Source organism: Macaca nemestrina, chromosome 15 (assembly GCF_043159975.1).
Source record: "Macaca nemestrina isolate mMacNem1 chromosome 15, mMacNem.hap1, whole genome shotgun sequence".
Taxonomy (NCBI): Eukaryota; Metazoa; Chordata; class Mammalia; order Primates; family Cercopithecidae; genus Macaca; species Macaca nemestrina.
Window position 1 is genome coordinate 19428649 of NC_092139.1, and position 116719 is coordinate 19545367.

At 47.5% G+C, this 116719-nt stretch overlaps 5 protein-coding genes and 1 long non-coding RNA gene across 15 annotated transcripts; 4 read left to right on the forward strand and 2 right to left on the reverse strand.

The window, feature by feature from the left end:
* The first annotated feature begins 14494 nt into the window (after positions 1-14494).
* LOC105496438 (TP53 target 5) lies at positions 14495-19058 on the forward strand. 3 transcript variants are annotated; one of them, XM_071079219.1, is made up of 5 exons: positions 14495-14605; positions 15282-15356; positions 15553-15683; positions 17384-17897; positions 18927-19058. In XM_071079219.1, the coding sequence occupies exons 2-5, from the start codon at positions 15282-15284 to the stop codon at positions 19029-19031; spliced, it is 825 nt and encodes a 274-aa protein (XP_070935320.1). In that variant the 5' UTR covers positions 14495-14605; the 3' UTR covers positions 19032-19058. The 3 variants fall into 3 exon arrangements, with proteins under 3 accessions (XP_070935320.1, XP_011765154.1, XP_070935321.1); XM_011766852.3 differs by having other exon boundaries at positions 14573-14709; XM_071079220.1 differs by lacking the exon at positions 14495-14605 and adding an exon at positions 14621-14735.
* LOC105496437 (SYS1 golgi trafficking protein) lies at positions 17383-29431 on the reverse strand. 2 transcript variants are annotated; one of them, XM_071079226.1, is made up of 4 exons: positions 29272-29431; positions 28894-29058; positions 27227-27294; positions 17383-18640 (listed from the first exon to the last, which is right to left on the reverse strand). In XM_071079226.1, coding segments are annotated over exons 2-4 (231 nt in total). In that variant the 5' UTR covers positions 29056-29058; positions 29272-29431; the 3' UTR covers positions 17383-18639. The 2 variants fall into 2 exon arrangements, with proteins under 2 accessions (XP_070935327.1, XP_011765153.1); XM_011766851.3 differs by lacking the exon at positions 17383-18640 and adding an exon at positions 24825-26036 and having other exon boundaries at positions 29272-29421.
* A 27-nt stretch (positions 29432-29458) lies between these two features.
* LOC139358447 (uncharacterized) lies at positions 29459-34266 on the forward strand. Its single transcript, XR_011613308.1, has 2 exons — positions 29459-29581; positions 32726-34266. It is a non-coding gene; the product is annotated as an uncharacterized lncRNA (long non-coding RNA).
* A 9841-nt stretch (positions 34267-44107) lies between these two features.
* Positions 44108-66977, forward strand: LOC105496534 (syndecan 4). 2 transcript variants are annotated; one of them, XM_071079227.1, is made up of 5 exons: positions 44108-44215; positions 56549-56696; positions 59146-59192; positions 61636-61834; positions 64796-66977. In XM_071079227.1, the coding sequence occupies exons 1-5, from the start codon at positions 44156-44158 to the stop codon at positions 64945-64947; spliced, it is 606 nt and encodes a 201-aa protein (XP_070935328.1). In that variant the 5' UTR covers positions 44108-44155; the 3' UTR covers positions 64948-66977. The 2 variants fall into 2 exon arrangements, with proteins under 2 accessions (XP_070935328.1, XP_070935329.1); XM_071079228.1 differs by having other exon boundaries at positions 56549-56687.
* Positions 66978-74465: 7488 nt separating this feature from the next.
* On the reverse strand, positions 74466-84699 carry LOC105496434 (recombination signal binding protein for immunoglobulin kappa J region like). The gene is made up of 13 exons (XM_071078902.1): positions 84601-84699; positions 84166-84391; positions 83374-83482; positions 81961-82086; positions 79969-80039; positions 79685-79800; positions 79241-79415; positions 78049-78186; positions 77505-77614; positions 77084-77236; positions 75083-75238; positions 74830-74948; positions 74466-74736 (listed from the first exon to the last, which is right to left on the reverse strand). The coding sequence occupies exons 1-13, from the start codon at positions 84697-84699 to the stop codon at positions 74466-74468; spliced, it is 1869 nt and encodes a 622-aa protein (XP_070935003.1).
* Positions 82956-98142, forward strand: LOC105496435 (matrilin 4). 6 transcript variants are annotated; one of them, XM_071079234.1, is made up of 11 exons: positions 82958-83450; positions 86037-86143; positions 86855-87424; positions 88140-88262; positions 90187-90309; positions 90406-90528; positions 90621-90743; positions 93013-93426; positions 93526-93678; positions 97513-97620; positions 97703-98142. In XM_071079234.1, exons 2-11 carry the CDS (start codon positions 86071-86073, stop codon positions 97759-97761), a joined length of 1869 nt encoding a protein of 622 aa, XP_070935335.1. In that variant the 5' UTR covers positions 82958-83450; positions 86037-86070; the 3' UTR covers positions 97762-98142. The 6 variants fall into 6 exon arrangements, with proteins under 6 accessions (XP_070935333.1, XP_070935334.1, XP_070935335.1 ...); XM_071079232.1 differs by lacking the exons at positions 97513-97620; positions 97703-98142 and adding an exon at positions 93815-94642 and having other exon boundaries at positions 82956-83450; XM_071079229.1 differs by having other exon boundaries at positions 97513-98142.
* Positions 98143-116719: the final 18577 nt, after the last annotated feature.

The window sequence follows — 116719 nt, forward strand, 5'->3', positions numbered from 1 at the left end:
GAAGGAAGGAAGCGAGGGAGGGAGAGAGGAAGGGAGAGAAGAAAGAGAGAGAGAGAGAACAAAGCTTCAGGAACCTGGAAGATTATAACAAAAGATTTAACATTTGTGTCATGGGAGTCCTAGGTGAAGAGAAAAAAAGAAGGTGGAGTTAAAAAAGTGTTCAAAGAAATAAGGATGAAAATTTCCCAAATTTGATGAAAGACATACACACACAGATTCAGGAAACTGACTAAACCCTAAGCATGATAAATCAAAAATATCCATGACAAGACACACCATAAACAAATTTCTGAAAACTAAAGTCTTGAAAGCAGTTGCAGAGAAATAAATCTTACCAATAAAAGAGCAGCAATTTAAACTGCAGCAGATTTCTCATCAGAAACCATGAAAGCCAGAAAGAAGTGGCACAACATGTTTAAATACTAAAAGAAAAAACTATCAACCCAGAATGCTAAGCCAAGTGAAAAAATCCTTCAGGTATAAAAATCAAGACATTCTCAAGTGAAGGAAAAACTAACATAACTTGTTAACTGAAGAACTATAGTAAGTCCTTAATATCGTCAGTAGTTTATTGGAAACTGCAACTTTAAGCAAAATGATGTATAATGAAATCAAGTTTATCATACACTAATTTATATTAACAAGGTAAGTCCATACAGTATATTTCTGGTCACAAAAACAACACCGTGCTTCTAAATAAATGCCCAGACACATCTAGTATTAAATGTTAAAATAAATGTGAGCTATACATACACTTAAGAAAGAATAAAATAAGAAAGGTAATTATTTACTCACCTGTTGGTGATGTAATTAAAGTGAGGTCATGCTGGATTAGTATAATCAGTGAGTGACAGCAGTCATCGTGGTGGGTTTAACCAAGGAATAAATCTTTGCAGAGCAAAAATTGTAATGAGTATCTTCTACCACCATGCAGTTCAAAAACAATAATAAATGTGGCAGGCTGGCTAAGTGATCTTATACCAAATTATTTACTGTTATGCATTTGTATGATTATTATATACTTCACAAATTTTTATTTTACAATAATTCGTATTCACTTATTCTTCATTTCCAACCTGCTTATTCCATTTCAGGGTCCTGGGTGGCTGAAGCTTATTCTGGCAGCTCAGGGTGCAAGGCACCCCGGACAGGATGCCATTCCATCACAGGGCGCATGCGCGCGCATGCACACACACACACACACACACACACACACACACACCCCTCACTCATACTTGGATAATTTAGATATACCAATTAACCTAATGTGCACATCTCTGGGATGTGGGAGGAAATTGGAGTACCCAGAGAAAACCCACACAGACATGGGGAGAATGTACAAACTCTACACAGACAGTGGCCATGGCTGGGAATCAGTTGGTGGTTGTTTTTTTTTTTTTTTTTTTTCTTGTCAACATTATAAAGAAATGACATTAAACAAAATAACATTATTTGAGGACCTGCTGTACCGTAAAAGAATGGATAAAGGAAGTTCTCCAAACATAAAGGAAATGATGAAGGCAGAAAACCTGAAATTTCAGGAGTGAAGAAAGAACAATGGAAATAATAAAAATATGGATAAATATGATGGGCTATCCTTCTTCACTTGCATTTTCTAAATTATGTTTGAGGGCTAAAACAGAAATTACAACATTGTCTGATGAGGATTCAATTTATGTAATGAAGAGATTTAAGACAATTACATTATGAAAGGAGAAGGGTAAAGGGAACTAAATAGAGGTCAGGCTTCTATCCCTCACTCAAAGTGGCTATCCCTCACTCAAAGTGGCAAAAGTGTCGATACCAGTAGATGGTCATAGATTATGTTATGTATGACGTAATATGGAAGGCAGCCACTAAAACCTACACAAAGAAATACACTTAAAAAAAAAAAAACCTCACCATAGATAAATAAAAATGAAATTCTAAAAACTGTTTAACCCATAGGAAGAGTAGAGAAATAGAAGAATGAAAAGCAGAGGGAACAAAAAGAAAACAATCAAATGGCAGGCTTAAATCCTAACAAATAATTACATTAACTGCAAATGGTCTATAAATATAATTTATAACTCTGAGACTGGCAAAATGGAGTGAAAAAAAGGACCCAAAGTAAGCTCTCTATAAGAAACTCACTTCAAATATGACATAGGTAGATTGAACATAAAAGGATGAAAAAAGACACACCATAGAAAGATTAATTAAAAGAAAGCAGAGTTGGCAATTTCAATATCAGATAAAATAGACTGTAGGGCCAAAAAAAGACATTGTATAATAATAACAGGGCCAAATCACAAAGAAGACGTAGCAATCATACATGTGTATGTACCAAGCAACAGATCTTCAAAATCTATGAAACAAAAATTGATAGAACTGAAAAAAAAAAAAATAGACATCCACTATTAAAGTTGGAGACTTCAACACATCTCTCTCAACACTTGATAGAAATACTAGACAGGAGACTGGGCGTGGTGGCTCACGCCTGTAATCCCAACATTTCGGGAGGCCAAGGCGGGTGGATCACCTGAGGTCAGGAGTTCAAGACCAGCCTGGCCAATATGGTGAAATCCCATTTCTACTAAATATAAAAATTAGCCGGGTGCGGTGGTGGGTGCCTGTAATTCCAGCTACTCAGGAGGCTGAGGCAGAAGAATTGCTTGAACCCAGGAGGGGGAGGCTGCAGTGAGCCGAGATTGTGCCACTGCACTCCAGCCTGGGCAACAGAGCAAGACTGTCAAAAAAAGAAAACAAACACCAGACAGGAAAGCAACAAGGATGTATAAGAACTTTTAAAAAACCATCAACTAAAAGAATCTAATTAACATTTAGAGAATACTTCACACAACAATAACAAGATCCACATTCTTTTGAAATGCCTATGGAACATTCACCAAGACTGTATCTTAAGTCACAAAATAAAAGTCAACTAAAAAAATTTTTTTAAAGAGACAGGGTCTTGCTCTGTTGCCCAGGCTGGAGTACAGTGGTGCTGATCATGGCTCACTGCAGCCTTCAACTCCTATCCTCAAGCGATCCTCCTGCCATGGCATCCAAGAGACATGGGATTACAGGCATGAACCCCTGTAGCCGGCCTCAAGGAATTTTAAAAAATCAAAATCGCACAGCTTATGTTCTCAGATCACAATGAAATTAAACTAGAAATTAATAATAAAAAGATAATAGGTAAGTCTCCAAACATATGGAAATTAAACACTGCATTTCTGAATAATACGTGAGTCAAAAGGTGCAGTTGTGCACTGGGTCACCAAGATGACTCCCCCAAAGTATACTCCATCACACCTGGCCCCTCTGCCCACGACCCTCAATCCAGCTGAATATGACATATCTCCACAAACTGCAACCTGAGCAGTTGGCCATAAATCTGGGTTTAAACAGGGGTACTTATTCAGCACAATGACCCTAACCAATGATGATTCATCAAGGGCTCATCAAAGATCTTGGCTTAATTTGTTGGACTTGTGTAAGATCAGCAAATGTCTATCCCAATTTCAGACCCATTATCAAATACTCGTCCAATAGCTCTATGTGGAATCGGATCCGTCTTTTTCTGGTGGTGTTTTCAAAACTGGTAGGGATAAGAAAGAAAAGCTTATCTAGGAAGAAAAAATGGGTCAAACATTTAACATCTCATATTAAGTCTAGTAATGATGACTATATGTATTCCTGCTTAAATACACTTCTATTAATCCAAAAATCCCACCACATTTCTAAATAATACATGTGGGCTGGACTCAGTGGCTCATACCTGTAATCTCACTTTAGGAGGCCAAGGCCAGTAGATCACCTGAGGTCAGGTGTTTGAGACCAGCATGGCCAAAATGGTGAAACCCTGTCTCTACTAAAAGTACAAAATTACCCAGGTGTGGTAGCATGCGCCTGTAATCCTAGCTACTCTGGAGGCTAAGGCAGGAGAATCACTTGAACCCAGAAGGCGGAGGTTGCAGTGATCCAAGATCACGCCACTGCACTCCGGCCTGGGCGACAGAGTGAGACTCCATCTCAAAAACAAACAAACAAACAAACAAATTTCTAATACTGGTAATTTGTATCTTCTTTATTTTTTTTTAAATGGTTAACCTGGCTACAGATCTGTTAATTTTATTCATAATTCAAAGAGCCAGCTTTTGGTTTCACTGATTTTCTCTATCATCTTTCGGTTTTCAATTTCATTGATTTCTGCTTTGATTTTTATTCTTTCCTTCTACTTACTTTAAGTTTAAATTGCTCTTTCTCTAGTTTCTTCTTTCTGAAGCTTAGATTGATTTTAGATCTTTCTTCTTTAATATACGCATTTAATGCTATAAATTTTCCTCTAAGCATGGCTTTTGCTGCATCCCACAAATTTGGTAAACTATATTTTTCATTTTAATTTAGTTAAAAATATTTTAAAGTTTCTCTTGAGACTTTTCTTTGATCCATGTGTTACCTACTAGTGTGTTGTTTATTCTATAAATCCCTTGGGGATTTTCCAGCTCTCTGTTATTGGTTTCTAGTTTAATTCCACTGTGTTTTGAGAACATATTTTGTATGATTCTATTATTTTACATTTGTTCAAGTGTGTTTTGTGGCCCAGAATGTACTATCTCTTGAATGTTTCATGTGAGCTAGATATGAATGTGTATTCTATTATTGTTGGACGGAGTGCTCTATAAATGCCAGTAGATCAAGTTGATTGATGGTGGTATTCAGATCAAATATATACTTACTGATTTTTCTGCCTACTTGATTTATCAATTATTGAAAGAGGGTTGTTGAAGTCTTCAACTATAATGGGATTTGTCTATTTCTCCTTGGAGTTCCACCAGTTTTTGCATCATATATTTTGGTACTTCATTGTTAGTGACATACACATTATAGGTTGTATGTCTCCTTGGAGAATGGACCCTTTATTATTATTTAATGCCTCTCTTTATCCCTGATAATGTACCTTGTTCTGAAGTCTGCTTTGCCTGAAATTAACACAGCTACTCCAGCTTTCTTATGATTAGTGTTAGCATGATATACTGTTCTCCATCCTTTTATTTCTAGATTATCTGTCTCTGTATATTTAAAGTGTGGTTTTTTTAAAGGCAACATATATTTGGGTCTTGTATTTTTTACACATTTTGACAAGCTCTTTTAATTGGTATATGTAGACCATTCACATTTAAAGTGATTATTGATACAATTGGTTTTATATTTATCATGTTTATCATTTTTTAAAAATTTGTTGTGCTTGTTCTTTGTCTCTTTTTCTTTCTTCACTTTTTTTCCCACCTTTCTGGTTTCAATTGAGCTTTTTATATGACTCCATTTTCTCTTCTCTCTTAGCCTATAAGTATACTTTTAAAAACTTTTTAAGTGGTTCCCCTAAAGTCTGTAATACACATTTATAACTAAATTAAGTCCACTTTCAAATAACACTATACCACTTCAAAGGCAGTGCAGATACCATAAAACATTGACCCATATTCAATTGAATCCACTGATCTATAAAACAAATTATACACCAAAATGAAGTGGGGTTATTCAGGGGTGCTAGTCTGGTCCAATATTCAAATTAAATTAACATAATCTACCACACTAATGAACCAAGGGGACAAAAACCACATGATCATATCAATTGATAAAGAAAAATCATTAAAGAAAATTCAATATCCATTCAGGATAAAACCTCTCAACAAACTAGGAATGGAAGATAACTTTAAACTTGATAAAGGCACCTACAAAAAAGTATGTCTAACATCATACTTTATGGGGAAAGATTGGATGCTTTCCCCTCAAGATCAAAAATAAGGCAAGAATGTCTGCTCCCACCACTTTTATTCAATGTAGTGCTGGAAGTCTTAGTACAATAAGAGAAGAAAAGGAAACAAAAGACATACACATTTAGAAAGAAAATATTTGCAAATCACAAATCTTACACAGGACTCGTATCTAGAATATATAAAGAACTTTCAAAACTCAAAAGTAAAAATACAAACAGGCTGGGCACAGTGGCTCACACCTGTAATTTCAGTGCTTTGGAGGCTGAGGTGGGAAGATGGCTTGAGGCCAAGAGAATTCAAAATCAGTCTGGGCAACACAGCAAGATCCTGTCTCAAAAGAAAAAAAATTAGCTGGGCATGGTGGCGAGCCCTGGTAGTCCTAGCTACTTGGTAGGCTCACTTCGGTCCAGGATTTCAAGGCTTCAGTGAGCTATGATCATGCCACTGCACTCTAACCTGGGCAACAGAGCAAGACTCTTTTTCCAGAACAAACATCCAAACAGTCTAATTAGAAAATGGGCAAAGGAGGTGAACAGATATTTCACCAAAGAGGATATAGAGATGGCAGATTGGCACATTAAAATTGTTTGGTTTTGTTTGTTTTTTTGTTTTGAGTCTTGCTCTGTCGCCCAGGCTGGAGTGCAGTGGCGTGATCTTGGCTCCCTGCAACCTCCACCTCTTGGGTTCAAGCGATTCTCCTCCCTCAGCTTCTCAAGTAGCTGGGATTACAGGCACCTGCCACACATCCAGCTAATTTTTGTATTTTTAGTAGAGACAGGGTTTCACCATGTTGACCAGGCTGGTCTCGAACTCCTGACCTCAAGTGATCCACCCGCCTCAGTCTCCCAAAGTGCTGGGATTATAGGCATGAACCACCGCGCCCAGCCTAAAATGTATTAAACATCAATAGCCATCAGGGAAATGCAAATTAAAACTATAGTAAGATATCATTACACACCTATTAAAACAGCTAAAATAAAATAGTGACCATTCTAAAAGTAAGTCAAAATGCAGAGAAGCTGTATCAATGTATGAACATTGCTGATGTTCTGGAAAATTGTTTGGCAGCAGTCATATGCCTTGAAGTTTATTCCAGAGAAATGAAAATTATGTGTGGAGACAAAAACCTGCATAATAGCCCTAAATTGGAAACAAACATTCTTCAATGGGTGAATGGCCAAACTGTGTTATATGTAATTGCACTCAGCAAAAAAGGGACAAACTACTGATACAACCTGAGTGGATATAAAGGGCATTATATGGAAAAGCCAGTACAAAAGCCAATCTTGAAAGGTTACATACTATAATTCCATGTATATAACATTTTCAAAATGACAACATTATAGCAATGAGGTGGGGTTTTTAGTGATTGGGGTGAGAGGAAGGAGGGGTGACTGTGTCTATGAATAGCATGAGGAAGCCTTGGGATAACAGAACAGTTCTATACTTGATTGTGATGGTGGCTACATGAATTTATACATGGTTCTGATATTATACCAAAGGTATGTAAGATTTTCTCACCCATTGGAGGAAAATGATCGAAGGGTACACAAAACCTCTACGTATATTTTTTAAAACTTTCTGTGATTTTTAAAGTACTATTGATACATGCGATAACTTGGATCTCAAGAGCATTACGCTGAGTGAAAAAAGCCAACTTCAAAAGGTCACATACTGTATGATTCCACTCATATAACATTTTTAATACCTTCACTTGCTTTTATTCATATACTATTATTGAAATGACAACAATTATAGAGTGGATAACAAATTAGTGGTTTCAGCCTGGGTGCGGTGGCTCACACCTGTAGTGGATTACCTGAGGTTGGGAGATCGAGACCATCCTGGCTAACATGGTGAAACCCTGTCTCTACTATAAATACAAGAGATTAGCCAGGCATGGTGGCACATGCCTGTGCTCTCCGCTATTCGGGGGGCTGAGGCAGGAGAATCACTTGAACCCGGGAGGTGGAGGTTGCAGTGAGCCGAGATCATGCCACTGCACTCCAGCCTGGGCAACAGAGGGAGACTCCGTCTCAAAAAACAAACAAACAAACAAAATCCAAAAAACAAATTAGTGGTTTCCAGGGATTATGTACTGGATGGAGGAGAGAGGTACAGATGGCACAAGAGAGATCTTTTTGGTGATGAAACACACAAATGAGTGCATGTAAAACTGGTTCAATCTCAATGTGGTTTGTATATTGTACTACTGCCTATTTTCTGCTTTTGATATTGTACTAGTTTTGTCTGGTGTTACCTCTGGAGGAAACTGGGTGAAAGGTACACAGGACCTTTCTATTTTTGCAACATCTTTGAATCGATAATCATTTCAAATTTTTTAAAAATCTTAAAAAGTGAAAAGAGGCCTTTGCATCCCAAAATTCTACTGGGAGGAAGCAAATTGAGAAAACAACTCAATGGCAAATGCACAGGAAAAGGAAGGAATGACTCAGAACGATGAATCCAAAGGGGAATCAAAATCCTAGGAGGATTTTATGTAGAAATCAGTACGTTGATTTTAAAATTCAAAGGAGAGAGGTAGTCTTTTCAAAAAATCATGTTGGGGCTGGGCATGGTGGCTCACACCATGGGAGACTGAGGCAGGTGGATCACTGGAGGTCAGGAGTTCGAGACCAGCTTGGTAACATGGTGAAACTCTGTCTCTACTAAAAATATAAAAAATAGCCAGCTGTGTTGGCACGTATCTGTAATACCAGCTGCTTGGGAGGCCGAGGCAGGAGAATCACTTGAACCCGGGAGGCAGAGGTTGCGGTGAGCTAAGAGTGCAACACTGCACTCTAGCCTGGGCAACAGAGAGAGACTGTCTCAGAACAAAACAAAACAAAATCCTGTTGAAATAATTGGATATCTATAAGCAAAAGAAGAACCTTAATCCATACCTTAGACTATACGCAAAAGTTAAACAAAAAATAGGTCAAATATCTAAATTTTAAAAACTAAAACTATAAAATGTATAGAAGAAAATATAGGCGTAAGCCTCTGTGACTTCAGGTTAGGCAAATATTTCTTAGATATGACACCAAAAGCACAGCCCATTTAAAAAAGTGATAGACTGGACTTCATCAAAATTAAGAATCTGTTCTTAAATAGATAGTTAAGAAAATGAAGAGATAAACCACAGGCTAGTGGAAAATACTGGCAAGTCATATATCTGATAAAGAGATCCAGAATTAGTGAAGAACTCTCAACACAATTATATTTAAAAGAAGTAACTTAAAAATGGGCAAAAGACTTGAACAAAAACTTCATCAAAAAAGACAGATGGCAGATAAATACATGAAAATATGTTCAACATTATTAGTCATTGGGGAAATGCAAACTAACACTACTATAAGATATGATGACATACCTACTAGACTGGCTAAAAACAAAACAAACAAATAAAAATCTAACAGTACCAAATACTGCCAAGAATGTGAGTCAACTAGATCTCGAATATATTGCTGGTGGAAATATAAAATGGTAAAGTCACTTTGGAAAATTCTGGCAGTATCTTCTAAAGTTAAACATATAATTACCATATGATCGAGTAATCGCACTCCTAAGTATGTATCCAAGTGAAATAAAAACTTGTATACCCACAAAAACCTGTACACAAATGTATTTAGTAACTTTATTCATAATCACTGAAAACCAGTAACTAGCCCAGATGTCCTTTAATGATTACATATACAAACTGTAGCATATTTATAGAATGAAATACTACTTAACAATGAAAAAAACCCCAAATTATTGACACACCCAACATGTGCAAATCTTAAGTGAAAGAAATCCAGATTCAAAGGGCTGCATACCATATGATTCCACCTATATGGTGTTTTGGAAAAGGCAAAGCTATGGAGACTGAAAACACACATCAGTTTGTTGCCAAAGCTGGGAGTGGGAAGAGGAGTTAACTACAAAGAGGTGGCTTGAGGGAACTTAGGGGGGTTATGAAGCCATTCCATATATTGACTGTGGTATTCTATACTAGAATGCATTTATCGAAACTTAAAGAACTGTATACTAAAAAAGGCATATTTTACTGTATATAAAATATACCCCAGTAAACCTAACTAAAGAAATTAAAGAACGAAGTATGAGAGGAAACAAAAGAGTGGAACCTCCCCCTCCCACCCATTAAGATGGCTACTATCAAAGAAACAGAAAATACCAAGTGTTGGCAAGGATATAGAGAAACTGGAATCCTTGTACATGGTTGGTGGGGATGTAAAATGGTATAGCCACTGCAAACACCAATATGGTGGTTCCTCAAAACATTAAAAAGAGAATTACCGTATGATTCAGCACTTCCACAGTTCCACTTCTAGGTATTACACAAAAGCTGAAAGCAAGGCCTTGAAGAGATGTTTGTATATCCTTGTTCACAGTAGCATTATTCACAATAGCTAACAGGCAGAAGAAACTCAAATGTCCACCAATGAATGAACAGAGAAAGAAAATGTGGCCTATACTTACAATGGAATATTATTCAGCCTTAAAAAGAGAAGGAATTGGCCGGGCACAGTGGCTCATGTCTGTAATCCCAGTACTTTAGGAGGCTGAGACGGGCAGATCACAAGGTAAGGAGATCGAGACCATACTGGCTAACACGGTGAAACCCCATCTCTACCAAAAATACAAAAAAGTAGCCAGGTGTGGTGGCGGGTGCCTGTAGTCCCAGGTACTCAGGAGGCTGAGGCAGGAGAATGGCATGAACCCGGGAGGCAGAGGTTGCAGTGAGCCGAGATCATACCACTGCACTCCAGCCTGGGAGACAGAGCGAGACTCCATTTCAAAAAAAAAAAAAAAAAGAAAAAAAGAAAGAAAAGAAAGAAAGAAAGAAAGAAAGAAAGAAAGAAAGAAAGAAAGAAAGAGAAAGAAAGAAAGAAAGAAAAAGAAAGAAGAGAAGGAATTTTTTTGTTTTTGTTTTTTTTGAGATGGAGTTTCGTTTTTTGCCCAGGCTGGAGTGGCGTTACGCAATCTCGGCTCACTGCAACCTCCACCTGCCAAGTTCAAGTGATTCTCCTGCCTCAGCCTCCCAAGTAGCTGGGATTATAGGTGCCCACCACTACACCTAGCTATTTTTGGTACTTTTAGTAGAGACAGGGCTTCACCATGTTGGCCAGGCTGGTCTCGAACTCCTGACCTCAGGTGATCCACCTTTCTTGGCCTCCCCAAAGTGCTAGGATTACAGGCGTGAGCCACCGTGCCTGGCCAAGAGAAGGAAATTCTGACACATGCTACAACATGGAAGACATGTTAAGTGAAATAAGGCAGTCACAAAAAAAGACAAATATTGTATTATTCTACTTATATGAGGTTCCTAGAGTAGTCAAATTTATAGGGACAGGAAGTAGAACGGTGGTTGCCATGGGCTGGGGGAGGTAAAATGGGCAGTTATTATTTAATGGATACAGAGATCCAATTTCATAGGATAAAAAAGTTTACAGATGGATATCCATGATGGTTGTACAAAGAGAAGGTACTTAATGTCACTTAACTACTTTTTTAAATGGTTAGGGCTGAGTGCGATGGCTCATGCCTGTAATCCCAGCACTTTGGGAGGCCAAGGTAGGTAGATCACTTGAGGTCAGGAGTTCGAAACCAGCCTGGCCAACATGGTGAAACCCCGTCTCTACTAATAATACAAAAATTAGCTGGGCATGGTGATGTGGGCCTGTAGTCCCAGCTACTGGGGAGGCTGAGGCACGAGAATCACTTGAACTCAGGAGGTGAAGGTTGTGGTGAGCCAAGATTGCACCACTGCACTCCAGCCTGGGCGACAGAGTGAAACTATGTCTCAAAAACAAAAACAAAAATGGTTAGAAGGTAAATTTCATGTTATCCATATCTTATTATACCATATTTTTTTTAAAAAAGAGTGGAGGTTTTCACTCAACAGCCTTGGATTTAGTCCCCAAGGCTTACCAGCTGTGTGTCATTGGGTAGGTCTCTTTACCCACTTCTCCAGTTTTCGCCCCCGCCACTCTTGGCCCCTACTTTCTATTCCAGCAACATCCAACATATGACATAATTCCATTCCACACTCACATTCTTTAAATTCCCTCTTTTGAGAATGCTCTGCCCACCTCCCCCAACTGGCCCCATACCCCTATGCTTGGCCAACATCTACTCATCCTTCATTCCTCCTCACCTTCTCTAGGAAGAGTCCCTGATGTCCTCAGGCTGGGTTGGGAGGCTCCACCTCTGTGCTCCCACAACCCTCAGTATTAGCCATATCATAGACAATGCTATTTATTTCATTTTTCAAAAAATACTTTTTGGGCACCCACTGTCCACCAGGTACTGTTCTAGGATCTGGTGGCTAATCAATGAATAAAACAGACACAAATACCTGCCCTTGAGGAGTCTACATTCTAGGAGTACCTATCCCCTTGGTCTGTGAACTCAGAGGCATGCTCTGCCTATAATGTTGCTGTCCCTCAGTGCCTCGCACACAGTGATTCCCCAGCCCTCGAAGCTCAGGAGATAAGTATCGAGTATAGGTGATTCTGATACAGCCCGCCAGGCACCAGGGCCTCAGAGCAGCATTGTTCAGTGAAGTCCAGTTGATCAGAGCTGAAATTGTGTGCAAGGAAGGGAATGTCTGAGCAGGCAGAGCAGCCAAGGAGTATGGGGGTAGACAGGAGAGAGAGAGGGTGTACCCTCTGTGTCTTCCTTGCCAAATCATCACATTGCTTTCTTCTCTAGGCCACAGCAGCAGTTTAACCCACTACCTAACCTTCACTCTAATAAGAAAGGATATTTATATGTGAGAAGCTGTCCCACAGCCTAGGGTTGGCCCCTCACCCCTCCATTCAGAGCTAAGCACCCCCTGTGCATGTACATCTCTCCCCACTAGAAGTGGAAGGGTGTGGAGTGGGTCCCACATTTGATTGGTTATCTGATTGGCCTACTGAATGGGGTGGTGCCCACAAAAATGTTTTTCACAAGCTCTTCATACTATTCTGATGCAGCCAGCTGGGCACCAGGGATTCAGGGCAGCCAGCGCCCTTTAAAGCCTGTTGTGATCTGCCTAACCCACCACAACTCCCTCTCTGCCTCATCTTCTCCCTCTCAGGTGTTTGTTCTAATCTCATCCTGTTGATGAATCTTTCCTAGACCACCTTTTTAATAAACCAAACCCTCCACCTCTGCCCTCCCTATTCCCCTTACCCTGTTTGCTGTTCTCCAGGCACTTATTTCCATCTGACGTAGCATTGGCGTGCTGAAGCTGACTCATAAGGGCTCACAGAAGTCTACTGTTACATTTCTAGGAATTCTGCAGGCTGGTTGTTAGGCATGGCCATCATTAAAATGTAATTTATAGCAACTTCCAATTAAATATGTGACATTAAAAACAAAGGTGAAACATGCTTAAACTTGTCACTCTATTTTTTACCACCTTTTACTATTACCTATGTTCTTAGAATTCTTTATATCTGTATATCTGTATAGTAGAAATATATCATATATAAATCATATATAGATCTGTAAAAAGACCCCCCAAAAACAACAAAAAAGAGAAAACGTAAGCAAGTGTCCTGTCCATAGCTGTTCAATTGTAAATAACAAAAAGAATCTGAAAAATATACTTCCAGTATTCAAAAATTACGGTCCAATTCAGCAAATAGGTCAATGAAGTCATTGATAAATGAGTTAAATTTCAATATCTCTGTTGTTTCACTTTTTCACCTTCTTCTTACTATTTAGTGTAAATGAAAATGCCAACATTAATTTTGGTATTATACTTGTTTATCCACTACAACCATAGGTTGGCTACAAATAGAAGGGTTAGGCAAAATCCAAGAAAAGCATACTGTAAGAAGCAACTCACTAATAGAAGTTACAATAAAGAGTATTATAGGACTTTATTATTTGTTGGTTTTTATCAGTAAAATTTATAATACAAACACATATACATTTTGCTTCAGAGAGCCAATTATTAAACATTTACAAGCACACACACAGTTTCCCCTCCACTAGAGAATGTAAGCTTGAGGGCAAGAATTTTTCTGTTATTCTAGCACTTAGAAAAAAGCACCTGGCAAGGCCAGGCGTGGTGGCTCACGCCTGTAATCCCAGCATTGTGGGAGGCGGAGGTGGGCGGATCACGAGGTCAAGAGATCCAAACCATCCTGGCTAACATGGTGAAACCCCATCTCTACTAAAAATACAAAAATTAGCTGGGCTTGGTGGCGGGTGCCTGTAGTCCCAGCTACTCAGGAGGCTGAGGCAGGAGAATCACTTGAAGCCAGAAGGCGGAGGTTGCAGTGAGCAGAGATCTCACCACTGCACTCCAGCCTGGCGACAGAGCAAGACACTGTCTCAAAAAAAAAAAAAAAAAAAAAAAAAAAAAAAAAAAAGAAAAAAAGAAAAAAGAAAAAGAAAAAAGAAAAAGCACCTAGCATGTAGCAGGCGCCCAGTCAAAACAGGCGACATGACTGAATGGATGAGCATGGTTTGGGAATCCCTGGTTTCACGCGTTGACTATCAGACTTTGTTAGGTTTCCAGCCCACTATAATCTAGCTGGGTTAGATCTAGTGTGGCCTTGAGTACATTATTCAACCTCTTTGAACCTTGGCTTCCTCATTTAAAAAGAGGGGATAATCCTCTTACCTCACAGGGAGGTAGTGACAATGTACACAGCTGTCTGTCACCTATTGTCTGTATTTCTTTCTCACCCTCTACCCCTCACCTCTGCCACATACACACCTTGGAGACCCAGCCCTGCTACTGTCACATTTCAGTGATGTCACAGCTGCAGGTGGTACAGAGCCAGCACCACCATCTGATGCCCAGCCTGAGTGCTGGCTGAACTGAGAGGAGCAGGGTGGGTGCCTGGCACTGGTGTTGCTCCATTCGTCTCTGAGGTCTCACAGCCCCAGCATGAGTCCATCAGCAAAGAAGAGGCCCAAGAATAGCAGGGTTTCCAAGGTCAGACTTGGGACTAGACCCTGGGGGTGAGTCCCTAGAGGGGACCTTAACAAAGAATCACCATGACAAGGACAGGACTTTCCAGCAGGGGAGAAAAGGCAAAGGTGAAGGGTGAAGGGAGGTCAGGAAAGTTAAAATGGTCTCCCAGTTCTGTCCCCAGACCAAGATGACAAAACTCCCAGCCTAGGATTGGTCAAACCATGCTCGGCCAAATGGAGAGGCACATGGAGGAGTACAGGAGGATTTCTCCAGTGTCTCACTCTGTCGCCCAGGCTGGAGTGCAGTGGCGAGATCTCAGCTGGCTGCAGCCTTCACCTGCTGGGTTCAAGTGATTCTCCTGTCTCACCCTCTTGAGTAGCTGGGACTACAGGCACATGCTACCACACCTAGCTAATTTTTGTATTTTTTTCAGTAAAGTCAGGGTTTCACTATGTTGGCCAGGCATCTCAAACTCCTGACCTCAAATGAGCCACCCACCTCGGCCTCCCAAAGTACTGGGATTACAGACATGAGGCACCACGCCTGGCTGATTCCTCTGGATTTATGTCTCTCTCTTATCCTCTGTCCCTCAGATGCAAGATGAGAAACCACAGGACAAGACAGAGCAGCCTCTGAGCAAAGTAATTGAGCGGAACCGTCTGAGAACGGTGAGATGCCCTGTTTTGGTCCCAGCTTGGGGAAGCTCGTATACTTATGCAGTGCTGCCCCTGGTTGCCAGGCTGAGTGGCCCAGGGGAGCCAGCAGGCCGGCCCTTGGCTGAGCGGAGCTAGAGGCAGGCAGGGGAGAGGGAGGCTGTCCAGGAAAGCTGAAGCTTCTATTCATCTGGTTTCTCGACCCCGGCAGGTGTTAAAAAACTTGTCGCTCTTGAAGCTACTCAAGAGCTCGAACCGCCGGATCCAAGAACTGCATAAGCTGGCCAAAAGGTGTTGGCATTCACTGCTCAGTGTTCCAAAGATTCTCCGAATCTCCTCTGGGTAAGCTGGGGCCTGGCCCCCATAATGGACCCAAATGCCGTCTTACTGGGAACAGGCATTGTGCTAAGGAATTTAGAGAACAAGTCTAATTTTCACAAAGCCTCTGTGAGAGAGGTATTTATTAACTCTGTTTTACTCTTGGAGAGCTGAGGCTCAAGAGGTGAAGTGACTTGTCTCACTCAGTTAACTCAGCTGATAAGTGGCAGAGTTAGGATTTGAAGCCATTCCTGTCTGATATCAGAGCTGTGGCCATAACAATGGTTGTAGTCATCCGATTGTGGTGCTCACTCCACCGTGGGGCACTGAGACAGGTCACTCCTCCTCCTCCTCCCCTTGCAAGTCAATATAACCCAGACAGTCACCTGCAGACTGACCCCTCAAATCTGAGGATTAACCTTGCTGAGGCTCAGTTTCTTTATATATATATATATATATATATATATTTTTTTTTTTTTTTTTTTTTAACCATGTCTCCGAGACAAGTTCAAACCGTTTGCTCGTAAGTCACATGAGAGTACTAAGAAAGCAAACATTGGTTGGTGCCTGCTAAGTGCCATCTACTATGCTAAGCACTTAAGAATTTTCCCAGGTAGTTTATTCGTCACAACAATCCTGTTAGGTAGACAGAATTATCCAAGTTTTACAGATAAGGAAGCTAAGGCTCTGAGAGATTAAATATCTTGCCCAAATCACACAGGTGGTAAGAGGCAGAAGCAGAATCTGAGCCCGTTTGTCTGAACCTAACAACATCTGTGCTCTGTAAGCCACTCTGCTTCACTGCCTTCTACTTTACAGAAGTAGTAAGGATCCCAAGTTGTAAGGATCCCAAGTCTGGCATAGAGTGGGGACTCAATCAGCGGGAGCCATTATTATCATCACAGTATTGCCATTATCTGCAGCCCAAGGCCTCATCTCTCTCCACACCCTTGGCTAGGATGGTGTTGCCACTGGGGGGTTTGCAGGGGGCCCAGTCTGTTACAGACACCCTTTGGGAAAGTCTCAGCATTTAATATTTCTGTCAAGGCCATCTTTCTGGGCTCCTCTTTCTCATTTGGCCTCTAGTTGCAGGCAGTCAGGAGACACAGAGCTAGAAGGATCAGGATCATCTAGCCCCATCATTTTCCAACTTAATTTTTTTTTTTTTTTTTTTTTTGGTATGGAGACAGAGTCTCACCATGTTGCCCACGCTGGTCTTGAACAGTTTCTCAACTTTATTAAAGCAGTGAAACCTCTGTTCAAATATCTATTCCCAAGCCCCAGTTGTGTTGTTATGGGCTGGGGGGAGGTATCCTGCCCCCATTCGGTGAGGGGAAGTGACATTGAGACACCTCCTCAGAACCCTAAGGTTTCTTGGAGCACAATTTAGAAAAACTACTAGACTGTTCACTCTCCCACCTGAAGTCCAGAGAGACAGAATTCTAATCTAGTGGCAGATGATGTAGACAATATCCATTCCTAGGGGCCTTAACTACTAGTCATGGCTCTCACCTTCCCAATCTCTCACATCCCTTCTGCCAGTGCTCATCACACCCCCTCATACCAGCACAAGGCCTCTGGGCAACAGAGAAGTTTCTTTGCATGCCCCTCTAGCTTTATTAACAGGCTCCCCTGAGCTGACTACATATCAACTGTCTCGGGGCAAGGCTAGGCAACCAGGGCCTTGGTCCTGCTCTGCTGACTGCCTTTCCTCTCCCTGCCAGGGAAAACAGTGCCTGCAATAAAGCGAAACAAAATAATGAAGAGTTCCAGGAGATCGGGTGCTCCAAGAAGGAACTCAAGTCCAAGAAATTAGAGTCCACAGGGGACCCTAAGAAAAAAGAGTACAAGGAGTGGAAGCCCCAGGTGCAGTCAAGGATGAGTAACAAGGCAAAAACGTCATCGGCGGCAATGCCATGGAAAGAAAAGCATGTAGAGCCTGAGGTTCCAAGGACATCGAGGGATCATGGCTTGAACCTTGGAGCCCAGGGGAGGCAACTACTCACTGAGGGCCCCCGAGTCATCTTCATTAAGCCCTACCACAATAGAACTCCCATGGGGCACATGAAGCAGCTGAATGTAGCTGACCAGTGGATCTGGTTTGAGGGGCTGCCCACACGAATCCACCTCCCAGCACCCCGGGTGATGTGCAGATCCTCCACCCTGCGTTGGGTCAAGCGCCGCTGCACCCGCTTCTGCTCCGCATCACTTGAAATGCCTATGTGGCATCCATACAAGGTGGGTGTGATAACAACACTGCCAGGCTAGGTGAGATGCAAGCCCCAAGCCAGGCCCAGATCTGGGGCCCAGAGTCAGGGCTCAGGATCTGGAGTCTTGAGTGGTGTGTGGATGACAGTGCTGGGAGGCTCCGCCTTCATGTCCAGAGATGGGGAAGCCTTAGACCAACGTCATACAGCAGGGTAGTGACTAGGTTGAGGCCTCTCAGGATACAGCTAGGAGACCTGGGGAAGGAGGCGCACTGAAGTGAGCCTTCATTGCCTGAAGGCCTTAGCAGAGGTGGAAACTGCTGTGGCTCTGAATCTCACAGTCAGAGGCCTACATAAGTGGGTTTAAGGATTTCCAAATGTGGGAGGGGGAGATGGTCAAGTAGGGCTTTGCTGCATCCCATTCCCTCTTAGATCAATTCAACTCTCCATTCATGTTTGATTTATTCATGCCTCAAATAAGATTTACTCTGAACAGACTAGGCATGGTGGCTCACGCCTGTAATCCCAGCACCTTGGGAGGTCAGGGCAGGAAGACTGCTTGAGGCCAGGAGTTCAAGACCAGCCTGGGCAAGATAATGAGACACTGTCTCTACAAAAAATTTAAAAATTAGACAGATGTGGTGGCTTGCGCTTGTAGTGTCAGCTACTCAGGAGGCTGAGGTTGGAGGATTGCTTGAGCCCAGGAGGTCGAGGCTGCAGTGAGCTGTGACTTCGCCACTGCACTCCAGTCTGGGCAAGACAGCAAGACCCTGTCTTAAAAAAAAAGAAAGGAAAAAAAGAGATTTACTCTGAACAGAAAGTTTCTTAGCAAAAAAAGAAGAAAATACTCCAGCCCTTTCGTGGGAGGATTAAAGTCCCATGAAAGGAAGGGGGTGAGTGCCCACCGGGTCTAGCTTAAAGGGAGGCTTTTCCTTTTTAGCAAAGCCATTTCCAACCTACCACAGACACCACAGCACCCTTGTCCCTGCGCCCGCTCCCCAAACGACCAGTGCCCCCTGGGGACAGTCTTAGCATCTAACACCGAGGTTTCTGCTGGCAGGTTGATGTGACCTGGACGGGAGCCAGAGGTGCGAGCAGAGGGTGGAGATCGCGCAGTCAGCTTAAGGGGAGGGATGGGTGGCGAAATTCACGAGTCTACAAATAAAATCTTCCATATGGCACCTAAGATGAATACTGCTTACTCTGCCTGTTTGTCTGGGGCTGGGAAGGATGAAGGAAAGAGGCCTTCGGTAGAGGGAGCCTGTGTCGCGACTTCAGGCTTCCCCCACCTCCACCCCCTGGCCCCGAAGGTCAGTCTAGAACCAAATAAGCCAGCGAGCTGCACCCCTCCCCCACCTCCACGAGCTGGTCTCCTGAGTGGTGCGCTCTATGAAGTCAGGGCGCTCGTGTGCTTCCTGGATGCAAGGTGCCTCACAATCGCCCCGTGAGCCCACAAGAGGAAACCGCGGCACGGAGGCAGAAAGTAACTTGTCCAGGCTCACTCAGCTAGAAAGTGGCAGGAGCAAGGGCTCCTGGTTGCTCCCCATTCCATTTTCCCAAGAAAGGGAAAAGGTGAAATGAGAGCCTGCTCAGAAGTCACGAGGCAGGAGGAATAGCCCCAGCACCCTGTGGGTCATGCGCGTGCATTGCGACCTGATTGTCAAAAACTGATTGTCAAAAACTGATTGCATTGCGGCTGGTGTCAAAAAGTGGATGTCAGCTGGGCCTCCAAATGTGTCGTGCCTTCGTCACAGATCATAGAAGGCACCGGATCAGGCGGAGGAGCTGGTACTGCATCTCTACTGCTCCAGCATGACATGGCAGGTCCACCCTCAATCCAAAGACCTCAACCCCAAGCCCTGGTCGACCCCATCTGGCCGGGGTCACCCTCTGTCGGTAGGAGTCACAGGACCCTAACTTAGACGTTGCGGAGAGGAAAGCCAAGGGAGCCCGAGTTTTCTCCCGACAAAGGCCTCCATATTCCCCAGAGGCAGGCTGCGTGAAGTGGGCGCCCTCGGGAGAGCAGTGGAGCCATTGAGGGGCACACAGCTCTCTGGGGGTGAGGGTCAGGGCAGCGATGAAGATAGATCTCCAGTTTGGGAGAGAGGGAGAACGATTGGATGGACTTCGCCCCCCGCCCCGCCCACTCACACACTCCTCCCCACTATTACTGGGCATCAGCAGCCGCGCGGACCAGCCTGGGCAGAGCCACGGTGCGGGGACTGCTTAGCACACATAGTGGCTGCTGCGCGCTCCCCAGCTCCACCTCCCAGCGCAATCTTCCTGGAGCTCCCCTACGGTGCCTACCTCCGCTCCCACCACCCCGCCACTTCCCGCGCCACCTCCACCCCAGTACCCTCCACTTCCACGGGTCTTCCCACCCAGCTTGCACTCCAGCCCATTTCCTGAACAGTCTCCATTGCGGTTCCCTTGCTGGGTATTTTCAATTCCATCAACTTTCGAAAATAATCTCTACTCACTCTTTCATTCCATCAACCTTTGCGTGAACTTCTGTCCTGAGCGCGCTGTCAGCGACAGTCAAGACAGCGCCCTCCCAGCTAAAAAAACCCGACCCTTTCTGGGGAGCCCCCTTGCACTAGCCTTCATGGGGGCCTGCCCAGGGAGCCCCAAGTGGAGGCTGGATTGGGGTGGGCCTGAGTGAGACTGGCAACTTCACTTTGCTCCAGAGAGCTGGAGTTGGGCCCCAGTTGCCCACTGGGAATGCCACCGAGTATAGGGGAGGGCTGTGTGTGAAGGCGGGGACCCAGCATGGCCAGGGCAGCAAGGGGCAGGCCTGGGAGTGAAGGAATCCCAGCAGTAGGCTCCTTCCACCTCATCCCACCTGCCCAGGCACTTAGGCCTCTGGCCACCTGCCTCCCACAATTCCACAACCGGGGTCTCCCCACTACCAACCTCCCTTTGTTTAACCATTTCAACCTAAAGCTCCTCCTCTGGGCCCAGTAACACTGATTTGGAGAGGAAGCCACCCCAGAAATGGCTGCTTAACAGTTAACTGGGAAAAAATTGAAGTGTGTGAATCTGATTTTATATTGAGTGACTTTTTAGAAGTCACCTGACCTCTCTGAGCCTATTTCATGTTTATAAAATAGTGATACTAATGTCTGTTTCAGGGGGTTTTAAGCAAATCAAGCTTGATGTAGGAGAAGCCAGTTTGTGGGGCACTGAACAAATGTTTGGCCTTTTCTCACGCCACACCAGGGTCATCATCATAAAGCCCTGTGGCCAGTCAGTCCTGGCTCCATTTCTCATCAGCAGCTACCTAACTACCCACCTTTAGGGAGCTATCTACTTGTTAACAAGCCAAATGTATGTTTACATTCACAACCTTTTGCTAATACGGCATATGGCATCTAGATCCCTAAGTCTGTCTATCTCACAATTGTCTGGATCACACATAAACGTAACTGGAATGTGAAAAGAGGATAAGGCAGACAGGCCTAGTTTCCTACCAACTTTGTAACGGGGAAAAAGTTGTTTACTCCCGATCCTCAGTTTGTCTGCAAAATGGGGGAAATAGTGGTGCTTACCTTATTGGACTGAGTAAGAATACACATAAATCACTTTGCAGTACATGCCAGATAGGAGCTCCATACTTGGTAGTGGTACCTAGAGGACTGGCAAGCCTATCCCCCAACATTTGAAAACACAGGCTCAGAAGAAAAATGTCTCCTCTTCTGTAAAATGGATAGGGGGGCGGTAGCCTAATAATTGCCTAGAATTATGGATCACTTCCTACATGTCAGGTGCTGGGCTAAGCGCTTTACACATGACATCTCATTGCATCTTCACGGTAAAACCAGGGAGGGAACACTTTTTCCATTTTATAGAATTAAGTGTTGACTTACCAGAAAAGAAGGCAAAACAAAACTCAGGGAAATAAGTACCATTATTACGCTCATTTTACATATAAGGAACTCTAGGTAAGGGAGATAACATAGCTTACCCAAGATCTCACAGGTAGTAATGGGACTCCAGGACTTTGTACTCCACTGCAGCTCTCTAAAGCCTTTCAGCATTGGACCCCTATGACTGTGACTTGCCCAGGTAGTGGCAGGGCAGGGACTAAAACCCTCAGCTCCCTCTACTCCCTCCTGCCTCAATGCTATTTCTACCACCCTTTACTACTTTCCAACAGAAAACCTTAAGACGGTGGTTTTTAATCTCTCCACAGAAGAGTTCTCTTGTACGCTGATTCTATCCCTATTCCTCCTGCCCTAGGTCCCCAGGGCCCTGCTTCTGAGATTCCGTGGTCCCCGGGCTGCCAGCACAAGGTGTTCCACACCTGTGCACTGACTGCCCTCTGGGCCTGGCAGAAGGAAGCTACTGACCTGGGAGTCACTGAGGAAGGAGTCCAAGGGGATTCCTGTCCAGGGGAGCCTGTTTGAGCTGTGTACCCTCCAGGATGTTGGGAGTCCCGGAGCTTCAGATTGTACCCCCTGATGTCTGCTGGCTGCCATCCTGGCTCTCATTTGGCACTGATATGGACAGGGCTGCCTAGAGCGAGGGGTTAGAAGTACCCTCTGAGCCAGACATCCCTTTTTCCTTTCCTGTTCTCCTTTAAGGGTAATAAACTATTCTGAGCATCAGCTATGTAGGAGTCTCCAGTTTTCTTTCTGAATGGCCCGAGTTCACGTGGTGGGTGGGAAAAAGGGAGGTCAACTTCAGACACCTGGAGAGTTAAGAGATATGCCAACTCAGTAGTGGGCTAGTACTCTCTTATCTAGGTACCACCCTTTATCCTTTGGAAATAGATTTCCCACATTCCTAAGATCACTTGAAAATCTCTGGCCAATGCTGGGCACAGTGGCTCAGGCAGGCCTGTAATCCCAGCACTTTGGGAGGCTGAGGTGGGTGATCACTTGAGAGGCCAAGAGTTCGAGACCAGCCTGGCCAACACGATGAAACCCTGTCTCTACGAAAAATAAAAAAATTAGCCAAGCACGGTGGTGCACACCTGTAATTCCAGCTACTTGGGAGGCTGAAATACGAGAATCGCTTGAACCCGGGAGGCAGAGGTTGCAGTAAGCTGAGATCAGGCCACTGCACTCCAGCCTGGGTAATGAAGGTGGAGTGAAACTCTGCCTCAAAAAAAAAAAAAAAAACAAAAAACAAAAAACCAGCTGGGCTTGGAGGCTCACACCTGTAAAGTCCCAGCACTTTGGGAGGCCAAGGCAGGTGGATCTCTTGAGCCCAGGAGTTCGAGACCAGCCTGGACAAAGTGACAAAGCCCTGTCTCTTAAAAAATATAAATAAATAAATAAATAAATAAATAAATAAATAAATAAATACAAAAATTAGCCAGGCATGGTAGCATGTGCCTGTAGTCCCAGCTACTGGGGTGGGGGGCTGAGGCAGGAGGATCATTGAGCCTGGGAGGTTGAGGCTACAGTGAGCCAAGATCACACCACTGCACTCCAGCCTGGGTGACAGAGTGAGACCCTGCCTCAAAAAAAAAAAAAAAAAAAAAAGGAAATGTCTGGCTATATTTAATGTACTGCATATTAGCTTTTCTTAGAAAGCTAATACTGTTTATAAGGTACTATTCATCCTTGGTATTTAAAAAAAATATGACAGGATAACATGATATGATAAGGTGATAGACTATTTAACCAGACTGTTTAACCAGTCAGAACTTATACATCCCTAAAACTACTGACCTCTTCAAAATGAGCTTATTAATATCACTATCAAAGCCCAAATCCTGGCTCTGCCAGCTCCTAAAAAGTCACCTTGAGTAAGTTCCTTACAGTTCCCTCATCTGTAAGATACAGATGCGTTACTTCTTACTTCAGAGGGTTCTTGTGAAGATGTTGAAAAGAGACATAAAGCACTCACCCCATGCTGCTGGACACCTCTTAAGTACTCAATAGATGTTATTTATTATTAAAATGACAAACATGTCACTGCCATTGCCCTGCCCTCTCTGGAACTCAACTCTAAAAACTGCTTTTATTGTTACTTTAGAAATCACAAAAATCTCATTAAGGTCACATATTTTTGATCCCCAACTATCATGCAGCTCAGTCTCCATAGAACTGAAAAAAAGTTTGGATCACGTGACTTTTGGCCATTTCTAAAAATCAAATTAACACTCAGGGGACAGAGATTTGTCATCACAGAAGATATGCAGAAAAAGTGGCACAAGACCTTGAAGTGAATCCCAAAGAGGTGCTCCAACCACAGATGGAGTAACCACCACCACAGCTGGTCAAGGGTGACAGCAGCCACATGATGGGTGTTCTTTCAAAGTCAGTCACATGCCTGTACAGTTTGTGTTGTTTAGAGGGAAACTGATCAACCCAGGGAAGGTCATCCCAGCTGGTCTTACCTTCTAGACCCTACAGCCAGGATTACCGCGCCCCATTAACAAACTGCTTCCTTCCAACTTGGCCAAGGCACCATGAGTTACTGAGGTGCCTCACCCTAGAACCTTCCCAGTCTCTTCCCAGGCATATTTACTCCTAAACTTTCATCCTGTCAGTATCAACTCCCTACTCTGTAGGGCTGACAGCCAGGAGGTCGGATGGGCTTCTCAGGGAGATAGCAAAACTCATTTGTGTTACCATAACACTGACAGCTGAAAACTGACAGCTCTCTTGGGAAAGCTCCCAAGAAACCAAAGAGGAACAGTGAAGGTTTCAATGCAGAAGTGGGTCTAGACTGTGTGCCACTCCATTGAACATGTTCAGAAATCACTAGCAAGTAGGAAAGGAAACTCAAGAATCACGTGGTTCACCTGAGGCATAGCAGGGGACATTGCAAGTGAAGGAGACAGGATGTAAGAGTTCCCTGCACTGAGTATTTTAACCAAATGGAGGAATGACTCTGGGGTCCAGGAAAGGGAGAAGGTGGCCTAATAATTCTTTAAAGTTCCCTTGCCTGGCTGCGCTGATCTCTCTCAATCTCAACCATGGCATTACAAAGTAAGTACAGGCAGAACCGTGGAAAATACTGTATTTATATACACAGGAAGGACAGCTGCAAGCCCCTTACAGAGGAAACTCTACCCCAAAGAAAAATCTTAGCAGCAAATTCCTATCTCCCTCAGCACTATCAGCACAGCCCAGGCCAGAAGGTTGGGCTTCTTGTCTCTGGGAACCCATCATATCCTTCCCGCCACAGAATTCTAAATAAGGCAGGAAAAAGAACTGGAGTCCAGTGGGAGTTGGGTGCCTGGTCATTCCTAGAAGACAGGCAGTGTCTTTATGATGGTTAGACTTTGAGCAACGCTGGGATTCTTCTCTGGGTCCTATGGCCTGCTATGTTGAGAGCTGGCAGCAGGATGGGGACCTGGCAGAAGGAACTGGAATAAAGTCATAGGTTCTTGGGTGCACACGAACGTGCGTGTAACAGGGCACAGGTTGTGCATTTTCCTTGTGCTTGATGCATCCATCTGCCATCCTCTCCCTGACAGCAGCCTAATACTTGACACCTACATTTCTTTCTGTGGCTCTGGATCCGGAAACCAAGCGTTTCTCCAACATTACTGCTGTGATTTGGCAACAATGCAAAGGTAACAGCTGTCCCAGGGAGGTGAGATAGATGACTAAAGAAGTGGTTTGCTCCAATCAGATATCCTTGATATTTTTTCTCTCTTAAAACAACAAGCTGGTGACAGGTATTGTGGCTCAAAAGTGGCATGGTTCCAATTCTGTTATTATCCTCAAAGAGGTCCCCTTCCTGACCTCTCAGATACCAAGGCTTCAGCAGACAGAGGCCATTCTTGCACCTGTCATGCTGACTGCTACCTGCCTTCTTTGACAGGCCCTCACTATGTCTCCCACACCAACAGACACTTCACATTTCCAGGGTTCCTCTCAGATCTGGGCTGGACCTCATCTGTAGGGTCTGGGCAGCCCAAGGTGTTAAGGGGCCCAAGTGTCAGCAGGATGTCCAAAGGGCCCGATTCTAGACATTGGATTTAGGGGCTGAGTTGAGGGGTATCTCCTTGAGCTCCGTCCGCATGCACAGGTACTCCCCGATGACAGCCATGAGTGCAATGCACACGGCTTGGACCAGCCACCAGGTCAGCGCCGAGGGGAAACGGGAGCTGTAGAACCAGCAGCCCAGGAGGTGAAAGAAATGGACAGTGACAGTGAAATCCAGACACTGCTTTCCTCGCCGGATGAAGTACAGCAAGCCCAGGGCACTGTGGGGAGAGGACAGCAGTGAGTTGTCACTGGGTTGTCCTGGTCTTAGGTTATTTGGGAGGGTAGGGACAATTAGGATGGCAGCATAGTGGTCAGAAGTGACAAGGTAAGTGTGAAGCAAGGGTTATGATATTAGATGCCTGGAAGAACCTGGCGGGTAATGTCAAGAGTGAAGCTGACTGAGTATGAGCTTGATGATTGATGGCAATTGTCACTAGGGGATACTAGGAATTGGTGGGGATTATGACACCCTGAAGCACACATGTTCTAGCTAAAGTGGGGGCAGTAGTTACTTGCATCTAGGCAAATCTTATCATGCTAGAAGGTTGGCCTAGAATCAATCAGTCATTCCATTATTCAAGAGAAGCCAGAAATCTGGATTTTTATATAAAATAGCCTGATTTTCAACTAAGTGAAAAAAATGTTTTAAACACCATGTGTGGGCTGACATCTATGTAAGCCAAATAGAACCTATCTGGAAGACAAATTTAGGTCAAAGTCAGCCCACCAGTTTTCAATCTCCAGTGTAAGGACAAGAATAATAATAACGTGCAAGGCATTGTTCTAAGTCCTTCTTGTGAATTAACTTATTTAATCCTTACAACTATGAGGTAGGTAATATTATTAGCCCCATTTTACTGATGAGGCAACTGTGGTTGATTAACTTGTCCAAAGTCACTAGACTAGTGGTAAAGTTGAGGTTCAATGCCAAATAAGTCTGCCTCCAGAGCCTGAGACCTTGATCACTATGCTAAACTGCCTCTTAAGAGACAGGCAATGATTATGTGTGACCTTAGACGTCACCGAGTCCAACCCCTCATGGACAAAAGAGGAGCCTGAGGCCCATGGCAGGTAACTTGGCCAATGGCACACAAACCAAGAACAGAACTCAGCTCTCCTGCCTCTCGGTCGAATCCTTTCCTCAGCTCACTCCACATCAGGGAAGTTATCTGAGATGGAAGTTGTCTTGCAGGCAGCACAAACATAGTGACATAAGAGCTTTCCAGGTAAGTCAAAATAGCAATGGAAGGAAGCCCATGATACAGCCGGTCCCAGAACTGGCCTCTGTCACCCACCTTACTCCACCACTCCCCAGAAACAAGTGCCAACCTGTCTCATGCTCAAACTTAGGAAGTTAGTCCCAGCGCTAAAAGCCCAAAAGCTGGATAGCCAAACTGGTGATACTCACCAGGTGAGGGCGTTGAGGATGAAGGACATCATGGAGAGCCGGCCTGGAGGGGTGGAAAAGCCCAGGATCTGAGGGGGAATCACAAATGGAAATATGCTGGAGAAGTGACTTGGCAGAGCCCCAGGATCTCAGCAAGCCTCCTAAGGAACAAGCATTCTGCCCGGAGCACAGAAGATAATACCTCCCTTCATTTGTACGGCAGCCTATTTCCAACTAGGTGCTTTCATAGACATCCATTATGGGATTTCATTTGTTTCTCACAGCAGGTGGAAGGGGATTATTTTCATTTTACAAAGGAGGATGTAAAAGCTCAGACAAGTTAAGTTGCCCAAAGTAATAAACACCAAGAGTAAAGTCTAGAACAGCGTTCAGCTGACTATGGCTCCATAGGCCAGGCATCTACTCCCGTACATAAAGTTTTATTGAAACACAGCCATACCTATTCACTTATGTATTTGTCTATAGAAGCTTCTGTGCTACAATGGCAGAGCTGAGTAATTGTGACCTAAAATCCTTACTACTTCACCCTTAAAGGAAAGGTTTGCTGATCCCTAATCTAGAACCCAGGTGGTGTGCATCAGATGGCTCTTCAACAAAGCCCCGCATTCCCACAGCTCTTCCCAGGAGGATGGAGGCTCCTATGACACTACAACTAGGCACATGGTGGGTGTGCAACCTCCACTAGCTAACACAATACTATCAAATGCCAAACATCTGCACCACACTTTCAGCTGACAAAGAAAGGTCTTTGACATACACAATCTTGTATTATCCCTAAAAAAACCTCACAAAGCCATTCTTCTTTTGATTCTTATCACTTTTTGGACAATAACTTGCCCACAGGCTACACAGAGAACAAGCAGCAGGAGCAAGGACTCCACCCCAGGTCTCCTGGCTTTAAGAACTGTGCTCACCACCACACGCCACAGCTGCCTCTTAGCTGTAACAACTTACAGGCCTCCTTTACACTTTACGAAGTACTTTCTTATTCCTAAACCCCTCTGTGCCTTGTAACATTTTGTTGAGGGTGACATGACAGGCGTATTCTGCCCACTTTTCAGAAAAGGCTCAGAAGGGGAAGCAACTTGCCCAAGGTCCCACAGCTAATATTATATGGTTAGGCCTAGATTGAACACTTGCTTTTCTGAATCCAACGCACATGCTCTTTATATTGCATATTGCAGTCCACGACCTCGTTGCAACTAGTCTCATGGTTTTGAAGACAGGAAAACAAGTTCACAGAGGTGACACACAGCTAGTAAGTGGATCTTAAACGGAGGCCTGTCCTGACCCCAAAGTCCAGGCAGTTTCCACTGTACCCGCATGAATGCTCTTTTATCTACTCCTCTCTCCGGTGTGGCACCTGAGAACCTAGCTCAGAGAAGTTAAGTCACTTTCCTAGAGTATCAGAAAGGAAATGTATCACAGTTGCCTGGAACACAGACGTGTTTATTGTATTAACTTCCAGGCCCTTTGCTTTGTACTAATCAGCCTCTGCTGTCATTCCATTTTATGGATGAGGCAACTGAAGCTCAGAAAGGTGAAATCCCTTTCCCAGGGCTACAAAGCAAGAAGGTGACCCAGCCAGGTCTACAGCACAGTAGTGCTGGATCACAAAGCCTAGTCGGGAGGCCGAGACCCCACCCGCGCCAGCCCGGGGACCCTACCTCGGCGTCGAACATCTGGTCCAGCGAGGGGCTGCTTCGCACTAGTCCGTCCACCAGCGCCAGCCACAGGCCCAGCGAGCCATAATACACGGTCTGCATGAGGACGATCTGCGACAGGATCAGCAGCGGGTCCCACACGTAGCTGCGGAACTGACCCGCCATGCCCTGCAGGGACACCAGCCGGGCCTCAGCCAGCGGCCCGTCGCCGTGGCAACGCCGCCCCGCCCGGGAGGAGGGACTGGAACCAAGGGGTGAGCCCATTCCAAGAGTTAGGGGGAAGGCGGGGCGGACAGACCCATTCTCAGAGTGAGGGGAAATCCAGCCCATTCCGGCTGCGCGGCCCCCGCCCGTACACGAGCTCCTCTGGGGTCTACTCACCAGTGACAGACTCGACGATCGAAGTGTTCGAGCGTGGCCCGGCCTCACCCGCTGGCTCCCAAAACAGCGCTGACAGACATGACCATGGAGGAGAGGCGCTGCCGGCCTAGAGAGGCAAAGCTCCAGCGACCGCAGCGGCGGGAGCGACTCCGTAGGAAAGAAGCGTTTCCGGGGAAAGCTGCGGAGGGGCGGGGCTGAGATTGCGCAGGCGTAGTGGGTGCAACCTTTGCCTGAACCGCCTGAACAAGGTACTAGCAGCCGGATAGCGAACTGAGCACATGCGCAGAAGGAAGAGTGAAGGCAAACGGAAGTGAGGAACGAAGGCCGCAGAGCTTGCGCGCCCTCTAGGGGGAAATTTTTTTTAAAGGAAGGCGGCTGGGGAGAGGGAGGTGGGGTGGATTAGGACGCAGTAATGATGTTTGGGAATTAACGAGGTGATAAACTGTGTCGCTATTTTCAGCCTACATTCTCAGTGTTTTCTCCCAGTTAGAGTCTGATAGCTTGAAATGGACCTGCAAGCTCCTCCACTTAGGAGTTTGCCACTGTGCCCGCTATACGGATAGTTAAGCTAATGGCCAGAGAAGGAAAGCAACATACTGTTTCAACGACACAGTTAGTAGCAAAGTAAGGATTAAAATTCAAGTGTTGGCCGGGTGCGGTGGCTCATGCCTGTAATCCCAGCACTTTGGGAGGCTGAGGTGGGCGGATTACCTGAGATCGGGAGTTCGAAACCAGCCTGACCAACATGGAGAAACCCAGTCTCTACTAAAAATACAAAATTAGCCGGGCGTGGTGGCGCATGCCTGTAATCCTAGCTACTCGGGAGGCTGAGGCAGGAGAATTGCTTGAACCCGGGAGGCAGAGGTTGCGGTGAACCAAGATTGTGCCATTGCACTCCAGCCTGGGCAACAAGAGCAAAACTCCGTCTCTAAATAAATAAATTAAGTAAATTAAATTCAAGTGTTCCTCAACACTACAACATTGATTTCACACCCACTGGGTGGCAGGAAGGCTAGAACATGTACATGTAAGACAGTCCCTGCCCTGAGACACAGTTGAACTACATTAGAAGGCAGAGTAGTGGGTGTTTTAAAATGTGGGTGCCAAATGGGAAAAAGCACAGATTCTGAAGTTGCACCTAGGAGTAAATCCTGACCCTCTCTGCTGCCATGACTATTTTATCTATCTTCCAAATCCGAATGGTGGACAGTCAGTAAATATTTGCTGAATGAGTCAAGAACAGAGAAAGCAACAGCAAGTCGATGACTCACTTATTCCTACTCCAGCAGAAGAAAACTCATCAACTTCATTGATCCTAGGTTCCCCCTCCCTGGAGTGGAAAGAAGGGAAGTAACTGGTTCCAGGAAAAGAATTTGGGTTTTAGGGCCAGCTATGCCACCCAGTGTGACCAGGAAGCCACTTCCTTCTTTAAACCGCAGCTTCCCTGTTTATGAAATGAGGAGTTGGACATGATTAACGTTTTCCACCATTTAATCTACCTTCCAGTAATTATTTTCTTATTAAAAAAAAACTTAGGCCCGGCGTGGTGGCTCACGCCTGTAATCCCAGCATTTTGGGAGGCTGAGGTGGGCAGATCACGAGGTCAGGAGGTTGAGACCATCCTGGCTAACACGGTGAAACCCCGTCTTTATTAAAAATACAGAAAATTAGCCGGGCGTGGGGGTGGGTGCCTGTAGTCCCAGCTACTCAGGAGGCTGAGGCAGGAGAATGGCGTGAACCTGGGAGGCAGAGCTTGCAGTGAGCCAAGATCGGCCACTGCACTCCAGCCTGGGGGAAAGAGTGAGACTCCGTCTCAAAAAAAGAAAAAAAAAACTTATCAAAGAGCCATGTAACTGCCAATCAGAATTTCTGAACGGCTTGTGTTAGCCATGTTATCACCTTGAGCTGATACAATTCCAGACAAAAGTAAAGAAACCTGAGACTTTATTGAGAGTATGCGATTGTCCTTATCATTTGGAAATACCCTGAACAGTTGACTTGGACACCAGTTTGGGAGTTACTAAGGCCCAAAGATCTCTTAGGTGCTTTCCAGCTCAACCATTCTTTAAGGCACCTCAATTCAGTTCAACAAATATGTATTCAAATTCCTCTAGTTCACTGATGATGCACATGGATAGTGTTTCTGAGAAAACATCTGTTTCTTAAGTGTTTACATGATCTTGTTTAATCCTCACAATCAGAAAATACAGCTATTATCCCCTTTTTATAGGAGAGGAAACTAGGCTATGGGGGAGGTGGTGTGACTCTCTAGGTCAGAGAGCTCACGGGGAGCAGAGCTGAGATTCAAATTCAGGACAACTGACTCCAAACATCAAGATGCCTTTTAGTTTAGTTTTGGTTTGGTTTAGTTTGGTTCTTTGAAACAGGGTCTCACTGTGTCACCCATGCTGGTGTGCAGTGGTGCAGTCATGGCTCACTGCGCCCTCAAACTCCCAGGCCCAAGCCTCAGCCTTCCAAATAGCTGAGACCATAGGCATGTGCCACCACACCTGGCTTTTTTTGAAATGGACTCTTGCTCTGTCGCTCAGGCTGGGGTGCAGTGGCATGATCTTGGCTCACTGTAACCTCCGCCTCCCAGGTTCAAGCGATTCTCATGCCTCAGCCTCCTGAGTAGCTGGGATTACAGGCATGTGCCATCATGCCCAGCTAATTTTTGTATTTTTAGTAGAGACGGGATTTCACCATGTTGGCCAGGCTGGTCTGGACTCCTGACCTCAAGTGATTTGCCCCTCTCAGCCTCCCAAAGTGCTGGGATTATAGGCATGAATCACCACGCCTGGCCCACACTTGACTTTTTTAATTTTTCAGTTTATTTTATTTTATTTTTTTGTAGAGACAGGGTATCCCTATGTTGTCCAGGCTGGTCCTGAACCCTGGGCTCAAGCAATCCTCCCACCTTGGCCTCCCAAAGTGTTAGGATTACAAGCATAAGCCGCTGTGTCCAGCTGAGATGCCATTTTAGAATAAAAAAGAGGAAAGAAGGGAGGAAGGGAGGGAGGAAGAGGGAGATGAAGGAAGGGAGATAGTAAAATAGTCAGGTGGTGGAGTAGCAGGAAGTGGAAAAGGGGCAGTGAATCTCTCTGCTCAGTTAGCCCTGAGGTGAGGGATTAGGGAGAAATGGGAGGAAAGGCTTAGGAAAGGCTTAGGAAAAGGGTGACAATAGCCAGGGCCGATGTCTTCCTTGCAGGTGCTGGAATGCGTAGCTCTTCCTGGACTCTGCCCCCTTCACGTCACAGCTGGGCCCACTCCACCCCATCTCCTCCCAATAGGGAAGGCCCTCCCTACCCATTCTGCTGAACTAGAAAACACAGGTAGCTTTCGACATTAGGGCTGGTTGGAATGTCTGATGTCATCCCTGGAGTCCGGAGCTCACCTCTGGGCAAAACCCAATGGGCGTGCAAGCTAACCTCCCACCCTTTCCTTTTCCCTTCAGGAATTCAGTTCTTGGATTCCCGCCTTGCCAAGCTTCAGAAATGCATACCATCCTCTGTCTTAATTTGGATCCAAGAAGGAAACCAAGAGCTGGGGAAAATCATGGCAACCCCCTTGTTTAGCTTCAGTGGCCCATCTTGAAATTTGAACACAAGCAGTCTGCTTCAGGCCATAGAGTCTGAACTAGAGCCCCACTGGCTTGCTATGTTACCTTGGGCGAGTCCCCGGTGGGTCCCAGTATCCCAAACTATCAAATGAAAGAAGAGGGACTCCAACTTGCAGATGTTGTCGTGGAGCTGTGCCATCTGAATCACCTGAGGAACATATTGGATATTCAAATTTCCAGTCCTTGTTTGCAAACCTAAGTCCAAATCTCCCAAAGCAGAATTGTGGAGATCTGCATATTTAAAGAGCTCCCCAAGTGATCCAAAGGTGCACCCACATTTGGTAACTACAGCACAAGATGATCTGTAGTTGACCCTAAACCAGCTCCTTCGTCCAACAGAAGACTGCTCTGTGACCTTGGCGAGTCACATTCCGGCTTCAGGGTTTTTTTCCATCTGTAATATGAGGGGTTTGGATTTGAATAGCCGGTCTCCAAGGGTTCTTCCTACGCTGCCAAGTCTGTGGTTCCAAACTTATGAATGAAATGTTAAACTTTAGGTCAGAGGCAGAGTGACGAACAGCCACAAGCTGGGACAAACTGTCCTCTGGGTGGAGGGGAGGGGAGTGCCTCTGGTCACTTGGTCTCTTCCGTCACTCTCACACTGGGGCCCCACTGCGTGCATGTAAGGACAATCGCTAAGGTCACCTTCTGAATCCACCCCCATAAATCCCTTGGGAAATGTTCTCCCATAGGTCCATAGGCTTGAGAGCCCTGCTCAGATTCGAATCCTGGCTCTCCAGCTGTCTTGCTGTCCTGCTGGGTGACCTTGGGAAAGTTACTTCATGTCTCTGAGTCTCAGTTGGTTTCCTCTTCTATAAAGTGGAGTTCAGAATAGTACCCATGTTATGGGCTGTCCTGAGGGTCAAACGTGTGCCTAGTCCACCGCCTGATGTGTAGTTGGCGATATGTTAACATCAGCAATGATAATATGATTGTTATTATTTCTTCCTTTGGAATGTGGGAACGGAAATGCCTGATCTCAGATTTATGGCAAGGATCTAACAATGTATCAGACAAAACAAGCCCGGTGGCTGGCCCATAGTAGGATCACATTAAATGTGGTACCTTCTCTTCCTCCTGTCACCCCTACTCTCGTGTTCTCTAGATCCCTCCCTCTCTCCCTTCCTCCCTGGCTAGGCTGCCCTACTGCCCTGCTCCCATGTTTCCTTTCTGGGAATATTTGATGAAGACACTTCAGTAGAAACACGTGTCTCAGGGACAGGTTATGCAACTCTGTGCTCACAGTTTTTTGGAAATCCCACGTGGGAGGCTTGGAGTTGGCTGCCTGTCCTCTGCATCGGTGACCATCCTGGACTCTGGCCAGTGAGTTCCTCTCTTAGAAGGGAAACTGGAGAGAGAGCTCATTAGCTGCCTGTTTTCTCCTCAGACTGAAAACCCCTTTGTTACCCAGGTTGCTTTAAGTGCTGTTTGTGTCTGTGTTTGGGGAGGAACATTTGCTGAGCATCTACTGTACGACAGGCACTTATATAATTTAATCCTTATTTAATTTCTAAAACAAGCCTGTGAGTTGAGAACTATTAATAGCCCCACTGAACACATGCAGATTCTGAGGCTCAGAGAAGGGGCATTTACCCAAAGCCATGCTGCCAGTGAGTGGTAGAGCTGAACTCCAACCCAGGTCAGTTTGACTCCACACACTATTCCTTTTCAGTGTGTAACAAAAAGTGCACTGGAGGCTGGGCGAGGTGGTTCACCCCTGTTCAACACTTTGGGAGGCTGAGGTGGATGGATCTACCTGTAATCAGGAGTTCTCGGCCAGCCTGGCCAACGTGGAGAAACACTGTCTGTACTAAAAATACAAAAATGAGCCAGGAGTGGTGGTGCATGCTTGTAATCCCAGCTACTTGGGAGGCTGAGGCAGGAGAATGGCTTGAACCTGGGAGGCAGAGGTTGCAGTGAGCTGAGGTCGCACCACTGCACTCCAGCCTGGTTGACAGAGTGAGACTCTGTCTCAAAAAAAAAAGGGCACTGGACATTACAGTCACATACAGCTTACATCTACCTGACCTTATCTTATTGTCACAACAGCCCCAGGGATGTAGTTATAAACATTGTCCCCATGTTACAGATTAGGAAACTGAGGCTTGGAGAAGGAAGCGACTCACACTCAGTACACATTGAGGTGTGGCGTGTCTTGTCAGCTGGAATAATCAAAAGTTAAGAAATATCTGGAGTGTCTGTCTTTCCAATCTAACTTTCCATCCCAACCTCCCTGTTCTTTCCTTCACACCAGAAGGAGTCAGGAAACTGGTTTTCTGTATTCTGTGTCTAATGATCAGGGGTTTTCCGCAAACCTCTCTCTATGCAGGGTGGATGATGCCAGGCATGACAGTGGGTGGAAGGACCTCTGAGTACAGCCATCCTTCAGCATCCATGGGGGGTTGGTTCCAGGACTCCTGGCAGATATGAAAACCCAGAGAAGCTCAAATCCCTTATATAAAATGGTATAGTATTTGCATATAGTCTATGCAGTCCTCCCACATTCTTTAAGTCATCTCTAAACATCTAATACAATGTAAATAATTGTGATACTATATTTTAATTTTTATTTGTATTATTTGCATTGTTGTATTGTTGTTATTGTTATTGTTTTATTTTATTTTTAAGACGGAGTTTCACTCTTGTTGCTCAGTCTAGAGTGCAATGGCGTGATCTTGGCTCACTGCAACCTCTGCCTCCTGGATTCAAGCGATTCTCCTGCCTCAGCCTCCTGACTAGCTGGGATTTACAGACATGTGCCACCACACCCGACTAATTTTGTATTTTTAGTAGAGACAGGGGTTTCACCATGTTGGTTGGGCTGGTCTCAAACTCCTGACCTCAGGTGATCTGCCCACCTCAGCCTCCTAAAGTGTTGGAATTACAGGTGTAAGCCACTGTGCTGGCCTTTGTTGTTATTTTAGAGACAGGTCCTTACTCTGTCACCCAGGCTGGAGCGCACTGGCGTTATCATAGCTCACTGTAGCCTCGTACTCCTGGGTTGAAGCAATCCTCCCACCTCAACCTCCTGAGTAGCTGGGACTACAGGTGCACACCATCAGGCCTGGCTATTTTTATTTTATTTTATGTAGAGAAGGGGTCTCACTATGTTGCCCAGGCTGGTCTCAAACTTCTGGGCTCAAGTGATCCTCACACCGTGGCCTCCCAGAAGGCTGGGATTACAGGCATGAGACACTTTGTCCAGCCTCACACCTTCAAGTTTTCTTACCTTGATTCTTGACCCCATCATGTACTAAACTTTCTGTCCCTACCTAGAAATTATTCTTTATTCTGACCTTAAAGGACTCAGGGCTTTGTTTTAAGATGAAAAGTTGTTTTTTTCCACCTTCCTTTTTATCATCATTTATTCATTCAATCATCTACTTGATGAATATTCATTGAGCATTTATTATGTGCCAGAAACTGATCCAGGTGGTATGGATATAAAAATACAGTGAATAAAGAGAAAATTTTAATCTCGTAGAGGAGAGAGATGATAAACAAGTCAATCAACAATATAAAATCTAGCATCAAGGAATGTCAGTGTACTCAGAACACCAACAGTGCGGGATTCTGTTATAACATCAGAAAATGGATGAATACAATATTTATCTCTGCTCTATTTAGGACAGGACACTTGAGAATCAGGAACAGGAATCAGGGCTGTAAGCTCAGTGAGACAGCATAGTGACACAGACAGAATCAAAGAAACCTGCGTTTGAATCTTGTTTCAGTCAGCTTTTGCTGCATAACAAACACCCCACAAATCTCAGGGGCAACAGCAATGGATTTTTCAATCATAAGTTTGCAGGTGGGTTAGGGCAACTTTGTTACAGTTACAGTTTTGTTGTCATTTCTCCTTGCTCAGCCTGTTTTCTCATCTGTAAAACAGAGATAAAACTACTTACTTCACAGCATCCATGTGAAGATGATGCTCAACACTCCCTTCTGATTAAACATACCCTCTGCTCAGGGTACCTGAGAAGCTAAATGTTCACCCTGTAGGCCGAATAGTAATCCAAAAAGTGGTCTGGGCTGTAGATGCTCACTTAAGGAATAAGGAAGGCCATTGGCCAAGCCAATGAGTCCTGTGGTCCCCTCCCAAAATTTAGAATAGAAGAAAGAACCAGTAAGTCAGTAAAAGAGAGAGAAGCACACATCCAGGAAAAAGAAGAGACACTCTTAAAGAAAGACCAAGCAGGCTTAAAGAGCAGCCAGCCTGTGGCACCATCTCAGTCCTTGATATTTCCCTTTCAGTTTTAGCCTTTAGCCCTCCTGGCCCTCCTAATAACTCCTAAGCCTTTTCTTAAGGAGTCCTGAATGAGGCATGTTTCCTTGCAATTGCAAGAACTGTGCTAAGACCAAGAAGATGCATATAAGTTACCAGCCCACAGCTTGGCATATAGTAGATCCTCAGTCTACTGTATAGCTGGCAGCTATTGTCCACTAATCAGAGAGCTGCTTAAGAACACGGACAGATCTTGTTCACCAGGATTTATTGAAAAACTTCTCACACACAAGATATTCATCAGATGATTTTTGGATAAATGACCAAGTGAGTGAATTGCTACATCTGAGCCTCTAAGGGAAAATGTCCAAATGGCATTCTTCCAGTTATCCATGCGACAAGTATTCACTGAATGTAAACCTGTGCCAGACCTTGGACAAGGTGCAAGGGATGCATTTGTGAACACGACAATGTTCTTGCCCTCATGAAACTTACACCTAGCAGAGGAAACAGAAAATAAACAAGTAAAAGAATAAGTGCGTGATGGCAGGTAAGGGAAATGTGATGACAAAAAGCAAAACAAGTGGAAAGAGTAATTGGAGATGTTATTTTTAGAATTCTTCAAAATGCCTGTGGTGGATGCTGACTTACTGAGTGGGCCTCGGTTTGCCTATCTTACAATGCGGGTACTGTTGGACTGAATGATTTGAGAGGACCCTTCTGGGCCTAGTGTTCTCAATTTCTGTGGTTATGCAAGGCAGTGCCTGGACATTCCATAGCCCCTGGAAACTCCAGGCTGTCATTATCTGTAGCTGGAGAGAGATTTACATAAAGTGAGGAAGACCAGAAAGGGTTGGCACCGTTCCAGGAGAGAGCCCTACGGCCCAATCCCTTTTCTTTTCTGAAAACAGTAATGTGATTACCTGTTATTTACCATGTGTGAGGAGCTGCTGGGGAGGGGAATAAATCAAGACTCTTATGGGGAGGCCCCCTTGATTATAAAAATAGATAACACTTTGATGCTCCATATTATGCTAAGTACTGTAGTCTTAACATTCTTATGATGTTAAGAAGTATAATAACCCTAAAATTACATGGGGGGGACACATGAGAAAACTGAGGCACAGAAAGGAAAAGTGTCTTGCTCCATACCAGCCAGTCACGATTGCAATCTAGGTCTCTCTAACTTTGAAGACTCTGCTCTTAACCTAAAACTAACATGAGTGAGAAAGGGATGCCTGCCCAAAGAGTGGGACAGATAGAGTCCTAGAAACCTCAAGGCAGGAAGAAATGAGAACTAAAAGAAGAGGATGGAGGCTTCCAGGAGAAGGCAGCATTTAAGTTGTCTCTGGATGTACCAGGTGTGCACCTAGCCTTGGTTAACTGTGGGCTAGGAAGTCTGAGAAAAGGGGGAAGGACACCTTCACCTCTGTTATAGGCTGGGTCTCAGCTCATTTTGTAGCTCCATGGGAGGGGGGCTGCCTGCGGATGTCTTGGATCATTTCCTTTTGCTTGAAAGGAAGCTAGGGGGAGGATATAAAGTGTTTGACCAATGCCATCTCTCAGACTCACTCACTCTCAGGTTAGAATATACAGAAAGGGTGCTGAACCCAACATAGGTACCTGAGTATGTATTATGTGCTCACCACTTCACCTTACTCCATTCTCCTAATTAGTTCAAGAGGGAATTATCTCCATTTTAGGGAGGAGCAAAGGACTCACAAACTTTCCTCCAGTTGGCAAGTCCTGGAAACAGGATTTTAATGAAGAACTTCTGGCTCTAAACACTGTGGGTTTTGTTTGGTTGGTTGGGTTTTTGTACCTCAGCCCCATGCAGGAAATTGGGAACTCCTATTCAGTATTACAAACCTTTGACTACTGCATTTTGTGTTTTGGAGGCCAAAGAAGAACCCAATAAAACTTCTCAAAGAATCTCAGGTTTTGGACAAATTATTGTTAACTCTTTGGGGATCAGGATCACCCAAAAGGAGGATCCCCCAAACATACTCTTTTTGTGGATATAAAGAAAGAATCTGAAGTTTCTTGCCCCAAAATAATGTATGCAGAGACACATAACCTAGAGGAGTACTGACCATTCATGTGTCCTCTGCCCCCAGTCATGGAGCCCAGGTTAAAAACCCATACATCCACAGATAATTATATTCAAACATGTTGCATCCCTTTAGAGATTCTCAGAACTTGGGGAAGGAGAAATTATTAATTATATCCTTAATTCCAGGAGGTTAAGATAGTTTTATAGGAGAACTTCCATTAACTGTCTAAACAATCTGTTTTCAGTTTTATGTTTTTTGTGTTTTTTTTTGCTGGCGTACTTTCTAAATAATTATTTTAAGACTATGTACTCCTTGGCACAATTTTTAATTGATAGCTTAACATTTTTCATCAAAAGTTTACATAATTGCAAAGGTTGTAATTTCTGGCATATTGTAAATTTATATACTTAAAAGTAAAACAATTACATCACTCTTTTAAATGTATCCAGTTAAATTAAATGCCCTAGGAATTCGATACCCACAATCATCCATTTAAAAAATAGATGAACACGCTCTTTTCTAAGGATCAGACATTTTGTATCATTTCTTTTTCTATTTGAACTCAAATTTCTGCTCCATGGTCCACCACAAAATTTTATCATAATGTGTGTGTGTGTGTTTTTTTTTAATGCATCAGAGGCCTACTGATGACTCTTTTAGAAAGTCCTACAGCAATTTAAACAGCTTTATTAAGGTACAACTGGCATAAAATAAGCTATACATATTTAAAGTATACAATTTGATGTAAATATATGCTTGCTGTATTAGGCTGTTTGCGTTACTATAAATACATGAGACTGGGTAATTTATAAAGAAAAGAGGTTTAATTGGCTCACAGTTCTGCAGGCTATACAAGCATGGCTCCAGCATTTGCTTCCGGTGAGGGGCTCAGGAAACTTCCAATCATGGCGGAAGGTAAAAGGGGAGCAGGCATCTCACATGGCAACAGCAGGACCAAGAGACAGGGAAGGTGGAGGTCCCAGACTCTTAAACAACCAGATCGAGCATGCACTGAGAGTGAGAATTCATTTATCACCAAAGGGATAATGCTAAACTATTCATGAGGGATCTGCCCCAGGATCCAGTCACCTCCAGGCCACACCTGCAACAGTGGGAATCACATTTCAACATGGGATTTGGAGGGGACAAACATCCAAATCACATCACTCTCTAAACCGTCCTACAAACTTTGGTAAATAATTATTAAATAGAAAAAGTAAAATTGTTTAAGAAATACCTGTCTTAATTAGGTGGCTGGGGCAATTTTTCTCTCCAATTAGCTCACTAAAACCTCCATGAGGTTGTGTATAGTGGCTCATGCCTGTAATACCAGCACTTTGGAAGACCGAGGCATGCAGGTCACTTGAAGTCAGGAATTTGAGCCTGGCCAATGTGGCGAAACCCCATCTCTACTAAAAATGCTAAAATAAGCTGGGCGTGGTGATGTGCACCTGTAATTGCAGCTACTCAGGAGGTTGAGGCACAAGAATCACTTGAACTCGGGAGGCTGAGGTTACAGTGAGCAGAGATTGTGTCACTGCACTCCAGCCTGTGTGATGGAGTGAGACTGTCAAAAACAAACAAACAAACAGACAAATGCCTTAATGAACATTGCTAGAATGAAATTGGTTTTAGCAATAATTTTATTTCTATCTTTCATTTATTATAGCTGTCAAACCATGTTGTGCTAAAGCCATCTTGTAGTGGTTCCTGAAAGTCAATTTTTAGAAATTTTGTGCCTGGGTGCCATGGATCAGACCTATAATCCCAGCACTTTGGTAAGCTAAGTTGAGAGGATTGCTTTAGCCCAGGCATTCAAACCCAACCTGGATAACATAGTAAGATTCTGTCTCTACCAAAATAATAATAATAATAATAATAATAATAATAATAATAAGCTGTGGGTGGTGGCGTGTGTCTAGTCCCAACTACTCAGGAGGCTGAGGTGGGAGGATCTCTTGAGCCTGGGAGGTCGAAGCTGCAGTCAGCCATAATTTTGCCACTGCACTCCAGCCTGGGCTACAGAGAGAGACCCTGGTTTTTTTTTTTTTTTTTTTTTTTTTTTATGTCAGCCAGTTGTTAAATATAACTATTGCTAAAAATTAAATTATATGAACATACAATTATGTTAAAAACAAAGGAGGCTGGGTGCAGTTGCTCACACCTGTAATCCCAGCACTTTGGGAGGCCGAGGTGGGTGGATCACGAGATCAGGATATCGAGACCATCCTGGCCAACATGATGAAACCCTGTCTGTACTAAAAATACATAAATTAGCCGGGCATGGTGGTATGTGCCTGTAGTCCCAGCTACTCAGGAGGCTGAGGAGAATCGCTTGAACTTGGGAGGCAGAGGTTGCAGTGAGCCGAGATTGCGCCACTGCACTCCAGCCTGGGTGACAAAGTGAGACTACGTCTCAAAAAAACAAAAACAAAAACAAAACCATAAAGGAAATAAATACTCAAAACTCATCACTTACTAATTATCTCACTACACTTTACTGTTATCTATGCTTTTGAGATTATTTGCACCTATTGTATCTGTGTGGTAGAAATATATCTTCCCAGCTGCATGTTCAGTGACATCTCATTGGTAGCTTGAAACCAGCCATTGCTGGTGGTATTTACACTACAGAAATTGGCAAATTAGCGCTTGCTACTTCCCCTAGCCAATTGTCAAACATTTGCCAGCACACTGCTGGCTGTAAGTGCTGAGAAACTTTCTTCACTTATAAAAGTTAGTAGGAACAGAAGAACTCTTGTTACAACAATGTGACAATAGATAACTAAAATAACATAGTTATCTATTCTATATTTAATGATCTATCTACCGACAACTAGATTAGGCCACCCTGCAATTTTGTGGAAAGCAAAGACTGCAAACCATTTAACTTGCAAAAAGATTTCTTATTCTGGCATGAGATTTCTTCATTTTCTCAGTTTTGTTCCAAATCCTAGGGAAGCATGTTAAAAACCACTGAAAGTAATTGCTTACCTTTAAATCTGTGGAAACCCCATGGTCAGCATTTGAAGCTTGCTTTACTGCCAAGGTTCTCTGCCACAAGAGACTTTTATTCTTTGATAATCAAGGGGTGGAAAAAGGGAAGTCACTACAAATTCTCCACTCCACAAAGTGTATGAATTCATAATATGCCAACAGAGACCAAAATGCCCTACTTCTAAGGCTATGTTACACCCTTAGAAAGATTTATACGTAAGTCAGGGAGAAACAGGGTTAGGCTTCTTTTGTACTTTGATCATCATAGGATGCCCACCTTCACACCCTGCGATAATTCCAACAGTACCTGTGCTTGGGGCCCCAGATAATTTTACAGTCTCCATATAGCAACCCCCTCCACTTCTTGCCCCAACCTGCTCCCACCAATGCACTGTTAGGAGGATGACGGGTAAGGAGGACACACAATTTTCACTTATAAAAAGTGGAAGCTGACCTAAGGATGGAAATAAACTTGCAGACCATTTCTCAGAGAGATCAAACTTTTAAGAAAGTTCAAAATCTGGAAGATGAAGCCCTTAGAACAGAAATCAGCCACTCTGAGACCAGCGTCAGTGGTCACTAAGTGGTCTCAGAGTGGCTGAGGCCCACTGCCTATTTTTGTTCAGCCCACTGCTAAGAATGGTTTTTGCATTTTTATTTTTTATTTTTTTGAGATGGAGTCTTGCTCTGTTGCCCAGGCTGGAGTGGAGTGGGGAGACCTCAGCTCACTGCAACCTCTGCCCCTCGGGTTCAAACGATTCTCCTGCCTCAGCCTCCAGAGCAGCTGGGATTACAGGCACAGGTAACCATGCTTGGATAATTTTTGTATTTTGTAGAGATGGCGTTTCAGCATGTTGGCCAGGCTGGTCTCAAACTCCTGAGCTCAAGCGATCTGCCGCCTCGGCCTCCCAAAGTGCTGAGATTACAGGCATGACTCGCTACATCCGTCCTGCATTTTTATTTTAAAATGTTATTTATCTATTTATTTATTTATTTTTGAGACAGGGTCTCACTGTGCAGTGAGCAATCATGGCTCACTGCAGCTTTCATCTCCCTGGCTCAAGCAGTCCTCCCACCTCAGCCTCCAGAGTAGCTGGGGCCACAGGGGTGCACCACAATGCCTGGTTAATTTCTTTAAAAACTTTTTGTAGAGATGGGGTCTCATTATGTTGCCCAGGCTGGTCTCCAATTCCTGGGCTCAAGGGATCCTCCTATTCCTTGGCCTCCCAAAGTGCTGGGATTACAGGCCTGAGCGGTAGAGCCCAGCCGATTTTTGCATGTTTAAATGGTTGGGAAAAAGGTTAAAAGAATAATAGTATTTCGTGACACATGAAAATTATATGAAGTTCAAATGTCGGTGTCTATCAGTAATGTTTTACTAGGACCTAGCCGCCCTCATTCCTTTAGTATTTATGGCTGCTTTTGAGCTACGACGCTGGAGTTTGAATAGTTGCCACAGTGATCGTATGGCCCGCAAAACCTAAAATATTTAGCCCTTTACAGAATAGTTTGCTGTCCCCGGTCTTAACACTGTTCACATCCCATTTGGGAAGTTCTGTATCTTCAGAGGGGAGCACACCCTGTTTGAAGGCTGGTCTAAACTCGACACCCTAGGTAAGTCCTTCCCGTTCCTGGGCCTTAGTTTCCCCAACTGTAAAATGGGGTTAGACGCAGTGATCTCTGGGGACCTGCCTAGAAGTGGGTCAAATAAAGGAGGTTGTAGCTCCTGGAGGGTAGGACTAGGGGTTGACTAGGAGCCGGGGGGGCGGGGGGGGCGCTGGCAGGGTGGGTCCCTTGGGGTTTCCAACTCCGCGGGCGGGCGCAGTGCCCCACAGGCCTCGCTTCCACTGGGGAATTCCGGGCGGGGTGCAGGCGGCGGGGCGGGGGCGGGCCGGGGCGGGGCCGGTAGGCCGCCTATAAGATGGGTGGCGCGCCCGCCTGGGGCCACTTGCTGCAGCCTGCGCGCCCTCTCCAGTCCGCGGTGACATGGCCCCCGCCCGTCTGTTCGCGCTGCTGCTGCTCTTCGTAGGCGGAGTCGCCGAGTCGGTGGGTGCTTGGAGGTCCCCGAGGGGGCGGGGGGGCCTCAGGCCGGTGCCTCCTTTGTTCCTTGGAGCGTGGGATCGGGGAGCGGTACGCCACCCCCAACCGGACACCGGGGCCCGGGAAACTTTGTTGGAAACTTTGCTCCGGGGTCACGGGCCATCTCCGGGATGGCTTCACGCGCCGTGCGCCCCTCGCCTGTTGCTCTTCCCGCCTCCCCTGGTCCTGCGGGCTCGTTAGTGACTAAGCCGGTGTCAACTCTTCAACTCCCACACCCTCGTCCCTTCCCTGGTGACCGTGGGGCAGGCTTGGAGCGCTGAATCCCCTCCTCGCTTTCTAGGCGCCCAGAGCGGACAGCTTTAGGATCCGAGATGGCCTGGGTATCCGGGGGCTGCGTGTACTCGGAAGGGGGAGGGGTTTAGGGTTGTGCGAGGCCCTCTTTCACACACCAGCGAGAACTGAGCCCTGACCTCAGTTGTGGCCCCAGCTCTGTCATTGACTTGTGACTTAGGGCAAAGTCCTGCCCTTCTGAATCTCTTCCCAATACTGCACCACGGATCTGAGGGAATGGGGCAAGAGGGGACTGCTACTGCTTTAGGGTTTCTAGAAAGTTGGGGACTCTGCTCTTTTCAAGGACAGAGGAGAGGAATGGTTTAGACTCAACATTTAGCCAGGAGTTGAGCTTCTGCTTTCTGCAAGAAGTGTGTTCATTTTTTCTCAATTGCAGATAAGAAAATTGAAGCATCCACCTTGAGTGAGGTGAAGAGGGTTGGGGGAGAGAAGGCCTCGATCAGCCCAGAGAAACATTCTCACTGCCCACTGGTCTCTGTCATAACTGTCCCTGGGCCAGCAGAAGCTCTATCCATCCCCACAGCCAGCTGAGGAGGAGGGGGTCAATCTCATCTGGGAAACTGGGGGCATGGGAATTACTGGTGAAGGCAATCTGTCCCCCAGTGCCTGAGCTTTGTGCCCCTTTTGTGCCCTTTAGCTCCAGTTTTCAGAGAGAGTGAGTCCTTGCAGTTTAACCACTAATGTTAATTTCTTTGAAAGCCTTGGGGCTCCTATTCCTCTGAATTTACTTAGGGGAAGGTTGATTCTGCCTGCAGGCTCTTCTTGAGGAATGAATGAGACCCTAGGCAATACTTCAGCACAATTCCAGGCATGCCATGATGATTGCAAACATTTAGCACCTTTGTGGGGGGCCAGACATTGTTCTAATAACTTTCTAATGGGTATATCAAGGAGCTTAATTCCAACAACAATCCTACTGTGTATTGTTCTTAAACTGGTCCTGAGGCTAGAGAGGTTAAGTAACTTGCCCAGGGTCACACAGTTAATAAACAATAAACGGTGAGTCAGATTGAAATTTAGGCAGCCAGGCTTTCAAGTTTCTGCTTTAGCTTCTATGCTTTGTGCTACTCCAAGCGTCCCATACTTGGTAACTGAAGGTTGAGATTTTAGGCTGGAAGGCAAAGGAATTCTGAGGTGGGAAGGAAACAAGGCCAGTGAGGTGATGACTTAACCTAAACCAAGGGCTACCTTGCCTGAAAGGTTAGTGGCTGAGGACCCAAGCCTTCTGCCTCTGGCGCAGTGCTCTGCTCTGAACTAGGCCCTGAAGGATGTGTTGGGGTCAAGCAACTGGGGAAGCATCCGAAGGGATACCTCCTGGGCAGTACAGGGAAAAAGAGGAAAGGACCCAGGAGGTTGCTGAGGTCACCATGTGCCCAATCACATGCCAGTTTCCTCCCGGGGCTGTGAGTCTGCAGGTGCTTCGGGGTGCTGAGCAGACAGCTGTGTCCTGGGGACATTCTGAAGGATGTGGTTTGGGGGAAGGGGACTGTGTCAGTCCTGCCTGGGTGACCCATCAGCTGGAGGAGACATCAGCCCTGGGCAGCTGCTTCCTGAGAAAGGTATCAAGTCTCATCCTGACCTCAGCTCTCTCCTTCCTGGCTAATATCACAGACCTCCTGCCTGTAACTGGGGCACAGGGCTTCCCCTTTGGCCTATCCCCTCCCTCTTTTCTAGGTTGTGGTTGGAAAAATCAGACCTAGTCACAGTTGGCTTGGACTGAAGAGATGATCCAGCATGTCCTTTTCTTTTTGCAGGTAGAGAAAAGTGAGGAGGCCCAGGGAGAAGGACTTTGCTAATAGCAGCTAGGATTGATAGAGTACTTTTTGTATGACAGATCTGGTGCATTTTATCCTCACAAAAAAGACCTATCACATGGGGATTCTATTATGCCCACTTTCCAAATGTGACAGGTAAAATGGTACTACTTTGAGTTAGCAGAGAGCATCCAGGACCCCAGGATCTCTGACTAGTAGTCCTCCCATTGTGAGTGGTGTTCCCCCCACTGTTCCATCATTCCCCTTACCACCCCCATGTTTTGGAAGGGAACCCAGGCTCAGTACCCAGCTGTCCTCTCCTCTGTTTGGCTGGGCTTGCTATACTAAACCAGTTCTTCCTGTCCAGCTGGGAGCATTCCCTGATCTGCCTTCCTGCCACTCCCTCTCAGGCCAATTAAAGGCAGCCTTTTTTAGGGAGTCCCCTCCACCCAAAGGTGTTTCTACCCAGGGGCACAGCCTACTGACTTGGCCCCAGGCCCAGGCAGTTCTGGGGAAGTGTCCCCCACCTATCAAGTGTACTTGATAGTTTAAGGACATTTCTGGTCTTCTACAGCGTCCTCTTCTTGAGCGGGGGTGGGCCGGAAGCCGAGGGACTTCTAGGACCCTTGAGTGAACAGTGAGAGCTCTTGGGACTTCTCGAGCCCAGGGAGTTATCAAACACCCAGGAAAATATTTGGGCCATGATTTGGAGGGTTCCATGAGGTTGGGGGGAGGCTTCTTTCCCTTCTGGGCTGACATCCCCCATCATAAAATGAAAGATTTGAACAGGGTGGCCTCGAGTCCTTTCCATCTCTGAATTTGATTAATAACTTAAGTACCTACTATTCAAAAGAGGTCTCTCTCTTGAAGGAATTAAGAAGGAATGAACATACTCCACCAAATTCTGAATCCCCTCCCCCTCCACCCCCACACACCCAGGGCAGGAACTCTGCTCTATTTGTTTTTGTGAAATACCTGTCCCCTAGTTAGTACTCAGGAAATGCTTGTATGAATGAATAAATTCATGCATGTAACTTTATTCTAAATGGTTCATTAATGTTATTTATTTCTAGTAGGAATATCTCCCCGTACTGCAAGGTACTATTTTCTCTATTTTTACAGGAAATGGATGCTCAGAGGAATGCAGTGGCTTGCTAAGGTCAGAATCAGGTCCGACTGATAGGGCAAGGTGTCTGGTTTGAGTGTCCTCAGAATATTCCAGATGAGGAAATTTGCTGGGTTTGAAGGTAGATACCTTAGGTCCTACTTCTGCATTGCTGGGTGACCTTGAGCAAACATGCCCTATTTCTGGGTCTCAGTGCCCCCAACTCTAAAATAAGGAGGCTGGACCATTGCCTTCTAAGGTCCTTCCTGCCCGGAGAGCCCATTGATGAGGGGAGGGGCCCTTTCCTAGTCTCGTTGGTAAAGTCTAAACAAATCCCAGTCTCAGAAGAGAAGTGGGGGTGAGGGGACATTCGGCTCCTGCCATCCCCAGCTCCTAGAAACAGAGGGCTTTTCCAAGGACTTTGAGTGCTAAGCTTGCCTGAATGGGGAGCTGGGGAAGCCAGGCTGGGCTCCCAGCCCCAGCTCCCTGTTGGGAGAAGTTGGCTCCTAGCTGTCCTTCAACCTCCCGGACTGGACAGGCAGGTATGATTTCCAAATGATCGCTTAAAATTGGGGTAAGGGGCTGCACCGAGCGCTGTGAGTCACTGCATGCTAGCGTAGCCTGCCTGAGTCACCCATTTCCTTTCAAACTCTTGGCTAATAGGACAGCTCTGTGGTGGGGGTGTTGGAATGCGCTCAGAGTTTTACCTCGTCCTTTGGGAGTCATTGTTTCAGTGTCCAGGGCCTTGAGGGGACATACAGGAAATGTTTGTACTAGGGCCGGCACTTTCACGTGTGGGCTTTGACATTGTACATTGCCTGCGTGTGGACTTTGACATTGTACGTTGTGCAGCCAGTCCTCAAAATGGGGCTTTAGACCTCTGCAGAGCAGGTAGTACTGTTTTCCCCTTTAAGGCAAAACTGAGGCTGCAACTGGCCTGCATTTTTTCATCGAGCAAAAGCTGGTACCGTTCAGGTTTGGTTTGACCCCAGGATTTTCTGATATTTGTGATGACCCCTCTTTGCTTCCTGGGGCTGGCCAGAGGGCATTGAAACATTGGCTTGGTGTTAGGCAGACCTAACTCCAGACGTGCTAAGTCCACCTCTTACTAGTTACATGAACTCAGTCCTGCTACTCAACCTCTGAGCCCCAGCCTCCCAGTCTGTTAAGAAGATCATGATACCAGTGTGGCGAAGCTTAAAGGAGACGACAGGCCTGTAAATAAAGGCACCTAGTACCATGCCTGGTAGGGAGGAGGTGTTACTTAGTGACAGTTCCCTTCCTTGCCCAGGCCACCTTCATGCCAGGGGGTCCTATCTCCTCCTGGAAAGCTTTCTCCCATTCCCCTTATCCCCCTTATCTACCCCCACACTGGGAGGTGGGAAGGGAGAAGTCCAGGGTGGGGCTGTTGGAGTCCGAATCTCCTATTTGTTTATCTTAGAAGTGGGCTGTTTGCTAATTATTGAATGGGTTTATGTTTAAACAAGAACCAGTTCTGGGCAGCCCCACCTCTCCTGCTGGGATTTGCTGGAGCCTCGTGCTGAAGCCTGGAGGGAGAGGGGGCAGGGGGTTTGCCAAGGGTAACGGACCACTCTGGACACGGCCCAGGACTTGGGGTCACCCTCCTGTGCTGGAGGGGCAGAGTTTCTACTCTTAAGGAGGCTGAGTAATTGCAAATAGCACTTTGGGGGGTGAGGTGTTGGTGGACAGAAAAGGTACAGTGTTCTGAAAAGCCAGTTTCTCGTATATTTTCACTGCATGGTGCCCTAGGGAGGGAGGAGAGAGAACACGTATGTCAACAGTTGGGGTCTCATTTAACCTTAGAAGAACAAGCCTGACTTCTTGGGCTGGTTTGTCATTAACTCAGTGGTGACCTTTAGGCGCATTCTTGAACCTCACTGGGGCCTCTCTGGTCCTGTCTGCTGAAGGCTGGGTGACTGAAAAACGGTACAGAAAACTCCAGACCCTGTCCTAGCTCTGCTGCTCACCCAGGGACACACACAGTTAATACGTCACTTTGTTGATGTGAACCCCAGTGTCCTCTATAAAACACCTGTGGCACTCAAAGGTCATAATCGGTGTTTGGCAAACTTGTAAAGTTCTGGCTTTATTAGCACCTAGACAAGGGTTCTTAACCTGGCCAGAGTTTAGCTTTGGGGAGGTGGTGTCTGTGCATGTGTTGAAAATGTAAACTAAGAGTTACAGTTATTGAGGTTTAGACCTTTTTATCCTTTTCAGGGGGCTTCAGTACTCCCCAAAAGGTCACTCTGATCTCAGCAGTTCTTTCTGGCTTTGACCTTTCTACAGTCATCCTCCCTCCCTCCCCCACTTCCCAGCCTTGTTCATGCCTCCCGTTTCCCCCAACCCCGGCCATCAGCCCAGACCTTCCTATTCAGCGGCTCCCACCCCTTCAGGCTGCGTCTCACCCCTCCCCCGTCCTCCAGGCCAGGGAGCTCGGCTGCTCCAGTTTTCTCTGGCACAGTAGAAGAGGCTGCTGGTCAGGTGACACCTGGGGTAATGGAAAGGGGAGGCAGGGAGAGGCTGGTATGTGTGGAAACAGTGACTTGGTGAAGCCCAGCAGTCAGTGGCCGGCCTGCGGGAACTGGCGGTGTCACTCCAGCCTCTGGGCGTGGGGGCAGCTGTGGCACATGGCTGGCCCGGCTACCCAGAGTGGGGATACTCCTCGCCTTGGGGAAGCCCTGCCGGAGCCGTCTGTGGGACAGACTGACCTGGTCTGGAGGATGGCTTCTCTGCGGGGTGGTGAGGGAGGCTGGGAAGAGGCAGGAAGCCAGACCCAGGGCTGATCTAATCAACTGAGACAAGGCTGCAGCGTGGGTTCTCTGCTCTGAGAACACAGGAGGTTTGTTTACATCCCAAGAGCCTCCCTAGCCCTCGGATCCAGCAGGGATTTCGGATCTGCTGCCTAGATTACAAGCTCCAGCTTCAATGCACCTCTGTCTCCGAGGCCCTGAGGGAGCCAGCCCCCTCCTGGCTGTCTCCACCAGTAATCGGAGCAATGCCCAGCTTGGTTACCGGGCTGGGACAGAGGGAGGCTTGTCTCTTTGAGACCTTTTACAGATTGGGAAACTGAGGCTCAGAGAAGGGAATTGTCCACGATCATCCAGAGAGTTGATAACAAAGGTGCCGGATCAGCTCCTGGCAGGGAGACGTCCAGAGGCTCCTGAACCCTTCCCCCATTTCTAGCTGGTACCCTAGGATCCTGGAGTTCTTGCTATGGGAATGGACTGCCTTGGGGCTTGGTGAAAAGCTGGTTGCTGGCAGTGCCAGGCCTGGCGGTCTCCTGAGTGATTGTGTTCAGAGTAACCCGACCTTGAAGGCGACATTTGAACCCTCACTCCACCCCCACCCCAGACCTGGTTTAACCATTCAGGCAGGCACCAGAGCACCAGACCATGGATTGGTGTGTAGTTTCTTTTTACCTTCTAAATACTTTTTTTTTGTCCCTGGGGACCCAGGTCCCCAAGTAGAATTTCAGGTGTTTCTGATCACTGTCATTTGTACCTTCGGGGAAAATAAAAATGGTCTTTACCTCTATCTGCTTAGGACAGGTGGTCAAAGCTGTGTGACCTTGGGCAGGTCTCTGACTATCTGCATCTTTTTTTTCCCACAGTCTGAAGGGACCTGACTGGTTGTTGAAAAGTCTCTGGGCTCAGAAGCAAAATGATAACCCATTATAGGTTATATTCCTTTACAGTTTGCAAAGCACCATCTCCCTGTCCCCAGGCAAACTTCCTTCCAGCGATAGAACTGCCTCTGCAAGTTTTCCCAGGCCTCTGATCCTTTGAGCACTAATCCCACTGGCCAGGAGGAAGGCAGGTGGGGGTTAATCACAGCCACTATTCATTGATCACCTGCTGTGTACCAGGCCACGTGCTGGGTCCCTTGCACACACAAATGCATTCCACTTACTCCTCATCACCCTGCAAGGTGCTACCAGCCCTAGTCACAAAAGAAGAAACCAAGGATTTCAGAGATGAAATAAACTCCCAAGCTCATATAGTTAGGAAGTGGCAGAACTCACACTTGTGAATCTGCCTTGATGCACGACCACTCCGGGTGGTAGAGTCACAGTTGTGGGCCCCAGGTTTTAGCCATTCTGGGGAATGTCTGGCCCTTAAAGAAGTGGGTGGGGTGGGGAAGAACAGTTACTACTAGTGTACACTGCTGGGGGTCGCCTGCCAGAAATCATTCTGGTGGGTCCAGGTGTTGGAGCCCCAGGTACTTGCCATCCCCTCTCCCCACTAAATTTGGCTTACCCAATTATTACCCTTCTGGTCTTGCCTCCTGAAAGAAGGGTCAGGTGTGTCCCCAACCCTGCCTCCCCTGGGGAGGAGCCAGGTGCGGGGAGGCTCTCATTAGTTCACAGTTATCCAAGCCCAGACCCTGAACTCCTCCCTGGTGCCCCAGCCAAGTTTCTGTTCCTTTGTTTAAGCAATATCACTTTCATCTTTGTTTACTCCTGGGCAGGAGCAGGGGTGCCCTGGAGCCCTGGCCCAGGCAGTGTGTTGTGGACTGGCGGGTTAGGCTGGAGAGAAGTGAAGAGTGGGTGGCAGTGAGAAGTCTAGTTGTGGTTAGGATGTGGTCTTGAGAAAGATCTGGATTTGAATCCCAGCTCTATTGCTTTCTAGTTGCATGACATTGGATAAGTGACTCAGCTGAACCTTAGTTTTCCCGTCTGCAAAATGGGTAGAGCACCTTGCAAAGCTATTTTGCCAATTAAATGAACTCGTATAAATGAAGAACCCAACATGGTGCTTGGCATGTAGTGGATACTCCTTTTAGTCACTCATGCTTTTCCTGGAGTGACAGAAGCCATAGGATTTGGGGATAGGGTTGGGATAGGATCTTTTCGTAGCTTCATGCCTATAGCCAAAAGACTAGATGGGGAGTATAACTGTAATGACAGCTGCTGCCTGTGGATTTGCTGAGACGCTTAGGGGCAGCCAAGACCCTCGAAGGGGAGAGAAGGTAATTCCAATCTGGGAACCAGGAGACCTGGGTTCTAAGTCCATCTCTGCTGCCAGCTGCTTGGATGACCTTGGCAAAGTCCCTTGTCGTCTTGTCTGTTTGCTAGGTTATAAAATCAGATACCTTCTGTTGGCAGGTGTTAGTTTCTATAGAACAAAAGAGCACTTGCCCTCCCTTCTTTCTCCCCAACAGTCTGGGGAAGAATCTAGGATCTCTAAACCCCAGGCACTGATCCCATATCCCCACCAGCCACAGGGCCGGCAGGGTCTGTGGGACCCAGGCCCACTGCCCTATTTTTTATTTTTTGGAGACAGGGTCTTCCTCTGTCACCCAGGCTGGAGTGCAGTGGTGCAATCATAGCTCACTGCAGCCTTGACCTCCTGGTCTCAAGTGATCCTCCCACCTCAGCCTCCCGAGTAGCTGGGACCACAGGCATGCACAACCACATTTGGCTAATTTTTGTAGAGATGGGGTTTCACCATGTTGCCCAGGCTGATCTCAAACTCCTGGGCTCAAGTGATCCTCCCACCTTGGCCTCCCAAAATGTTGGGATTAAGCCACTGTGCCTAGCCACCACTGTCTTATTTAGTTGGTAATTTCTGTTGTGTGTTCATGAAAGGGACAAAGATACAAGGAGACTTGAGGGCCCAGAGGGTGCCTTTGCATGTACACACATGAACACACATGCCTGGGCAAAGGTGGGGTGAGCTGAGGAGAACAGACCACATTCTTAGCCAGGAGCAGGGCGGGGTCCATCTCTGGTCAGGGCTGGGTCTGGCTGCTGGGTGGCCTGGTTCTTCAAAGCCATCCCAGACTGAATGGGCTTTATCTGAAAAGAGGGCGGAGGAGAGGAGGGCCGCTGGTGACTTCCCAACCTTTACAGAAAAAAGAGCGATTGCCCACAATCCCACAGGGCTTGGTCCCGTCTTGCTGGCCTAGTCCTAAATGGCTCTTACCCACTTGGGAGTTTCCTTCCTTCTTGTCAGAGCTCATGGGTGGAGAAGGGACCAAAACAGGGCAGAGAGGGGACTTCCAGAGCTGAAGGAGAGATTTAATTCCCTCTGTCCTCCCATCACCACTGGGAGCTAAAAGAAGTTTCTTCCCAGCCCCTTGACTTGCTGTAGGAGGGAAATCCTGGGCTCATCTAAATGCAGCCTTTGAAGACTCCATCTTTCCAGAACTTTGGAATAGTATCGAATCCCGGCCATGCCACGGAGCCCCGGGGTGACTTTAGACTAGACTAGTTTCTTTTTTGAAAACTGAATATAAAAATGAAAGGTTAAGGATGAACAGGTGCCCACAAAGAAGGCTGAACTGGAAATAAATCTTGGTTTCAGCCTTGGTTTTGCTGCTGACTTGGCTGCAAGATCTTCACACCCCACTTTCGCTCATAGCCTTCATTTCTTTAATGTAAAACGGAGGTAATTCCTAACAGCCAATGGGCATGCTAATCCCATGGGTTGTTTTGAAATATCTCTTAGCACTTTCACATACTGAAGAGAGGCTGGATGCATAAACAACATTCCGTGGCTCCCAGGGGCAATGAGGAGTGGGAAAAGGTCTCTCAGCCTGAGACAAATCTCCTGATGGAACTACAGCCCCTATTGAGGACTTTCACCTGGTCAACAAGTGGCCAAAGTGTACCATTCTTTCTTTCTCCTGACTGGATTTGACCCTCCCCCACCCCACCGACTTAACAGGGCTCCCTTGGAGCCTGGGGCAGGCTGGTGGCCCCGTGTGCATATGTGTTCATGCATGTGTTTATGTGTTTGTGGTTAAAGATCCAGGTGAGTGATGCCTTGGTTCTGGTCCAGTGTGGCTACTTCCTGCTCGTGTGGCCTTGGACAAGTGACTTTACTTTTCTGAGCCCTTGTTTCCATCTCTGCAAAAAGGGACTATTCAAAGGACCTAGAGAGGCTGTGTGCTTGTTGAAGGCCTGTCACTTGGGTTCTTGGGGGATTTGCCGCAGGAGATGGAAGTAGGAGCCCAGGGACCCTGCCCTTAGGTATAGGCACTTGGGCAGCCACGGGGAGCCTTCCTCCTGCTCTGCCAAACCAAAGCCACAGGCACGGGCTATGTGCGGGGGCTTGAATTCCAGCACCAGCAGCCCAGCAGCTCCTGATTCCCGAGTCATGAAGTCATCTCTGACCAGGACTTAACCTCTCTGGCTTTCCACCCCCACGGGTGCCAAGCGTTCAGCAGAGATTCTCCCCACTCCCTGGGGAGAGAGTGATTCCTGGCCACTGCCTTTCTTGCAGCCTGACCCCGCTCCCTTCCGAGAATCCAGCATCCTCCCACTGTGGGGGTGGAAGAGGGGCATGAGGGTCAGGCTCCACCTGCCTCTCCCCGGAAGCCCAGGGGGAGAGTACAGGAGTGGCTCCGAGGCAGCTTTCCTGGGCCTCTCCTGCAATGACAGTAGCCTTATCTCAGGGACAGATGCTCCTTCTCACACCCCCTCCTTTGTCAATGACAGTCTCAGCTGAGTGAAGGACAGGCTGGGATGTCCGAAACAGAGACCTGACCTCTTTCTATCCTGAGTTATGTAGCGAACACTCTGTGTGACCTTGGGCAAGTCCTTGCCCTGTTCCAGGCTCAGATTCAAGTTGTGTGGAACAGGAGGACAGGAGCTCCTTGGGTCCTGGAATTCTGTGATTCTAAGCAGACTCCCAGCTCCCGCAGTTACAGGGTCTGGAGATGGCAATGTCTTGCAGCGGGAGGGGCATGGTGTATTGAACTTAATGAAAAACCCCAGCTCTCCTGGCAAATACTAGGCACTTTAATGTTTGAATTAATTAATAGAATAATGAACTTTGCTCAGAGCAGCTGTTCTCTGGGCAAACAGAAGCCTGAGCCCAGAAGCTGGAGGAAGGGTGATGGGCATCCAAATGCTTCCTGTGCTCTTGAGGGTGCTTTGTTCCCACTCCGTGGAGCTGCAGGATGGGAGCAGGGTACCTGATGTACTGTAGGGCTGCCCGGGACCTTTGACACTTTCCTTTGGCAAGCTGTTTGGTGGGAGCGGACCTGAGACTCTGTCATGATCAGCTGTGTCTCCATGGGGTAGTGGCTGAGTGACGTTTATGGGTACTGGAGTGGATGGTCTGTGAAGGTGAGGATTGTGCCTCTTGGTGTCTGCATGGTGCTGCCAGCAGAGCCGATCTGTGGGAGATGTTTGGAAGGCAAGACTGAATCCAGGAGTGCACTCCTGAGTCATCAGGTCTGGGCAGCGCCCTGACCTAAGGCTGTCTTAGGGTGTGCGTGAGACAGCCCTGTCTGTCCCGGCCCAGACTGACTCAGCTGGGAAAAGTGTCCTGGACTGGGCAAGACCAGAACCAGCAGCCCACTCCCTGTCCTGTGTGAATCAGCTGCCCCTGCATCACAGAGCCCTGGAGTGTAGCATCCCAGGGCCCTGTGCATGGAGACTCCTGGCTCTGAAGTCAGGCAGCCCTGTGTGTGCAATCCTTGCTCTTCCATCCGCCAGCTGTGTCACCAAAAGAAAATGACTCTCTCGGCTGTAAAAATAAGTGAATAACATGCCTCCAGAGTTATTAAAACAGGGCCCGGCACACAGCAAGTGCTTGGTAAATGATACCTAGCCATATTAATACTTTGATTATTACCTCATTTACTATTTTTATTTTTTTTTTTTGAGACGGGGGTCTCACTCTATAGCTCAGGCTACAGTGCAGCGGCGCGATCCTGGCTCACTGCAACCTCCATCTCCCGGGTTCAAGCAATTCTCCTGTCTCGGCCTCCCAAGTAGCTGGGACTACAGGTGCAAGCCACCACGCCCAGCTAATTTTTGTATTTGTAGTAGAGATGGGGTTTCACCGTGTTGGCCAGGCTGGTCTTGAACTCCTGACCTCAGGTGATCCACCTGCCTCAGCCTCCCAAAGTGTTGGGATTACAGGTGTGAGCCACAGTACCCAGCCTCATGTACTATTTTTATTTGCACAGAATGGGAAAGAGACTTGCTTAAGGACACACGGCGAGTTAGAGGTAGAGTGGGATCCAGGACGCAGGTCTCCAGGCCCTGGCCTGGTCTCTTTTTAGTTTTTGAATGCCCACTTCACTAGCTTTCGGGCATCGGCTGTCATGGAGCACTGGGGATGTTGGCTGATGTGTCTCCTTTCTTTATCTTAGATCCGAGAGACTGAGGTCATCGACCCCCAGGACCTCCTAGAAGGCCGATACTTCTCCGGAGCCCTACCAGATGATGAGGATGTAGTGGGACCCGGGCAGGAATCTGATGACTTTGAGCTGTCTGGCTCTGGAGATCTGGGTACGGAAGGTGTGGTGGGCAGGCGTAGGCACAAAGCTGGAGGGAGTGGTGGCCTAAGCAACCAGGAGGGTGCCCATGCCTTGAGACTTGGATTTTTGTGGGACTTTTCCTAGAATGCCCTTCCTTCCTCCTTCTCAAAAAAAGGGGAGACAAAAGTAATGGATTAACCTTTTCCATCCCTGAGAGCCCCTGGGGACAAGCTGTGTGCTGCTTTGAAGTCATTGGTAGCTCCGGGTTTTCTGAGCTCCAGCCTGAACCTGTCCTCATGGGCTCTTCTCTTTGCTGCAGGGCATGGTGGGGGTGGGGTGAGGGTAGGCTGGGTGGCAGGACAGGGTTGGGGTGGCGAAAGAGGACCCATAGAATGTTTTCCTTTCTCTGAAAGGAAAAGTTCCAGCCTGTGCCACATGGTGAGAACTTGTCTCTACAAAAACACAAAAATTGGCCAGACGTGGTGGCATGCACCTGTAGGAGTCCCAGTTACTTGGGAGGCTGAGGTGGGAGGATCCCCTTGAGCCTAGGAGGTTGGGACTGCAGTGAACCAAGATCATGCTACTGTACTCCAGCCTGGGTGACAGAGTGAGACCTTTGTCTCAAAAAAAAAGAAAGAAAAGTAGCAGTTTAGAAGCGGGGATGGGGTGGGAGGGGGCATGAGTGGGCAGAGATGTAGTTGGGAAACCAAGAACAAGTCCCTGCTTCAGTGGGGGTGGGGTGGGTGAAGGGCCCAAGGCCTCCAGGCCAGACAGCTGATAAATGTCCCTCCTATGTGCAGAGAGGTGTTAATGATCGCAAGTTTTAGCTCTGGAGTCACATGGTCCTGAGTTCAAGCCTCCACCCTGTGTGAACTGAGCCTCAGTTTTCTAATCTGTAAAATGGGAATAATAAAGATAGTAAGTACATCAGTGTTGTGGGGACTGAACTGACAAAGCTTTTGGCACCCACCAAGCACTCAGTACATGTGTGTTTGGTTTTTTAAAAATATAAATTTTATGATCAGGTGTGGTGGCTCATGCCTGTAATCCCAGCACTTTGGGAGGCCAAGGCAGGCAGATCCACGAGGTCAGGTGTTTGAGACCCACCTGGCCAACATGGTGAAACCCCGTTTCTACTAAAAATACAAAAATTATCCAGGTGTGGTGTCGGGTGCCTCTAATGCTGGCTACTTGGGAGGCTGAGACAGGAGAATTGCTTGAACCTGCGAGGCAGAGGTTGCAGTGAGCTGAGATCGCACTGCTTGCACTCCAGCCTGGTGACAGAGCAAGACTCCATCTTGAAAAAAAATAAAAATAAAAACATAAATTTTATTATGTGCATTTAAGGCACACAACATGATGTTATGGGATACATATAGATAGTAAAAACGTTACTACAGTGGAGTTAATTAATATATCCATCATCTCACATAGTCATCCAGTAAATGTTTTAATATTGCAGTTAGAGTTTTCTTTCTCAATAGTTAATTCACTGGGGATCTTGTTAAAATGTAGATTTTGGCCGGGCATGGTGGCTTACACCTGTAATCCAAGCGCTTTGGGAGGCCAAGGCGGGTGGATCATGAGGTCAAGAGATCGAGACCATCCTGGCCAACCAACATGGTGAAACCTCGTCTCTACTAAAAATACAAAAATCAGCTGGGCATCGTGGCACACCCCTGTAGTTCCCGCTACTTCGGAGGCTGAGGCAGGAGAATCCCTTGAACCCAGGAGGTGGAGGTTACAGTGAGCCGAGATGGCACCACTGCACTCCAGCCCAGGCGACAGAGAGAGAGACTCTGTCTCAAAAGAAAAAAAAAAAAAAAAAGTAGATTTTGATTCAGTCAGCCCTGAAATTCTACATTTTTTTTTTTTTTTTTTTTTTTTTGAGACAAAGTCTTGTTCTGTCACCCAGGCTGGAGTGCAGTGGCACGATCTTGGCTCACTGCAACCTCTGCCAACCAGGTTCAAGTGATTCTCCTGCCTCAGCTTCCCGAGTAGCTGGGATTACAGGCGCCTGCCATCACGCCTGGATAAGTTTTGTATTTTTATCAGAGATAGGGTTTCACTATGTTGGCCAGGCTGCTCTCGAACTCCTGACCTCAAGTGATCTGCCCGCCTTGGCCGCCCAAAATGCTGGGATTACAGGTGTGAGCCACCGTGCCTGGCCTTGAAATTCTACATTTCTAACCAACTCTCAGGTGTTGCTCTTGGTTTTTGGATCCACACTTTGCAGAGCAAGGGTTTAGAGCAAATGAAGCCTCTGCCCAGCGGCCAGCTCACACATTCCTGTGAAAGAGCCAGGGGGTGGGTCTGAGGAGCCCCATTTTACAGATGAGATGACTGAGGTAGGGGTGGGGAAGCTTGCTTGCTGGACATTGAGCATTTGGAGGCTGGTTGTAAGGTGGAGCTACCACCAACCCTGGCTGAAGGGGTCATTTTCCTGGGGTAATGGGCCTCACACTCACACAGCTATTCTGACCTTACAGATGACTTGGAAGACTCCACGATCAGCCCTGAAGTTATCCATCCCTTGGTAAGTAGCTACATGCTTCTGCCTCTTCCACTTTTCTCCTCTACAGCAGACCTATTAGGAGAGGCAGAAAATACAGCCCCCATAGGCAGAATAAGTGAGGGGTCTTACCCCACTATGCGGGAAGGCTTTTTAAAAATCTGGCCCTGGGCTGGGCGTGGTGGCTCAGGCCTGCAATCCCAGCACTTTGGGAGGCTTGAGGTCAGGAGTTTGAGACCAGCCTGGGCAACATGATGAAACCTGTCTCTACGAAAAATAAAAAAATTAGTCAGGTGTGGTGGCATTGTGCCTGTAGTCCCAGCTACTTGAGAGGCTGAGGTGGGAGAATGGCTTAAGTCCAGGAGGCAGAGGTTGCAGTGAGCCAAGATTGTGCCAGTGCACTCCAGTCTGGGTGACAGAGCCAGACTGTTAAACAAACAAAAAAATCTGGTCCCAGCCTCATTTTGCAGGTTGCTGGTAGGCCATCCTCCCTGCAGGGATAGTCACCATCAACACCAACTCCTTTTCTCTACATTTATAGCTATTTCCTAGCATTGATATAAAAGTATATATACAGGCCAGGCGCAGTGGCTAATGCCTGTAATCCCAGCACTTTGGGAGGCCAAGGCAGGCAGATCACCTGAGGTCAGGAGTTCGAGACCAGCCTGGCCAACATGGTGAAACCCTATCTCTACTAAAAACACAAAAAATTAGCCAGGCCTGGTGGCGGGCACCTATAGTCCCGGCTACTTCATTGGGAGGCTGAGGTAGGAGAATCGCTTGAACCTGGGAGGCAGAGGTTGCAGTGGGCAGAGCCATTGCACCCCAGCCTGGGCGACAGAGTGAGACTCCCATTCAAAAAAAAAAAAAAAAGTATACATATATAATTCTGTGAACTGTGTTTTTCACTTAGACTGGTCATGAGTATTTGCCTGCATAATTTAATGCTCTTGTCATTTTTATAGGCTGCATAATAGTTTACCTGATTCCTTTTATTGATGGAAAAATGGTTTATAATTTCTTAACATTTTAAAATGATAACACTGCAGCAAACATCTTTTTTATTTTTACAGAGCGATAACAAGTTTATTAAGAAAGTAAAGGAATAAAAGAACGGCTACTCCGTAGGTAGAGCAGTGGCATTGGCTGCTGGTTGCCCATTTTTATGGTTATTTTTTGATTATATGCTAAGCAAGGGGAGGATTATTTATGAGTTTTCCAAGAAAGGGGTGGGCAATTCCCAGAACCAGGGGGTCCTCCCCTTTTTAGACCATATAGAGTAACTTCCTGATTTGCCAGGACATTTGTAAATTGTCATGGCATTGATGGGAGCATCTCTTAGCATGCTAATATAGTATAATTAGCATATAATGAGCAGTGAGGCCAACCAGAGGTCAGTTTCATTGCTATCCTGGTTTTGGTGGGTTTTAGCTGGCTTCTTTATTGCAACCTGTTTTATCACAAAGGTCTTTATGACCTGTATCTTGTGCAGACCTCCTATCTCATACTGTTACTTAGAATGCTTAACTTACTGGGAATGTGGCCCAGCAGGTCTCAGCCTTATTTTACCCAGCCCTTATTCAAGATGTAGGCACTCTGATTCAAACACCTGACATTTTCCCCCTCCCTTTTATAAGAGAACCCTTAATCCTAAAGGTTGCAGCGGGACAAAGATCCATCTTCTGTAACTTCTTCATGCTGAATAGGGTGATGATATTCCTGCTTAACTATTAGGGCCTCTTGTAGGGAGGAGCTCAGTCAGAAAGCGCCAGTATGGTGAGGGCCATTCATAACTTTTAGTTCTGACAAAAGGTGATACCCAAAGTCCTTCAATCAGTGCTGCAGTTCATTTCCTTTTTGTTCCGGGGTCTCGTCCGTCTCGTCCCTTCTGTGGTTCTCCAGAAAGATGTTACCAGAAAGGTTCCTGATCCAGACCCCAAGGGAGAGGGTTCTTGGATCTCGCACAAGGTAGAATTCAGGGTGAGTCCATAGAGTAAAGTGAAAGCAAGTTTATTAAGAAAGTAAAGGAATAAAAGAATGGCTCCTTCATAGGCAGAGGAGCTACAGCAAGCATCTTTAACACGCAGTCTCTGAAGAGCTCCGTAAGATAGAGTTTCCAGGGCAAGACTGCTACTTTAAAGCGCAAATGATGTCTAAGGTTTTGCCAAACTGCTTCCAGGGTGGTTGGTCTGGAATAACCAGTGGCCAGCAGTGCAGGAGAGCACCTGCTCCCCTGTTCCCTTGGTCGCATTCATTTTTCATTTAAGACAGATATACTAGAAAAGTTGGGGATAAGCATTTTGGCAGCATAATTGTGGAGAGGTTGTTGCCAATTCCTGCTCCAGGACCACATGGTTCAGCTGAATATGGCAGAACCAGATTCTCTGCCTGGCTGAATGTCCCTGTCCCCTTTGCCCTGAGTCTTCCAAAATATGCTGAGTGTCTCTTCTCCTTTCTGCCCATCCAGGTGCCTCTAGATAACCATATCCCTGGGAAGGCAGGGTCTGGGAGCCAAGTCCCCACTGAAACCAAGAAACTGGAGGAGAATGAGGTTATTCCCAAGAGGATCTCACCCATTGAAACAAGTGAGGATGTGTCTAACAAGGTGTCCATGTCCAGCACTATGCAGGGCAGCAATATCTTTGAGAGAACGGAGGTCCTGGCAGGTAAGGCCCCATGCTGTTTATAAGATGCCCTGAAGGTGGAAAGGGGCTCAGTGGGGGAGAACACCTGCAGGCAGGGATGCCTCCAGCCCATGAGGCTCCTTGGTGCCCCTTCCTTTTGCCCATTCACGTTCCTCTAGAACATTGAAAGACTACACCTCCCTTATGGGGTGGCTCTGACTGTGCAGCCTGGTGGAGGGCGAGGAAAAAGTGCCTATCAAAGGCTTCTGGAAAATAGGCATTGAGTCATTCTCTTGCCTTAAGTCCTTCTCATTTATTTTTCAAAGGACTTTCACTGTATAGGTTTGGCATCTGGGAGTTAATCATTAAAAGTTAATTTCCCTTATAAGTCTGGAGGCTCCTTCAAATTGGGTTAGCTCCCCCTCCCGCTACTGTATCACTTGGCAGCCTTGTGACCTTGGCTGAGAAGCTTTCGAAGTTGATCAGCCTCAGTTTCCCTATCTGTAAAATGGGTACAGTGATACCTCCTGGGGTTGATATAATGAGTCCATGAAAAATAAAATATGAAAGAACTTTGCACACTGTAAAGGACTGTTCTGATTTGGCCTCAGTTGAGAGTTCTTTACTGGAATGTGCATCGTGAGGAATGTTTTGTCCCAGGGTGTTGACAAGAGGGATGGAGGGAACTCCTCAAGGTCATGGCTGAGGGCCTGTCTGGATGAACTGGCCCGGCAAGTGGGCACCCTGGGCCCATGCTGGGTAGCTCCTGTCTCCTGGGAATCAGCAGGGTGAGCAGCTCCGAAGAGGCTTGAGCTATAGGGACAGAGCCTGGATTCATCCAGGACAGATAAAAGGTCTCACCTGCCTCTTGTAAAGAGGGTTCCTGGGAGCACAGCCCCAGGTGACTGGGCCCACCTCAGCCCTGACCCCGGCTTCCTGGTATCGGAGCCAAAGTTCTTTTTGCTTTTGTTTCAGAAGTAAAAAGATTTGCATAAGGCTTTGGGTTTGCATAAGGTTTTGCTCTAATTAACTAAAGATGCTATTGCTCCCAAAGAAAAATTTGAAAACCACTGGTTAATACAAGCACCTGCTTCTTACACATGGGGAGACTGAGGCCCAGGCTTTGGGCCACATAGTAAGAAAAGAACTGAAGCCAGGTTATCTATTTGATCTTCCATTTGAGAATTATACAAGCCTAAGAGCCTTATGTGAAAAGTGACATTGTTAGCTGGTATGGTGGAATCCCCCATTCCAGAAGCTTTAATCAGCACCCAGGAGCTTTATTAAATGCTTGCTGTATACTGTGCGATTCCTGTGCCTCTCATTGAATCCCTACAATACAAAACTGAGTCTAAAGAACTTATGCGAAGTCACAAAGCTGGGAAGCGGTAGACCTGGCATTTGGACCAAGGACCACAGTCAGCTTCCGAGCCTCTGCTTGAAACTTGACCCTGTGGGTCGTCCCAGTGCAGACCTAGGGCCTCATGGAGCAACTGGGGCCATCAGAGGGAAAGATGATAGAGACAAGAATGGGGTTGATGCCTGATATTCCATGTGCTTTCTCTGGCACCTCCTGGGGTACTTTATTGTTGCTTTTTCATAGGATTTTACCTAAGAAAGAACCTTGCTTGACTCCTCTGTGCCACTCTGTCCCCATTGTGTACATAGATTTGTAGTGTGTGCAGGGATGGAAAATTAATCTTCTTAGCCCGAGTAAGACCGAATTAGGGGACTCAATCTGCCACAGAAGGGATTCTGTGAGGCATCCCCGCCCCTAGCAAACAGGAAAGAGTCATTCAGGCCACCTGGCAGAGTGGACAGGCCAGACCCACTCACCGTTAGACGCCCATCTTTGCCTGACACTAGGCAGGTTCTCCTCTCAGAGCCTGAACGTGTCATTTATTAAGTACCTCCTGTTGTGCACACCTGATTCCGGGGGTTCGGGACACAGATACAAACCTCAAACCTTTTCAGTTAATGAATCTTGAGAATATGCTATGCACTAGGCACTGTTCTAAGCACTTTGAGTGGATTAATTTATTTAATCCTTAGGACAAATGTATGAGAAAGGTATGGCTATTCCCATTTTACAATAGGGAGATGAAGGAAACTTGCCCCAAATCACATAGCCAGGAAGTAGGAGAGGTAGGAGTGAAAACCAGGCTTTAGCTACTGAGTTCTGTATGTAATTGTAACATAAGAGCTTGGAATTAGTATGTTCTGCATGTGTGCACTTTGAATGCACATACTTGTCCATGAAGGGTAGGCTATATAGGTAAATATGCACACAGGGAAAGCTAGAGAGTGCCCTGTGCTAAGGACTGCAGGATAAATATGTCTATAGGGATAGCCATAGCCTACCATTTTCTCCTGTTCCTAGCTCAGTTAGTGCTAGGCTGTTGCAGGGCAGTCTGCTTGGTGTTTGGAAAGAGCCTGGGCTTTAGATTCAGGCAGATGTGGGTTAAAGTAGTGGCCTTGGCCGAGTGCGATGGCTCACGCCTGTAATCCCAGCACTTTAGGAGGCAAAGGTGGGCGAGGTCAGGAGTTCAAGACCAGCCTGGCCAACATAGTGAAACCCCATCTCTACTAAAAATACAAAAATTAGCCAGGCACGGTGACATGTGCCTGTAGTCCCAGCTACTCGGGAGTCTGAGGCAGGAGAATTGCTTGAACCCGGGAGGTAGAGGTTGCAGTGAGCCGAGTTCACGCCACTGCACTCCAGCTTGGGCAACAGAGTGAGACTTCATCTCAGAAACAAAACAAAACAAAAAAGTAGTGGCCTTGGCACTAGCCCTGTGGTCTTCAGTGACTTAAAATGCCAACAAGCCCCTTCTTATAACTGGGGTCATGAGGTCAACTTCAATAAGGCGTCAGCTTGCCTGGCACAGGCAGTGGTGACGGTGAGGACGTCTGGTTGTAAGAGAACTGATGGTGGGGGAAAGAGGGTCCCTAGGTCCTGATGAGGAGCTCTCACCCGCACCTCTTCTCTCTCCTCCTCTCCAGCTCTGATTGTGGGTGGCGTCGTAGGCATCCTCTTTGCCGTCTTCCTGATCCTCCTGCTCATGTACCGTATGAAGAAGAAGGATGAAGGCAGCTATGACCTGGGCAAGAAACCCATCTACAAGAAAGCCCCCACCAATGAGTTCTACGCGTGAAGCTTGCTTGTGGGCACTGGCTTGGACTTTAGCAGGGAGGGAAGCCGGGGGATTTTGAAGGGTGGACATTAGAGTAGGGTGAGGTCAACCTAATACTGACTTGTCAGTATCTCCAGCTCTGATTACCTTTGAAGTGTTCAGAAGAGACATTGTCTTCTACTGTTCTGCCAGGTTCTTCTTGATCTTTGGGCCTCAGTTTCCCTGGCAGGAAAATGGGTTCAACTTTCTGGCCTTTCTGAAGGCAAGCCTGGGATTGGATCACTTCTCAAACTTCCAGTTAAGAATCTAGGTCTGGCCTCAAGCCCATACTGACCATGCCTCATCCAGAGCCCCTCTGAAGCCAGGGGGCTAACGGGTGTTGTGTGGAGTCCTGGCTGGAGGTCCTCCTGCAGTGGCCTTCCTCCCTTCCTTTCACAGCCGGTCTCTCTGCCAGGAACTGGGGGAAGGAACTGGAACCACCCGCGCCTTGAGATGTTTCTGTAAATGGGTACTCGTGATCACACTACGGGAGTCTCTGTGGTATATACCTTGAGCCATTCTAGGCTCTTTCAAGTGACTTTTGGAAATCAATCTTTTTTATTTGGGGGGGAGGATGGGGAAAAGAGCTGAGAGTTTATGCTGAAATGGATTTATAGAATATTTGTAAATCTATTTTTAGTGTTTGTTCGTTTTTTTTTTTTTGCTGTTCATTCCTTTGTGCAGAGTGTATCTCTCTGCCTGGGCAAGAGTGTGGAGGTGCCGAGGTGTCTTCATTCTCTTGCACATTTCCACGGCACCTGCTATGTTTCTATTTAATGGTTTTTGTTTTTGTTTGTTTCTTGAAAATGATAGAAGAGCTGGAGAGATGATTCTTATTAATTTTTTTTTTTTTTTTTTTTACTATTTATAGCTTTAGATAGGGCCTCCCTTCCCCTCTTCTCTCTTTGTTCTCTTTCATTAAACCCCTTCCCCAGTTTTTTTTTTTTTTTTTTTTTTTTTATACTTTAAACCCTGCTCCTCATGGCCTTGGCCCTTTCTGAAGCTGCTTCCTCTTATAAAATAGCTTGTACTGAAACGTAGTTTTTTTTTTTTTTTTTTTTTTTTTTTTTTTTTTTTTTTTTTTTTAGCAGATCCCAAAATATAATGAAGGGGATGGTGGGATATTTGTGTCTGTGTTCTTATAATATATTATTATTCTTCCTTGGTTCTAGAAAAATAGATAAATCTATTTTTTCAGGAAAGAGTGTGGTATTTTCAGTTTGATGTGGCTGGGTGGTTGAGCGAGTGAATTTTCATGAGGCTGGGTGGGTTTTTGCCTTTTTCTCTTGCCCTGTTCCTGGTGCCTTCTGATGGGGCTGGAATAGTTGAGGTGAACGGTTCTGCCTTTTCTGCCTTCTGTTTGGGACCCAGCTGGTGTTCTTTGGTTTGCTTTCTTCACGCTCTAGGGCTGTGCTATCCAATACAGTAACCACATGCGGCTGTTTAAAGTTAAGCCAATTAAAATCACATAAGATTAAAAATTCCTTCCTCAGTTGCACTAACCACGTTTCTAGAGGCATCACTATATGTGGCTCATGGCTACTGTATTGACAGCAGAGAGCATGTCCATCTATTGGACAGCACTGTTCTAGAGAACTGAACTGGCTTAATGAGTCACAGCCTCAGCTGTGCTGGGACGACCCTTGTCTCCCTGGGTAGGCGGAGGGGGAATGGGGGAGGGCTGATGAGGCCCCAGCTGGGGCCTGTTGTCTGGGATCCTCCCTCTCCTGAGAGGGGAGGCCTGGTGGCTTAGCCCAGGCAGGTCAGTCATATCTCCTCCTGACCCCAGTGGCTGGGGTGAGGGGAAGCACCCTCCCTTGCTGCACCAGTGGCCATTAGCTCCCGTCACCACTGCAACCCAGGGTCCCAGCTGGCTGGGTCCTCTTCTGCCCCCAGTGCCCTTCTCCTTGGGCTGTGTTGGAGTGAGCACGTCCTCTATAGGCACCTCTCACACTGTTGTCTGTTACTGATTTTTTTTGATAAAAAGATAATAAAACCTGGTACTTTCTAAACTGCCTGCCTCTGTCATTTTAGTCATAACAAGTCATCCTTTTTGGGCTGTGTATCCCCTTGATCTCAGTGGAGCATGAAGAAACTCCCCTGACCAAATCCCCATGGGGTGCCAGACATGCCGGGGGTGGGCAGAGGGTGGGAGCAGAGCTGTAAGAAGGCAGGAAGGGGCCTAGAGAGGAGGGAAGACTTCAGAACATGCACCCTGATGGCCTATGCAGCATATCACCCCTACTTCAAGGTTTTGTTTAGGTGGCACTGTGTTTAAATAGCAAACACAAAAATCTTTGCATCAGTTGCCATCCATAGAAATCAGGAGGTTTCTCATAAAAATCCAGATTTCTCACTTTTCTTGGGAAAAAGAAATTTAAAAATTGGCGACTGTCGGCCTGCAGGGCAACAAGAGAGAGCTTCTGAGTGGCAGGCACCCATCTAGATGTGGGCTTTCCACACCAACATCTCTGCCTGCTTCACTCAGGTCGCTGCTGCAGCCAGGCAGGCTGGCAGGCTCTGGAAATAGCATTGGCCATCTCTCTTGACCACCATAACAACCCTGTGAGGTGGGGAGGATCCTTGTTACCAAGAGGGCAACCCAACCTGCCCCTAGTGTGTCTGGAGAGTCGAACCTTAATTTCAGGCCCTTGGACATTGGTGGTCTTCCTTTGGCACCATGTTGCCCAGTACTTTACTGGGGTTGGGGAAAGGACGCAAAGAGGAATTGGTGGTAGTTGGAGCAAACCCTCGCATACACACCATGTGGCCATGAACCCATTCTCAGGGCTTTATACCAGAGCCCATTTAATTGTCAGAGCTCCAGAGTAGCTGCTATTGGTAACTCCATTTGACAGATGGGGAAACTACATCTCAGAGGTTAAATACCTTGCTCAAAGCTACACAGCTTACCAGCTGTAGAGGTGGGATTTGAACCACGGCAGTCGGGCTCTAGAGTGCTCACAACCGCACTGCCTATCAAGGGGTTCATATCTCTCAAGGCTCCTTCACTGGGGGCTGTTCATGCTCCCACAAACCCCCTATGAACCAGTGAGTCTGGTCTCAAATCTCGTGTCCGCTTAAATCTCTCCTGAGACTTTGCTGCACTGTTTTTCTGAGTCCCATGAGGTTGAGTGGGTCTCTGTTCTTGTAACTTGTGTCTTGTAGAAGGCCCTCACATCTGTTAGATCTGTGCTGTCCACTATGGTAGCCACTGGGCACTGTGGTATATTGTAAATTTAAATTAATTGCAATTGTAACGATAAAAATTCTGCTTCTTAGTTGCACTAGCCTTGTTTTAAGTGATCAATAGCCACATGTGGCTAGTGGCTACTGTATCAGGTGGTGCAAACACAGAACATTTCCAGTTGCAGAAATTCCTGTTAGGGCTGCTTTGGATGGTGTGAGACTGTGAGTCAGGACCTCTGGGTTTGGGTTTCAGCTTTTACCAGCCGTTACCTTGTGCTCCAACAGCCTATAGGGAGGTAAGTCAGAGCTCAGCACCCAGTACGTGCTCAGTATATGGTGTTTTCATCATCAGTGCCATCTTTTTGGGTAAAGCGTTAGTTTAAGAAGACCCCCATATTATCCATTGATATTTAAAATTACCCCCAATCTTAGGGGCTTATAACGACATAAATATTATCTCGCATTGTTTCTGTGAGTCAGAATTCAGGAGCATTAGCTGGGTGATTCTGGCTCCATCTTGTGAGGTTGCAGTCAATGTCGGCCAGGTCTTGCTGTCATCTGAAAGCTTGACTGGGCTGGAGGATCCACTTCCAAGATGGCTCAGTTACATTTCTGACAACTTGGTGCTGGCTTTTGGCAGGAGGCCTCAGTTCCTCATTGCGTGGACCCACATAGGGCTGATTGCCAGTCCTTGTGATGTGGCAGCTGGTTTCTCTCAGAGCAAGTGATCCAAGAGAACCGCCAAGTGGAAGCTACAGTGATCTGTGTAGCTATGACCTAGCTTGGAAGTCACCCACTATCTCTTCCATAATATTACATGTGTCACACAGGTCAGCCTTATTCATTGTGAGAGACTACCCAGGGGCCGGAGCACCTGGATACAAGACTCATTGGAAGCCATCTTAAATGCTGGCTGATATAGCCCCATCAGTGGTCAACCTTGAATAGGGCTTTGTCTGGAGAGCCAACTCTGATTATTTCTGAAAATATATAATATTATTTCTGAGAATTGGGCAGTGGATGCAAAATGGATTTTGGACACTATTGGTCCACTTTTTGTTTTTTATTTTTATTTTTTGAGGTGGAGTCTCACTCTATCGCCCAGGCTGGAGTGCAGTGGCGTGATCTCAGGTCACTGCTCCCTCTGCCTCCCAGGTTCAAGTGATTCTCCTGCGTCAGTCTCCCAAGTAGCTGAGATTACAAGCACGTGCCATGATGTCCAGCTAATTTTTGTGTTTTTAGTAGAGACAGAGTTTCACCATGTTGTCCAGTCTGGTCTCAAACTCCTGATCTCATGAGATCTGCCTGCCTCAGCCTCCCAAAGTGTTGGGATTACAGGCGTGAGCCACCACGCCTGGCTAAAATGTAGGCACAGGTTTAACTAGTTTTCTGTTTGTTTCCAATCTCAATTAAACTCACTAAATTTAGGGGGAAAATCTCGTGTTTTGGCCCAGTCTCAAACCGGCGACCTTTCGCGTGTGAGGCGAATGTGATAACCACTAAATTACAGAAACCAGGCATGGGCCCACTTTTTATTCATGAGCTTGCCAGTCTTTGGAGGCAGAAAACCATGGGACAATGCCTGCATGGGGTGTGGAAAGGCCTACAAGCGAAACACATCTCCCCTACGTATGATTTGCTATGTTGTTTGGGGAGTAGACAGAATTCTAAGATGGCCTGCAAGATTTCTGCCCTGTGATATATACAGCCTGTGTAATTCTCTCTCCTTGAGGACCTGTAAATATGATGGAATGCCACAAGGTTTGTGATTAGGTTACATTAGATAGCAAAGGTGAAAGTGCCCATCTGGTGGCAAGCAGCCAGTTGTAGTGGGGGTTTATCACTTTGCCCTCTAAATGCATTATTGTGCCACTGCTACCCTGCCTGCCTTTGTCCCTTAGGGTCTGGAACAGAGCCAAGCCTGTCTAGGGGGCCGTTTTGAGCTGGTCTGTGGAAGACCTTAGAGATGGCTTTGTTTGTTTTTCTTTCTTTAGACAGTCTTGCTGTGTTTGCCCAGACTGGAGTGCAGTGGCACAATCTCGGCTCACTGCAACCTGTGCCTCCCAGGTGCAAGCAATACTTGTGCCTCAGCCACCCAAGTAGCTGAGACTACAGGTGCACGCCACCATATCTGGCTAATTTTTGTATTTTTATTTTTTGAGACAGAGTCTTGTTGTCACCCAAGCTGGAAGGCAGTGGTGTGATCTCAGCTCACCGCAACCTTCGCCTCCTGGGTTCAAGTGGTTCTTCTGTCCCAGTCTCCCGAGTAGCTGGGATTACACGTGTGAGCCACCGCGCCCAGTCTATTTTTGTATTTTTAGTAGAGACGGGGTTTCACCATGTTGGCCAGGCTGGTCTGGAACTCCTGACCTCAAGTGATCTGAAGTGATCTGCCCGACTCGGCCTCCCAAAGTGCTAGGATTACAAGCGTGAGCCACCATGCCTGGCCACAACCTTATAGATGTATTATGGGTTTCACTTCCCTTAAAACCACTTCCTCTTTCCCTTGCCATCTTCACAGGTCTCTGCCCTACCCAGGGGGAAGCTATCAGATAATTTTACCTATGTTGTGGTTATAACTTAATAAAAGTTAAAAAAAAAAAAAAAAAAAAAGAAAGAAAGAAAAGAGAGAAACCCCAAGGTCAGTACTTAAACTGAGGAACTAACTTGTTAATAATGGTGGAACACCAGGCAGCATGAGAGCTGGTAAACTGGGAGATTTGGGCCTTATCCTCACTACATGCCCCATCCTCACCCTCTGCAACACACATGTCACCTACACACAGCAGCGTGGTAGAATGAGAATTAAGAGAAACTCAGAGCCCCAGATTTAGCGGTAGGAGTGCAGGATTCGAATCAATTGTAGGCTTTGCCATCTGCTGTGACCTTCGCCTCCTCTCTTGGAGCCTGTTACCCCATCTGTAAAATGAGGAGGAAATACTGACTAGGGCCATGATTCTTAACCCTGGTTGCTCACTAGATTCACATGAGAGGGTTTCAAACAATACAGATGCCTGAGCTCCACACTCAGAGATGTTAATAGAAATGTTCCATGGCATGGCCGGTATATTAATTTTTTTTTTTTTTTTTTGAGACGGAGTTTCACTCTGCTGCCTAGGCTGGAGGGCAGTGGCGTGATCTCGGCTCACTGCAGCCTCCTCCTCCTGGATTCAAGCAATTCTCCTGCCTCAGCCTCCTGAGTAGCTGGGACTACAGGCGCCCGCCACCACGCATGGCTAATTTTTTGTATTTTTTGGTAGAGACGGGGTTTCACCGTGTTAGCCAGGTTGGTCTGTATCTCCTGACCTCGTGATCTGCCCGCTTCGGCCTCCCAAAGTGCTGGGATTACAAGTGTGAGCCACTGCGCCCGGCCCAATTTTAAAAATTTTTTGTAGAGATGGGGGTCTTGTTATGTTGCCCAAGGTGGTCTCGAACTCCTGGGCTTAAGTGATTCTTGCGCCTCGGCCTACCAAAGGGCTGGAATTAAGGCCCAGTTTTTAAATAGAAATAAAACAAGGACTTAATGCTTGGATGGAGAACAGTGCCACCTGCTGGTTTCACTTTGCATTAGCAATATCTAAATATCTGCCAATGCCATGTAATGCAAATCGCTGTTTATTGAGCACCAACGCAACATGCAAGGCATTGTGATGCACCCTATAGGTCATGCAGAGATAAAAGCTCCTTTCCCCATGAAGCTGACAACCTAGAGGGGACAATCGGCATGTACATAAAACCTTTGATCCAAAGTGGGCAGCCGACATGGTCCCACTGCGGTTCTGTGGTAATACAAGAAACAAACCTGGGGCCAGGGCTGGCTTCATGGGTGTGCAGCCTGTGCTTGAAAGGGCTGTGCACTTGATTTCATCATTTCCTGTGGCTGTCTTGAAATTCTTTTCTTTTTTTTGCATCCTGTGTTCAGTCAAATTGAAATTCTTTAATACTTTTTGAACAAGGGGCCATTTTGCACTGGGGCCCACAAATGATATAGCTGGTTCTACCTAGGGTAGTTTGGGAAATTTTGGAAGAGGCGACATATGACCGGGCAGGGCAGTAGTGGAGGGAGAGGAAAACAGGAGGCACATTGTAGTGTGGAAGGGGAGGTGGGATCCTTAGGCCTGGGTGACTGGGTGGTGTTGGGGAAGGAGTTAGAGCTAGTGCTGCAAGGCAGGTGGAGAGGGAAAGGGGTTCGATATAAGATGGCTTCAGACTCAGTGCAAGGAAGACCTCCAAGGACAGTTTCAGCAGCTGGAACTCAGAAGGTAGGCCAGGGCTGGAACTTTGGTCACAGACTTCCAGATGGATACCTTGGTGACACCAAAGGTTATAGGATCCCCTGAGATGGGTGAGGACTAAGACAGAGCTGTTTGGCTGGGCCTCAGCTTTTGGCCCAGACTAGATTGTTGGCTTCTAGGACTCCTGCCTTGAGGATTGGTGGAGGAAGACTTTGGGGCAGGGCTGGACAATGAGCGCTTGAGCCCCAATTCCCCATGTGATGTGCTATGACACTCTTCTCAGCCTCTTTCCTCCTGGCTGCCTGCTTCAACACCACCATGGACGGTGAGTCAAGCACTAATTTCAGGGATATTTCCCATTCAACTCATTCGCTGCATTCCTCCGCCAAGATTCACCTTCAGGGGCCACAGACTTCTTCCTCACCTCTCACAGTGGGCTGCAGCCTGTTGACCGCAGATGACAGAATTTAGTCAAGACTTTGGGAAGGCTAAAGAACACACCTTGTTTCTTCTCCTCTGGGTATTGTTAGTTTCTTTTTTCTCATGGGACTTTCCATACCCTGGGAGAGGGGGAGGAGTTTTACAAGAAATTAGCTCTTCCTTAGGAGGTCAAGTTCTTCCCCAGCGGGTTAGAACCTGGAACCCACATTTCAGACCAGTTTTCCCATCAGGCACCACCAGAGGCTAGTACAGGTAGCTGGCACCCATGATACTTATCTGTATCCTTGATTCCAACAGTCCAAGCCAGTGTTCTGCCTGTTTTTTTTTTTTTCTTCCCTACCTAGCACAGACTAGGTAGAGGGTGGGTAGGGTGGTCAGGAATAGATTGTGATTCTGTCCATCAGCCCCATGTAGAGAGGCCCCTCTCTCAACTACGTTATTGCCCAGTCAATCCCAGGAGTTCTGCCCAGGGCTATCCTGGGAAAGCTTTGTTTCGAAAGGGTCCTGTGGTCACTTCTGGGCCTGGGGTGCACCCTTGCTTGGGATGGAGAGATAGCTGGTAGGGTAACATCCCCAGGGCAGGGATGAGGACTCAGGATGCCAGCTGCCTCTGTACCCTGTTCCTCCTCTAGAAAATGTCAAAAAGGTAGGCGCTCTGCTCCATCAGACTTGTGGTTATTTTCTTTCTGTGCAGGTCCCCTTTTTGTGTGTGTGGGTGCGAGGGTTGGGGGAGGCACACTTGGGGAGGTGGCTCATACAGACCAAACTCTGCCTTGGATAGGGTTAATTTTAATGCAGCCGTGGAAACCCTGATCCTCAGGACAGCATCCTGCTAGGCCTGTGGGAGAAGTGACTTGGGGGACAGTTAAGGCGGCAAGACCTCATCACTGTTCAGGCACCTGCCCAGCCACCAAAGCTGTAGGCCAGGGAGCAAACACAGGCAAGAGTACTATGCTTGGCTGCAGTCAGAGGGATTCTCAGGAGGAGCAGGTCTTTGTGCTCCAGGGAAGGACACAGTGCTCTAGGTGGGAACTGGTGTACCAGGTGGGACCAAATGCCCCAGGTGAGACTCAGAGAGACCCGGTGCTACACGTGGATCTAATATTCCAGGCAGGATCTGGTGCTCCAGGGTCCTCGTGCCCCAAGAGCTTGCCCCCCATGCCTGGGTGTGTGAAGCTGTGTGTTTTCTCTTCAAGAGAGGACACAGATGCCTGGAGGGTAAATGTCTCGGACTTGGCTCCTCTGGGCATGTGAAATTGTGTGTGAGAGGCAGGGAGAGCTGAAGAGAGAAAAGGACAGAGGGATAGGGCCACACAAATAGATCCGTAGACTAAGTACTGAGGGGGAGGGGGAAGAGAGAGGTTTAGAGACAGAGTGAGAAGAGATGAAGACAGGGAGAGCCACACACGATGGACACAAAGACAGCACCACTCAGGTCGTGTCTTCCTGTATGTGTAAGGAGGAGGGAGGGAGTAAGCCGGGTAAGAGCCACCAGGCCCGCTTTCTAGGGTGAGCCTTCAGCTGCCCTTCTACAGCAAAGGGGCAAGGAAGCAGGGCCTAGATCCCAGAAACACGTCCCCGCGCCTGGCTCGGGCACAGCCCTCCGCGGTGGGCAGCCGGGATTCCCGGGCGCGCCTAAGTCTGGATGAAGAGGTGGAAGTTGGTGCGGGTGAACTCCTGATGGATGCTCTCCAGAAGCGCGTCGGCGTCGGTGGCGGGCTCGGGGACGCCGGTGTGACCCGGCCGCGCGCTGTATTCCGGGGTATAGGTGAAGGAGAAGGCACTAGGGTAGAAGAGCCCGTCGGAGCGCACCAGGCTCACGGGGATTGTGATGGGAGCGCGCAGCCAGCGCCAGTCGCTGCAGAAGGCCGCCACGTCCGGCACCACGCACACCAGGGACCGCGGGCTCCTGGGGGTGCAGCACCAGGGTGAGAACTGCGGAGACTCTGATGACGCGTGCGCCCCCTTCCCCAGCTCCCCGGGGCCCAAGGGAGGCTGCCTCCCCACCCCGTACCTGTACATGGTTTCCGCCTCCACGTCCCCAAACCACACCTTGAGCCCCGCATGGAAGTTCTCTCCGTGGAGCTCCAGCGTGGCCACGTCGCCCCCGCCACTCAGCTGGGGGAGGGTGGGACCAGGTGAGGTGAGAGAACCGAGCAGGGCGGGAACCTGATACCCCCCACTCACTAGCACTCCCACTCTCCACTGCAGGCAAGGTCCCCCTGCCCAACGCCCCTAGCGCCCAGCTTCACCTCTAGGGTGCTGATGAGAGGCACCGGAGTGACCGGTTCCAGGGTACACGCCAGACTGGTGCTGAAGGAAAATTCCACCGACTCGGTGCCGATGATGGTCCAGCAAGAGCTGTCATTAAGCAGAGCCCTGTTCGCCTCCTTGGGGCAGGGAGAAGCCTGGGAGGAGACCCGAGGGGACGAGGCCGAAGCTTCTCATGGTGGCCACCAGCCTAGGGAGCCAGCACGGCACGTGGCCTTCTGCATTAGACTGAACTGGATACTAATCCTAGGCTCTGGGGTTCACTTGTCCCCTCAGCTTGGACAGTGCCCTTAAGTTCTCTCACTTAGAGTTAAGTAAGCTTGTTGGGCTAGGTGATTTTTCCTTCCTTCCTTTCCTTTCCTTCCTTCCTTCCTTCCTTCCTTCCTTCCTTCCTTCCTTCCTTCCTTCCTTCCTTCCTTCCTCCCTCCCTCCCTCCTCCCTCCCTCTTTCTTTCTTTTTCTTTCTCTCCTTCCTTCCTTCCTTCCTTCTTTCCTTCTTTCCTTTTTCTTTTCTTTCTTTCTTTCTTTCTTTTTCTTTCTTTCTTTCTTTCTTTCTCTTTCTTTCTTTCTTTCTTTCTTTCTTTCTTTCTTTCTTTCTTTCTTTCTTTCTTTCTTTCTTTCTTTCCTTCCTTCCTTCCTTCCTTCCTTCCTTCCTTCCTTCCTTCCTTCCTTCCTTCCTTCTTTCCTTCCTCCTCCCTCCCTCCCTCCCTCCCTCCCTCCCTCCCTCCCTTCCTTCCTTCCTTCTTTCCTTCCTTCCTTAGTTTTTGAGACTGAATCTTGCTCTGTCACCCAAGCTGGGTGCAATGGCCTGATCTCAGCTCACTGCAACCTCCGCCTAGTGGGTTCAAACGATTCTCCTGCCTCAGCCTCCTGGGTAGCTGGGATTACAGGTGCCGGCCACCACACCCAGATAAATTTTTTTGTATTTTTAGTAGAGACGGGGTTTCACCATGTTGGCCAGGCTGGTCTCAAACTCCTGGCCTCGTGATCCTACTGCCTCAGCCTCCCAAAGTGTTGGGAGTACAAGTGTGAACAATTGGCCTGGCCTGGGATAGTTGATTTCTAAGGGTCTTTTTTCTTGGGATTCCAGAATTCTGTTTTTGTTTTTTTTTTGTTTTTTTTTTTTTACACTTTGTACAATTCTATGCTCTAATAATCTACAATTTTAATATTCTTTGGGAAGGAATATTGTTCCTTTGGGAAGGAATATTCTTGGGGAAGGAATATTACTTGCTATTTTCCACATATTATAATTCAATCTCCTAACATTCTATGATAATACTCTTTTGGGAGTACTACTGCTTAATGATAATTATGATTTTCCACATTCTATAATTTCCTACATTCTGTGTCTTTATCTGTGCTTCAAATAGTCTTTGCTCAATAATTCTCTGCTCTCTATTACCTATCATGATTTTTATTTACATTCTACAATTTTATATCCCAATTTATTATTATTATTTTTTGAGATGGAGTCTCGCTCTTGTCACCCAGGCTGGAGTGCAATGGTGTGATCTCGGCTCACTGCAACCTTCACCTCCCGGGTTCAAGCGATTCTCCTGCCTCAGCCTCTTGAGTAGCTGAGATTACAGGCGCCCACGACCATGGCCAGCTAATTTTTGTATTTTTGGTAGAGATAGGATTTCACCATGTTGGCCAATCTTAGTCTCAAACTCCTGACCTCAGGTGTTCTGCCCACCTCAGCCTCCCAAAGTGCTGGGATTACAGGCGTCAGCCACCGCGCCTAGCTATATCCCACTATTTTATGACTCTAAAATTCTTTGGGAAGGAATATCACTTCATACTATTACTTATTACTATTTTTCTACATCCTATGATTCTGTCCTGGGGTCTATGACTTTAATGTTCCATGGGAGGCTGCTCAGGAAGTAGCAACCATCGTGAGGTGATGATCTTATATTCTGTGGTTCTCTGCATTCTCACTTTCCAGGACACTTGGTGCTGGTATTCTCTGCTTCTTACCTGAAATTGCACCACCTTCTCTGTGGCAAGGCATAAGTAGGTGCCACCCCCTCCTGGGGGACTGCCAGGAAACTGCAATGCACACTTGTGCAGCTGGGAGATGGGCTCATCCACATCAAGGAGCGCACACTGTTTGGCTACTTTACGAATGATCTGCAATGGAAGAGTGGTAAGAATGGTGGTGGCAAGGAGCCTGGGTATCCAGAGGCTGCCCTCCCAGCCAGCTCTCTGCTACTCCAATAGCCACACAGGCACTAGCAGACTCCCGCTGAGCTTTGACTTCTGTCTGGTCCTAAGCGACACTGGGTGAGAATAGCTGTCACCCTGCCTTGGGGCCTCACTCTCCAGCCCTGCCTGTGTGTGCCACATTCTCTGCATAGATCTGAGGGGACCCCTCCAGGCATACCCTCCCTTCCTATACCATGGGAGGTAGAGTGATGCCAGTGAGCGTGCAGACGAGCTGCACCAGGGAGCCATAGCGAACGTAGCCCTCTCGCGGTGGGAAGTCTCCTTGGGAAGAATGCCCATCAGCTGGGGGTCAAAAAAAAGCAAGAGACAAGGTTTTCAGCTGCCCCCAAGCTTCTGCCTTAAACCCTGCCTTCTTGCCTCTGGCTCTTCCTCACATCACACATGGGCCCTGCGGGAGGGGGTGGTTCTCAGGGGAGCCACTAACACTGAAGTTTTTAATTCTGGAGAGGCCATCTGAGGCCATCCTCACAAATGTCTGCCCTGGGGGCAGGGGTTGGGGGCAGGCAATTTAGTTGATATAAGGGGAAAGGGCATGGATAACAGAGTCAGAATAGCTTGGAACAGTCATCAGCTCATTGGGACTGTGGTCCAGTCTTTTTGTGTTTCTGTGCCTTAATCACATGGGGCAGAGTTTACCTTCCTTAAGGAATTGTGGTGGAAGTTAAATAAGCTAATGTATGTGAAGTGCCAGCCCCAGGGCCTGCAGATGTCATTACCCAGGTGGAGTGTGAAGGCAGCCCACTGTCGCGCACTGGCCACAAAGGCCCCGTCCTCCACAGAGAGGTAGCGTGTGGAGACTGTCTGAGAGCGCAGGCGGTTGAAGAGGGAGACCTTTGAGCCGGAGGATATGCACACTGTGAGGGTGAGGGTGAGGGTTAGGGTGAGGGTGAGGGTTAGGGTGAGGGGACAGGGTTAGGATTAGGGGTTAGGGTGAGGGTGAGGGTGAGGGTTAGGGTTAGGGTGAAGGTGAGGGTGAGGGTTAGGATTAGGGTGAGGGTGAGGGTAAGGGTTAGGATTAGGGTGAGGGAGGGGGTGAGGGTTAAGGTTAGTTGGTGCTATCAGTGCCCTGTCCTGGCTTGGTCCCTTGGATGTTCCAGACAGTTTCCAATCCTCTGGCCCTGTGCCGGCCTGGCTGATGTGCCTATGGGCCTAGACACATTGGGCAATGTGAACTGGGCATTCCCAGTTCACAGCTATTTTTCTAGGGCCTGCTGCAGTCCTGGTTCGGAACCTTTGCCTGCTCCTTTTGCTGCCTGGACATCGTTCAGTTCATAAACAAAAGTAAAACTTATTTATTATTATTTTTTTTTTTTGAGACAGCATCTCACTCTGTCACCCAGGTTGGACTGCCGTGGTGCTATCACAGTTCACTGCAGCCTCGACCTCTTGGGCTCAAGTGATCTTCTGATCTCAGCCTCCCAAGTAGCTGGGACTGCAGGTGCAGGCCACCATGCCCAGCTAACTTCTTTTTTTGGTAGAGACAAGGTTTGGCCATGTTGCCCTGGCTATCCTTGAACTCCTGAGCTCAAGTGATCCGCCCACCTCGGTCTCCTAAATTGTTGGGATTACATGCATGAGCCACTGTGCCCCGCCTATGTCACTTTTAGTCTGTCCCTAATTCAACCCCCCTGCCTAGTTCAAACTCTGTCTAGTTCAACTTTTGTCTGTTCTGGGACCCCAACTCCCAACCTGGAATTTGGTATCTGTCCCTTTCCTCTCTGCTTTTCATCCTCCAACTCTTCTCATCCCCAGGCCTGGGCCGCACCCTCTCATCCAGACTCCTTCCCTTCTCAGCTCCCACTCTACCTTTTCCACTCTGACCCCACCCCTATAGTGCAGCCTACCCCCACCTGGGGTAGCTGCTCTGGGCTTGGATGCACCTCCCGCATCAGGCCCCGCCCTGCTCACGATCGGTGTTTTTGAGCGACTGCTTCTTCTGCGAGGGCTTCGAGATGACCTTGATGAGGCGGCTGTGGAAGGTTCCCAGTTCCCGGCCCCCGCGCAGCACCAGCCGCAGCACCAGCCGGAAGTGCTTCCTCTTGTCTGCATCTGAGATGTACAGGGTCTTGGCGCAGCCGAATTCCTAGGGGGCTCGCGGGGACAGGGCCGTCTCATCCCAGCCCTCCCCTGTCGGATGAACCAACCTCTCCCAGATATCGGACGTTCGCCCCGTCGGAGGTGACCAGAAGCTCCACCATCCAGACTCTCAGGCTCTGCCTTAAGGCAGGACCCTGGCCTCCCGGTCTCCCCACCTATCTCTTGGCTTTCGGAAGGGAGTAATAAAGGAGACCTCCTTTCCCAGGAGAGGCAGGGATGGGAGCAGGAATCGGACCCCTTCCCGTGCGCTCTCACCCTGGAGTCCGGCTGCTGCTCGAAATTCAGCTTCTGCGTCTCAGCTGCGCTGCCGGACGCGCTGTCCAGTCCCATGTAACCGCAGACCGTGGGCCCCGTCTCCCCGGCCTGGTGAGCTGGAAAGGGACGCGAACTGGCTCTGGAAGGACTCGGGAGGACGCAGGTGCCACGCTCGCCGCCAGAGGGCGCGGGGAAACTGCGCCTGCGAACCGCCCCCCCTCGGGCCCAACCTCGTGCTTCTCCCTACAGAGCAGGCGGCCGGCAGCCCTTGAGTCCGCCCTCACCTTGGTCCTGCCCTGGCTTCACCCTCCATCCGGGCCCCGAGAGGTAGACACAGGGCGGGGGGCAGAAGAACCTGTGGAGATAAGTTCGTGCATCCATCTCCACTCGGCTGTCCTGTAAGCACCGCAAGGTAGTAGCATAAACCCAGCAGAACCTTCGTTTCCTCCTCCCGCTCCCACCCCCCTCCCCACGCTTTTTCATGACTGTAAACCCCATTCATATCCAAACCCTTATTGTTTTTACATCCCTCATTCAACTCATCAGAAAGTCTTATCCACTCCACCTTCAAAATATAATATATTCAGAATCCACTGGCTTCTTACCACCTCACCCTTCATCCCAGCCGCCATTACTTTTTGCCTGGACCACAACATCAGCCTTCAAACTGGTCTATTTCCAGAAAGTTCTGTTTCTATCTCCTTCCCATTTCACACAGCAGCCACAGTGCTCCCTCCTTCTCCCCTCCCCTCCCTCCCTCCCTCTCTCTCTCTCTCTCTCTCTCTATTTCTCTGTTTCTCTCTTTCTCTCTTTCTTTCTTTTTCTTTTTTTACTTTTTGAGACAGGGTCTTGCTCTATTGCCCAGGCTGGAATGCAGTAGCTTGATCTCGGCTGTCTCGGCTCACTGCAACCTCTGCCTCCCCAACTGATCCTCCCACCTCAGCCTCCTGAGTAGCTGAGACTACAGACACGAGCCACCACACCCATCTAATTTTTGTATTTTTTGTACAGACATGGTTTTGTCATGTTGTCCATGCAGATCTGGAACTTCTGGGCTCGAGCAATCTGCCCACCTGGGCCTGCCAAAGTGCTGGGATTACAGGCATGAACCACCAGGCTGGCCAGAATGTTTTGTTAGAAACGTCAGTCAAATCATGTTAACTCCTTAAAATCCTCCACTGGCTAAAAATTAAAAGTCCTCCTGCGATCTGACCTCTGCTTCCCTCTCCAACTTGTTTCCTACAACTCCTCTCTCTGATTTCAGCCACTGTGACTTCTTTTGTACCTCAAACAGGCCTAGTTGGTACAGCCTCAAGGTCTTCCCATTTTCTGTTGCCTTTTTTTTTTTTTTTTTTTTTTTTTTTTGAGACTGAGTCTTGCTCTGTTGCCAGGCTGGAGTGAAGTGGCATGATCTCGGCTCACTGCAACCTCTGCCTCCTGGGTTCAACCAATTATCCTGCCTCAGCCTCCTGAGTAGCTGGGATTACAGGCTCTCACCACCACGCCCAGCTAATTCTGTATTTTTGGTAGAGAGGGGGTTTCACCATATTGGCCAGGCTGGTCTCGAATTCCTGACCTCAGGTCATCTGCCCACCTTGGCCTCCCAAATTGCTGGGATTACATGTGTGAGCCATTGTGCCCAGCCCTTCTGTTCCTTCTAATTGTAGCATGCTTTCCCCAGATTTTCTCCTGTCTGGCTCCATTTTAACATTCAAGTTTCAGTTCCAATGTTACCTCCCAAAAGGTCTCTTGACCTCCTTGACCTTTCTAGCTAATGTCTCCCCTGCCTCCAGTTTCTGTCAAATGGCCTTGTCCAGTTTTCCTTCTAGTGCACATCATAATCTGCAAGTGTCTTGTTTACTGATTTGTGGGGAGTTTACTGTCTGTCTCTTCCACACTTGAGTGAGAGTGTGGGCTAAGGAGCAGGGGCTGTTTCTGTCTTGTTCAGCTGTATGCCCAGTGCCCAGCAGTACCCACAGTACCTGGTGCATACATGATAAACACTCAGTAAGTAGTTGTTGAATGAATCAATAAGTGAATAAATGGGAGAATGAGTGAATGAATGGAGACAGGAGATTCACAGGAAATCTCCTGCTATAGAACTGTAGACCAAAGTGGGGGCTAATGATGGCTGAGGGTCAAGGCCCTGGTCGACCAATAGCTGAGATTTCAGCCCTGAGGCCTCTTCTGGGTCTAAAAGAGGCCCAATGGGTGGATGGAGGGGTGCATAGGGCTGACAGTTGCAGAGACCTGGGAGGGGCTGCCGAGGCACCTACCGCTTCTCATTTCCGTACGATTTCTGGGCCACCTTGGCATGCACGATCCGCACAGTCTGTTCACACTGTTGCTGCAGGCACCTGCGCACGCCTCCCCTCAGAATGGTGGTGTGCTCTGGGGATGACCTGGGAGTGGGGCAGGCAGGTCGACCAGCCACAGGAAGAAGGGTCAAGGTGGCACAGGTTCCAAGTACTCAGGTTGAGTAAAATGAAGTGGGCAGGGGGTTAGAGTAAGTGGGGGGGGGGGCTGCTCTATATTCTGCCCCCGTGGGATCAGGAAGAGGAAGCATTAGGTAAGGAGGAGACTTGGCTGAAGATTGCAGGCTAAATATTTAGGCTGCGAGGTGCTCAATGAGGCCTGCATGGAGCCCACGGGACCACCCAGGTTCCACTCTGCGGGTCTGGCACCATGCCCATTGGAGCCCAGGGCCATAGGGACACGTGGCTGTGACACAAAGGCCACACTTATACAGGCCTTGGGATGGAGAAGAGTATTTTAGGGCTGATGGAATTAGTAGAGATGAAGCTTCCCCATCCTAGGCAGCAGGGAGGGGAAGGGGGAGCCTTTGTTGGGCTCCTGGCCTGGAGCGCTCTCTAGCCTCCTGCCTGCAAACAGAAAAGGGCCCAAAACCTTGTCCCCAGGATGGGGGGTGGCCTGGGGGAATCTGAGCCTTTCTGAGGCCAAAGTCATATTCTTCCTTTTCTCCCATGAGAAGTGACCTGTTGCTGTGTTGGCTTTCCTTCCCTTGATTACAGAAGTCAAGGCAGATGACATTGGTTCTGCAGTTAGCCAGGTTAGAGCCTAGAGGCCTGGTGGCTTCTCAGTCTGGGGTTCTTGAGCGGTGTGGGTGGGTGGGTTCAAGCAATTGCAGGGAGTAAGTAGAGGAGGGGAGGTGGGAGACATTTGGGGGGTTAGCAGGTTGAGGCCAGGAGAGCCATGAAAACTGAGGCTGTCCTTCTGAGCCCTTTATCCTCTTGGCAGGACCGGAGTCTCTCCTCACTCCTGGAGGGGACAGCGTAGGACCGCACCCTCGAAAGCCAGGCCAGACAGGCAGCAGCCACAGCCAGAACCGCTCCACCCCGTGGGGCTCTCCTTAGGGAAGTGCCTTCTAAGCTTCCAATGAATTCCGGCTGCGGAGTGTGGCTGCCCCAGTCTCCCCAGTCTCCTGCTGTAGCCGAATTCCAGCCTGGCCCGCAGCTAGCCCTGTCTGCAGCTCCAAGGGTGGTAGGAGCAGGGGGTGCTGGGTTCGCCCCGCCTCAGGAGGAAGGGGGGGATGCCTCCCTGCCAGTAGGAGGGGTTGCAGCCTGCGCTTCCCCTCCCCACCCACCAGCCCTGGGTTAAATGCGGCCGCCGCCTCTGCGTGCTCCAGCTGCCTGGCAGTCCCCACCTAGGGCACGCTGCCACATCGTTACCTGGTCCAAGTGCCCGGGAGGCTCCGCCTGTCGGCTTCGCTCTGCAGTTGCATCTCTGATCTGTCCGGCAGGCTCAGGTGAGTCAAAGGGTTGGGAGGCATTGAGGGGTCTGCAGGGGAGTAGGCATCAAGCCAGATCAGGCAACTGTATTTTAGCAGAGGCACCGCCTATGGTGCCCTGTCTGACCTGCAGTGCCCTTCCCCACTTCTGCAGGGTCCTTTCCAAATCGAGCCCCCACCAGCAAAGCCATCAAAATAGGGTCATCCCTTTTCTACTCTCGTCCCTCCAGGAACCCCCTGAAATGTCCCTAAGGGACATTTGAGAAATTATTTACAGGCCTCTCCTCCCTTGCTGCTCCACTCTCTCAGCCCCACCTCAGGGCATCTCTGAATCTTTCTTTTTAATGCAAGGATTAATTCCTCAGAGGAATCCCGAGTTCTAGTGTCAATCCTGCCAGACATCGCTGTGTGCCCTTCAGCAACACACTACCCTCTCTGGACCTAGTTCCTTTCTTTGTAGAATGAGGGGTTTGGAAAGGTGATGAACTTCGAGGCAGTCGCTGTTGTGACTTTCTAGGATTCCTGGGGTGGAGGCAGGGTGCCAGGTGAGAAGTTGGCTCAGACCAGGAATGGGATGAGGGGAACCTTAACCAAGATTTGGGGGCCCAGAGGTATCTCCGGGTGGGAAAGTATGGGAGGTGGCAGAGGCCCCTTGTGCCTTAGCCCTCATGCTGCCCAGGGATGCTGGCCTCTCCTGTGGCCCAAACCAGAGAAGGGTTCCCCGCCCTCCCACTTCCACCAGTGCTGCCACATCTTGCTTGGTCACCCTCCCACGACCGGCCCTGCCAGAGGGATTTCTGTTCTTCTACCAGGCCTGGGAGGGGAAAGGGGAGAAGAATCCAGGATGAGAAGGTCGCCTGGAGTGAGAAGCAGGCACTGGCCTTGCTCAGAATAGGCGCATTCACGGAATTGGGGGGCGGGGGCGGGGCTGCGGTTGGGTTAGGGGCGGCTGGCTCTCTCTGCCAGGAAACAGCAACAGAAAAATGGCTAACACAGCTCCAGCATGGGGCGCGGGGGTGGGGTAGGAACTGGAAGGAAAAGAGGTTTAGTGACTTCTAGGCGCCAGGGGGCCTCAAGAGGGAGAAGGGGAACCAGGAGCCCTAGGTTCTAATCCTGCTTTTGCAGCTCGGCGGGCTGCCTTCTTGGGGCTTAGTTTTCCTATTTGTACAGTGGGGCGAGGTGGGGGGGGGGATCCTTCGTAGTTCTCACGGGGCATCTCCGGGCCACGGGAGGGTGAGCGCTCACCTGCTGCCCCTGCAGTGTCCATGGCGACTCTACGGGGCCCCAGCTGCTCACTCCTCACCCCTGGACGAGTCCAGTGCTGCTGTGGCTGGAACCCTGCACACCCCTGCTCCCTAGCTCCTGCGCGGGATATATCCTGTCCAGGCCTTATCTCCAAGGCCCCGGGCCCCAGCCCCGTGTTTGCTCGGGGTTGGCGCACCTGCTGGGCAGATGTGGGCTTCCCACGCCCCCTGCCGTCTCGGGCGTCCCCTGGCGGTCGCTCCTGAGAGCAGGCGGGAAACAGGCGCCAAGCCGCGCGTTCTTGTGCGCGATGGGTTTTGGTCCACTCGCTGCCGCGCGACCGCGCTCAACCTCCGCAACAGGGCGCAGCCCCTCCTCGCCGCCTGCTATTGGGCAGTACGTGTCTGTGTTTGTGTGTATGGAGGAGTCTGGCGGGTGGGGGTGTTGGCGAGTTGCAAAGACAGCCACACAGAACCTTGTGTGTGTAGGGGAGTGGGCCGAGGTGGGGAAGGGCTTCTGTCTGCAGAGATTCGCCTGGCAGGAGGAGAGGCACCAAACGCCCAGAATGGCTCACAGAAACCTGCAGGCGTGGGATTCTGTCCTGTCGCAGCCATTTTTTGGCCGAATGACTTTAGGTACCAGCGCTTAACTTTTCTGAGCCTCAATTTCCTTGTCTGTATGATAGGGACAATCACAGCCTTACTCTTAAAATTGCAGAGAGGATAAAATGCCACAATGCGTGACGAGCATTTAACACTGTGCCTGACATTTAAGAAAGACCTGGTTTTTTTTTGTTGAATTTTTGTATTTGTATCTATGTATCTATTCTTATTTAGTATTCTGCAGTTCCACAAATCATCTCTCGTGGGCTGAGCGCGGTGGCTCATGTCTGTAATCCCAGCACTTTGGGAGGCCGAGGTGGGAGGATCACCTGAGGTCAGGAGTTGGAGACCAGCCTGGCCAACATGGCAAAACCCCCTCTCTCTACTAAAAATACAAAAAATTAGCCAGGTGTGGTGGCAGGAGCCTGTAATCCCAGCTACTCGGGAGGCTGAGGCAGGAGAATCGCTTGAACCTGGGAGGCAGAGGTTGCAGTGAGCCAAGATAATACCACTGCACTATAGCTGGGGCAACAGAGCAAGACTCCATCTCAAAAAAAAAAAAAAAAAGAATCTCTTGTGTTTCCCACCAATTCCACTGTGATGAGAATTTTTAAATTCTGAAACATTTCAAACATGCACAAAAATAGAGAGATTAGTAAAATAAACAAACCCCTAACTCACTTCCCCCTCCAAGTGCCTATCACCCAGAATAAGAGCTCTGTAAATAATGTTTCTTTTCTGTTTTCCTTCCTCCCTCCAGGCTCTAACAGCTCCATTCTCTGTCCCCAAGCGCCATGAGAGGCCTTCTTTGCTGGCTCGTGTTGCTGTTCCTTCTTCAGCCCTGGGAAAGCCAGCTCCAGTTGGCAGGTGAACTGGGGCCCAGACCTCACCAGTGGGAGGAGGGGAGCGGAAGCAGGTCCTTCTTCTGCAGCCAGCTCCTCCTGCTGGGGAGAGGGAAGCAAGGGCTTTGCAACATATGGGACTGGGTTTAAGTTTCCCACTTCAACTTTCTGGGCCCCAGTTTCTTCATCTGTAGGATGTGGCTTAGTTTTGGGCACATGCAGTAACTGCCCATTGGGTTTTTAATTTGGAAAAATTATTTGAAAACATGAAAAAACCAGGAAATTTTACATAAAAATCCCTGTTTAGTACTTCTCTTGAAAAATCCAGGAATCTGCTAACATCCAGTTTGCAGGCGCATGGCAGCATTTGGATGGAGCTTCCTGCCCAATTAGGAGTGATAGGGGCTCTTTGGGTCTCCACCATCCTAACCCAACCAGTTCATCCATGTTCCCTGCCTGGTCCCTGCAGGCTTTGAGTTTGCGACGCTTCCTTGCCCCCTCGTCAATGGGTAATACCTCCTCAGAATAGCCCTCAGAGCTGTAAGATGAGGGAATTTGTGAAATCTCCTAGCCCAGGTACTAGGCACATGCCGAGTGCGTGCATCTATCTAATCTGCGTTTGCTGTGCTGGGCGCTGTTATGCCGGCATAGCAGCATTTCCTCTGGGTTTCCCTGGGGTTCTCCTCGGAGGTGAGGCTTTGCTGACCTAGGAGAGTCCTCACTGATCTCCCCGCAGGTCCCAGGTGTCACACTGGGCCCCTGGATCTGGTGTTCGTGATTGACAGCTCCCGCAGCGTGCGCCCTTTCGAATTCGAGACCATGCGGCAGTTCCTCGTGGGCCTCCTCCGAGGCCTGAACGTGGGTCCCAACGCCACGCGCGTTGGCGTGATCCAGTATTCGAGTCAAGTGCAGAGCGTCTTCCCTCTCCGTGCGTTCTCGCGCCGCGAGGATATGGAACGCGCCATCCGTGACCTGGTGCCGCTGGCGCAAGGCACCATGACGGGACTGGCAATCCAGTACGCCATGAACGTGGCCTTCAGCGTGGCCGAGGGCGCGCGCCCGCCAGAGGAACGTGTGCCGCGCGTCGCTGTCATCGTGACAGATGGGCGGCCCCAGGACCGCGTGGCCGAGGTGGCGGCACAGGCCCGCGCCCGCGGCATTGAAATTTACGCGGTGGGGGTGCAGCGCGCGGACGTGGGCTCCCTGCGCGCCATGGCATCGCCCCCGCTAGACGAGCACGTCTTCCTCGTAGAGTCCTTCGACCTCATCCAGGAGTTCGGCCTGCAGTTCCAGAGCCGGCTGTGTGGTGAGTTAGGAGGGTGCTGGAGTGAAGCTCGAACTCTTAATCCAAATGCTTGGATTCCTTTCCCACCACAGTAAATCCCATCCCGTGGGGTGGCCCCGCGCTTTCCAGTTAGAGCTGCTCTGACCTACCGCAGGCTGTGTCAGATTTCAGCGCTGACCACTTCTGCTCAGGCTCCATCAACAAGGAGCAAACTATAGTTTCTTGCCCTGCCCGCCACAGCTTACCACAGGCTTAATGTCAAACTCCAGCACCAATCCCCTGCACACAAGGAACCAGTGATTCTCAAAGCTAAGAGAGATGGGCTGCTCCAAAGAGTCGTGGCCCTCCCACATGGGGATGGCGTCTTCCGTTATCATCTTAGCTCCTCCCACAAATGCTACAAGAGCTGTTCCAGTCACGTTTTGAGTTTATTCCGCCCATCTCGATTTAACACCTCTCCACCTCCTACCCACTCCTGCCCCTGCGTAGTCCTGTCTTAGCCCACTGACATGTCTAATTGGGTGCCTCCTCTTCTGAGCCTACTCACAGGGGCTCCTTAAGCCTTATTATTTCCCTAAGCCCTCCCATTTGGTATGGCCTCTCTCAAATTAGTTATTTACTTCTGAAAGCCATTTGAAGGTGATGCCTGCCTCTGACCCCATCCCCATCCAGCTCTCTCTTGTTGGAGACTTCTGCCCATCTGTTCCCTGCTGATTCTAGTCCTGTGTGTCCTCAGGGAAGGACCAGTGTGCTGAGCCGGGACATGGTTGCCAGCACCAATGTGTCAATGCCCCGGGCACGTTCCACTGCACCTGCAACCTGGGCTACAAGCTAGCAGCAGATAACAAGAGCTGTTTGGGTGAGAGCTACCCCTGTCCTGCAATCTCACTGCTCCTGAACCTTCTTTAAATCTCCATTGCCCCAACATCAGACCAGTGAGTCTGGAAGGGCCTTTGGCAGTAAAAGCACACATCCATCGCTTTACAGACCTAAGAAAGAAAGGTATTGCTTGGGTTCACACAAGTCCCTGATGGGAGCCCACAGTTCAGTGTGCTTTCTACCCTCTTTCTTGATGTTTTCAGACCAGTCTCCAATTCTCCTCCCAAACTTGTTTCTGTTGTCCTCTCCTCTCCTCTTCTCTCCTTTCCTTTTTGAGACAGAGTCTTGCTCTGTTGCCCAAGCTAGAGTGCAATGGTGTGATCTTGGCTCACTGCAACCTCTGCCTCCTGGGTTCAAGCGATTCTTGTACCTCAGCCTCCCAAGTAGCTGGGATCACAGGCACCCACCACCACACCCAGCTATTTTTTGTATTTTTGGTAGAGACAGGGTTTCACCATGTTGGCCAGGCTGATCTCGAACTCCTGACCTCAAGTAATCTGCCCACCTTGGCCTCTCAAAGTACTGGGATTACAGGCATGAGCCACCACGCCCGGCTGTTCCTGTCTTCTTACAGGCACGTCCTTACAGTTTCTCTTCTTAGATACTGTTGGGGGGTCTTTAGTTAGGTGGGACTCCCCACTCATGCCGCCCGTGAGCTCTTTGTGTGCTGCTTACCTGAGCTGCCCTTGCTGCTCCCCTCTGCCCTTGAAAATCTTTCAAGATTCTCTCTTTTAAGAGATAGGGTCTTGCTATGTTGCCCAGGCTGGTCTCACACTCCTGGGCTCAAGAGATCCTCCCGCCTTGGCCTCTCAAAGTGCTGGGATTACAGGTCTGAGCTGGTTCTTCATTTTTGTCTTCTGAAAAGCTATGGCACAGAATACCTTGCTTATGCAATTGGGTGTTTTACTGAGTGCCAAGTTAGTATTAGACATTGTGCTAGGAGCATTACACACATTATTATCTCTCAGCCTCACAACAACCTGGGAAAAGAAATCCTGTAATCCTGATAACCCAGATGTCAGCCGGGGTCTTCTTCTTTCCAGAAACTAAAAGTTGGCTTGAACTCTGATGTGATGACTGTTTAACATTCAAATCCCTCTCCAAGACCTCTGAAAATCCCCCAAGTGCTTACGTTCTGGTGGTCACCTCTTGCTGTGAGCCTCTGCTAAATTCATTTGATTTATGGATCCTCTCTCATTTCTCAACCCTGCACATGCTGTTCTTGTTCCATGCATGTTCATCAACCTCTTCTTTGGTTTATATACGTGTATGCAGGGGCACACACAAGTGTGTATGTGCTAAGGAACTCATAGCACACACACACACACACACACAGAAAAACTCATTATGATTGAATATTAGACAGCTTTGTTTCTAAAAGTCCTCAGTCAGCCCAGTACAAGGGATTTTTCACGGGCAGCCTCAACCCACAGAGTTACTCATCTTCATACTGGCTCTCTTGTTCTTTTTTTTTTTTTTCTCTCTCTCTCTCTCTCCACTCTCATCTCCTTTCCAGGAACCCCAAATACTCACTTTTTTATACAGGGTAATTATCATGTCTCCAGTCCAGCTCTCAGCCATCTTTACCTGTCCAGACCATCAAGATGCTCAACAGGGCAATAGTTCCCCAACTTCCACAGAAGGAAGCTGCGAATAGCAATCATTCTTTTCCATTATATTCCCATTTTGCAAATAGAAAAATGGAGGCTCAGGCAGGTAAAGTGGCCAGACCTGTCCTCTGTAAGTCAGAGAGCATCTTGAGGACAGGGGCCCTGACTAATTAGGTCAGGATTATTGGGGTTGGGGCCCAGGCATAGGTATTCTTACAAATTTCCGCAGGTGGTTGTGCTACCAGAGCTGAGAAGGGCAGCCCTGGGCATAGACTGACCCCATCTCTTCCTCAGCCATTGACCTGTGTGCTGAAGGAACCCATGGATGTGAGCACCACTGCGTCAATTCCCCGGGCTCCTATTTCTGTCGCTGCCAAATTGGCTTTGTACTCCAGCAGGACCAGAGGAGCTGCAGGGGTGAGCAACACCCCCGCCCTCCCACCACACCCTGGACTGTGGCCTCCGAGGGCTCCAATCAGAGGCAACATCTTGCTGTTTCTTCCCTCCTGCCAGCCATTGACTACTGCAGCTTTGGCAACCATAGCTGTCAGCATGAGTGTGTTAGCACCCCTGGTGGGCCACGGTGCCACTGCAGAGAGGGCCATGACTTGCAGCCGGATGGGAGGAGCTGTCAGGGTGAGACGGCCTCTCCTACATTTGCGGGAGGGGTAAGAGATCTTAGCTGGTGGGGTCCATCCTGACTCATCCTGACCTGTCTCTCCTTTCAGTCCGGGACCTTTGCAATGGCGTGGACCATGGCTGTGAGTTCCAGTGTGTGAGCGAGGGCCTCTCCTACCGCTGCCTGTGCCCCGAGGGGCGGCAACTTCAGGCAGATGGCAAGAGCTGCGACCGTGAGTAACGGGTGGGAGGGCGTTCTATTGGCTTCTGCCCCTTTGCCCACATTCAGAGTGTCCTTGACTTTGCCCTTGCTGTGGCCCCTAGGCTGTGGTGTGAATGTGTGTGTGTGGTGGGGGTGACATTGGAGGGTATGCCATTCCCTGCCTCCATCTCTTTTCTACAATCCTCTATTCTGCTGTCAATGTTAATTTAAAAAATACATACTAGATTACATTCCTCCTTCGTGCACAAGCCTTATATGGCTCACCAATGCCTACAGAAGAAAGATCAAATGACTTACTCCTAAGTGTTTCAAATGGTGAGCAGAACCACATTAATGAATAATGAAATCAAATCTCTGGGTTACAACCAACATTAAAAAAATAAAGAATGGAAGACAATATAGAGTTTACTGCCTGTAGAGTTATATTATTTCTGAAACTTTAGTTCTATGTGAAATGTCTCATGATGTATTATCATTATTATTATTTTTACTGTGGGCTGTGATAAAAATTTTGAAACCACTGCCTTAGGTCATCACGATCTAGCTTCAGCCAACTCCATCTGCCCATCTCCTGCCACACTTGAACATTTCAGTCTTACTGGCCTGCCCCTCCCTGGATGTGTCAGGAACTCCCTAGATCCCAAGCCTCTGCACATGCTGCATCCCACCTTCTAGACTGTCCCTTACTGCTTTGACAAACTCCTACTGATCTTTCAAGACTGTCCTGGTTCATGCAGGCTGCTATATCAAAGTACCATAGACTAGGTGGCTTAAACAACATTTATTTTTCACAATTCTGGAGGCTGAGGAATCCAAGACCACGGTGCCAGCAGATATGGCGTCTAATGAAAGCCTGTTTTCTGATTTTTAGATGGCACACCTTTCAAAGCCTCCCCACGCCAACACACACACACACACAGACACACACACACACCAGTCTTCTTGCTGTGTCCTCACATGTGAAGACAGGAAGCAAGCCTCTTCAGACTCTTTTTTTTTTTTTTTTTTGAGACCGAGTCTCCCTCTGTTTCTCAGGCTGGAGTGCAGTGGCACAATCTCGGCTCACTGCAACCTGCGCCTCTGGGGCTCAACTGATTCTCCTGTTTCAGCCTCCAGAGTAGCTAAGACTACAGGTGCGTACCACCATGCTTGGTTAATTTTTGTATTTTTAGTGGAGATGGGGTTTTGCCATCTCAGCCAGGCTGGTCTCAAACTCATAACCTCAAGCGATCTGCCTGCCTCGGCCTCCCAAAGTCCTGGGAGCCACCAAGCCTGACCTCTTCAGATTCTTATAAGGACAGTAATTTTACTCATGAGCGCTGTACCCTCATGTCCTCATCTAATCCTAATTACCTCCACAGATCTCACCTCCCAAGACTAAAATTAAAACATAGGGTTTCAACAAATGAATTTTGGAAAACACACTCATTCAGTTTATAACAAAAATCAGATAGAATGCCATCACCTCCATGCAGCCTTCCTTAACAACTCCAGGAAGAATGCACTATTCCTACCTTGGGGTCCCTGAATGCTCTTCTCTTCTAGCACTTTCCTTGACCAGAGCATATGGCGTGTCTGACTTGCTCTGCTCCGTCCTCATGGATCAGGATTATGTTTTAATTCTTTCAAAACTTTTCAAAACCTCCCCACGCCAACACACACCACATTTTGGTCCTAGCAAATTCCCTGGCTCGGAATAGGGGAGGTGACATTGTAGAGTCATTCAGGAGCATGGGTTTTGGAGTCAGACGGACCTGGCTTCATGTCTTGGCTTAGTCAGTACTAGCTATGAAATCGGGGGCAATCACTTTATCCATCAGAACCTCAGGTTATAGAAAATGGGGACAATACTCAAGCTTATTGGGAGGATTGAGAATATATATAAGCACTTCACCCAGTACCTGGCACATCGTAAGCTGTTGGTAAATAATGGTTTTGTTATTATTATTGTTAATACTGGTACGTGCTTAGAAGTGTGCCTGATACATAGTAGATGATCAATAAATGGTAGTTATTGTGGTCATTATGATTGTTGTTAAAAAGATGCTTTTAGCAGAGTGTCTGGTTTGTTCTAAGCACTGAATAAATGTCAAGGGCGATGATGATGACGATGATAATGTTGATAATTATTATTATTTAGCACACTGCCTGGCACAGGAAGGACTCAGGAAATGTTATCTGTTATATAATAAATGTTTGCGAATGAACGACTAGATGGATAGACAGCTGCTGCCAATCAAGAATCTAGTCCCTCAATTCAAGCTCTTCTGGCTGTGCAGGGTGCCGGGAAGGCCACGTGGACCTTGTTCTGCTGGTTGACGGCTCCAAGAGCGTGCGTCCACAAAACTTCGAGCTGGTGAAGCGCTTCGTGAACCAGATTGTGGACTTCCTAGACGTGTCCCCCGAGGGCACGCGCGTGGGACTGGTGCAGTTCTCGAGCCGCGTGCGCACCGAGTTCCCTCTGGGTCGCTACGGCACCGCAGCCGAGGTGAAGCAGGCGGTCCTGGCTGTGGAGTACATGGAACGCGGCACCATGACAGGGCTGGCGTTGCGGCACATGGTGGAGCACAGCTTCTCAGAGGCACAGGGTGCGCGGCCCCGTGCCCTCAACGTGCCTCGCGTTGGCCTGGTCTTCACAGATGGCCGCTCCCAGGATGACATCTCGGTGTGGGCAGCGCGTGCCAAGGAGGAAGGTGGGCTTGGCATGGGACACAGTGGGCTGGGGTTGGGTCAGACGTGGGCAGGCAGCTTTCCCGAGGCCTAGGGCACCCTCTGAGTCCCCGGCCCTGTAGGCATCGCCATGTATGCCGTGGGCGTGGGCAAGGCGGTGGAGGCGGAGCTGCGTGAGATCGCCTCGGAGCCAGCTGAACTGCACGTGTCCTACGCCCCGGACTTCGGCACCATGACGCACCTGCTGCAGAACCTCAGAGGCAGCATCTGCCCAGGTGAGCGCATCTCTCTCGGGGCTCCTCCTCTCTCTCGTTGCCCGCCCTCTGATATCTCCCCTTCCTATTCAATCCCTACCTCCTCTGTAGTTATAGCCAGAGGTTAGGCTTACTAGACAGAGCTTTGCTACTCCAGATGTGGTCCGCAGGCCAGCGGCAGGGCGGTCACCCAGTAGCTTCTTAGAACTGAGGCGTTTCTGGTGCTCTCCAGACCGAATGAATCAGAATTTGCACTTCGACAAGATTCTCAGGTGATTTGTAAGCATATTAAAGTCTAAGAAATCCTAGACTAGGCTACCAGTCCCCCAAATCAGTGGAGGTTCAGAATAATTTGGGAATTTTTTTTTGAAGGCACAGCAGACAGCATTTGTAAGTGGAGTCACAGCATATATCCCCTGAACTTGTTAGAATTCAACCCTATGAACTTGGCAAAGTGGCAGGACTGGGTATATTTTAAGTATGCAAAGGCATGTTTTTTTCTTTTCTTTTTCTTTCTTTTTTTTATGTGGACAGCATACCTCATAAGTGCAATCCCTCTACTTCATCATCTGGTGCTCAGCTGAGGAAAAGGAGACTAACTCTACTTGTGGAGGAGAAGGGGGCTCTTGAGTCCTGTGTACTGTGCTCTAGGTGATATAGGGAAATCTCCAGAGTAACTTTTACTCTAGAGACTTTAGACACTAACCCAGGCTTAAGATGTGATTCTTCTTCCAGTTTATTGGCCTCCAGCTCCAGAAACAGACTAAGTAGGGCTGGTCTGGGTCTGGAGAATCTGTCTTTTTTTTTTTTTTTTTTTAAATATATGTAGTGGAGTTGGGCGCAGTGGCACATGCCTGTAATCCCAGCACTCTGGGAGGCCGAGGCAGGTGGATCACTTGAGATCAGGAGTTCGAGACCATCCTTGGCAACATGGTGAAACCCTGTCTTTACCAAAAAATATAAAAATCAGCTGGGCAAGGTGGCGGGAACTGAGGCAGGAGAATTGCTTGAACCTGGGAGGTGGAGGTTGCAGTGAGCTGAGATTGCACCACTGCACTCCAGCCTGGTGACACAGTGAGACCCTGTCTCAAAAAAAAAAAAGTATATATAATATGCTATATGTGCTGTATTATATAATATATATGTGTGTATGTGTGCGCACACACGCACGTGCATGTATATACATATACAAATATACACACACACTCCTTTCCCCAACTCTCCTCCCTTCCCGCCTCCCAGCTAATTCTAATTATTGTGGCTCTTTCAGATTAGGGGCTCTTTCAGAGCTCTTCCTGTGCTGACTCTTACAGGCCCTGCAGTGTGACTTTGGACAAGTCACTTACCCCCACACCTACCTTAACTTTTCTGTAACAGGGGAGGCACTAGCTGTCCAAGGTTACCTGTAGCTCTTGAGTTCTAAGAGAAGTCTGGGTTCTGTGGTCAAAGCTCTTTACCAATTGGTGGTATGACTGTTCCCCGTCTCCAACCCTTTGTTTCTCTATCTGTGAAGTTAGGGGTCTTTGTGGATTGTTATCAATAACAAGACTTACAGCAGTTTGTTCATAGTACATATAAGACTAAGATGAAGACACAACTTTTAAATCATTACAGCAGTGTTTTCAAAGGTTAAATGGCAGGCATTGTGTTTATTATTTCACTACCTGTAATCCTTTTTCTTTTTTTCCTAAGGTACTTTTGTTGTAGCATTTTTTTTTTCTGCGTTATTCCCTGTAATCTCTCTCTCTCTTTTTTTTTTTTTCTCCTTTGAGATGAAGTCTCATTCTGTTGCCCAGGCTGGAGTGCAGTGGTGCGATCTCGGCTTACTGCAACCTCCGCCTCCCAGGTTCAAGAGATTCTCCTGCCTCAGCCTCTCGAGTAGCTGGGACTACAGGTGTGTGCCACCACACCCAGCTAATTTTTTGTATTTTTAGTAGAGACAGGGTTTCACTGTGTTAGCCAGGATGGTCTCGATCTCCTGATCTCATAATCCACCCGCCTCGGTCTCCCAAAGTGCTGGGATTACAGGTGTGAGCCACTGCGCTCAGCCTCCCTGTAATCTTAACAATGGCACATGCTTATAGAATTTCAGTGAATCTAAGATACCATTCATTTTAAGATTCATCACTATTTTATGTACTGCTAAGAAAAAACATGTGCCAATTTTAATTGTAAGACCTCCTGCCCAACCCCCAAGATGCTGATGTGTGGGGAGATAGAGTTGGATCAGGGTCACTGGTTCCTAAAGATTAGGTCACACCAGAATCACCTGGTGGGCCTTTAAAAACAAATTGCGGCTGGGTACGATGACTGACGGCTGTAATCCCAGCACTTTGGGAGGCCGAGGTGGGCGGATCACGAGGTCAGGAGATCAAGACCATCCTAGCGAATACAGTGAAACCCTGTCTCTACTAAAAATACAAAAAATTAGCAGAGCATGGTGGCACGCGCCTATAATCCCAGCTACTTGGGAGTCTGAGGCAGGAGAATCACTTGAACCCAGGAGGTGGAGGTTGCAGTGAGCTGAGATTGCGCCACTGCACTCCAGCCTGGGTGACAGAGCTCAAAAAACAAAACAAAAACAAACACAAATTGCTGGGCTTCAATTCTAGATTTTCTAATTCAGTAAGTCTGGGGTGTTGCCTGGTAATTTGCATTTTTGATAAATTCCTACACGATGCTGATGCTGCTGGTCCAAGGACCACACTTTGAGAATCACTGGTCTAGTTGAAATACACTATAAAGCAGTGGTTCCCAATCTTTCTGGCACCAGAGAGTGGTTTTGTGGAAGACAATTTTTCCATGATGTGGTGGGGAAGATGGTTTTGGGATGATTCAAGCACATTACATTTATTGTGCACTTTATTTCTATTATTACTTTGTAATATACAATCATGTAATAAACAGATCATCAGGCATTAGATTTCCATAAGAAGGCTGCATGCACTAGATCCCTCACATGCACAGTTTACAATAGGGTTTGTGCTCCCATGAGAATCTAACAATGCCATTGATCTGACAGGAGAGGAGCTCAGGTTGTAATAGGAGTGATGAGGAGCGGCTATAAATACAGATTAAGCTCCCTTGCCTGCTGGCTGCTCGCATCCTGCTATGTGACCCAGTTCCTAACAGGCCATGGACTGATACTGGTTCATGTAATGTGCTGGTACTGGTCCATGGCCTGGGGGTTGGGGACCCCTGCTGTAAAGTATTTACTTGAACAAGGCAGTGTTCTAGATCTGTGCTTTTTCACAAAGGTAGGCAGTATCTATTTAATTACAATTGATTAAAATAAGATACATTTTAGTCCTTTGGTAGCACCAGTCACATTTAAAGTGTTAAACAGTCACATGTAGCTTGTGGCTGCTGCTTTGGACAGGGCAGGTGTAGAACACTTTCATCGTTGCATAAAATTTTATTTGGAGAGTGCTACTCAAAGTGTGGTCCGCAGACCAGGAGTATCAGCATCATTTGGGAGCTTGTTAGAAATGTACCTTCTGAGCTCCTTCTCCATTCTGAATCAGAATCTATATTTTAACAAGCTCTCCTGATGATTCCAATGAGCATTAAGATTTGATAAACAGTCTTGTAAGTTTCGCGTGTACACAAGTGAATGAATCATCGAAGCCACTAATGCATACATTCTTTCATTATATCCATTTTATAGATGAGGAAACTGAGCTTAGAAAGATTAATGAGTTTTTCAGGATCTCACAGCTACTTAGCTTGGGACTCAGCCCAGGTCTCTCTGAATCCAAAGCCCATATACTCAACCATAGGCCCAGTGCAGGGAAATCAGAGGGCCCAAGCTAGCGCAATTTCTCATCCCCCTGACCGTCTGTGCCCGGCTTACAGAGGAGGGCATCAGCGCAGGGACAGAGCTTCGGAGCCCATGCGAATGCGAAAGCCTCGTGGAGTTCCAGGGCCGCACTCTGGGGGCGCTCGAGAGCCTGACGCTGAACCATATCCTTTGGGGCTGGTGGCGCGGGCTGGAGGGAAAGTGAAGGGACCTCGGCGAACCCCAACGGCCTCCTTAACCGCTCACTGGCCCAGCTGACGGCGCGCCTGGAGCATCTGGAGAACCAACTGGCCAACCAGAAGTGAGGGCCACGGGCGGCCCAGACCCGGGCTGGGGCGCGGCACCATGGACAGTGCGCCGGGGCCAGGCAGAACCTGGGCCCGTCGGGCTTGGGCTGTCGGGGCGGAGGCGCCGGCGGGCTTCCGACACAGAGCTGAGCTGGCCTCGCCCGGACCATTAGGCGGACTGCTGGGTCAGGGGGATAGCGGGTGGTGGCGGAAGGGGCACGTGCTAGACCGGCATGCCCTCGCCGCGTGCTGCGCTCAGTTCTTTGTTGGATTTGTTTTCTTAAAAAAAAAAAAAAAAGAAAGAAAAAAAAATCTGATTTCCACAGGGTTCGTTTTTGGGGCTTGCTGCGCCGCCAGGGGGAGGGGAAGCCAGACGGAGCGCACTCTGGTGGCGCCCGGGCGGCGTCTCCTTGGAGAAAGGCGCATTGTGAGGGGGTCGGGCTCGGGGGCAGGAGACCCGGGGCTGCTTCTTCCCCCTGCTTGTTTATTCAGCCGAGAACAGATGGCTCCTTATGCAGGCTGCAGGAAGGGAGGGGGCTCAACAGGAATCCTTGGGGTCTGGGCAAGCCTGCGCCATCCCATTCCCCAGCGGATTGAACGCTTCGCTCTCCGGCCAGGCCTATCCCATAGTGCCCCCAAATCTGGCTCAAAAGCTGCTAGGACTGAGCGCTGGTGGGGGTGCGGGGTGGGGGTGGCATTGGTGGGAAAGTGAGAGGCAGTAATTGAACCCCTAAATGGATGGGGTGGAAGTGGATAGATGAGCTTTGCCCGATTTTAACTCCCTCCTGTACTAGGTAGGAAGAGAAGGAGGTATCAGGACCCCTGTCTGCCCAGCCTGTGGCCTTCCTTCTGTCACCCTGCCAACCCCTCCCAAAACACCTCTATCAGCAAAGAACACAAACCAGTACCATTTCCCAGGTGCATGCAAGAAACCACGAAGTTTAAAATGCTTCCAGTCTTAGAGTGATTTGGGGAAAATTATTTTGTGTTTGTTTCCTCATCTGCAAAGTGGAGATTGAAATTTTTACCCCAAGGGTGATGGGGAGAATCAAGGACATTCTTCTAAGGCATGTGACATTGTGCCTGGTACCTATCAGGCCCTCAATTAATGGTAGCTATTAACTATTCTTATAGTAACAGCTAACATATTTAGTGTTGGGCGTTATTGTAACTGATTTGCGGGTATTTTCATTTTATACTTGCAACCACCTTGGGAAATAAGAATTATTGCCTTTATCATCCCCATTTTACAGATGACACCGAGGCATAGAAAGGTTAAGTTTCCAGCAGTAAAATAACCAGTACGAAGCTGAACCACGATGTTTCCTGTGGCTGCTCTAATAAGTTACCACAAATTGCGTGGCTAACAACACACATTTATTACCTTACAGTTTTTAGGTCAGAAGTCTAAGATATGTTGGCAAGGGTTTATTCCTTCTGGAGGCTTTTGTTTCCTGGCTTTTTCCAGCTTCTAGAGCCTACCTGAATTCCTTGGGTAATGGCCCTACATCACTTCAGCCTCAGTTTCCATCAGTACATCTCTCTCTGACTCTGAGCTTCCTGTCTCTGTCTAATAAAGACCCTTCTGACTGTATTGGCATGACCTTGATAATCAAAGATAATCGTCCCATCTCAAGCTATCTTTTTTTTTTTTGAGATGGAGCTTTTGCTCTTGTTGCCCAGGCGGCTGGAGTGCAATGGTGCGATCTCGGCTCACTGCAACCTCCGCCTCCCAGGTTCAAGGGATTCTCCTGCCTCAGCCTCCTGAGTAGCTGGGATTATAGGTGTGTGCCAACACTCCCAGCTAATTTTTTGTATTTTTAGTAGAGACAGAGTTTCTCTATGTTGGTCAGGCTGGTCTTGAACTTCCGACCTCAGGTGATCCGCCTGCCTCAGCCTCCCAAAGTGCTGGGATTATAGGCATGAGCCACCGTGCCTGGCCTCAAGCTCTCTATCTTAACCACATCAGCAAAGTCCCTTTTGTCATGAGAGGTGAAATCACAGGTTCCAGGGATTAAAACATGGACATCTTTGCAGGGAAGGCCATTCTGCCTACCACACGAGGCTTGAAGCCAGGCTGACTGACTTCAGAGCAGCTGCTCTTAAGCACTCTGTGCCGGGCACCTTGCTAGGCTTGGTGAAGAGGGAGAAACTGACGATTGAGAAAAACTCTTGAGCTGAGGGAGCTCTGGGCTAGAAGGGCTGAGGTCCACCTGACCACACCTGTAGCAGAAAAAGGGAACTTCAGATGAGAGGAGGGAGAAATCCTGGAGAGGTGATCCTTAAATGGTGGCTGGAATTTCTGCAGGAGGCCATGGAGGACTTTACAGGTGAGTGAAGCACGAACTATGTGTGGTCAGGAGGGTCTGGAGTATGGGGGGATGGGAATGATCATCTTATTTGGTCATGAGGATCAGATGAGCTAAAGACCTATGGACTTGGCATGTGACCTCACCTTGCCTTATCATTCATTTTACAGTTGGGGAAACTGAGGCCTAGAGGCCAGAGTTGCCTGCCCAAGATCACACAGAGAGAAAACATCAGTTGCACCAGGAAGAAACCTGGTGGGGAGGTCAAACTGGAGCAGGGTAGTCAACTGATAGGGGGCACTGAGAGCAAAGGCCAGGCTCCTTCTCTTCCTCCTCCCTGGAGGTGGCCCGCACTGGCTTCTCTGGGGATTCTTTTCTCATGTTCTTTTCTCCTGCAATCTCGCTAGTGGCCACTGGATGGTGCCTGGAGCTCTGATTTGGAACTAGGTCCTAGAGCCCTTGCAGGCCTTTGGCATCTGGCACTTGGGCTGCAGAGCCTGTCCTTCTTTAATTCCCCCACTCTGGCAGCCCCACCGCCGAAGTCTACAAGCTGCTTCTGTTTCCATGCATTGGCCCCATAGTCCTGGATTTGAAGACCAGCCCTGCTACTTACCAGGTGTGTGTTGGTGTTGACAGGTGCTGGTTCCCTGTCTTGGGAACTTTTTCTCTTTTCCTCCTACCCCCTTTACCCTGCTGGATACAATGGAATTCCTGTTCCCTAACCATGCCCCACATAAGGTCATCTAGCCCTTGCTTCTTTGTTTATACCCCCATCTTACGTCATGGGATAGAAGACTTACAAAGGACTTATGAATTCAGGAAAACAAACATCCACTAACCCAAGAACAGAAAGTGAGAACCCAAGAAACAGTGTGAGGAGAGTAAAACTGCCAAGAAAGCTTAGATGCAGAAGGCACTGAGCCCAAAGAAAGACCCCCGGGCCTGGGTCTCTTGGTGCTCAGGCAAGCAGGGGTTTATGTGACTCCCAGAGCCGATTAAAATCAGGAACAAAGCACATACATATTGGGGGAGTCCTGAGCCCAGCTGTGTGGAGGGAACTTAGCGCCCTCAGCCCCCTTGGTTGCCTGGAGAGTTTGAATCATTAAAAAAAGGGCAATATCTTCCCTAGTGGTTGGCAGAGATGCCACTTCTGAAGCTGTTACTTAGACTTAATAGCATGAACTAGACATGGCCTTGGGTGGGAAAGTGCAGGGCAGGAAAGGCCTGTAACTTCAGCCAAGTGCTGGACTCGCTTTCTGAATTTCACCTCTGTGTTGTCTGGCTCTGTTTCTCCGTGGTTTTTGGCCTTTCTCTTCTTCTATTCTAGCTCACAGCTCTCTCCATTTCTGCAGCTGGCACAGCTGCTGTCTCCAAGGGCAGTCTCCTCTTCTGGCTCTTTGGACCTAGGATAGTGAAACAGGAGAGAAAACTATCAATTACCACACTGGCCCGCATGCTGGGGGCCAGGCTGTGCCTTTCATCTGCATTGTCTTGTTGAAACCTTTCAACCTACAGGAGGAAAAACGAACTTGAAAGAGGCCAGTTAGTTGCCCAAGGCCCAGAGCTTCCAAGTTAGGGTTTGAACCCAGATGGTCTTGATCCCAGAGTAGGCCCATTTCACATTTCTACCCTTCAGTTATTAGGGACAAGTTTGGACTTTTTCAAAGAAAACTTTTTCAGGAAGCTTATGGAGCAGACCAAAGCAAAGCCCCAAGATACAGTGCAGGTGAATGGCAGGAGCCGCTCTGCCATTCGTCAGCAGCGCAGCCTCCACGGGATGCTTTTGCCTCAGTGTTCCCTCTTGTAAAACCTGTGGGCAGGCCAGGCATGGTGGCTCACACCTGTAATCCCAAGCACTTTGGGAGGTCGAGGCAGGCGGATCACAAAGTCAGGAGTTCAAGACCAGCCTGACCAACATGGTGAAACCCCATCTCTACTAAAAATACAAAAATTAGCCGGGTGTGGTGGCATGTGCCTGAATCCCAGCTACTCAGGAGGCTGAGGCAGGAGAATCGCTTGAACCCAGGAGGCAGAGGTTGCAGTGAGCCAAAATCGTGGCCCTGCACTCCAGCCTGGGTGACAGAGGGAGACTCTGTCTCAAAAACAAACAAACAAAACCAAAAAACAAAACAATAGCAACAACAAACAACCTGTGGGCAATGCCAACTTCACAGGTTAAAAGGAAAAAGCAAAGTCATTGATGAATGTGAACATGCACAGTGGATGATCAGGAAGGTCCCCCTTCTTTTCAGGCCATTACTTGCCCTTTTTTCACACCCTCCCACTCATTTGAAGTGGTGTGGCTTCAGATCCCCAGGCCCAATGAAGAAGCTGGGCCATATCACACAATGAAAAGCAAATTGCTGTTAAATATACAGAGGAGGGTATGAGCAGCTCAGCTTTATGGATCCCAAGAAGGCTTCCTGGAGGAGGTGGCAAGTGAGCTGCACCAGCGAGGAAGGGTAGACATTCCCCAGACGATAAAGGAGGAGAGGGCTCCTGGGCACAGGGCTCGAGTGGCTTTTCAAGGGCATGTGGGGAGGGTGAGGTTGGAGAAGACAGTCGCCCTCAGTCCCCAATGTGGATCATGCTGCATCCCATGACAAGGGCTTGTGGGTTAGTGGCTCTAACCCACAAGACTTCATGGACTTATGAATCACCTGAGGGCCTGTTAAAAATGCAGCATCCTGCAGTGGGGCCCAGGAATCTTTGTTTGTCCCAGCTCCTGGGTGACACTGTGCAAGTGATCAGAGGAAGAAAGGAGACACAAAGCTTCTGGTGATGGACATGAGAGCTGGGCAAGGGCTCAGTGTCCTCCACCAGGCAGAGGAGCAGACTAGGGTCTCAGGATCTTGAGTGTGGGCGTGTACTAGACCCTGTGCCCCGAATTAGCAGATGTGAGGAGCTAAGCTGAGAAACAGCAAATGGGAAAGCAAATGTGAATGCCAGGGCAAGTATTACAACTTTGTTAGGAGTCCCCAGGGGCTGGGCAGAGAAGACAGGTTCAGTCACAAGGGTTTTAGTCCAGAGACATGTACTGGAGAGGAAAGGGAAGGCTGGAAGGGGAGGTATAATGAGCAACCGCTGGGAAGCAATTTTTTTTGTTATGGGAGGTGAGTGGCAGCCCTGGGGCTTTGGAAAGGGTGACAAAAAAGAATGTATACCAAGGGCCTGACATTCTAAGGACTTATGAAGAACCCATTTAATTCCCATGACCATCTTAATTAGAAAAATACATTGTTATTTCTTAATTTACAGACAAAGAAATCCAGTCCCAGAAAGTAATTTGCACAGCAAATAAGCCGTGGAGCAGAGACTCAAGTCCAGACTGTGTCAGTCCAGAGCTGGGCACTGATTTTTCATTCTAGGGTATCCCAAGCACATTTAAAACACCCGGATTCATGAGCCACTGCTTCCTTCTGTTCTTCATCCTGCCCTGGACAATCCCATCTCCAGCCCACCTCATCCCTTGCTCTGCTCTTTCCTAGGTCCAAGATGATTCTTTTTCCTGAAGTGGTGAATGGAACTGCTGCTCTTCATCCCTCTCTGGGCAGCCAGGGCATGTGTGTTCTTCCCAGCAGCTGAGATGAGGATGGAAATTAATAGAGAATATAGACGGAAAAAAACTAACAACTAACTAACTACACTATGCAGATAATAGTTGAGGTGTATTTTCTCCCAGATGAACAAGATAATCTGAGTGACCCCTGTTCCCTATTACAGGACTCCAATTCCGAATCTTGGCAGTTGCTCCAACATTCCAGTGAATGTTTCTTGAATACCTGTTTTGGGAATATGTGAGGTACTGTGCTAAACACTGGAGATTCAGTGGTGAAAGAGTCCTACGCTGTCTTTAAGAAACTTGTGTTCTAGGAGAGGGCAGGCAGCAAATAAGTAGAGGAATAAGGTTTCAACTAGTGAGCATTGTTGGGAAGATGATGAAATTGAGTAAGGGTAGAGAGCTGCGCTGTCCGTAGGATTCCCGTGTTGGTGGAAAGGTTCTATATCCTTGCTGTCCAACATAGCAGTCAATATGTGGAACGCTTGCAATGTGGCTAATGTGACCAAGGAACTGAATTTTAAGTTCTATTTTAGAGAATTTAAATTTCAATAGCCCCATGTGGTTTGTGGCCACTGTGTCACTCATCACAGGTATAGAGAACACCTGGGAAGGGGAGAGGTGATTAAGTGAGGTGGTCAAGGGGAGACTCCCTGAGGGGGCAATATTTGAAGTGAGGTCTGAGAAGGAGGCAGCCTTCCATTGTTCCAGGGGGGAGAGAGTGCAGGGCCTTCGGGGGTAAACAAAGCTGGAAGTTCTGGGACGGAGAGAAGTCTTGTGGGCTGGCATTTAGTGGGTGAGGTAGTGTGGTGGGAGCTGATGGTGGAGGGGTGGTGGAGACCGGATAACTGGGGCATGGCAGGCTGTGGCGAAGTGGGCACCCCTCGTTCCCCTTAGCAACACAGCAGGTATGGCTGCCCTGCCCTTGCCTGCCCCCTTTTCTCTCAGGGTTGTGGGGAGGACTAGATGAGAGCAGGTGACATGCACATGCTCTGTAAATTGTACAGAGCTGCTGGGCGCGGTGGCTTATGCCTGTAATCCCAGCACTTTGGGAGGCCAAGGCGGGCAGATCACCTGAGGTCAGGAGTTTGAGACTAGTCTGACCAACACGGTGAAACCCCGTCTCTACTAAAAATACAAAAATTAGCCAGGTGTGGTGGCAGGCGCCTGTAATCCCGGCTACTCGGAAGGCTGAGACAGGAGAATCGCTTCAACCCAGGAGGTAGAGGTTGCAGTAAGCTGAGATCTTGCCATTGCACTCCATCCTGGGCAACAAGGGTGAAACTCCATCTAAAAAAGAAAAAAAAAAAAAGTACAGTGCTGCCAATAAGGGTAGGGCTGTGGTTCTGAGTGTGATCTTGGACCAGCAGCATGAGCATCATCTGGGAACACGTTAGAAATGAACATTCTTGGGCCACATCCTGGATCTACTAGTTCAAAGCTCTGGGAGCGGGGCCCAGCAATGTTTCCAAAAGCCCTCCGGGTGGCTGTGATGCAGGCTCAAGTTTAAGAGCAACTGCAGAAGACTGGCGGCAATCACCTCCTCCTCCTCCTTCTCATCTCAGGCCCCCAACAAATTGTCCTTCCAACTCCAACCCTGGCAGAATTCCTTGGTGGCTCATTGCGCACACTAGCCCTCCTTTCCTCAGAGCTAGCTCAGTTTTTGGCTTCACATACACAGACTAAAACAAACGAAAAAAATCAGATAGATAAAACCTTTGTATTAAAAATATTTTCACCATACAAGCCATCCAGGGTCATCATTAAAATAAAACTTAGGCCGGACACAGTGGCTCACGCCTATAATCCTAGCAATTTGGAAGGCCGAGGTGGGCAGATCGCTTGAGCTCAGGAGTTTCAGACCAGCCTGGCCAACGTGATGAAGCCTCATCTCTGCTAAAAATACAAATATTAGGTGGTCATGGTGGCATGCACCTGTAGTCCCAGCTACTTAGGAGACTGAGGTGGGAGGATAGCTTGAGCCTGGGAGGTGGAGGTTGCAGTGAGCTGAGATTGTACCACTGTACTTCAGCCTGGGTGACAGAGTGAGACTGTCTCAAAAAATAAATAAACAAATAACTCCTATGTAGCATAGAACCTATCAAGTGAAAAAAAGATCCCCTGCTCCCGTTAATCCTATTCCCTAGAGATTACCACAGAATGATTTCTTGTGATTCCTTCCAGTTGTCTCCTATGCTTATAGAGGCAGCTAGCGTAGTGCTCCGAAACCAGTTTGCTTGGTTTAGAATCCCAGGTTTGCTTATTTGTCAAATAAATTGGACAAATTGTCTCAGTGTTATCATTCAGAAAATGAAGTTAATAATAGCACCAACCTCATAGAATTGTTGTGAAGATTAAATTAATTCAAATAAAGCAATCAGGAGACAATCTACTTAACATTCTTACAACAGTGCCTGGCGTACAGTATGTACAAACATGAGTGTCTGTTAATAAATACAATGCATGGCTGAGGTTTAATTATTCTATGCCTTTTCTTCAGGGTTATAGTCTTGAGAGAATAAGGCAAAGGTGCAGGAACAGTTGGAAAGTCATTTACGATGGAGATGATATTGAGAGCCACTGAAAAAATCCTGACCAGTTGATTCTTGCCAGTGACTTTGGCTGAATTTCTTGGTTTCTGATCATTATTTCTTATTTTATTTTATTTTATTTTTATTTTTATTTGAGGTGGAGTCTCGCTCTGTTTCTCGGCTGGAGTGCAAGGACGTGATCTTGGCCCACTGCAACCTCCGCCTCCTAGGTTTAAGCGATTCTCCTGCCTCAGCCTCCTGAGTAGCTGGAACTACAGCCACACGCCAACACACCCAGCTACTTTTTGTATTTTTAGTAGAGACGGGGTTTCACCATGTTGGCCAGGTTGGTCTCGATCTCTTGACCTTGTGATCTGCCTGCCTCGGCCTCCCAAAGTGCTGGGATTACAGCCATAAGCCACTGCACCCGGCCTCTCATCCTTATTTCTATAAATTCCTTGGTATCTTTGCAAAGCTTCAAAGTTGCACAGTTTCAAAAAACATAGCAGGAGGGGGGTATTTACATGGAACCCAGTGTGGATGGTGCACCCTGGAGTTATGAAATGGTCTCTCTGATATCAGCCAGGTGTGGCATGTCTGTTGCTTGCAACCAAGAAGTCTGACCATGCCTTGCTCCATTCTTTCTAAGGGCTGCGTAGTATTCTACTCTGTGTATGTGTTGTATTTCACTTAATCATTTCTTATTGATGGATATCTGGATAGTTTAGCTATTCTACACTACACAGACAAATGCAATGACAAGCTTCTCAGAGCCTATTTCCAGCCCCCACCTGCACCCTATCCCCACCAGCTTTTTTTTTTTTTTTTTTTTTTTTTTTTTTTTTTTTTGGAGACAGGGTCTTGCTCTGTCACCCAGGCTGGAGTGCAGTGGCAAAATCACAGTTCACTGAAGCCTTGCTCTCGCAGGCTCAAGTGATCTTCCCACCTTAGACTTCTGAGTAGCTAGGACTGCAGGTGCATGCCACCACACCCAGCTATTTTTTTCATTTTTTGTAGCGATGAGATCTCACTATGTTGTCCAGGCTGGTCTGAAACTCCTGGGCTCAAGTGATCCTCCCACCTCAGCCTCCCAAAGCACTGGTATTATAGGCACGAGTTACTGCGTCTGGCCTGAAATGGGCTCTTTATCTTACATGATCCTGTGTAGTGCTCATGCCAACACTGTGAGGTTTGCATCAACTTTCCCTCTACAGATGAGGCAGCTGAGGTCAGAGAGAGGATGAGATGTGCCCCCAAACAATCAGTGAGCCCCTTGATGGGCAGGGCTCTTCCCACTTTATCAGGGTGGTCAGTAGTGGGGAGAATGTTTGGGGTGAAAGCAGGGTCCTTCCCTTGACTCAATACCAGCCGGCAAAAGGTGGAGGTTCTTAGAGGAGAGAGGTAAGTCAGGGAAGGACTCGTGGGAGTGCTGGAGAGCCTTCTACTGTCAACTCAGCTGCATTCCAGAGGGCAAGAGGAGAGAGAGGGTGGAGGACAGTTGGCATGTGGATTGAGGAACAATAACGATGATGATGCTAATAATCACAGTGACTAATGTTTTGGGCGAGTCGCAAAGCAATTTCCTTTTGTGAATAGTTCAGCAGAGTCACACAACCATCCCCTTGGAGGAAGACAAGGCAATGTGGCTATTCCCATTTTACAGAAGGGAAAATTCAGGACTGGAGAGGGAGAGTAACTTGCCCAAGTTAACATGTCAAGATAATCACTGTGCTGGGTGGGATCAGACCTTTTGGGCCCCAGCCCGAGATCTATGGGCCACAGCTGTGGCTGGCAGAGAGGTGCGGCCTTTGTCAGGGCTGAAACTCAGCCACACCCTCTCTCCAACCTCAGGTTGGGTGCCGGGCAGAGGGTTTGCCTGAAGGCTGGGGTGTCAGAAGACAGAGGGGTCTGGTTTGAGTGGGGGCCACCCCCCAAGTCATCCACATGTCCTCCACATCTCCCTGACCCCTCCCACTGGCTGACTCGTGGCTGGTTCTGCCCCAGGATCTGATTCCATGGGTTTGGCCTGGACTCTGTTCCTTCTCTTGGAGAAAGTGTGTGTGTGTGTTTCCATGTATATGTGTTTGTGTGTGTGTGATGTGCTTCTGTGTATTTGTGTATATACATATGTGTTGTGTATATGCGTTTGTGTGTGTGTATATGTATTTGTGTGTGTGTACATGTGTATGTATCTGTGTGTTTCCATGTGTATGTGTTGGTGTGTGTATTGTGTTTGTGTTGTATATTTGTGTGTGTATTGTGTTTGTGTTTGTGTGTTTCCATGTGTATGTGTGTTTTGGTGTGTGTTTGTGTTGTGTGTGTGTTTTGGTGTGTGTTTGTGTTGTGTGTGTGTGTTTGTGTGTGTATGTGAGAGAAAGAGACACCTCTCCTGGCAGTGGCCCTCACTCATGCTGGCTCTTCCCTACACCCACCTCCTAGCCTGGCTCAAGCTTAGAAGTCCCTCTGCTTGAAGAAAACAAGCGTCCTTCATGAATAAGGGTCATGGAGCACCTACTATGTGCCAGGGTCTGTGCTTGGGGCTTTCACCTCTGTTGTTTTCACTTGAGGTGCACTTTAACCCTTCCCAGTGGGTTTCCCTGTTACCCTCCCATCCAGATCTTCAAAACCAACTGCGGCCCAGGATTGAAACTGCTTTCTAATTTCATCAAAGAAGGAAGGCTGTGGGTTTCAGAGAAGAAAGTGGAGCTACATCACTTTCATTTTGCCATCTTTAATCAGAAGTTCTTGTATTATTTTTCTTATAAAAAAATCACTGGCTAACAGGTGTCTGCCTTGCTGTTGGAGGGACCTGCACCTGGGCCCTGGGCATCGTGGCCAAGTGCAACAGAAGCCCTAATGCAAACCATCCTTCTTCGACTATGTTTAATTTAAATATTTGTATCAAATATAGAAACAACAGGATAGGAGAGAGAGTAGAAAGGAAAAAACAGTAAGCAAACAACACCTTTAAAAATGTGTGAGGTAAATTCAAAGGGGCTGATGTGTTATTGGAAAGAATTCTGGATGATGACATTTTGCAACAGAAACGAGAAAATTAAGACCCTAGTTACTTTCTCCAACAGAGATTGTTCATGTCCCCCTCCCCCAGAGGGTGTCACATCTATTTCAGAGTCATGTCGCCCCTGGGAGGCATACAGAGGAAGTGTGTTCTCTTTGTTCCTTGATGTCTTGTATACCCATTGTAATTTCTTATGCCATGCAACCCAGAGAAAGGAGTGGTCTTTTATCTTTTTTTTTTTTTTTTTTTTTTTTGAGACAGAGTCTCACTCTGTTGCCTAGGCTGGAGTGGAGTGGCTCTGTTGCTCACTGCAACCTCTACTTCCCAGCCTCAGGTGATCCGCTTACCCGAGTATCTGGGACTACAGGTGCACACCACCACACTCAGCTAGTTTTTTTTTTTTTGGTAGAAACGGGGTTCCACCATGTTGCCCAGACTGATCTCGAACTCCTAGACTCAAGTAATCCACCTGCCTTGGCCTCCCAGAGTGCTGGGATTACAGGAGTGAGCCACTGAGTCTGGCCAGGAGTGGTCTTGAGATAGCAGAAACAGTAATTGACTGTAAAACATCACGTGCAGTTCCACAAACAAGAAACTAATAATATCTTGTTATACATAACTCCAACTGTTTTATTTAGGCATTTTATAAACTGTACAAGCATCTGTAAGACTTTTTGATACATATTTCCATATTACTTTCTATTTTTCTTTCTTTTTTTTTTTTTTTCTTTGAGACAGAGTCTTGCTCTGTTGCTCAGGCTGGAGTGCAATAGTGCGATCTCGGCTGACTGCAACCTCCGCCTCCCGGGTTCAAGCAATTCTCCCGCTTCAATCTCCTGAGTAGCTGGTATTACAGGAATGCACCACCATGCCTGGCTAATTTTTGTATTTTTAGTAGAGATGGGGTCTCACTATGTTGGCCAGGCTGGTCTTGAACTCCTGACTTCAAGTGATCCACCCGACTTGGCCTCCCAGAGTGCTGGGATTACAGGAGTGAGCCACCGAGCCTGGCCTCTCATTACTTTTTAGAAGGAGTGTGCATGTATGTACATTTTATGGATTTGCTCTTCCCCAGAGAAAGTCATTTTGAGGATACAGTATATCATATAGCAAGGGCTAACACTTTAGGGCCAGGCCCACCCAAGTTTGAATCTCTGCTTTGCCACTTTCTAGCTGCAGTGTGTTGGAAAAAAATTTCACTTGAAACCCCTCTGAGCCTCAATTTCTTTAAAAAAAAAATGATAGTACATCTTGATTTGTAAATCTCAACCCACAGCGCAGGGATTATATTAGAGCATGCATGTGAATGAAGCATGGTGCAGAGGGCAGTAGTAACAGCAAGGTAACAACAACAAATGCCTATTGCGTGATTATTATGTGCCAGACATCTTATTTAATCCTCAGAATTGGTGCATGAAGAAGGTGTTGTTATTTTCCCCATTAAACAGCTAGGAAGGTGAAAGCTAGGACCTGAACTCACCTCTTGGTGTAGCTTCGATAAATGGGAGCCATATAGAAGAGAAGCTGGGACAACCTCATTGGCTTGTAAGGTCTTAGAAAGAGACTTTCTGGGACCTGGCAGTGGCAAAGAATTCAAGGAGGTTTGTCTAGATTGGCATATAATCTGGGATGAGAGGCCAGCTGGGGACACCTCCTATTTCAGAGGTGAAGTATATGGGAAGATGTACGCATTGTGGGAACAGGAGGGAGCCAGGGTAGCCAAGAGCAAAGGAACAGGGAGGAAATGGCAGGAAGGGAGGTGGTAGCCCAGGCTGGGGCAGGAATGAAGGGCACATCACAGTGAGTACAGGACATAGAAATTGGGCGGGGTAGAGCTAGAACTTCAGAGGGTTGGAGGCTAATGTGCTACAGTCATGTGCTGGGGTCAGGCAGCATTCAAGCTGGGAAGGACTCCAGGGTCACTTTGTGTTACATCCTAATATTAAGAGACGGAGGGAAAGGTGGACCCCTTTCCCTACCCCACTGTGTGGGTTAAGAATATTCCAATTTAGGAAATTACAGGTACTTCATATATACTTTTATAATCACATTTTGCAGATAGGATGAATTAGATTTCCTAACGGATTGGATATGGAGTGTGAAAGTAAGTGAGGAGTCAAAGATGATGTCAGGATTTTTGGCTGGAGTGACTGAAAGGATGATGTCATCATTCAAAGAAATTGAGGCTCAGGAATGCAGTTTTGGATCTACTAAGTTTGAGATGTATATGAGGCATCTATGTTGAGACATCAGGAAGTCAGCTGGATATCTGAGTTTGGAGTTTAGGTGAGAGGGCTGGGCTGGAGATGCAAATGTGGGAGTCATCAGCATTCAGCTGGTACTTGAAGCTATGATACTGGTGAGAAAAGAAAGAATGAGATCATGTCCTTTGCAGCAACATGAATAGAGCTGGAGGCCATTATCCTTAGCAAACTAACGCAGGGCCAGAAAACCAAATGCCACATGTTCTCACTTATAAGTGGGAGCGAAATGATGAGAACACAGGGACACATAGAGGGGAACAACACACACTGGGGCCTGCCTGAGGATGAAGGGTGAGAGGAGGGGGAGGATTAGGAAATGTAACTAATGGGTATTAGACTTAAGACCTGGGTAACAAAATAACCTGTACAACAAACCCCTATGCCATGAGTTTACTTATACTACAAACCTGCACATGTACCCCTGAACTTAAAATAATAGTTAAAAAAGAAAAGAAATTAGTATGGATAGAAAGGAAGATCAAGAGTTGAGCCCAGGGATTCCCAGAATTTGGCCTTTGGGGAGGAGAGGAGGAATCAACAAAGGAGACCAAGGGAGCAATCCATGAAGAAAGAGTAAAACCAAGACATCATGCTGTCCTGAAGCTAAGTGAAGAAAGTAACTCAAGGAAGAGTGAGCAATCACCCATGGCAAGTGCAGCTGGTGGGCCAGCTAGGACTAGAGATGAGAACTGACCATGGACTTAGCAAGCTGGAGAACAGTGGTAACTTTGACAAAGACGTTGGCGGTGGAGTGATGAGAAGATGGTGGTGGGGTCACACTGGTTGGAGTAGGCATAGGCGAGAGAGGATGGGAGGTAATATGGTTTGGATCTGTGTCTCCACCAAATCTCATGTTGAACTGTAATCCCCAGTGTTGGAAGTGGGGCCTGATGGGAGGTAGTTGGATCGTGGAGGTGGATTTCTCATGAATGGTTTAGCACCATCCCCTCGTGCTGTTCTCATGATAGCGAGTGAGTTCTCATGAGATCTGGTCGTTTAAAAGTGTGTGGTCAGGTGCGGTGGCTCACGCCTGTAATCCCAGCACTTTGAGAGGCCAAGGCGGGCGGATCACCTGAGGTCAGGAGTTCAAGACCAGCCTGACCAACATGGTGAGATCCCGTCTCTACTAAAAATACAAAATTAGCAGTATGTAGTGGTGGGTGCCTGTAATCTCAGCTACTAGGGAGGCTGAGGCAGGAGAATCGCTTGAACCCAGGAAGCGGAGGTTGCAGTGAGACGAGAGTGTACCATTGCACTCCAGCCTGGGCAACAAGACTGAAGCTCCGTCTCAAAAAAAAAAAAAAAAAAGTGTATAGTACCCCCACCCCCACACTACTCTCTCTTGCTCCTGCTCCTGCTCCTGTTACGTAAAATGCCCGCTTTCTTCCTTCCTTCCTTCCTTCCTTCCTTCCTTCCTTCCTTCCTTCCTTCCTTCCTTCCTTCCTTCCTTCCTTCCTTCCTTCCTTCCTTCCTTCCTTTCCTTCCTTCCTAACACTGCTAAGGGGGGCAGTGTAAGGAAAAACGGAAAGCCCAGCAGTGAGTCTTGTCTCATTCCCCTATTAGAAAAGGAGAAAGGCACTAACATGGAAACACCCACCCTGTGGGGGGCATCCTGAGTGGAGTGCAGGGTAGACAGTGCTCAGAGCTCTCTCTCTCTTTACACAAACACACACACACACACACACACACACAAGGCGGGAAGGTGGGAAGGGGGAAACATTGAGTTCAGACTTTTGAAGTGTTTGTGCTAAGAGCAGAAAATGTTGGGCTTTTGTGGTGGAACCCCTGAGTTTAGGAGGTTTCTTTTTTTTTTTTTTTTGGAGATGGAGTTTTGCTCTCGTTGCCCAGGCTGGAGTGCATTGGTGCAATGTTGGCTCACAGCAACCTCTGCCTCCCGGGTTCAAGCAATTCTCCTGCCTCAGCCTCCCGAGTAGCTGGGATTATAGGCATGTGCCACCATGCCCAGCTAATTTTTGTATTTTAAGTAGAAATGGGGTTTCTTCATGTTGGTCAGACTGGTCTCGAACTCCTGACCTCAGGTGATCTGCCCGCCTTGGACTTCCAAAGTACTGGGATTACAGGCGTGAACCACTGCACCTGACCAGGTCTAGGATTGAGTCTTCAACTTTTCTCATTCCCAAACTTGATCTTAGCAGCTTCATTGGAGATGCTGATGTTCTAGGAATGGAGTGCATCAACCAAGTACAGAGAAGACTCAAGCCTACACAGGAGCTTGTGGTTTATAACACAGTGGGAACATACACGGCATCATTTGCTCTTTGCGATCCTCTCCAGATAGAGGCATTATTGTCTCCGTTTTGCAGATAAGTTAAAGGGAGGTTGAAAGAGGAAGCAGTGACTTGCTGAGGAACACATAACTAGCAAGTGACACCTAGAATCAAAGTCAGCTGAAATCAAGCCCAGAGTTCTTGCCACTCCTGGAGAGAGTCTGGAACATACCCTAGTAATTTATTCCATGGAGTATCTACCTGACCTCTGTTCTCAACACTCAAGTATGAGGTCTGGAGCCTGCCCCCTGCCCTTCCTTCTATTACGGTACATGGAAAACCCAATCAGTCACTGAGAATGTTGCTGAGTCTCCTTCAGACATGCAGATGGGACTGCAAATTAGTACAGTTTTCCTGGAAAATAGTCTTGCAATCAACACCAAGGAATTTATAAATATTGGTATTCACTGACATCATAGTTTTACTTCTGAACATCTGCCCCAGGAAATACGGATCAATGGAAATACATAAAATTTAGGAAAAAGTTTTGTGCATGATGAGATGATATTTATGTTAGGGCTTTTATAATAGGGAAAGCTAGAAATAACATGAACAGGCAGTTGGGGACTGGCTAAGTACACTGTGGTGGACATTTTTACTGGATGGAATGTCATGTGGGTATGAAAGTGATGTTTATGAAGGGTTCATAAGAGAACTGGAAAGTGCCTGTAAGGAACATATATATATATATATATATATGATATATATTATATTATATTATATATATGATATATTTTATGTTTATATATTTATATATTATATATTTATATATATTTTTTAGAATATTTGGATGTAAGAAATGTTTTGTTTGATTTTTTTCTAAATTAAATTAAATCTTGTCTTACCCCACCCCACCTACTGGTGTGGTATATAAGTCATTTACATCATTGAGTCTCTCTCCCACTTCTATTGGCTCCTACAAGAATCTCAAGGTTTATTAGGACCCTTCAAATCAGAGCAATAGCCTTTTCCTTAGCCCTTGATGGTCAGTACTGTCTACCATTGTGCTTTGGCACACAATGCCACTGTCAAGTGTGTCTCTCCAAGATCTGCTTCAGGAAAACTGCAGGCAACACCCCTCCCAACAGTCCTCTCCTTTGACCATGGAAGTGGCCATGGATACCATTGCTTTTGCCTCAAGTCTGAAATATCTCTTGAACTGTGACATAGGAACACATCCTTACATCTCAGTTTTCTTATTGGTATAACAAGACCATAAAAGTAGCTAGTTCGTAAAATTTACTGTGAAAATTAAATGAGAGATAGCATGTGGAATTGGACCTCAGCTTACTCTGACGTCAGAGTCTATCTTCTTTTTGTACCTGGGGCAGACAGCCAGTTGGATGGCCTTGGGAGCTGTTATTTTTCAGGCTGCAGTTGATTTTTAGATTTAAAACTTCTGCACTTCAAAAAAAAAAAACTATTAAGAAAGTGAAAGTCAGTCACCAGGACTTGGAGAAAATATTCACAATACATGTACCTGACAATGGATGATTATATTATGCAAAGGACGTGCGTATATTAACATAATATAGATATATAAAGAGCACCTACGACTCAGTCTCACAAAGACAAAACACAAAAAAGGGCCAAAGACTTAAATAGGTATTTCACAAAAGAAGATACATGAATGGTCATTATTGGCACATGAAAAGATGCTTGACATTGTTAATTACCAGAAAATGCAAATGTAATCCACAATGAGACATTACTTTGTACCCACTAAAGTGGCTAAGACAAAATGAACTGACAATATTAAGTGGTGGTGAGGATGTGAAGTAGCTAGAATTCTTATGCATTGCTGCTGAAAATGCAAAATGGTACAACCACTTTGGAAAACTTTGGTAGTTTATGATGAAGTTAAATATACATCTACCCTATGACTTGCAATTTTACTCCTAGGCATTTACTCAAGAAAAATGAAAGCATGTGTCCATATAAAGACTTGAAAAGAATATTTAAAAATGTTCTACTCATAATGGCCCTAAACTAGAAAAAATCCAAATGCCTGTCAATAGGAGAATGGATAAAAAGATTGTGGATATCCATATAATGGAATATTACTTAGCAATAAAAAGGAACAGGTTGTCAACACAGGCAACAACATGGATGAATCTCAAAAACATTATGTTTAACCAAAAAAACTAGACAAAAGATTACATACAATATAATTGCATATATCTGATATTCTAGAACAGGCAAAACTAATCAATAGTGAAAGAAAGCAGATCAGTGGCTGCCTAGGGCAGGGATTTATTCCCTAGAGGGTAGCAAAGTTACTTATAAAGGAACATAAAGAAAATATTCCGGAGTGATAGAAATATTCTGTCTCTTGCTGGGGCAGTGGCTACATGTGTGTATACATTTATTAAAACACATCAACCAGTACATTTGAAACCCATGCATTTTATTGAATGTAAATCACATGTATGATAGAACCAAAAATGATTTGTGCTTTAGGGTTTAATAGTTTAGAGAATCCCCCTCTGGTCCCAGGCCTCTCTTGTGGATAGTGTTCAGCTCTGGTTGACAGACACTTAATCTCCAATGATCTTTTTTTCAAGGTCTTGTCAGAGCTCCAAACATCAATTCCTCATGACAGATTGCAGCTTCCTTCATTAGCAATTTGCTTAAATGGGATGCCTTCCTCTAAACTCTTGAGAGATTACCAGAAACGCCCCAGTATATCTCTGACACAAATCATTTCTGGGGTGATTGTTGGTGGAACTCATTCAAGCTCCCCCATTACCAGTCTCTTTCCCTATCTTCTAACACAAACCTTTTCTGTCTTTGCCTCAGGTTCGAGGTCTCATCTTCCCTGAGACCTCAAGCTCCCCTCTGTAGGGATTTCATCTCTGAGGAGAAGCACCCTCTTACCAGCCTACATAGAATTTTATTCTGGGAAATCATTGAGGGCGGGGGGAAATTTAACAAGTACAAGTCAGGAATGGTTTAGGTGGGAAAACCCCAGCTGGGGAGTGGTTGGACCACACAGTTGTCATCTGT

What these genes read in the sequence shown, in the direction of transcription:
- LOC105496438 (XM_011766852.3), top strand. Translation starts at nt 14,662, where the DNA reads ATGAGTCCATCAGCAAAGAAGAGGCCCAAGAATAGCAGGGTTTCCAAG. An exon ending in AGAATAGCAGGGTTTCCAAG is followed by an intron (nt 14,710 to 15,281) that starts GTCAGACTTGGG and finishes TCTGTCCCTCAG; the next exon opens with ATGCAAGATGAGAAACCACA. An exon ending in AGCGGAACCGTCTGAGAACG is followed by an intron (nt 15,357 to 15,552) that starts GTGAGATGCCCT and finishes CGACCCCGGCAG; the next exon opens with GTGTTAAAAAACTTGTCGCT.
- LOC105496437 (XM_011766851.3), bottom strand. Translation starts at nt 29,055, where the DNA reads ATGGCGGGTCAGTTCCGCAGCTACGTGTGGGACCCGCTGCTGATCCTG. An exon ending in ACCAGATGTTCGACGCCGAG is followed by an intron (nt 27,295 to 28,893) that starts GTAGGGTCCCCG and finishes ATTCCCCCTCAG; the next exon opens with ATCCTGGGCTTTTCCACCCC. An exon ending in ATCCTCAACGCCCTCACCTG is followed by an intron (nt 26,037 to 27,226) that starts GTGAGTATCACC and finishes CTCTCCCCACAG; the next exon opens with TGCCCTGGGCTTGCTGTACT.
- LOC105496534 (XM_071079227.1), top strand. Translation starts at nt 44,156, where the DNA reads ATGGCCCCCGCCCGTCTGTTCGCGCTGCTGCTGCTCTTCGTAGGCGGA. An exon ending in TAGGCGGAGTCGCCGAGTCG is followed by an intron (nt 44,216 to 56,548) that starts GTGGGTGCTTGG and finishes TCTTTATCTTAG; the next exon opens with ATCCGAGAGACTGAGGTCAT. An exon ending in TGGAGATCTGGGTACGGAAG is followed by an intron (nt 56,697 to 59,145) that starts GTGTGGTGGGCA and finishes CTGACCTTACAG; the next exon opens with ATGACTTGGAAGACTCCACG.
- LOC105496434 (XM_071078902.1), bottom strand. Translation starts at nt 84,699, where the DNA reads ATGGACACTGCAGGGGCAGCAGGTGAGCGCTCACCCTCCCGTGGCCCG. An exon ending in GAAGCCAGGGCAGGACCAAG is followed by an intron (nt 79,801 to 79,968) that starts GTGAGGGCGGAC and finishes GTCCCTTTCCAG; the next exon opens with CTCACCAGGCCGGGGAGACG. An exon ending in AGAAGGTGGTGCAATTTCAG is followed by an intron (nt 75,239 to 77,083) that starts GTAAGAAGCAGA and finishes GTCTCCTCCCAG; the next exon opens with GCTTCTCCCTGCCCCAAGGA.
- LOC105496435 (XM_071079234.1), top strand. Translation starts at nt 86,071, where the DNA reads ATGAGAGGCCTTCTTTGCTGGCTCGTGTTGCTGTTCCTTCTTCAGCCC. An exon ending in GTTCCAGAGCCGGCTGTGTG is followed by an intron (nt 87,425 to 88,139) that starts GTGAGTTAGGAG and finishes GTGTGTCCTCAG; the next exon opens with GGAAGGACCAGTGTGCTGAG. An exon ending in AGATAACAAGAGCTGTTTGG is followed by an intron (nt 88,263 to 90,186) that starts GTGAGAGCTACC and finishes TCTCTTCCTCAG; the next exon opens with CCATTGACCTGTGTGCTGAA.